The sequence below is a fragment of the Myotis yumanensis genome, unplaced genomic scaffold (assembly GCF_028538775.1).
Source record: "Myotis yumanensis isolate MYYU_CA2020_CCGP unplaced genomic scaffold, mMyoYum1.0.hap1 SCAF_2, whole genome shotgun sequence".
Taxonomy (NCBI): Eukaryota; Metazoa; Chordata; class Mammalia; order Chiroptera; family Vespertilionidae; genus Myotis; species Myotis yumanensis.
The window spans coordinates 197,185,106-197,329,284 of NW_027223753.1; the positions used below are offsets into that span (position 1 = coordinate 197,185,106).

Here is a 144,179-nt window from a genome sequence, read left to right on the forward strand (position 1 = left end):
CAACCAAGATGGCGGTTAATTTGCATACATAGGCGCAATGCTGGGAGGCGAAAGGGGAAGGACGGAAGAAGCCGCCTGCCGCTGCTGGTGATCGGAAACCGAGGAGGCAGCCAAGAGCCAGGGAGCAGGGCAAAAGCAGCCCTGGGGGCCGCCTTTGTCTGGTCCTGTGATCGGAGAACCAGTTGCCTTTGCCCGCCCTGGCCAGGAAGCAGGGGCAGAGCCGGCAATGGGAGCTGGGGGTCCCCTGCCCAGGCCTAACGCCTAGGTCAGAGGCATTAGGCCTAGGGAGGGACAGAGAGGGAGATCGCAGAGGGCTGGGGGTCCCCTGCCCAGACCTAATGCTTTGGCAGGAGGTATTAGGTCTGGGTGGGGGTGGAGTCGATGGTGGGAGCTGGGGGTCCTTTGCCCAGGCCTAATGCCTTGGTCAGAGGCATTAGGCCTGGGCAGGTGCAGAGCCGGCAATCGTGGGGAGCAGGGGCAGAGTCAGCGATCGTGGATTGGGTAATGGAAGGGTGGAGAGAGGTAGAGCGCTTTGATGGTTAGTTTAATGGATATTATGCCTCACTCAGGCCTAACACCTTGGCCAGAGGCATTAGGCCGGGGCAGGGGCGGAACCAGCCATCACTGGGAGCAGGGCGGAGTCAGCGATGGGGGGAGCTGGGGGTCCTCTGCCCAGGCCTAATGCTTGTGGGCTCGATCCCCAGATTTCTCTCTCATCATTGATGTCCCTCTCTCCCTTCCTCTCTGAAATCAATAAAACGATGTATATATTTTTTAAAAGATGGTGATATGTAAGCATGTTCACAATAGCCCCAACTGGAAACTTCTCAGATGCATGGATGAACTGTAGTATAGTCACACACTAAAGTAAAATTCAGCAATGAGAATGAAGGATCCACAAACAAATGCAAAAATATAGGTGAATCTCACAAATGTAATGCTGAATGAGAGAAGCCAGACACAAAAGAGTACATGCTGGTTGATTCTATTTACATAAGAGACAAAAACAGCAAATCTAATGTGTGACATTAGAAGTCAGGGCAGCAGTTGTCCTTGGAGGAGTGAAGTGACGGTTGGGAGAAGGGGTTTCTTGGTGGCTGGTAATGTTTTCTTACTTACAGGGCTGTGTTCAGTTGGAGAAAGTTCACTGAGCTGCACACTAATGCTTTACGAAATGTTTGTATTTAAGTTATATTTCAATAACACTTTTCAAGAAGCAAGAAAAACCAATAAGCAGGAAAAACAAAATTCTCAGTTTCATGTTTTGTTAGGAAAAATGAAGATTTTTGGAAGTGTACTTGTTTTGTAAAATATTAATCAAGTAATGAAATGAACTAAAGTCATGAACAGGATAGGAAAAGAATGTTAAAGCCTCAAAAAAGATTGAGCTCCTATCAGAGACTAAACAATCCCCTCCCAGAACTCTAAGCAGGTTAGAAATTTAGAAGCAGGTCTGTTGGAGACGGAGGTACGGAAGCCCCTCTAGTCAAAAATGCACTTTCCAGAGCTAAATGGCGGCCACAACAACCATAGTGAGCAATGGATTCACAATCTCAATTTATTATCAAAATATTTCCATTCGGTAACAAATCTGAAAGGATAAGGAGATGTGGAGCTACATAGATGCAGGTTTGCCCTTTCATTCCAGCCACCTAAGGGACAGGTTGAATTTGGAAAATCCTGCTTGTAAACCACAAGTCTTATGTATCTTTAGACAACCGTCCAATGGCAATGTTTAAGCCAAAGTGTGTACTTAAAGCTTTTCATCAATATGATTGATAAGTTTAAAAAGTCTCAAATGTTCATCTGTACATCACTTTACAGATCTTGGTTCATAACTATTTATCTCGGTCTGAAACTTCAATAGTCAATGATTACCTATAATAACAATTACTTAGTCATAAATGTAGTCAACAATTAAATATAAAAATTATTTATACATTGCTACAAATTTCTTAAAAAGACCAAGTTTTGAGAGAGAGAGAGAGAAAGAGAGAGAGAGAGAGAGAGAGAGAGAGAGAGAGAGAAAACAAGAAATTGCTTAGAAAATTGCAAGAAACCTCAAGAATATCGTTATCAGTCAAAACAGGTACAACAAAACACAGTTTTAGACATTTCATTTTAGCCCTAAGTACTTAAAATAAAATGATCTCAGAATGCATAACTGATGACTGGAAAAGTCAGTTTAAAACTACATAAGTCCCAAGGCCCCAATATGTATAAGAATTCTTTGGAAGAGATTTGAAGGAGCATAAATGTTGCAAATATAAATACAAATAAGTACTTCGACAATGTGTTTTTCACTCCCGGGTCACTGATGTGTGTTAGGTGCCAATTGTATTCTTCAACTTTTTCTTTTTTCCTTGGATTAGAAATCCTTCTCTATAATGGTTAACACTCTTCAAGAGACAACATCACACTGGCAGATCATACGAGAAACAGAAGTGAACGGTAATACTATCTTTAGAGATTAAGTATTATTTACACAGTGAGAAGTGATTGATTTGATAGACAATAGACGCCCTCATCCCTCCACCCTTTTCCAGAATAACCTAACTTCATTTTTATCATGATGCTCTCATCTCTGTTAGGTGTCCCTGTGTATAATAACAGTGAGCTCTATGGCCCAGTCTCTTGGATAGAGTTGTCCATTTCTGTGGTGTTGGCGAGTCTAGCCAAGGGCTGCACTGCTTCTTTTGAAGATCACCACACCCGGCATTTCTTTTCTGGATTCATGTATGAATTCTTGGGGCAATGAAAGGCGTCTGCAAACTCAGGGGAGTTCTGCAAAGTCCCAATGATCCTGTGAAACAAATGAAAGTCACCGTCAGCATTTGACACTCATGTCCATACCACATGGTAGGGCTATAGCATTTCTCTATTAGGCCAAGTGAGTGAATTTAGAATATAGTTAAAAAAAAGAAAAGAAAGAAACTGGTAGAATGAGTTCATTCTTCTCATTAACAGAATTTTTAAATGGAGAGGTTAACAAAGTATAGGAGTTAAGGGAACAGATGTTGAAGACAGACGGTATGGTTTGAATCCTGGTTATGACTTATTTATGTAGCCTCCCTGTGCCTCAGTTTCCTTTTCTGTAAAATGCATATAATAATAGTACTTGGATTTTAAGGTTCTCATGGGGAATTAATTTATAAACATTCTATACACATTTGTAACATAAATGCATAATTCATATTTGGAATTGTAGTTAATATAAGGAGAGTTTGGTCAAAGAATAAAATCATGATATCTTGAAAGGGCTCACATGGTAACTTAAATGTAAGAGACTTTGAACAGATATTAGTTGATTTGATTTAATAGGGAAGGCAACAATTATTATCTATTATTCCAAAAGAACTCCATAAATATCAGAAACTGGATCCAGCCTGAATAACTGGAAAGGGCTGGCAAAATGCCAAGCTCTTCTTATCTCTGATCCTGATGGGCAAAACAACAGGGTCCACCCTACCATGACACCAAGCAGCATCTGAGGGGAGAGACAGGTCAGTACAGTGATGCAGGGGGGATGTTTTCCCATCAACCCGGAAACCGCTCCTTCCCTTCTCTGCCCACGGAGACCATGGCCACACCCACCTTGGGTTGGAAGGGGGAGAGCAGACTGGAGTCGTGTAAGGCTAGGAGCATATGACCTAAGAGTACCTTCTAATCTACTGAGATCTCCAACACAGATGTATTAACATGTATAACTATGAGCATGTCTGCCCCCTCTAACCTACTCTCCACTCAGCACACAGAGTGATCTTTAAAATATAGATCAAATTCCAGAATTCCCTTACTTAAAACCTTCCAGGCGTTGAAGGAAATTCAACCTCCTCAACATGGTCTCCAACATCCTGATGGCTCCAGCCTACCATCCCTGCCTCCTCGTGGTACATTTCCCTTCCTGTTCCTCATGGGGATGACACTGACCTACTTTCCATTCCTTACAATGGCCAAGCTCCTTCCCTCTCCAGGACTTGCTGCTCCTGCAGAGCCCACTTCCTGGAAAGTTACTCCCCAGTGACAATATGGCTAACTCCTTCTCGGCCTTCCTGCCTCTGCTAACCACACCCCCTCTGAGGCTTTCTTCAAATACTGTCCCTTTTGGATCCCCCTCCCTGTGCTCGCCCTATCACAGAGCTTATCACAATTTACAGCTATTTGTTCTTTACTTCCTGACATACCCACTACACTGTAATCTCTGTGAGGGCAAAATATTATGTCTCCCTTGCTCCTGCTGCACCCTAAAGCCTGCGACACTGCATGCATATGCAGGACTCAGTACGCACTGGATGGATGAGCCTGTTGCCGGATCATGGCAGTTACATGCAGGAGTGATAGGGTATTATGAAGAAAAACACTGTTTAGTATTTTTGTTGTTTGCTCGCTATTATAGACCAACTGGGATGGAAAGAAAGCATTTCCCTATCCCCATTCTAGGAAAGAAAGACCCATATCCCATTTCTCAAAGTCTGACTTCCTAATGTGTCACTCATAACCCCGTCAACTATCTCTCAATCCCCCAACATGACTCCCCTAGCCTTCAGGGAGGATGTAAACTTCAGGGAGGAATTCTCCTGGTATGGGGTTGGGGGTTGAGAAGGGATGGAAGCCAGAGCTGGGGAACTGACATCTATTACTCCACTTGAGAGAGAGAAGGCTGGCCCACTGCCAGGAGCCTGAGGAGGGGCCAGTCCAGTAATGGTGGGTGGTGTGAATGACAGGATATGCCTCCACTCTGAGCAGGGCCCCAATAGGATGATGTGTAGCCGTCGGGTGACTTGAACATCAATACTGGTGGCTCCTGTGGCCCTCTCCCATGAACAATGGAAGGAGACAGAGCCACCTGACTTCAGATGGAGCCCTTGGACTGTAAGAGTGTCAGCTGTGAGCACAGCAGGGTGGAGGCTCTTCCCTACTTTCTCGGTTCACATGATGCCTTGAATTCCTGTATAGCCCCAGAAAGGAGTACACTGAAAAACTACTGAAATTAAATGTCTCACTTCCTGACGTACAGTGGGAGCTCAGAGCTTGAATTAATTTGATATAAAAGTAACAATAATAAAAGGGTGTCATTCCTTACATCTGAAAGTTCAGAACAAATTCACTTGATACATGGTCAAAAATGATTGTATATGTAGGAATGAACGGATTTAGACATCAGGGATTTCTACAGGTCCTTAGTCTACATTCTAGGCTCATGGAGAGAACTTTAATTCCTTTACTGCAGGGGTGGGGAACCTTTTTTCTGCCAAGGGCCATTTGGCTATTGATAACATCATTCACAGGCCATACAAAATTATCAACTTAAAAATTAGCCCGCTATATTTAGTCAAATATTCAATTAACTCACCCTAATGCCTTGGCAGGGCCAGACCAATGATTTTATGGGCTGTATTCGGCCTGTGGTCCAGACATTCCCCACCCCGGATTTTAATGCAACCCCCTTCCCACTTTAGGAAGCCCTATCTCTGGCTGGGGAACAGTCATCACGGTGGCTGACTGCCCCACAAGCTTCTGGATGAACTGACAGAGAAGCACCCGAGAGTCACTGACTGGAAGAGCAGCTCTTTTTTGTCTTTATTTTATTAAGTATTTTGTCAGCCCTGGCCGGTTTGGCTAAGTGGTTAGAGTGTTGGCCCACGGACTGAAGGGTTATGGGTTCGATTCCCGGTCAAGGGCATGTACTTCGGTTGCAGGTTCAATCCCCAGCCCTATTCGGGGTTCAAGCAGGAGGCAACCAAGCGATGTGTCTCTCTCACATCTCTCTCTCTCTCTCTTCCTCCCTCCCTTCCACTCTCTCTAAAAAACCAATAAGAAAAAAAAATCTTCATTCTTCAGGTAAGGATCAATATAAAAAATAAAATAAAAAATAAGTATTATTTTCAAAGGATTGTGTCTTACATATAATCATACTGGACAAGTACTTGAGTCCAAACCTATGACTTCTTCTACATTTCCCTTAAAACTTTTAAAGCATTAAGGAAATTAAAAAGGAAAGAACCACACTACAAAACAGGAAGGTGTTCACAGAACATCACTAGCAACAATAGTCAACCCAACGCACACTTAGCTCTTGGCCTCCATTCCATCTCCTCTCTTTCCAGCCAAAGGCTTCACTTAGATAATTTGATTCTGAATAAATTAGGTCAACAACATACCTCAGCTTAATTTACTTTCCTAGGATTCTAGGTACTGCTTGGTTGTTTATAACACCAAATCGTTGGGTGGATGACATAAGTACTCTATTTCAAAAAGTGGATACATTATTAATAAAAAATGAATCCTATCTCTGAGCGTGGGATCACATCTCATTAATATTACATACACTACTTACATAATTTCATGCTATAAGAAAACTATGTACTTTTTGTTTATAATAACAGAATATAATATAATGTTATTATTTCTCAAGTGATTTGCTTGAAATGTTTACTTTATTACATAAACTATTTTATTATTCTGCTGCTGTTTATTCTCTTAGCAAATAAACACTTATATTAAAAACATCTATAGATGGAAGGATGGGGAATTGGAAGAAGGTGATCAAAAGGTACAAGCAATTATAGATGTTAGCTGATCCTATTGTGGTAATCATTTCATAATATATGTAAATCAAGCAATCATGCTACGTGCCTAAAATTTATATAGTGATGTATACCACTATGTCCTAATAAAACTGGAAAGCATAAAAACAAAAATAACATCTAAGATATATGGAGTTGAACATCACTTGACCAAGAATGGATTTTGTATCTTACAACTTATCTGACTACTCCTGTCTGCAATTAACTGGGTTTTTGAATTAATGAATGAGCTTTTTGCAATTAATGGGTCCACTGACAATTTTTTATTACTTCTTTTAAATGAATGACTTGGCTACAAGATTAACTAGCTTCATTCATGAATAAACTATCCAATCTTTGCCATTAACTAAGATTCATAATTCTTTTAAAGTAGGGTCACATTGATCAGCATGTGTTCCACTATAAATTGGTAAAGAAGTAAAGAGATTCCAAGTTAAGGGCTGAAAATTAATCATTACTAATGGGAATTCAACAAGGCTCACTGAAATCCACTGATATTTACAAAATATCAGAAACCAATGCTAGTATTTAAGATAGATGAAGAAAACCTCAGTATTTCAAAGAGGGTTTAGCTTAAGCATGCTAAATCATGGAATCATAAGGAACAAAATAGCCATGGTACTTGAAAATCCTATATAATAGAAGCCTAATATGCTAAGTGTCTGGTCATCAGGTCGTTCGTTCAACCAATCAAAGCGTAATATGCAAATGATATGCTCAGACTGCTCAACTACTCTCTATGACGTGCACTGACCACCAGGGGGCAGACAGTTGACTGGTTGACCAGTCACTATGATGTGCACTGACCACCAGGGGGCAGACAGTTGACTGGTCGAACAGTAGCTATGACATGCACTGACCACCAGGGGGCAGACAGTTGACTGGTCGACCAGTTGCTATGACGTGCACTGACCACCAGGGAGCAGACGCTCCAACCAGTAGGTTAGCTTGCTGGTGGGGTCTGGCTGATCAGGACTGAGTGAGATGGGCTGGACACTCCCTGGAGCCCTCCCACAGTCTTGCCTCAGCTGGCCAACCTCCCACATCCCTCCCCAGCCCCAATCAAGCACCGGTGGGGTCCCTTGGCCTGGCCTGCACCCTCTCACAATCCAGGACCCCTCGGGGGATGTCGGAGAGCCAGTTTCATCCCGATCCTGCAGGCCAGGCAGAGGGACCCCATTGGTATATGAATTTGTGCACCGAGCCTCTAGTGTCTACATAAAACCTTAGAAAGGATATTCTTTCAAAAGAATTAGAAAGTTGTGGAAAATATTTCTTGCTTTATTAGTTGGGTTTGTTCTCTGAAGTTTTTTTTTTCCTGACTAGAAAAATATTAAGCAATCTAAGTATCTAAATTAGCACCATTACTATTTAGGTAGAATACAACACAGGCATAACTTGGTCTATTTTGACTTGCTTTGAAAATATTACCATATCTTCTATATTATGTAGGAATATTCCATCTAACTAACTTTATAAACACATTTACAGCTTATGTAGTAAATATTATCATAACAACCATTCCCTGAAGTGACTGAAAGAAGTCATTAAATTGCAAATTCTAGAATATCAAGGGGAAATGTTTTGTTTTAAATACGAATAGTTTAAAAGCTCATTTAAAAGTGCATAAGACTTTAGTTAGAAAGAATAGAACAAGTATAGCTTAGACCTAACAAATTATTTTATAGATTTAGCTCTATATCAAGTATAATTCACCTTTTTGTTTTTCATACAGCGACTGTGTAAGCATAAGAGTAAAAAACCTCCTATATTTCAAACATTTCTACATAAACCACTGTACACAATCTTTCAATAGCAACTCCATGTCTCTTAGTTTTCAAAGTTCTTTAAAAAATATGTTTTACTTTGTACAGCCAGGAAGCAGCCTGTTTCCAAAACTAAATGTAACCTCAACCTTTTGCCAAGGAAATCCCTTTACCTCCAGAGAAAATAATTTCCTTGATAAAAGGTTGGCATTCCATTTACCCTTTAAAAAACAAGAACACATACTTCTCTTATTATGAATGAAAAATAGTCACAGAGACTTCTTTTGGGTCAGAAAAAAGAAAATGAAAGTTGCAAGTAATTTTACGTATTTATACTAAATACATATTTTTACAAATACAAAATTCTACAGCTAATTATATTAAAACTATTTTCAGTTTATAATTGGTGGTAGAAAAGTTACATATTTACCTACATGTCACTTAACCAGCAATCAGTGATTAACATGTTGAATTATCCAGACATAAGAAATGAACAACAGAAAGTACTTGACTGTCAGGAAACGTGGAATGTTGCAAAGTCCATATGCTTTATTCACAGAAATTCTTATTCTGCTCATACCTTTCTTATTTAAAACCAATCCTAGTACCAGTTTTCAAACACAAATATGAAGTAGGCACTTCAGAAACATTAACATTAATCCCCCTAGCAACTCTCATAATTTAATCCTCATTTTATATATCAAGAAATTGAGACCCAGAGGTTAAGTAACAGTTTGTAAATGGCAGAGACATGGTTGGAATTTAAGTGTTTCTTACTTCAAAGCTTACGTTCACTTTTTAGCATACAAGCTAAAGGATGTTTTTGGAGCTAATCAGAATGGGGGAATGGGATGGCCAAAAGCAGGCAATGGAGTAACAGGAAAGAGAATTAGGGAAGAAACAAACAGAAAAACACTAGTAAAGAGCCAAAATGAAAATTCGAAAAGCATCACCATTAGTGGCTTTAGTGTAGGAATAAATAGCTCCCCATACACTAGCTTTGGAGGACTTCACTAAACTAATAAACAGTGAAATCATAACTATTAGTCATAACAATAGTCTGTGCCATCAAGAAAAAACACACACAGTTTTGTTCAGGATGTTTTGTTAATAAGGCAGGAAGGTAGAAAATATATTTTAAACAGAGAAGTTTTTAACCCAGTGGTTAAGATAAAAATGTTAATACTCAAGAGACAAAATTGAGCTATCAAATAATTAATTTGCAGTCCCCTTTCTTCAAGGACCCCAGATGTAACAGGTATTACAATAATGTTACTTAAATTTACTTAGGTTTTTATGGATATACTAGAGGCCCAGTGCACGGATTCCTGCACCAGTGGGGTCCCTCGGCCTGGCCTGCAGAGATCAGGCCAAAACTGGCTCTCCAAGAGAAACTGGGTCCTGGATGGCGAGAGTGCAGGCCAGGCCAAGGGACCCCATGGGTGCAGGATTGGGGCTGGGAAGGGACCGCGGAGGGCTCCAGGTCATGTCTGGCCCATCATGCCCAGTCCCGATTGGCCAGACCCCAGATGCAAGCTAACCTACCGGTCAGAGCATCTGCCCCCTGGTGGTCAGTGCATGTCATAGCTACTGGTCGAACAGTTGCTTAGGCTTTTATATATATAGACTAGAGGCCCGGTGCACGAAATTCGTGCACTGGGGGGGGGGGGGGGGGGCGATCCCTCAGTGTGGCCTGTGCCCTCTCACAGTCTGGGAGCCCTGGGGGGATGTCCGACTGACGGCTTAGTGGGCCTAAGCCGTCAGTCGGACATCCTTAGCATTGCCACGGAGGCGGGAGAGGCTCCCACTACTGCTGCTGTGCTCGCCAGCTGTGAGCCTGGTTTCTGGCTGAGCGGCTCTCCCCCTGTGGGAGCACACTGACCAGCAGAGGGCAGCTCCTGCGTTGAGTGTCTGCCCCCTGGTGGTCAGCGCACAGCATAGTGGCCGGTCATTCCACCATTCAGTCATTTACGTATTAGCCTTTCATTATATAGGATACGCTGTAGATGAGGCTCCTTCGAACCATAAGAAATGCAAAAAATTCACTGTTAACTCATTCTGGAATTGTCCCCACTTAAAATCAAATTGCCCTCCCCACTGTGGGGCGTGTGTTGCACCTTGGGAACCACTGTGCTTGACACTTTTCCTCTCTGAGCTTCATTTCTGCATAAGCATTTACCATGGGAATTGTAATCTCTTCTCCGCCTACCTCACTGGGTTGTCATGAGGAAGTTCTGAGCTAATAAACCTAGAAATGTTTCATCAAGTAAGTGATGTCTAAACGGGAAGGGATTGTTTTTTTTAAGCCCACGGGTACCCTCGCAGGTAGCAGGTGCTGATTAGGGGAGGAGGGCATGATTGTTTCCTGGGACTGTAGATATGGAAGCTTTGCAGAGGGTTCCACAGGCCTCAGAGGGGCGGGCTCTGGCCAGTGGCCCTGTAGTGGTGGTCGTCCCTGGAGGCGCTGGCTAGGGGGAGGGGAGAGTGCTAGGGGGGGCGCTATGGGTGTGGCAAGGCTGAAGGGGGAGTAACTGTCAAACCTCCCCACTTGACACCATTCTTTAAATTGTACATGGCCTTTTTGCAGCTGTATGTGCTCAGGGCGGGGCTCCAATCTCCTGGAACAGGGCAGGGGCCGGGCCAGGGTGGGGCCAGGTGGGCTAGGAAGGCGGGTTTAGCTGCACCCCTTGCAAGATTCAGTGCACTTCTGCTGCGGAGACAGCGCCACTGCTGTCAGGGAGAGGGAGTTGGGGGGGATGAGTCTGACCCTGAGGGGCCGCTTAGGCCTGCCTCCACCTGGGTCTGGAGTTGTAGGGAGGAGAGGCGTGCCTGGCCCCAGTGGAGGGGGCCCAGCAGCGGCAGGCCATGGGCCTCGGGTGCCTCAGGGGCACTGACGGGTTGTCGCAGGCGTGCTATTGTTGTGGGCTCCCCTGGCAGGGGTGGCAGGGGAAGAGATTGGGAGTTGGAGATATGGGCTGCAGCTACCCCCAAGGCTGGGACTTCTCCCTGTTTGGTCAGCCTCCCTGTCCCCCCGGGGGTATGGGGGCTGGGGTAGGGTGTCCATGCTGGGGGATTGGAAGAACTCCTCGTGGCCACTTCCTCTTCCTTCTTTGCAGTCTGGGCTCCTGTCAAGCACTCTCCTCAGACCCCGGGGAACTTGGCTCCCTGCAGTCCCTGCCCCACTCGGCTCTCCTGGCTGCCCTCCTGTCAGGAGGCTGCCAGGATGCCCTGCTGTGGGGCCACCAGGGAGTATGCACTAAGCCTTAGCTAAGCCCCCGGCCCTGCGTGCGTGGGCTGGTGGGCCCCCCTCTTTGCTCTTCACTCGCCACGCCGGCCTTCGCTCACTGCTCCTGCCCAGAGCCAGCTGGCTTCGCTCCGTCACTTGGCGCCTACATATGCAAATTAACCTCCATCTTTGTTGGCAGTTAATTTGCATATCACCCTGATTAGCCAATGGGAAGCGTAGCGGAGGTACGGTTAATTACCCTTTTTGTCTTTTATTAGATAGGATGCTTTCGGCCATGGGGATATGTGTGGCAGAACTTCAAAATTTGATTGTTATGGTGGTTAGTAGTTTGCATGAGCTTATAACTGCTCCCTATTATCCTCAGAGAGCAATTATAAGATTCTTACATCTTAACTTCCAAAGACTTCAGAAGAAAAAAGACAACTTTTAAAAATTGAAACTAAAAGTTACTTGGATAAAACATAATGTCAATTGATCCAGTGACTTTTGTTGCTGGTTACCTAAAAAGCAGTTTATTTGAATATTTTAGCAAGACTAAATTTAGCTTGGATTATACACAAAACGAACATACAATAAACAGTTGTTGAGTGAATGAATTTTGAAAGAAATGTTAAGGCAAATATAAATGCTGCTGCTGCTGCTAATGATCATACTAGAACAACATGAGTTTTCAAATGTGGTATTTTATTGTTTCATATTTGGATGGGGTCTTTCCCTAGGAGTGAATGATATGGGCACTGTGCTCATGTTTATTTAGGAAGTGCTTTTGAAATTCAGCCCATTAGTTCCCCTTTGTTTTCAGACTCTGTTTTCCAATCACCCTACAAAATTTTAAATTTATTTTTCAGATAGTCTTGCCTGAGAAAAGTTGTTGCTGATCAGAAGGGTTGAAGTCCCTGTGGAGCGGGTAGCATTAGGAATTTAGTCCTAAAACAGCTAGATAGGGATCTAGGCTTTAACATTCAAATGCTGGTTAGAGTGATTCTCTTTCAATCCAATGTTCTCAAAGATTTTCTGATTTGAGAAGGGTTTTAGATATCTTCTAACTCATTCTTCCACCATGCAGAGCATTTTAATCCATCATCCTTGACAGGCTGTTCTCAGACCTCTGCTTCAAGGTACTCTCTCCTGGAGCTTTGGAGATAACTTTATTCCATGACGTACAAGCTCTAATTACTGGAAAGTTTCCCTTTATGCTGAACGAAAATCTTTCTTTGGCATAGCTACTCATGGGTCCTAAGCCTAAACCTTTTACAGCCTTTTAGAAATGTCTTGTGCTACCTTTAAATAGAGCCACTATTCTGAGGTGACATCTTTATTGGAATTCATCAAGCACTGAACCTAGGTCACGTATATTCTGAGGAATAGAGCAGTGAAGGCTATGCTTGTGTAAACATGACATTTACCTGATCTGCTCTGTTGATCCTATCTGTAACCCTCAAAAGAGAAGAAAACAACAACACTGGATTTCCAAATTTTATAGAGTCAGAATTAGAAAAGGCCAATTTCCAAACTCAGAACTAATGGAGCCAATATTAGAGCACCTTGGCTGCTGTTCAAATCCACATACCTGAAATTGCCTGGACTGTGGACATCTGTTTTAATGGAGTTGACTGCATACTCTGGCCTGTAGGTCCCACACCACACCTAGGATAGGAATAGAAAAAGGAAATGCTGTGCTTAAGTTTAATCAAGGATACTAGTTACTTGTTTGGGCAGGCTGAGAAAAAAGCAAACTTCCTACTGCAAAAATTAAATTGGAATTCTACATTCCTTAACCATTTACTCTTTAAATACTGTTCAATGATAGGCAACCAGGAGCATAGGCAACCAGGAGCATAATTATCATTAATATAATCTGACAGTCTGTTATACACAATAAAATTTCGTCAAGTCAAACGATCTGCCACAATTGATTAAATCAAGAAAACTCAGCATGCGTTATCTAACTTACTATAAAATTATAACTCAAAATGATTTTCATATCTATCAATCAAGAATGGTAGCATACCTGAGCAAAGTTCAAAAAGAAGAGTTGTTTGTGATTTAGGTCAAGTCCAGGAAGTAATTTTTCTTCACCATTCTTTTTAACATAATTTTGATAGGCCTAGGCAGTTAGTGAAACAGAAACATGATGTTTAGCATTTACGAATTTATATATAAATCTATGCAAAAGACCATGTAACAGGTAATTAACTTTTTGTATCAGAATCATCATTATATACTTAGATATGGCAACCTACAACTATTTCATGGATTAGAAAGAAAACTAGAATTCATTTACAAATTCTTTGAAAAAACAGGATAATGATTAACAAATGAGAAGAGTTCAGCACACATCAAATGACCAACAAATGTCAGTTATCAATGGATGACTTAAATAAGCAATGAAAAGCTTATGTAAATGTTGTTCTATTGATTGATGGATAAGTCCAGCTAGTTGGAAGAATGAATTGCCAAGAGAGTCTGTAATTGCTATATTTAGCTTAGTTACTACTCTTAGCAAAATATACTCATAGCAGACTTTGTTTGGGTGATTCTTGCCAAAAGTTAAGGGATTCTCTTAAGATCCATTAGAGGCCTAATATCCTATGACTCTAAAAATAAGAATGAGCAATTATTTTGGCTCCTTGAAGACAAGACAAAACAAAGTGAACTTCAGTTACATTAGGAAAAAGGAATTTAGGTTATTTGAATGTCAAAAAGTGATCTCAAGTCAAGAGGATTTATGGACACTTGAAAAATGTAGTGTTCTTCTACTTAAATATACTTTAAGAAAGGAATTGACAACTACATTTTTGAGATGAGTCATTTCCAATTTATTACAAAGGAAAGTGACCAATTAGATAAGCAGAAAATATATTTCATTTCTTTCTATTTGCCATTATCATAGATTTATTGAGTCTCTACTAAGTAAAAATGCTGGGTAAATGAGGAATACTTGAGACTGCTCTTTCTTAGGGAGTTCACAACCTAGTAGGGGACAGAGCATTAGATATTATAATTTTGTGCATAATAAAATATTTACACAAATTTATTTTGCTGCATTATAATTCTGTACTTATTCTAGATGGGCATCTCCATGGAAGTACCATCAGCCCAGACTTTGACTGGATTTTTAAATCAGTGATTCTTAATCTGGCAGTATATAAGAATAACTACAGGAGTATTAAGAGTACCGATGCCTTCCTCTTCCAGGCAAGATGGAGTGACAGGGACGGGGTAAACAACACTCCCACTAAAACAACCAAATGATGGAAAAAACATATGAAACAATGGCTTGCATTACACTGGACACTGGGAAAAGGGGGAGTAATCTCTCTGAGATGGTGAACAAATACGATGAGCCCTGTGATTGCCCCAGCTTATTGCCTTCAGTGTTTCCAGGCTACAAGATAGAGAAAAGAAAACCCATCAGAGTCCAAGGGACTCCTAGAGTTGAGGACAAAAAGTTCAGGGATACCAAGGACAGGGCACTGAAGAAGAGAAAGCTGCATGGATAGAGGATCTCAAGCGATCAGATGGCCCTTTCGAATATTCACCTGAGTATGTGGGTATGCATGTGAGCAAACTACTCAGTGCTAGTGAAGGAACCATGGCCAAGGATTAGAGATAAAAATGTCTGGTATGCACACCTAACAAAAATGAAAGACCTCAAGATTCACCCAGTAGGGTCTTGTCTCAGCAGTGGAGAATAGTTGTCTTTAGACTGAGCAATTCCCTAGTCCCACTTAACAAGTTATAGAACCAAGACCCAACAGGACCACCAGACCATTTCTGAGGAATTTAACTGGGTCTTAGAATAAAGCTAAAAAATATAGGAAAGCAAAAATATTCAGCTCTCAAAGATGCAAAATGCCCAATGTCTGGCATCCAGTAAAAGAAAAACTACCAAGCATTCAAAGCAGCAGCAATTTACCATCTCCCAGGACTTGACGGGGATTCGTCCTTTAGGAAACTTTGCTGTCAGTGTAATCTCCCAAGTCTCACACTCTGATAATCTGTTCATGTTCACTGTCAAGTCACAGGCCCCACTGTCCTCTCTCCCACATAGTTCTGGTGCTTCCTCTTCTTTCCTGATCCAACTACTGAGCCTATCCTCCTCTTCCTTAACCCACAGTTCATTTATAAATGAACTGTGGTTTATGTTGAACAAATAACCTTACATCCTCATCCACTCCATGGAACATTCGATTCACCTTATCATGGGGACACCTTGTCAAGTAGACTCTGCTCCTTCTCCCACATCTGGGCTACCTCAGGGTTGCAAGAAACACTCAACATTACCCTCGCTCCTCATTGTTGCTTTCAAGACCAGTATTCCTCCACTCTTTGTGCAAATCCCTGCTTTTTCTTGTGCATCCTTTTTCAATCCTTGTTTAAATGATCAAGTAATGATATCATTTAGGGAGGGTTCACAGCTTTATCTTTAGCACTGAAAATAGTGCCAAACACAGAGTAAAGCCCTCATTGAGTATTTGTTGAATGCATGAGTTAATGGAAGGCTAAATGAGAATCTAAGGAACTCTGTGATAAACTTCTCTGGCCATAATAGTTTGGATGACTAAAAGGCCACATGCTGAAACCATATCACTTAGTCCTTCAGGGTATCATTGTAAATGAACTATGGTTTATGCTGATTATAGTTCCTCAACACTTCTTCACTTGTTGTGAAACTGAAGGTCCTGTTTGGTACATGGATCAATGATTCTGAAATAATTCTTTTTATGGGGCCTCTTTTGTCATAAATTTATTTCAGAGATTATTTCTTAGAGAAAGGTTGCCTCCTCTGTGGACTTGCCTATCTCCTTATTTCTGTTGATATAATGCTCTGTGTTTCTTCTTCTCAGCTTCGTGTGTTCAGCTCAATCGCAACTGAATTGCCCCTGCTGGTTAGCATATTTACCATCCCCTTTCTCCTTACATTTTCCATTTTAATCTTTTGTTGCTTACATTATGTGTCTTTTGCAAAAGGCTTTGAATGAGTGAGTGAATGAATGAATGAATGAATATGATAAATATACACTCCAACCACTAAAATGGGAAAAATATTATTACTCACTCTGTATGCTTGGCCAATACCTCCATTATCAGCAATGTTTTCTCCCAGGGTATTAATTCCATTGATCTGTTAAAAACAAAAAACAAAAAAGACCCTTAACTACATTCTGATTGTTAAAAAGCATCAGTAATTCACTTAAGATTTGATGTATCTAAAACTTTTCAAGAGAATGCTGATGACATACATGCTGTCCACCTGCTAGGTCCCAGGAGAAGTTTCCGTACTGGTACACCATGCATTCGGATTGGTCTTTGAAATTATTTGCAGACTGTTGTGTCCACCAATCAACAAGGTCTCCATCCTTGTTAAAATTTCTGCCTAGAATATATTTATTCAAGTACAATGAGAACTCATTACATCAAAAATTACAATAAGGTATTTTTCATTCTAAGTGCCAGAACTGAAATACCACTGCGTGAGAGGACATTAAATTGAACACATAATGAGAGGAACTGTTATTCTTTCTCATTCAGAGTTGATGACATCTGGACTGCCAGGATTTTGTTTGCTGATGTGCCTTAGTATTAATTCAGATAGTTCACCGACCTGGCTCTTAAGATCTCAGCTGAGGCTGCCAGATAAACATTTCTGAAATAATGCCTTATATTTGTTATATGGTTTCTACTGAAACCATGTCTGTTTCATTTGGTATTTTGAGATTTTAAAAGGTCAATATTTTCATTCTGGCATTCATTTCATACCTCAAACTCTCGTGACATATGGTGGACTCAGTTTCCCTCTACTTCAAGTACAAAGAAAAAGTCACCTTTCTTCCTGGAGCTTTCCTGCTAACCCTAAATACATCGATCTTTTCCTTTTGTGAGATATATTTATCGATGCCATTTGATTTGACACTGAGTTTTATTATCATCTTTTTAATAGTTATCCATGATGTACTAAGAAAATGGCTATGAAGACAAACTAGCTGAACTCACATCCTCGTTCCACCAATTTCTAGCTTTGTGACTTTAAGCGAGTCTTTTATGTGTCTCTATTTTTTCCCCATTAATAAATGGAAATAGTATTAGTATCTACCTGTGAAGACTACTGTATAGCTCATTGAGTTAACAGACACTTAGTGAGTCCTTTTCAAAATTGTGCCCTTCACATCTCCTTTTCTTTCTCTAGATCTCTAAAGGTCTTGTTAAGGTGTAATTATTTTCTCTTTATTGTTCTCTTTCTATTTTCTTTCTCCTTGCAAACCAATATTTGGCATAGCTTCAACTATCACCTCTTTACATATCTCCTGACTTTACTACTTTTCTTCTCAGTTTCACTGAAACTCTAAATCTATTTTGCCAATCAAAAAACCATTTTGCATTATGTAAATATTTAAGTGCCCACTGTTTGCAAGGCCTAAACTAGGTAGTAGGTTAAGATGAAAAAAAAAAAAAAAAGATGAAGTCACACACCACAAGCGGTTTAAGAGTCTTAGGCTTACGGGCACCTTAACGTTTAACTTTTTATCTCATTTTAAGATGTGGACCTTGCCCTCTGAAAGTCTGGCAGAAAAGAAGAACTAAGACATAAAAACTCATAAAATAAGACTAAATATTATCATCAGTGTTTTCTCAATGTGAATATTTGCTTTATTCCGTCAGGGCTTACCTCACTACTAGAAATTTCTAAACTTCTTAAGCAACAATTTAAAAGGAACACTAACAGTGTGGTGATTAGTAAGCCAGTGATACATGGATGAATGTTATTTTTGTATTGTTAAATTATAATAGCTCTTAATCAGGTTTCTGAGGCTATATCTCCGCCAAAGGAATGTCAAGTGTACTTTACCACTGTCATCGAAGCCGTGGGTAATTTCATGTCCTATTACCATGCCGATGCCCCCGTAGTTCAAGGATTTAGACTGCTGGGCGCTGAAGAAGGGGGGCTGCAGGATGCCAGCTGGGAAGACTACAAGGAAAGAAGAGGGTTAAGGATTACTTGTGGCTTTATTTTGGGATGGCAGGCCTGGAGTTGGCTTCTTGCCTGCTTAACTGTTTTCTAGTATGTTCCGTTTCATTTAATTACATACAAAAATCTTTTGTGATAGAAACACATGCAAGTCTTTTATTATTGATGATAACAAAGAGTTCATCCCAGAGTGACACCATTACTCTGTGATTTAGAACCATAATCTACTTGACAGTCTTAGTAAGATTGTTTTCTGCCAAAAGGAATTTAAAGCAAGGGGTAATTGTCATCTTCAATCAGAAGGTCTTTTCCCCACTGTAAATATTTGGGGGAAATAGTTACTTAATATCACAAGTATTATTTTTAATGTTAGCTCTAACATTTTATCTAACTTTAATGGCTTACTAAATAAATAGAGCCTCTCAATGGAAGGTATCTCCAATCACATACCTGTATTTTACTTTCATCAAAAAATCTATGACTGTATATTTCCTTTATGATTGTTGTTCTTGTTTTTTACTGGCCCACCTCCTACCCCCCAACACCTCAACTATTAGCCCTTGGAGAGCAGAGATTCATGTTTGTTTTTGAGTTTTTTTCAGTTCACTATCTCCAGCACTTAAAACAAGAATAGTGCCTGGAACATTCTAGGTGCTTAGAAAAGGTGTTAAACAAATTAATAACCTTCTATATATATAAAAGCCTAAGCGACCATTACTACTGGTCAACTGGTCACTATGATGTGCAATGACCACCAGGGGGCAGACACTTAATGCAGGAGCTTCCCCCTGGTGGTCAGTGCACTCCCATAGCCAACCTCCAGCGGCCAGCCAACCTCCCTTGGTCCCTCCCCTCAGCTGGCCAGCCCTGATGGCCCCAATGGGGACTGGGTGGGACTGGGGGAGATGACCCTGATCGGCCCCAATCTCACCAGCCAGGCCAAGGGACCCCACCCATGCACAGATTCGTGCAGCAGGCCTCTAGTAATAAATAAGTGAATAAATAAATTTACTACGGTGTCCTAAAGACTTTAGTAAATAACAATTTTATAGGTATACTCTGACATCTACATTAACTTGTTAACTTTCTACATTTAGATGTCTTATTGTTTAAATTTCATGTGTCAAACATCAAACTCCTCATTTTCCCCTGTAAGCCATCACTCTTTTGACTTTATTATTTCTATTCATGGCATTTGAGGGGTCTCAATTCACCCAAAGTGAACATTTTCTGCTTATCTCAGATGCCTCCTTTCTTTAACAAAGTCGTACACAGTCTACTTAGTAAAAGAATGGATCATAAAAAATAAAAAATAAAAAATAAAAAAGAATGGATCATGCAGCCCAGCTGGTTGTGGCTCAGCAGATGATCATCAACCCAGGAATCAAGAGGTCACTGATTCGATTCCCAGTTAGGGCATATGTCCAGGTTGCAAGCTCGATCCCTAGTAGGGGTCGTGCTGGAGGCAGCCAATCGATGATTCTCTCTCATCGTTGATGTTTCTATCTCTCTCTTCCTCTCCCTTCCTCTCTGAAATCAATAAAAAAGAAAAGAAAAGAATGGATCATCCACCTCCCTTCTAGAAGCGGCTCTTCTGTTTTTCGCCTCCTATCAACCTTACCCACACCATCCTCGTTCACACTCTCATTCCTTGCCTTAGAATTTCCTTGCCTTAGAATTAATTTCCTAATTGCTCTTACCACTTCCTATCTCACCGACCTATAATGTATCCTAAATCTAATCTATCCTGCAGCAGATTGAAGTGCAACTTGACTCATTACCACTTCCCTGCTAAAAATCCTTGCACGGCTTACAGCTCTCTAAGGAAACGCCAACGCTTTTGCCTGGTCTGGCTCCACAGCCCTCTCCTACTTCCCCGCCTCCCTCATGCAACTCCCTTTAGTTCACAGTGCTCATAATTTACTAACTTCATTTTTCATGTTTGAAAACTCTAGTATCCACTGAATAACTGAAACATTATGTTCTGGAACAAAAAATATCATTAGTATAATATCTATCTGCTTGCAAAGCCATGGGCCATCACTATGTGGGATACCAGGAGCACATAAGAAGTGCCCTGACCTTAAAAAATTTAATATCTAGTCAACACCGAGTAGCAAATATTGGGGTGAATATAACATAGGTTTGCATGTGTTTCAGGGGTAAAAATTAGATATTTACAGAGACTTTTAAAATACACTGGGCAATCTAAGTGCTCCCCAGACATCTAAAAAAAAATCTGTAAAGTTGCTATAGCATTCAAAATGACCAAATAATAACAACAAAAATACTTTTGTCCTTGGTGAATTTTGATGAAAGTTATACCTCATATGTGGCTGCCTAAGCTATCAACAGTGCCAAGAAATAACTTTTAGCTTAAAGTATAAAAATTATGTGTGGTACTTTATTAACTGAAAGTGAACATTATCTCCCACACTATGTACTCTGATTAAAATCCACCCATTATATAAATGCTCTTATGAAACGTGCTAGCAAGACTAAACGTTATCTGTAAAGATCCTGCTGCTTTAATTATACCCTAATATGCCATTCTTCAGGCGAGTGATAAGATTTTTATGGCTCCTATTAAATACTAGTCTTCAAGTTCAGCTTTGCAAATGATGATTTCTCCTTTTTCTCTGTCAGCTAAACCTCTATGATGAGGCTTTTTTGCCATTAGCCTTATCACTCTTACTAGGAGACTTCACAACTCTTCATAATAACCAACTGCTTAGTTGTGCATATTTTATGGATGTCAACAAGCTAGTTAATTAAATAAGTCATTAGTCCATGAAACAAAAGACTAGGCTTCTCCCTGCTCCCTCCCCCTCACTTCCCTGGTTCATGCTTTTAAGGCTGCAAACAATTCAATTTTACAATCTTTGATATAAAGCTCATGATTACAATTAGGTAACATCAATTTTTGGTATAAAAATTAAATTCTTTTTATATTAAATATTTGGAAATATTTACTCTTAATTTTCAAGTCTGAAAATAAGACTCCTAAGAATGAATGAGACAACTTTAGAAAACTTTCTTATCTCAAGATAGTCATGGACCATCCAGGCTGGATAAACTAAATATAAATAATCTACAGATTTCCTAGAGTTTAAAAAACTTTTTGGTTGTTAATGGAAAAGGAGAATGCAGCAGAAGAAGTAAGTATTCCCTTCTAACGTGATCATTTCCTTGGATGAGATTTTAAGGTTTAATAAGATGATTGACTATTGCCTAGAACTTACAGGGAAATATTTGACAGCAGGAAAGGTTTCCAGAGCTCCATGGAGCAAATATGCAAGGAATAGAAATCAGTGAGTGAATTAAATACTTTCAGTGTACTTTGCTGCCATGGAAGATGACTATTTTTTAGTTGATGTGAATTGGTGGGGTGCATAAAAATTGGAATGTAGCCTACATGTATGAATTATGACAAAAGGTAGCAACTGAATTAAAAAGGAGAAATTATTACTATGAATAACTCCCTGTATGATAGTAAAATATGCTATTTTTTTTAACCATAACATAACAAAAACAATCCCATGCGATATTGTATCCAATTTAATTGGGGTATTTGTGTGAAGATGGAAGGGTCATCTATGACACACATGTTATTTTATACCAATTCTAATTCTATAATGCACATGATACCAAATCCATGAAGACAATGTTGCAAACATTATATATTTGTGTATGTACACACACACACATACACACTTTTATCAAGAAGTAAGAGGGAGATCAGGACCTTCAATTATTTTTAGTTAATACAATCCTCACTTTGAAGATTTCAATGAATTGTCAAAAGAGAAAACGTTTCATATCAAAGATCTCTCCTCTCAAATGACACTTTCCCTTTCTCTGAACTGCTATTTTTAGCAGACAAGCGTATGAAAAGAAGTTAACAATTTTTTTAAATTTGGTATTTCCTTTGGATGAATTTATCTTAAGAATCTTAAAAAATGTCTTTCTTATATATTAAGAATGGGTATTGCAGCCAATTCTTGATTATTCAGAGGTTAATGGTCTACTTTGTGAAATGTTAGGCCACTTTTACCCTCATTTTCTTTTAGCTGTGTGCTTGTTTGGTTTGAGGGCATTAAATACAAAATGGGAACATTCCCAAGTCTTCTCTGATAAGAGAATCTTTGACGTGGAGCAATTTTGAGCCAGCTCCAGAAGTATGGGGTAACTCAGACCTTCCTGAGTTGGATTAAAATGAAGCTATATCCCTTAGTCTGCCCTAACACAGAACCAAAATCCAGGCTGCCTTACTTTGCCTTGGGATTCCATTAAAGGTTATTTATCCCATTTAAGTCCAAGTCTAGAATGAACTAGAAGTTATACTGACAGAATTACTGAGCATCAAAAAGAGGTCTTCATGCCCAGCTGGCATGGCTCAGTGGTTGAGCATTGGCCTATGAATCAGGAGGTCACGATTCATTCCCGTTCAGGGCACATGCCTGGGCTGTGGGGCTCCATCCCCAGAGTGGGGTGTACAGAAGGCAGCTGATCACTGATTCTATCTCATCATTGATGTTTCTCTCTCTCTCTCTCTCTCTCTCCTTTCCTCTCTGAAATCAATAAAATATATATTTTTTTTAAAAAAGAGGACTTCAAAGTAAAGACTCTTTAGCAATAAAAGCACTTCTAAGAAAAGGTTTCAATGGTTTCTAGGACCACATTACAAAGGATAAACAGGTTCTCAGTTGATCATTAAACAGGCTCTGGTCTGAGTTTAGGTAATCATTCCACTAGCTGGGATGTGTATGAGCCCAGAAAAGACTTTGAGCTAATTGATTTTAACCTGGTGCACATGCCTTACTTATTATCTACATGTAATATAAAAACAAACTTTTCTGATTATCCATCATTTGCATGTCACATACCAAAATAAATTCCAGCTGGGTTAAAGATTAACTCAAAAAATAAAAACCATAAAAAATACAAAAGAAAATGCCGATAACTTCTTAATTAGAAATAAACCATTTAACTAAAAATGAGAGTATTGTTTTAAAAAACTACTTAATATGATTTGTATTGATTTAAAATTTGCAACTATGACGAAAAGAGATACATAAATAAATTTACTTTCAGAGTATATTCAATAAATCAGTAACTCGGCTCAGCTATACTTTTACGGGTAGTATTACAAACTAGTCATGCAATTCACTACAGGTTGAAAACAATAAAGGGATAATAAAGCATTATTTAGGAATAGATCTTACCTATTTGATTTCTGCCTGAAGAATAAAATGCATTGACTACAGCTGGTCCGCTTATCCACCTATGGAAAACATGACGAGACGTTATAAATGACACTGCATTGTCTGATTCAATCTACTCAACACAATAAAAGGATTGTTACTAGTCCCAGATGAATGTTCACTTTCTGCTTGAAATATGATCAACAAATTAAAATTAGCTCACTGAGTGAGAAAGCTCATTTGAAAGTATTTCTACTTGAAAAATCAGAATATATCCAGGTCTGCAATCTGTTATTTCATTTGCATGAAATGTATCTCTTCAGAAATTGCAATGGATTAAAGTTATATTGAAATGAATTTAACTTTATGTTCCCGATACCAGGTAACTATGGCCAACAATTTTGGAGCAGTTGACAATACATGAAGTGATAATATGCCTCCGATTATTGCTGTTTAAAGTTATTTTTTAAAAAGAGACATTCCAGCTAACTGAGCAAAGGTTTATTTTTGTATGATGACTGTAAAATGAAATCCAGGTGGTTCTTACTTAAATAGATTTGTCTATCTGTGTATAGCATGACTTAGGCTCTGAAGAGAATCTACAGCTCTTATAAAATACAACATCACAATTCAGAAGACTCTAGTTTAGTTGATGAAGGGGGTGGGTGACTGGATAAAGAAGGTGAAGGAAATAGCTAATGACTATATATGCATACCCCATGGACACGGACAATAATTTGGTAAAGGCCTAGGAAAGGGGAGTTGGGGGAGAGTGGAGGTGGGCAAAGGGAGGGAGGAAGGAGGGACTCCTGTACTAATGTCAACATTAAAAATTAAAAAAAAAGAGATTGAATTAGAAAATGGAAAAAATAGCTCTCAGACAGTAATTCAAGGATAATGTTAAGCTAAAGGATAGATACCAATGTTCTCTTGTCTTTCTATACATATGTTACAAAGACTGCATATCAATAATCATTATCAAGTACTTTTGTGCGCCTGGAGTATTATTCCCATCTTAATAGACTAATTAGTTAAATATATATGCCTAATAATAGACTAGTATACATCCTTATGCACTAATTGAAAAATGGACACTGATTAACTTCAGATTAATCTCTTAAATATCAGCACACATGCAAACACTTAAAACAACTTCATTGCAGTTATTCCACTTTCTGGGCAACAATTAGTGTAGCAATTATTATCCTACTCATGCAAGGAGCTTACAGTAGTTAGTACGATGAGGTTAAATCAAAACTGTTTCCAGACCCTGCTTTGTGAGGTGAGCAGTACAAAGTCAGCTGCCCAAGTCAGCATTTTAGCTACAGTTTCTGTAACTATGGTAGGAGGTCAGAGGTGAGTCCCATTTTGCTCTCTTAAAAACAACTGTGGGAGGGCCAGATATAACAAGTGTCTGATAAATTCTAATTAAGTATGGGTTTTATCTCCAATAACATGACTAAGATATTTATATGAAGGATTTGGGATTTTTAAAAATCCAGATAATGTTTCTGTGAATTTTTCCTTAGGAAGAAAATAAGTTTGAAGATGGAGAGTGTGGGAGGAGGGATGGTTGATCAATGTGTTCCTTCTTTAGTTTGACGGTGTTGTTTTAAACAGAGAAAAAAAATTTTCAAACAGGATGCTGTCTGTGACTGACATATCAGTCCTCCCTAATTTAATTGCAGCTGAGTCATCAATACTTTAATTTCTTGAAGGTTGATGATTACAGTCATATAATCTTATTTATTTTAATTAAACTCTTCTTGCTTCCCACATGATCTGTGGTGACTCACCACAAAAACATGTATTTGTAAACACAGGGAGGCCAGACTAAAACCAAGAGATCAGATACTATATAACACAAGTAGATTTTGTTTGTGTGACCAAAAAATATTATGAAAAAAATATTAAAGAAAATATTTATATGAATAAAAATCATGATCAGGAAAAGTGACGGATTAGGTCTATCATATATATATACGTCACACAGTTATCATGACTTAGGTTCAAATATGATTCTAAGTTGTATGAAAAATGTGCTTTCTTGTGGTGACTTTAGAACAGTATCTCTGACGTGTCCTCAACACTTTGATAGCAACTATGTCAGTAGGTTTTATGCAAAAACAGCTTATACTTATTTTGTTATAAAAGTTAACATGTTTCCAGGTCTCAGCTGTTTTAAGGTTCAGTTACTCAATTATACACTTCCGATGTAATGATAGTGTACTCTGCATGGGCTTTTATGGGTAATCGCAAGTAATAAGCAAATTATTTGGTTCTGGATTCAGGTACAATGCTAATCTTGAAATACAAAAGGTGCCAACCCAAACATTAAAAAAAAATAATTACATTACAGAGGAAAGGAACTAGACATATGAAACTAATATTTTAGACAGCGACAGATCTCAAAAGTAGGACATAGATGAACGAAGTTTATATTACCCATGTCATATTTATTGCTTTTGTAAAAATAAATGTGGTACCTTTTGTTTGGTGCTTTCCTGCTCTTCTGTTACATTACTGTAAAAGGCTTAAGATTGCATTTTGATTAATGTCTGTAACTTTCCAGCAGGGAGGTTTTTGCATATTAAAATGTCCACTGTGAATTATACCTTCAAGAAAATAGGTTGCTTTTTATGAGCACAGAATGCTCAAATAAAATCAGAATTATGGCGGTTAGGTTCAGAGAGCACTAGTGTTTGGCATTTGCCTTTCCTTTCTTAAGATCTTTCTCAGTATGCCCTCCAATCACCTCTGGGCTAATTTACCCAGATTCATTTGCCCAGGATGTACTGTCCCTGGGTATGACCAGAACTGGAAGTACTCTTATTCGATCACTACATCTTAAATGAATGAAGATAACAGCTACAGACTCAATGTCTAAGATTTGTGGTCAAGAAGCTAAATTAACAGTGAAAGGATTAAGAAGCACAAGTTGGTAGTTACAAAATAGTCAGGGGGATGTCAAGTACAGCATAGGGAATATAGTCGATAGTGTTGTAATAACTACGTATGGTGCCAGGTGGGTACTGGAAATATCGGGGGAAATCTATAAAGTGTATGATTGCCTAACCACCATGCTATACATGCTATACAATAATACTGAATGCAAACTGTAATTAAAAAATAAAATTTAGCCTGGCTGGTGTGGCTTGGTGGTTCGATTCCCGGTCAGGGCACATGCCTGCATTGCAGACTCGATCCCCGGTGGTGGGCATGCAGGAGGCAGCCAATCCATGATGATTCTCTCTCATTGATGTTTCTGTCTCTCTATCCTTCTCCCTTCCTCTCTCTCTAAAAATCAATAAAAATATTTAAAATAAAATAAAATTTTTCTAAAAGAAAAACACAGTGCTAAAACAAATTTTTTTTCAAATTAAGTGGTGATGTACCAAAACTAGACGTTCTTTTGATTTGGATGTAACCTCCAAGTTTTGGGAGACACTTCCATCCATGAAAGACAGACAAATTCGCCCCTGAAGAACAGGACAGAAAAGAGGAAATGTGCAGCAGAAGAGAAAACCAGATGGTGGCGATTCTTGCCCTAAAATAATGGATAGAGCAGGCTACCTGGCGGTAGGTCAGGCACCAGCAGCCTCTTGGGCAGGTATCAAGCCTGAGACAGGAGTCAAATATCACCCTGTTCTTTGCTTTCTCTTCCTGCCTCCTGGGTCTGGGTGTGTAGGAGCAAAGATGTGTGTGGTGTGGTACAAAGCACAGTGTGAGAAAACAAGGAGTAAGAAAATTTTACTTTTAACTTCTGAGCCATAGTTTTGTCCGGTAAACTTGTTCTTTGGGGCTTTCAATGATGGAACAAAGAAGAGCCACTATATGCAGCGCGGCCCTCCAAGCTGAGCTAACGATGGGGATGGGAAATATAACAGAAAGACTCAAGAGGGGGACCAGGTGTTCTTTCCCAGCTCTCATTACCCTGAAGAATCTAAGTGGTGATAAAACGTAAGTACACAAACATTTTTACAGCAGGGAAGAAAAGCAGAAGTCGACAGCCTGATCCTATAGCTTTTCAGATATAATAAACCCACTGGATTGTGAAAGCACTCGGAATAAAACTTCTCCTTCACCCACTCATGTGTGACTTTAAAACTTAAAGCAACCAAACGGTTAATGAATGTCCCTTTCCCTGAAGTGTTCGATTTCTCAGCATCTCATGAGTAAGTCCTGTGAAATCATCAATAAAATGCAGTGGTTTTCTCTGTCTTACTCACGTACTCCTGAAAAGGAGAATTCTCATTTGTAATCGCAATGACCACTGTAATTCTTTACATTTATCAATATTATCTCATCAAGACTTCAGAGGTTTCCATGTACCTTCATTTATCTTCAAACCACCCATTTAAGATAAATGACATGTCCAATTTTCACATGTAGAAACTAAGGCATAGTTTGGTTATCAAATTCTTTGTCCTAATGCTTACAAACTAAAAGAAACGTAAACTAAGGAGAAAAAGGACCCTATCATCTTCCAATCTAATCCCCCTCTCTAAGTTGTTGATCTAAATAATACACAAAATTTCATTAAAATGATGAATGCCAATTTCTTGCCAACCTCTAAAATGCAAGCACTTATTTTTAAATTGCTTCTGTAGAAGAGGAAAAATTTTCCCTCTACCTTCCTAGGCACTTTTGGCTAATCTAATAATTAATATAAGGCAGATTGATATAAAAAAAAAACAAATTTAATTAAGTATGTATAAGAGCCTCACATAGACATAAGAAGCCCAAAGACAGTCAGGACAACCCCAGGTGAGCAGAAGGGCTTAGGGGTCTAGGGCTTCAAAGGGAAGGAAGTCAGTTCACAGGAAGATGGGGGAAAGAGCAAATGTTTGGTAAACAAATGTTTGCCATGCCACCCAGAGACAGTCTCTGCTGAGCTCCCACACCTAACTCACAGGCTTTGTAGTTGTCTCTAGTATTAGCCTTCACCAAAGTTTTTTTAGGCAGTTAAGGGGGAGATGAAAAGCTTTATCGAGAGACTTTGGGGCCTTGTCTTCAGCTCAAAATAATCAACACATTCATGGGGGGGGTGGGGGTGGGGAGCTTGTTCTGACCCCCTTCACTTCACAGGGCTCCCTCTTATCTTAGTAAGTTTTAGGATGCTGGCTTCTACATCACCCTGAAGCCCCACCTTGACCAGACAATAACAGGTACTATTTAATGAGCATCAATGTTATGTGGAGGACATTACACAACACAGAACACAATGACCCTATAAGGCAAGAGTAGATATTATCCTAGTTTTTAAAGGAATCATTGAGGCTTAGCGGTATTATGTAGGTTGTCTAAATTCATACAGCTAGTACGTATCAAAGCAGAAATCTTAATTCAGGCCTGCCTACTCCCTCCACCCCTCAGCCCCCACCATCCCCACCACCACAGCTCCCTGACTCCATAACACAAATTCTTCCCACTATTCTAGAAGGTGCAATTTTTTACCCAAAGGCAAAAGCACCTGAGGACCAAAGAGCCTCATTAAACTGTTTATTGTTGTTGCATAAGAGTTGTTAACATAACTGAAGTATTCTGCATGAATCATCTCACTGTCTGAGTGGTGAGAGCCAGAGCTCCTATTCAGACATTAAAGTGGGAGAACGCACTTCTCTTTCAACAAAAGGCAATAAAAATCACTCCTCTTGATTTTCTTCCTAGAAGTCATCAGTTGGTTATGTGTGGTTCTAAGTTTCACAACAAGCACAATCGTTTTAGTCTTTAATAAGTTTATATGTATGTACATGCACATATGCGTGCACCCCCATGTGTGTGATATGCCAAATATAGAGAAATTCCAGATTTGGGAGTTATGGGTCAATGCATCATTTCTGTCAGAATTTTCTTTTGGTGACTTTTTCTCCTGATTTAGAATAATCTTGGGATCTTTTATAAAAGAATTGAAACCTATTACATCTCACGTAAGACTTAGTAATGATACAGCAGCATTTTAAGTTTATTTGTCTATCTGGCTCATTAGCTGGTAACCCCATGAAGGCAGGGAGGTTTCAGGCTTTGTTCTTTTTTAAATTGTGTTAAGAACACCAACATGAGATCTATCCTCTTAGCATATTTAACTGTACAACACATTATTGTTGACTGTAGGTACAATGTGTACAAAAGATTTCTAGAACTTATTCATCTTGCTTAACTGAAACTTTATGCCTGATAATTAACAACATCCCAAGCCCAGCCCCTTGGTACCATTCTTTGATTTTATGAACTTGACTATCTTAGATACTTCATATAAGTGGAATCATACAGTATGTTTTTTCTATCTGGTTTATTTCACTTAGCATAATGTCCTCAGGCTCATCCATGTCATTGCATATGATACAATTTTCTTCTTTTTAAAGGCTGATTAGTATGTATATACCACATTTTATCTATCCATTAAATGTCGATGGAAACAGATTACTTCCACATCTTAGCTATTGTGAATGGTGCTGCAATGAAAGTCGGAATGTAGTATCTCTCTGAGATCCTGATTTCAAGTCTTTTGGATATGTGCCCAGAAGTGAGATTTCTGAGTTATACAGTAGTTCTGTCTCTAATTTTTTTTTTTTAGGAATTTTCATACTGTTTTCCATGGTGGCTGTTCTGTTTTACATTCCCATAAATGGTATAAGGGTTCTAATTTCTCCACATCCTGGCCAACTTTCTCTTTCTCTCTTTCTCTCTTTCTCTCTCTCTCTCTCTCTCTCTCTCTCTCTCTCTCTCTCTCTCAATTTCTGTCTCTTGACAATACATCTTGCCAGAGTGATGCAATATTTCATTATGGTTCTGATTTCATTTCCCTGACGACTAGTGATGCTGAGCATCTTTTCATGTACCTGGTGGCCATTTGTATGTCTTCTTTGGAGAAATGCCTGTTCAAGTCCTTAGTCCATTTTTAAATTGGGTCATTAGGAATTTGTTTGTTTGTTTGTTTTGTTTTTTGTTACAGAGTTGTAGAAACTTCTTATATATTTGGGAGATTAACCACTTATTGTTGGGGACCACACAAGACTTGGTTGGCAAGTTTGTAAGGAGGATATTCTGATAAAAAGGAAGTGTGTGGAAGGCTGCCTGCCCTGTTTATCAGAATTTCAACTTAGGGGAGACTTAGGGGAGTGTCTAAGGCAGTGCCCCTAATTATTCCTTAACCTTTCCAAACAAGTCCGTGCATGTGCAGGGTGTTTACTGGAATCCTTATGCTTAATCCCTGGATGCCCTTGCCTAGAGGATAATGTAAGCACATGTGTCCTCCCAAGATTACTCACCCAATTGATTGTATCTAAAGATAAAAATTCCAATAAAAGGAGGCAGGCAATCGAGGCTGCTCTGGCCACTAGAGCCAGAAACCCCTTAGTCCTCTCTTTCACAGTCAAATTGTGTCTGAGTAATCTATTCATCCGTCATTCAGGGGCTGCTGGTCAGCCCTGGGAACTTATCACATATATGATTTGCAAATATTTTCTCCCATTCCATTAGTTGCCTTTTTATCCTGGTGACCATTTTCTTTGCTGTGCAGAAGCTTTTTAGTTTGATGTAGTCCTCTTGGTTTATTTCATGTTTTGTTCTTAATTGTATTTCTAAGGGTTAGAACAGGTTGGAAGCATGATAGGTGCTCGATACAGATTTGGGTCTAAGCATATTGATGGAACCTCCAGGCCCCAAGAGAAATGACCCTTCTCATCCTGGGACCATGGGAGGGGAAGGCACAGGCTGTGGTGAGGCGGTGCTGCTCTGTGAGCTGCAGGGAATAATGGCAACTGGAAGGAAGCCTTGTGCCATCTGGATACCACCCTCTCAAGAGGGCACACTGGCATGAAAATTCCAGAATTCTTTTGCAAAGTTCTCCCAGTTTAACACTTCAACCTTTCAACTATTTATCTTCCCTCCCTACTTCTCCTTCCTCATCCAAAAACAAAACAAAACAAAACAAAACAAAACAAAACCCTCCTTTGGTGCTAATTAAAAAGACAGAAATATTTTTAGTGATAAAATGTGTTTTGTTTATAATCCCTAAACACACTGGAAAAGTGCAAAGTCGGTTGGTTTAATGGAAGTATAAAAGATAACAACTTAAATTTTTTATCGATTATAATGTGTGCAGAACATGAGCATACCATGGCAGATACTATCATGAGGAGTTAGAGTGATTTGTCCAAGTTTAGTCTAACTACCTGTTATCCCATCTTTCTCACTGAGTAGTACTTTTTTTTTTTAATCTTCATTCGAATAATTTTTCCATTGATTTTTTAGAGAGAATGTAAGAGGGGGGAAGACAGAAAGAAACATCGATGTGAGAACAACACATCAATTGGTTGCCTCCTGCACAAGCCCTGACCAGGGCCCGGGCTGGGGAGGAGCCTGTAATTGAGGTACATGCCCCTGACCATAATCGAACCCGGGACCCTTTGGTCCACAGACCGACGCTCTATTCACTGAACCAAACCAGCTAGGGCAGTGGTCGGCAAACTGCAGCTTGGCAAACTGCGGCTCGCGAGCCACATGCGGCTCTTTGGCCCCTTGAGTGTGGCTCTTCCACAAAATACCGGCTCTCCCACAAAATACCAACTTCTGCGCATGGACCACGAAGTTTCAATCGCACTGTACGTGCATGCCCGCATGTGGTATTTTGTGGAAGAGCCACACTGAAGGGGCCAAAGAGCCGCATGTGGCTCGCGAGCCTCGGTTTGCCGGCCCCGGGGCTAGGGCATCACTGAGTAGTACTTGATGAGCCAAATCCTTTTCACAAATCTTCCCCATAAATCTATACTCATGGAGATTCATTTGTGCCCCACGTCTCCAACCTGCACATCCACCTGGATAGGTCCTATTAATACCCCACCTGTGTGCCATCACATTGACCCATGTAAGCCCTGCACAACTGCTTTTCTTTTAATAATCAAGTTCACTGGCACTGGACTTACTTAGAAAGAAAGTGATTCTAGAAACATCAGTGAAGGGGAAATCAGAAGGGATATTTTAGAAAGAGGTGAGGTACTTCCCTAGCTTTCAAGAGTATGTTTGCCCAGCTAGTCACGGCTCCATTCCTGCTCAGGGCACATGCCTGGGGTTGTAGACGTGCAGGAGGCAGCCGATCAATGATTCTCTACCATCATTTATGTTTCTGTCTCTCACTCTCCCTTCCTCTGTGAAATCAATAAAAAAATATGTATTTTTAAAAAAGAATATGCTCTTCTCTTCTTGGCTCACTTGATACAGAGACGCCAAGGAAGAAAACATCCTCTCCTCTCAAAGCTTGGCAGTCAGGGCAATGGAACTGTAATGCTTGAGAGAGCCTTAGGGATCTCCTGCAGTCTGAACCAACCTGTTCCTCTTATAAATAAGGAAACTGCATGGCTTTTGAAAGGCCACAGGTAATAACAGGCAGAACTGGGACACAAGAGTTTTACTCACTCAAGCAGTGGCTAAACTAGAGTGTCACTTCACAGGGAGCCAACCTCCCTGCCATTTTTGCTGGTGCTGGCCTTTCAGAAAGAGCCCATGGAGCCCCCGATGCTGGGCTGTCTGCCACAGGAGTACCACTTATTTCAGGGGCTTCCCACCATCCAATCAGAAAAAGCAGCAGGCGTGAAGCAACGAAGGGGAAGGCAGAACAGAACCGCGCATTTCTGTTTCGTTTCGCTTGTAGTGCGTCCTCTATCCACCTCAATATTAAGTTAAATGCTGACATGTTTCCAGGGAATGTTTTACTAATAAGATTTCATTGTGATTTTTAAAAAGTGCTGCCCTAGCACTTTGTTTCCTTATAATCCCGCCTTTCCTCAGATTTAGTTGTTTAGCCTCTAGAGCAGTGGTTCTCAACCTGTGGGTCGCGACCCCTTTGGCGGTCGAACGACCCTTTCACAGGGGTCGCCTAAGACCATCTTGCATATCAGATATTTACATTACGATTCATATCAGTAGCAATATTACAGTTATGAAGTAGCAACGAAAATAATTTTATAGGGGGGTCACAACATGAGGAACTGTATTTAAAGGGCCAGAAGGTTGAGAACCACTGCTCTAGAGCGAAGAGTGCAGTGCTTCGCACACATTGTAGCTGCTCAATAAAATGTTTATGCTGTCGATGTCAGTGTTTTTATTTTCATGTACCACAGCAGGGAAGGTTCAGCAATAAAATAAGTCTTTGCAGTTTGTAAAAAGTAACTCCACAGCTCAATCATTGTGACTTATAAACACTGGCACTACCTGTCCCAATTATATTATAGAATGTTTTGGCCTGAGAAACGAACAAAATAGCATCAGACCTAAAAACAAGAGTAGAAATTCATTTTGTTCTTCTACGTCTTTTGCTCATTAGAAGTTTGTGTTTGCTCTATGGACTGCAAGAAAATAATCATGTTACTGGCGCTACATCATGTTAGACATAGTCATGCTCTGCATAACGTTTTGGTCAATGCCACCATATATACGATGGTGGTCCCATAAGATTCTTGTAGAGCTGAAAAATTCCTATTGCCTAGAGACATCATAGCCTGGTAATGTCATACCACTGCACATGACTCACATGTTTGTGGTAATGCTGGTACAAACAAACCTACTGCGTTGCCAGTTGTATAAAAATATAGCACATACGACCATGTCTAGTACATAATACTTGAAAATGATAATGAACGAATATGTTACTGGTTTACATATTTACTGTCCTACACTTTTATTGTTATTTTAGAGTGGAGTCTTTCTACTCAGGAAAAATAAAAGTTTGAGTAACAGTATGCTGCGTCACACAGGCAGCAGCCCTCGTACCTTTCATGTTTATTGTACCTCTTGATTGCATCATTTCCTCTTGTGCTTGATTTAATCTCATGTTGTTTTGTACAGTAACATGCTGTACTTAAAAAGAACCAGTATAGTAAGTACTCACTTAATCTCACCCATAGCTTCTTGGAATTGAAGTGAAATGACGTATAATGAAACCAACTTTACTGTAGGTTAACTGATACAAAGAAGAGTTAAAAGTTCCTATTTAAGCCCTAGCCAGCTTGACTCAGTGGATAGAGCGTCGGCCTGCGGACTGAAGGGTCCCAGGTTTGATTCCAGCCAAGGGCACATGCCTGGGTTGTGGGCTCGATCCCCAGTGGGGTCGTGCAGGAGGCAGCCCACCAGTGATTCTCATCATTGATGCTTCTATCTCTCATTCTCCCTTCCTCTCTGAAATCAATAAAGAAATATATATATATATATATATATATATATATATATATATATATATCCTATTTAAGCATTTCATCAACATTATAATGAAATAACATTGAATAAATGACATTATTCAAGAACCTACTGTACCTGGGTCCCCACCCACAGGCAAGTACATCAAAAATCTAGGGAGGCAGGGTTGGGTATCGGTACTATTTCTAAAGCTCCCCAGTTGACTCTCATGTGCAGTCAAGAATTTTGAACCCTTGTACTCAGTATGTAGGCATTAGACAGGGAAGGAAGACCAGCTGGCCAGGCCTGGCAGAGAAGAACTAGGAAGTCATATGCACTTGTGATTGACTATCAGAAACTCACGGAGAACATCCACAAAGTACTACTGAGTGATGCCTGCTACTCACCAAACATGCATTAAAATATTATATACAAGTTTGACTTTTGACTACCTATCATAAAGAGAAGAGAACTTAAAGAAAATCAATCCATATGATGAAAGGGAATGAAAAGAGCAAACTATATTACAAAGTGATTCTGGAACTGGGTCTACATCAACTTCAAAAGAAAACATCAGTGATATTTCAACAACTATTTTTTAAAATGATAAATAAATCTTCTTGCGTCACATGGTGCAAGTTATAGTAGCTATTTTCAGAAAGAGTATTTGACAATAATTTACACGGTGCTAACATTTACTGAATGTAAGTATATATATTTTAAAGAAATGAAAATATTCAGACCTGTCAGAAACCTCTCAGATTTTAACCCACAGAGTATTCTTTTTGATGACTTTGTGTGGGTTTCTAGAGAAACAACTTGATAATCTATTACAACACCAACTGTACGGTATGTAACCATTTTCCTTCCTCTTTGCCAGCTGGGATGCCAAACATTCTCTGACATTTGCAGCCCCGACGTTAGCCCCAGATAAGACAATCTTTGCTCCAGTACAAACCCAGGGGTCAGCAAAAGAAACCAGTCTCTCTTTCAGAATACCTGAAGAGTTCAAAATGTTGTATAAGAATTGAAATGTATTAGCATTTCCATTTAGGATTGTTGTCTAGCCCTCCTGGTGGTACAGTTTATTTATTACAACATGTCTTTCCTACTGTCAGGGTCAGGGAAGGCCACCCCAAAATATCGTACAATAGCATATTGATAATTTTGAATTAAAGTTACTTGACAAGCAGTCAATGCAAGAAGGGCACACGGAATCTCCCTTCTCTCCTTGAATGCAGGAAATAAATCTCCCCTATGAAAAGTCTTCTTGCTACAGTAGACTGAGACACCCTTATCCTTAGAGCTTTGGAATTCAGGGCTACATGGCTTGTTATTTATTTATTTATTAATTCATTAATTCTGTATAAACAAAACTTGTTATTTATTTACTAATTTACTATTGAAGCCCAAACTTTGGTTAGATTCTTCACTAAAGGAATACACAAACCTAAGTTTCTTTGTCCTGTCTAATGTATTGTTTCTTTGTTTAAAAGGCATAAAGAGCTGGCTGGTTCATAAATTTCTCAGAGTATCATTTATAACCCCCCACATGCACATATTACATTACTTTTCCTCTGTTAATCTGGTCTTATGTCATTTTTATTATTAGTTCAGTCTTAAGAACTCAAGAGGGTCAAAGAGTTGATTTCTCCCCTTCCTCAACACTACTTTCTACTTGTTATGATGCAATGTAATATAAACAAAGTTTACCTTTGATTCTCCCAGTACCCAATGACACCTAGATTTAGCCAGTGTTCTAAAATATTAGTTTAGTTTAATAATATGAATACATGAAAGAATAAATGCATACATGAACCAAGAACCTCACTGGTATGTTATTGTGTTCGTTACCACACAAATCAAGTTAGTATGTTTATTTTTCACTTGTTCGTCATTCATTCATTAATTCAACTTTAACTGAAAATCTATGTATTCTGCACTGTGCTGAATGGTCAAAAGGAATGGCCCCTATTCTCTAGCAGCTAAGAACCTAGTGAGATATCAACAGAAGCAATTCTAGAAATTTAAGTGCACAACCATATAGGTTGATAAATATGTTGAACACATCCATTTAATTGATAAGTAAATGCTAAACCAATAGTTAATTTGAAGGACCAATCCCACTAATAAACAGAAATTAAGAGCATTTGAAGGCTAGGAGTGAGAGGGATTTCTGATATCTCATATTTGGCTACGTCTAGGATGAGAGAAGTGTTACATGGAGCAATCCAGGAAGGGGATGGACTTGGGGAATGACTCACTGACAGGAAACAGGTGGGGCTGTGGGTAGAAGAAAATTCTGAGTACACTAAGTAAGGCCTCAGAGAAGGCTTGAAGGAGCCATGGGCTGCTTAGATTAAGGTGTTCTTGAGAATCTTGTCCACAAGCAAAGCAGAGGGACAGGCAATAAAATGAAGAGAAACCAAAGAAATTAGGTTATCTGAGGATGTACCTTAACTAAAAAAGTTTTAATTTGGTTAAATCCTGATCCGTCTTTAGTATAATTTTCTTAGATGTTCTTAAAAGTACTTCATAGGAGACGGTGGTACTTTTTAACACTATCCCAAGTCAGACTCTTTCTCTTCATACAACAAAAAGGAGGGGAAAAGACCCTCTTCTGAATAAATATGTTAAAAACTGGAATATACATACTCATCCTTGTCCACCTTCTCTCGAAGCTTCTTTAGTTGTTTATGTTGGCCGTACTTCACATTTTGCATTATGTTCTCAAAGTATTCATCTTCCTTGTACTTGTACTATATTATATAAAAGATTTTGGGGAAAATATTAAAACCAGTATCTTCAAAACTTTTGCTAAAAATATAGAGGACATTTTCTTAAATTCTACCTGTTAATAACGTTAACAGAGAGCATTAAAACTTACCAAAGAAGGATTTAGTTCCAATTAGTCTAGTTCTATATTACAGGTCACTGTTGCTGTGGTTGAATCACCACTTCAGTGTAATTAATCACATGAAATGAAGTATCTGGCAAGCCTTACCATATTGATATTAATCCTTATATACTGGATGTGATAACAGCATATTCTTGTTAGTACCTACGATGGGCCAGGCAGTATTCTAAGAATATTTTAATAATCTTATAAAGATGGGCTACTATCATCACTTAAAAGTTGAGAAGCCCAGTCTGGATGGCGTAGCTCAGTGGTTGGGCATCAACCCATGAACCCAGAGGACACGGTTCGATTCCCAGTCAGGGCACATGCTTGGGTTTCAGGCTTGATTTCCCAGTAGGGGGTGTGTAGGAGGAAGCCAATCAATGATTCTCTCTCATCATTGATGTGTCTATCTCTTCTTCTCCCTCTCTGAAATCAATAAAAATATGTATATTTTTAAAAGTTAAGGAAACAGAGATACAGACAAGTTTACTTGTGGAGCTAGGATTTGAACCTATACAGTCAGTTTTGAGTCTATAGTCTTAGCCACGAAGCTCCTGCTACAAGGGCCCCCAGGACTCCCATGCTACAGCCAGCTAATTTAAAAGAAATAGTCAAGCCTTTCTGCAAATGAAAAAGGACGAGAGAATACTGTGGCTTGCAAATCCCACATCAGACAAGTAATCAATGGGTTAGGAATCACTGTCATCTCCAATTTACGCAAGGATTCCCTTATCATCACCAGGGTTTCAAGTAGTTGTGGTGACCACAGATTAGTAACAAGAACCTCAGCTAAGTCTGAAATAAGTACTGCAGTGACTTTAATCAATTCTCTTCTCTTACCACTGTTCCATTACCAAAGGAGAATACAACAATCTCTGGTTCTCAGGTATTTTGTTTGCTTTTTAAATAGAGAATGCATGATCTAGCTTATCCAGTGGAAGGAAAATTAAAAAGTGGGTGGGAACCTGAAGATTTGACTTTTCAGGCCTGTAAGACGAGATAAGGAGCCTGAGTGCTGCCCGCTGTTCCAGCACTTTGCTGTCTACCTTTGATACTCTTTAAGTTTGAGATTCTTTTTTTTTTTTTTTTTCAGTCCTCACTGGAGGATATTTTTCCATTGATTTTTTGAGAGAATGGAAGAGAGAGGTAAAGACAGAGAGAAATATAGATGTAAGAGAAACACATCAATTGGTTGCCTCCTGCACGAGGCCTGACCAGTACCCAGGCCTGGGAGGAACCTACAACCAAGATTCGTGTCCTTGACCGGAATTGAACGTGGGACCCTTCAGTCCGCAGGCCAATGCTCTATCCACTGAGCCAAAGCAGCTAGGGCTACCCTTGATACTCTAAAGGACGCCAGATTTTTCTTCTTAAAATGGAATATGTGGAAGCCAAAATAACAGATGCGGGACAGGCCAATGAAACAAAAGGCTAAAACTGAAACAAACACAGATCTGTCTTCAGTGCTAAAGACTTTTATAATAAAATCTATGGGCCCAGTCGGCGTGGCTCAGTGGTTGAGCATCAACCTATGAACCCGGAGGTCACTTTTCGATTCCTGGGTCAGGGCACATGCCTGGGTTTCTGGCTTGATCCCCAGCAGGAGGCAGTCAATCAATGAATCTCTCTCATATTGATGTTTCTAGCTCTCTCTCCCTCTCCCTTCCTCTCTGAAATCAATAAAAGTATATTTAAAAAAATAATAAAACCTATAATTTTAGGCTACTTCACATAATTTTTGGCACCCGATAACTAAAAATAACATTGCCACCAGCCCCAGGTGTCATTAGCCCAGAGTCTTAATAGAGACTTACCTCCTCATATTCTTTATTCAGTTTGTTGTCATCTGAGAGAATGTCATCAGGATAGCCAATTCTTTCTTTAATTGCCAAGGCCTATGAGAATTGTAATATTGAATGTGAGGATGATTACATAACTTTCAAATGCAAACACTGTCGTTTGCCCATGAATATCAACTGAATAACTTGATCCATACTGTTTACAAAAAGAGTATCAGAGAACACTTAAGAAAATATATTTGAAGTGGCTTCATCCTGGGGCTCAAAAGAAACAAAAAGTTGGTCTGAAATTTAGCTTCTAATGCTCTGTCCTCACAGACTGCAGCTTTCCCAAGAAAACCAAAATGAGAGCTGACAAGTCGGCCAATTTATAGGGCAAGTAATACTTAGAGCTTCCATTCTAGCAGCTTCTAATTGTCTTTCCACATTACCGATTTGGCTGAGAAAACAGGTATAGGCTTCTATGTTCATGCTAATATTCTTCCTGAATATCGTTTCTTGGAGTTTTTATGTTCTACCTCAGTCTCCAAGGCTGTGTGCCTATCTTTTCAAAGTTAAATTAATGACATTAATTAAACAAGTAGCAAACAAGAGTTTTCCTTGTTATACAAGCTCACGTTTACCTCTTGCTTACTGCCATTTCTAATTTTTATGTTTAGTATTTTAAAGTTATTTACTTATTTTTATTATTTCATGATTACCCCTTGTTTACTACTTGCTATTTCTATTTTTTTATTTTCTCAAAGATATCTGACTTTTGATGCTATCATATCACATTTGCTCTTGAATAATTTAATTAATTTAAATTTGTCATGGGGAATTAAGCCTGTATCTCTGAGTTATTTGGTTTGCCATCAAAGGGATGTGGTTTTGTTACCAATCTGTTTCATAAGCCCAGGATTTCCCCAGTGGCTGGGACAGGATATGTGTCACTAAGTCAGTTAGGCCACGCCCACTTTCTTGTAGGTTTCCACAAATTATTAATCAGCCCCCTCTCATTAGCACTTTATTTTCTAGAACACATTTCCCCAAAAGAGTGTTCTAAGGGACAGAGACTCTATTGAAATAAAAGTTACTGCATAAAAGTAATTTATTGTCAAATACTTTGGATAAATACTGTGACAAAAACATTAAGCAGGCTTCTTTATTGCAGGACTTCTTACAGTAAAAATTAGGTTATTATGAGTGTCCAAGAGGAGGAGTTAATTTGTCTCTTTATTCATTCAATATATGTTCAAGGGTCTACAATGAGCCCAGTACTTTGCAAGGGGCTGAGGCTTCAATGCTAGGCAAAATTTCTGCCCCCCAGAGAGCTTACTGTAAAGATCAATGATAAGCAATGAAATGAGAATTTACTCTGAGTGTGATGTATGATGCCATAGAATCACACCCTCAGAGCATGTAACCTAGACTAAGATGAGATCAGGGAAGACTTCCTACAGGCAGTGTTTCCTGATGTCTTTTGATCAGGGGACTCTCTTTTGTGGAACAACTTGGCACCTGTTTTCTGACACCACCTTGGGAAATGATGATCTAGAACAATTCAATTGCCTACATCAAACAGGACCATGTCACAGAGAGCTAGAACATGAATGAAGCAAATCCAGCCCACATTTCCGAGGACTTTGCCAGAATAATGAAAATATAAGGGGGCTTAAAAATCTAGACCTAACCCACTCAGGGCTCCGTGAAGCTGAAAAACATAGTCCTTTCATGTGATTTAATCCAAAACAGAACTACACTGCAGCTTGACTCTCTTATTATATTAGGTTTTTGAACTCCCTCTGTTATCAGTTCAAAATATGGTCTGTTCTTCTTGCCACCTTAACTACAGACAAATAATCAAGTTGCATGTGAATACTGCTCATAAAGCACATACAGTTGTCACAGGACATGTTGTTCCTTTTATTTTTATATAGTTAGCAAGACAAATGACCATAGTAAATTTAAACCTAAAATTTCCTTAGAAATATCACCTTTCTTCATATGCAAAATATTAAAAGTCCCAATAAAAGAGACAGGTCACCTTATAAAACTCAAAAATTGCACCATCTTACATTTGCTTGAACAGAAATACAGTATTTTTTTCTTCCTAGGTTTTATAAAAAACAAGAGGAGGCATGTTTTAAAAAATTTAGCTAGAAATTTGCATTACAAATTGAGGGCATATTTTTGACATTGTTAGAGGCCTTTTAGGTATATTTCTTAAAAGGAGAAAAATTATGAACCAGTGATAACATCATTTCATTCTTTACTTGCTAACATAAGATTTTCCTCTTGTTTCCTGAAGTCTTTCTTTAAAAAATGTAGAGATCTTTCAAAGTTTTGAACTGAACATGGAGATTAGAAGTTGATTACAAAGAAATAAAAAATGGAAATCATAGAAAAATGAATTTATCCATAAAAAAAAGTTCCTGAAAACATTACATTCTGAAGGAACTTGCTTTTATTTTATGCAATTTTTTTTCTCACTGCCTTTGATCAGGTGTTTATTCAAATTCTTAAAGCAATTCTTGATTATCTGTTTTCCTGAATTATCTTAAAAATTGGCATTTCTTTATAAAGAATTTATTTCTTTGATAGTTAGCCCTGCCTTGCTTTTTACCTTTTCTTCAGCTCTCTTTTTTGTTTCAGCATCCATCCAAGTCAGCTCATCTAAAGTCTGAATAAAAACTTCCCGGATCTGTGTAATCAAATCCTCAACCTCAAACCAAAAGAACAGAAGACAAATTTAGGCCATTAGTTAATTTTTTATAACACAAATTGAAACAGACAATAGTGGGTGAAAGCCTGGGTAGATGAGGGGCAGGAACAGGGTGGAAAGTGTAAATGGGGGGGGGGGGGGGGAGGAGGAAAGGGCATATCTGTAATGCTTTCAGCAATAAAGATAAATTGAACTTTTTTTAAAATTTAAAAATAGAGCTATAATCTGTCTTTATGTGATTTAATAATATATTAATAAATATAAATTTATAGGCAGACTGACCTAAACAAATGGGTATATGTGAAAAATTATATTTTTAAAGCAACATTGTTTTTATCAATACTTATGATTAAATAGGTATTATATATATATACATTTATCAAAAATCATGTTAAGAATAAACCGGTTTCCATTATCATAAAAGAAGAATTAACATAAAATATTACCTATTATTACCATTTGTAATTTAGTAAAGCATGAAGCAGCATTTCAATAGATTATTTCACCATATCTTCAAGCTGCATTGCTTTCATGTCAGTAACAATGAAAAATAGAGTACATTTCTTACACTTCAACTAAACCTGGGTTTATTTTCTAGGTTTTTAAGAAAAACCCTAATTCTTAGTCAGTTTAGAAATGACTGTATCACTAGAACATGTGACTGTTTCCAGAACCTACTGCTTTTGGAAAAAGGACAGTTGCCTTCGGATTAAATAATACTAGGATCACAAACATAACCAGACCCTTGAGAGAGGGAGGATGAGATTTACTGGGAAATAATGGCCAATTATGATTCAGAGGTTACCTGACAATTAATAAAATTTTAGCCCAATTATGGACCATTGTAATTGTCCATCAATGCAAATGAGTGAGTGATAGTGTACTGTGCTGAGAACATTACCACGTGTTTACTGTCTCCAGCAAATGCTGCTTGCACATAAAGCCTTCCCACTGCACTGTCCATGTTCGCGTTGACAAAGTTTGCACAACGTCTCCAAGCTGCTATTTCTGATGTTGTGCCATAAAGGGCCTATAGGAGAGAAAAAGGAAATGGTGTTTGATCAGGAGTAAGACAAGGGAGCATGGTCACAACACAAATCTCACAGGACTCGCTATTCTTTACGTCTCCTAAGTTCTTGCAATATTCACTGGTCCTCCTTACAAGGCACGTTGTCCTTGCCGATGATAAAATGCAATCCAATTGGATTGTTTACTTACATACGATCTGAAAATAAGGTATATTTTCAGTACCTGTCCCAGTAGAACTTCAGGCTACTACAAGTTAACATCCTTCTAGACAGCTTTAGGAAAAAAGCAACCCAAAAAACAACCCTCCCAAACAAAAAATAACGCCGTTACCGCTGCATAAACATAAATGTGAAGTAATGTTCAATAAACGTCGTAATGAGAGAAATCTGCTATACAAAAAGGCACATTCCTGTTTGTTGAATGTTTTAGCTGAACTTCCAGCACTTAGAAGAAATCTATGTGTATAAATTTAAGTACCAATAAGGGGACTAACTTAGGTAAGGGAAATTTAGCAAAATACCAATTTGACATTCTTCAATCTTAAAATTGTGCTTGTATTTTCTTTTAAAGGGTAAAAACACAAAATTTCAGTCAGAAAGTTATTTCCTTTCCATGACACTAATCAATACTGGACACCACCCATTTGCTAGAATTTCTCCTTTCTCATCTCTCCTGCCTTCGTCCCTCACAACATGACTAAAATGATGATTGTTTAAATGTAGGTACAGCCTAATAAAAGGCCTTAAGGTTGTCTCCAGGTAGATGTGTTAGTGGATTGTCCACGTCAATGTACTCCATCTGTGTGTAACTCTAGTGAGCTATGAACACCTGAAAAATCAAGTTAATCGAGATATCTCTGCGATTGTTTTTAATGCCACACAAACACCAAGCCAGTATGTTTGTTTCATGAACTGCTCACATAACCAAATGCATATCCTTCCATGGCATTTCGATCACGATGCCACTGTAGACAAACATAGGATGGCAAAGACCATAAAAACTAGCTTTTCTATGATGGCTTTTCCAGACATCATAGCCTAAACATGGGCAAAATAACCAACATTCGGCATTTTGTCTCTTGGCCAAGTTCACCACATTCTAGCAGTATACATGGCACCTTCATAACCATGTGTCTCTTTATGTTTTAAGTCTTAAGAAAAGAGAGATTGTATCTTCACCTTGCGGAAAGCATTTCTGGACTCCTTGTAGGTTCTGCTGAGGCTGCTTACAAGATCCATTATGAACCGCCAGGACATTAAATTTTGAAGATCTCTGTATAAAAAAACCCACCACCCAGCAACAAAAAAGATGAGGCTGCAAAGCTTCTAAAGAGTGATATTAAATGTAAACTCTGAGGACATGGGCACTCTGACATACTTACCTGGCAGAGTATTTGGTAAGAATGAGCTTAAGTTTGGTTAAATATTCTGGAGCATAAACAACCACATCTTCCTCACTTGTAATTTTAATATCCACAGTTGACATAATTTCATTTGTGAAATTGGACCAGCTGAATGGCTAGAGAAAAAAGCAGGCACAAAACATTCAGTAATTATGAATTTCTCTTCTTGAATCCAATACTCAATTATGTTCAGAGGTCAGACATAGTTAGGGCGTCAGCTGCAGCACAATATAATTATCACAATCATCCAGTCAGATACTTGTATGGGATTTTCCCTTAATTGTTTCAATTGGTTTTGAATAAAAATTAGTTCGGCAGCATGATTATTTTGATAGAATTAAACCAACCACTTAAGAACAAAAGCAAAGCCTATAAGTGTAGAGAAAATACAGTTAGAAATTAGGCTCAGTGTCATCTTCTTGGTCTAATCAATATAAAATAGAAGAAAATGTTAGCTTTAAAATGTATGCAAAAATTGTAATGGGTGTAAAGTGTTTATCTTTTAAAAGTGGGTTTTAATAAACAATCCACCCAGCTGTCGTGACTCAGTGGTTGAGCATCAACCAGGTCACGGTTTGACTCCTGGTTAGGAACATGCCCAGGGTTTTGGGCTGGATCCCCAGTGGGTGTGGGGGACGTGGGGAGAGGGATGCAGGAGGCAGCTGATCAATGATTCTCTCTCATTACTGATGTTTCTATCTCTCTCCCTCTCCCTTCCTCTCTGAAATCAATAAAAAATATATTTAAAAAAATAAATAAATAATCCATTTAACACAGTAATATATCTCTGTGAAGATCCTGCAGTAAATGAAAGCACATTAGTTATAGCAGAGGTTCAATGAAGTTATAGATGCACCACAGAGGGTCCAATGAAGCCAAACAGAACACTGTCAATATAAGGCCCATAGGCATGCAGTTTTACTCTTCAGAGTTGCCAAAAGATGGAAGCTTGTCTTTTTAAAATGGGAATTTTGGTTTTTCAACCATCAGTGGATATAAGGAAAAACAGCAGAAGTGGAGATCATGCACATCTTGCTGAAATGCCACATTTCAGTGCTTAAGAATGTTTACAATTACCAATAGTTTAGGCTCTATAGTTATACAGATAAGTATATTATACGCTGGTCGCTTTCTAAGTATGAAGTGTGATGTTCTTTTCTTGATTTCCTTTGGTGGTTTGGATCATTCTTTCAAAACATACTTATTAGGCACTTTACAGCATGGGTGGATCTGGAGAGCATTATGGTAAGTGAAATAAGCCAGAGAAAGACAATATCATATGATTTCACTCATATGTGAGATCTAATGAACAAAGTGGTCTAACAAGCAAGCTAGAGACAGACTCATAGATAGAAAGCAGGCTGACAGCTGTTGGAGAGGGGAGGGTGACTGGGGGGCAGGGCTGCGGGGGAGAGGTAGAGGGATTGAGCAAAAATGGGGAAAAAAAGAGAACAAAACTCATGGACACGGACAACAATGTGGTGGTTGTCCCGGGGAGAGGGCGTGAGGGAGGTGGAGGAGGGTATAGGGGAAATAAATGGTGAAGGACAGACTTGGCTTGGGGTGGTGAACACACAATACAGTGTGTAGATAATGTGTTATAGAATTGTGCATCTGAAACCTGTATATTTTGTTAACCAGTGTCACCCCCAATAAATTCAATTTAAAAAGCTCTGTGAGAAATTCCTAACTGGAAAGGTTATGCTTTTTAAAAGTCCCTTTTTATTATAATTATTGCCAAGGCAAATCCATCACTGAATGTAGTCATTTGCAGATTTTCCCATGCATGTTGTTTTATTTCCTGATTGTGTGCCACAACTAATACACAAATACACATGAATGGCCTCCCAAAGAGATAATTACATACTAGCTAATGAATTACAACTAAGCAAAAAGATGTCAATTGCTGCTTATAAATGGAATCTATGAGACAGAGTTTTCTTATTTCTTGTGTTCTATTTCTCCATTATTGCTCTGAACACCTCATAGATGCCTTGATGAGAACATAGCAGATTCTATGAATAAATTAATCTTTTTAGGAGCTAAAAACAAATTAAATGCTTTTATTATCTGACTGTCCAACTCTGATGGCTATATAATGGTCTTTTTGAAGGATTTTCAGTTTAATATTTTCCAAACCCTTTTCTATGATCATTCCCACCATTATTGCATAGCTGCCTTGAAAAAGTACTTTTACTTTTAAAATCACCTCTAACTAAATATAAATATAATAGTTTCAAATAGGTTTTTTTTTCCTGGTCCTGTCATGAAGTCAGATGGTCAGTGTCATCTAAATTCATTTAATGTTCAATTTACTTCAATAAGTAAGAAATCATTGAAGTTTAAGAAACTGTATTTCAATGTTGTTTTAGAAATGGCACAATAAGAGAGTACATAAAACTTGCTACTTACCTTCCCATTGATCTCTAATGAAAAGTTATTTTGGACCTGGGATAATTTCATCTTGTTATAAAGAAGCATTGGATCATTTCGATCTTCAGGTTTAGCTGAAGCCTATGGATTTAAATTTTGATCATTATTTTAGAACTAAGAATTTTTTAGAAAAACATTATATTTAAGGAAAAAAGGAATATGGGATAGGTCCGTGGTCAGCTAACTGCGGCTCGAGAGCCACATGCGGCTCTTTGGCCCCTTGAGTGTGGCTCTTCCTAAGCTTTAGGAGTACCCTAATTAAGTTAATAACAATGTACCTACCTATATAGTTTAAGTTTAAAAAATTTGGCTCTCAAAAAAAATTTCAATCGTTGTACTGTTGATATTTGGCTCTGTTGACTAATGAGTTTGCCGACCACTGGGATAGGTAAATATACTTGAAGTTCCACTCTATACTTATTTTGTAATTTACTTTGTCATATCAAAAAGGAAAGTGAAATTTAAGAGATTTTAAATATTTTCAGTAACAATTATCAAGATTTGGCTGTAGTATTGAATATAAAAGTTCTCAAAAATATTTTTATATTTTTTATATATTTTTTTATATATTTTAATATTTTTATATTTTTGAAAATGGCCAAGCCACATAAGCAATATGTGGCCTGCTTCCATCTGTGGTTAATGGCCAGCTCGGTTGTGTCTGTTTCACATTATAATAATTTTTTTTGAATATAGTCATCTCCAATTTATCGTGCAAATTCTGTCTCCCCCTTCACCACCACTACTATTATTCAGTGTCCAAGTTATAATTCAGACAGGAAAAAAACCCACTTCACAATGGTTTCTGCAAGAATTTAAAGCAAATAAAACAGAGAAAACTCATGTTTAGGTTGCCAGGTATCTGAGGAATGCTAGCACTTTGTACTTTTGTGACTATGCTCCCATAATGCCCAAGCAGTTTACTGCTCTATACTCAACCATATCTAGCTTTACTTTTTCCCACTGAATCACAAAAAAAAGGAGAGAAAGAAATGCAATGACAACCCCTTTATCCCCACCACCCCCACCCAGCTAGTGGCTGAAATGAATTAAACTGGGAATTGTTTCTCAGAGACAATGGTTCCCATTTCCCCTTTAGGTCACTTATTTATGCCTTTATTTTCAAAATTATTTATTGAACATCTCCCGCATGCAATAATAAGCTGGACACGGTTAGAGATACACAGGTGATTCAAAGGTGACTAAGGTACCACCCAGACCTCAGAGTCTAAGAGAAGAGAGAAAATATAGACACAAATAATTCTGAGATCCAACTATTAAAGAGCTGAGACTGATCCAAGGAGAGCATGGTCTGGGAAGGTTCAAGTGGTAAAAACCTAGGGCAATAAACTGTTCTCTAATAATTCTGTGTTCAACACAGAGCCACGTGCAACCCATTCAACTTCCATTCATCCTGCTGTAGCTCCAAGCAAAGTCTGGCTCTGACTGGAGGTTTTTGGTTTCATGTGGCCCTAGGAAAGCTAAAATTGTCCTCAAAGATCTCCAGTCTTCAAGATTCTGATGGCAGTGTCAAGTCAATGGGATGTAGGAGAGCAGGCTGTTGTTTGCTATGTCAGCAAAAGCTCTGTGGAGCCTAGACTGAAACCAAACTTGGGTTCAATCAATTACCTTGATGTTGCTCCAACAGAATTCACTCACTTGAGACTACAGACCCAGTCAGACAAGAAAATGCAAACTCAGACTCTAAGAGTTCACCTGCCACTAGAGGAAATTCATGAATATACCCTGGGGCTCTGCTGGTAAACTCTTCCTGCCAGATCTCCCCTCCTGAGCTGAGCAGCCTGGCAGTCTGAACTCGGTGACATCACACAGTCATGCAGCCATGTTCAGGGGCTAATATTTCTTAGCCAAGGGATAGAGGTAATCTCTTTAATCACTATTTTTTTTTTTTAAGAAAAATTGTGCCTATCAAGACTAAAACAGCTTTACTCAACAGTTAGCGATCAAGTGTGTCTTGAGTCTCAAGGACATCTCAACAACAGTTTGGCTGTAGTTAGAATTTTGGTATAATCCACGTATAATAGGTAATTAAATGTACCTAGTTTAATATTTGTTAAACTTAGTATGTCTCCTGGATGTTGGAAACCCAGTTTACTATAAAATTTTACAGTTTCAAAGGTCCTCTTAAAGTTAATGATCCTTTGCTAAGCTATGTATTTTTATCACTTGGTTAAAGAGTTGTACCTTTCACCCTTAAAATATAATAGAGAGGGAAAAAAAAGAAAAAGTAGTTAATGTTATTCAGTGTATCAGAGATAATGTGTTTTACATTGGCAATTTCTTTTTCCAATTCCATAACTTTATTCATTTCCAGAGAAAGCTTGTTTTCATCTATGGGCAGTCCTCTTTCCTGACGTATCAATTTGGCCACAGAAATCATAAAATCCACATATGCTGTACAAGTCTGCAAGAAACAAATAACAGTAAATTGCTGGCAAACTTTCTAAATATACATCACAGTGCTTTAATGTAAAATTTTATTTCCCATTCAATATTAATTTCCGGTAACAGATAAAGCACAATAAAATAGATACGCTTTCCTACATTCTAAAAGAAATGACCTGCATGGATTCTTAGAAAGTCAATGTGCCATATATATAGCTATTCATGAAGAGATGGCCACAAATTCATATTAATATTATCAGGATATCTTTATACCTTTATATCTGTTTCCTCTGGCCAACCAGTATTTCTTTTTTAAAATGAGACTGTGTTCTCATGAGCTCCTCCAACATAAACCTGTGGGTTTTAGTTAATTCCATAGTTGGCTCCCATTACTATGAAATTTATAAGATTCCATAGATTTGAATATCAGCTTTCTTCTAAGAATCCAAGTTCTTTGCATTTTATCTTTCACATACATTTTAACTTTGTGAAGGTAAACTAGTTAAATTATCAAACTTTTATAGAATATATCAATGCCTTCTTCAAGTTCAGAGTGGCATTAACTCTAGGAAATTGAATGCCACTTTCATAAATCTCAACCCATTGCCATTTAGCCATTATTTATCTATCAGCAAGTAAAATAAATGATGATCCCACCTCATGAAAATTCTCTCAAAACCCAAGTTCCCAGCACTAGCTGGATGACAAACAACCAAGATTGCAGAAGCCACACAATTTGGATTGATGGGCACTGCTATTCCTCTACTACCTGTTCACAGGGTAGATACAAAGGAAGGCTATCCAGTGTTTAACACTTTCACAGTTTTATGTCCCTTCTCACTTATTATCAGTGATAGGGCTATGTTATATTCATCTGAATTACAGTGACTCATTAAGAGGATTAAACATAAAACTCATGGAGAAATGAAAACATATTATCAAGCAAGAACCTCAGCAAAATGTACAGTTATTATCAATTTGAAAGTCAAGAGGACACTTTTAAGTAAGGTTTAGATACTGGCATTCCATGACCTTTATTAAACGCTAAGCAAAGGTAATCAGAATTCCTTGGGGAGAGGGCTCTCTTTTCCATGGATACCTCGTGATGCTGGGATGTCTAGCTAGCATTGTCTATGGATTGGACACTCAATAAAACAAAGTATTAGATTTTTAATACAGACTCAGCTGTGAGTCTGTGTTAAAATCTAATCACTAAGGTACAGGATAATAGAATGTTTTTATGTGAATTCTTGTGAACTCCATTCTTTTCCTACTCAAAGGTAATCAGAATTCTTGTTTCACTTTGAAATAAACAAATATGTCTGAGTTAACACCTAATGGGACCAACTATTCCAAAATCTAAGCATGCCATGTTTTGTAATTAACTGTATTTCAAATCATATAAATTCATCTGTATTCATCAGGAAATTGCTACTGACTATGAACAAAATGGTAATTTGAACTTTTCAATATCAACCTACTGAGATTGGTTTTCACTCTATGGGATTTTTTTTGTTAATCAAGTAAGAAAATAATAACAAGAATGCTCTCTTGCACTTTGCTGATTCTGCAAACTGATTCTACTCCAGTAACTTCATTCTTATAGATGTATCTAAAGACTATGGGCCCGGACAGTGTGTCTCAGTGGTTGATCCTTGACCTATTAACCAGGAGGTCACGGTTCAATTCCTGGTCAAGGCATATGCCCGGGTTGCAGGCTCAATCCCCAGTGTGGGGCATGCAAGAGGCAGCTGATCAATGATTCTCTCTGACCATTGATGTTTCTATCTCTCTCTCCCTCTTCCTTCCTCTCTGAAATCAATTAAAATATATATTTTTAAAAAGACTATGGAACTTGGCCTAAGATAAGCATAGATGGAAGCACTGGCTTCTGTGATGCTTAAATATTTAATACAGCTACATGGAATGCGCTACTTCCTTTAATGAACTTCATTACTTGGCAACTATTCCAATGTGAATGATTGCAGCATGTCTTAATATCTTGATTATCTTTTCCAGCTTCCAAATTTATATAGGAGCTGTCAGGACGCAGGCTTACTGCTGCTGTTAAATCCTTTCTACAAGATATGATTCTACCTTAAGGATTTAATTTCCTCCCTCGAGATACTTATAGATACATAAAATGCCAAGTGACTATAATTGTCATGATTTGAGGGAAAAGTAATTGACACATTGTAAAATTTAAATAATACACTGGCCAGACTATTTTTAAAACTGAAATTCAGTTTTTGTGTGTGTATCAGTGAGAGGAATTAGTTATTAGGACAAGGGCTAGAGTTGGCTATCTTTTTTGAGTCCTAAGACAACCTTGTTCAAGCTTTGATATAGTGAATTCAGTGAAAAAGAAACCCACCTAAATATCTATGCAACTCTTCTTTTAAAAATAAAACACTATGAACCAGGAGGTCACTATTTGATTCCCGGTGTGGGGTACATGGCCTGGTGGCGGGCTCGATCCCCAGGGGGACTGTTTCAATCTCATTACTTAAAGCCTTTAAGATAGTAGTGTGGCATTGAGTCATCTTCAGATAATCAGAATACCTCATAAATCAGGTGTCTACCTCTTTAACAAGAGAGGACAGCATGAGAGGGTCCTCAATGAACCCATTTTGAGATCAGTTCCTTTGCCATGACATTTAGAAAGTTCTAGTTATTTCCGGGGAAAGAAAGCTTCACACAAGAAGAGCCACTCAGATAAACCAAACTGGTAAGACATGTCAATTTTTAGTGTATGTATTTGTACAGCCTTCTGCCTAATACAACACTGAGTTAACAATTTTAGATTATAAGTCTCTGGAATAAAATAGTGTTTATCTAGTCTTGTTTGGCAACGTATGTCATGCACATGAGCTGAATGAGATTTGCTCTCGGCTGTTTTTGTAGAATAGCACTGACTGGAAGGAAAGCTAGATTGAGAACTGAGAAACAGGAAGATGGTAAGGTAGGCTACAGTAGCTATTTCTCCTCTATCTTCTTATAACAGAACCTCTATTCTGTTTCCTGTTAGCAGGACTGTCAATCAAGGGTCTCCCTTCCTGAGTCATGGAGATTAGTTGACATTATCAACTAGTTAACTCAGTTTCCTGGACACAGTGGCTGGTTGAAGAGCAGATGTCTCAGATAGGGTCAATCGAGGTCCTTTTCTCAGAATTTGATAGACATAAGGAGAGATGGGATTTCTCTTTTTCTGGATTGTGAAGCTACCAATGGTTACCTTTTGATGCCACATGGAGACAGAGTTCTAGAGCAAGAAGCCAACGCAAAAGAAAATAGAACCTTGAGAATAAAGAAAGAGATAAGATGACTTAATTGAACCCCTGCACCTACCATGCCTGATTTATCCCTAGAGCTTTACAGTCAAGTGAGACAAACAAAAACATTTTTTTTTTTTTTACAAAATTTAAGTTCATCAGAGTAGGTTTTACTGCTTACAATGAATGTTCCTCGCTCTTCTAATGTATGACCTTTAAGCAAGTCATTTTACTTTTTGGGTCTCTGATCCCTCATTTGTAAAATGAGGAGTTGGACTAAATCCTCTAATGTCCCATTTGGCTCTTAGAGTCTGTGCCTGAGTAACCTTCATTATTTAAAGAAAATATACGATTCTGTCATGTAAAAATTATAAGAATATAAATCTTTGGGTTTCTATTGCCTTAGGGCATGTTTCCTCTGTAAGTGAGAGGTAAAGTACAGAAAACGAAAAGGGAACTGAGGTATTTAAGTTTAGAACAATAACCAGAGGGACACAACATGCATTTCTCAAAATATACCATTTAAAACTGCCAGAATAACAGCACAAAATAAGTGTGAAAGGCCTTTTAACAAGAGTAAAGTAAGCTTTGTTTTAAAGGAAGGAGGCGCAATATAGTTCTTGAAAAAAAAATGCATTACCTACTTTCATTATTTAGTAGTGTCACGAAACAAGGTATTTTACTTGTGCTGTGATATGGTTTAAATGCCATATCACAACACAAAAATTCCATTCCTAAGGTATCAGAAGTGAACAAATGCTCTGTGAAGTGAAATGGGCTTTCTTGTAATTGTGGGTGCTATTTTCATTGTTTATATGAAGTTTTAGAACTATGGAAGATGGTTCTCCAGATGAGCTGGATATCCCAGAAGGAAGGATAAAAAAGAACCTGGGGAAATGGGATTAAGTAATGACTTGATTTAAAAAAAGATCTTTGATGAGGGTGCTTTGGATTAAAGATGGGGTATGACCCTCCCTTATCTCTAGCTCCCGAGGCATATCTGCACACCCAGACTCCACACCATAGTTTGAGAATCATTGGCTAAGGCAAAGAAGCCAGGCTTCTCTAGTCAAAGACAGCACCTTTCTTAGTAAAAGAAAATGTTGGCAACCTCATGTCATTCTTCAAAACTGTTGGTTCTTTTCAATAAAATAATGCAAAAGTATGAGGCTCACTGAATGTGTAAATATCTCAGTCAAAGTGACTGTAGCAGAGTTTGAAAAGATGAAAGGATACATGGTTTGTAAGATGTTTACAAGATGCTCAGGAAGTGTATTCTATGAGCTATGGATGCTCTAGAGTTTACACATCCTTAAGAATCAAGGTAAGGAACTAGGAAGGACCCCTAATGAAACTGGGTTCTTCTCTTTTCTTTTTCTTTCCTCTCTTCCTTTCCATCTTCCCCCTCAACCATTCATCTACTGACCCACAATATTTATTTGATAATTACTAAGGACCAGAAACTGAGCTGGATACTGGGACTAAAGCCACGGATAAGTGATATATGACACTGCTCCCTCTAAGTTTATGGTTTTCTAGAAAAAAAAAGATATTAAGTAAAAATGTCTACAGAAAACCATGTGCTATAGAAGGAATACTCTTATGAAGTTGGAAAGATGCAATGGAAGGAGCAATAGATAAGGACAAAAATTCTACCTGGGGCTCTACTACTGTTTTGCTGAGTGTTCTGGGATAACCCTCTGAGTTTTAGATGTCTCGCTCATCAACTCTATAAACATAATATATATTATTGTTCCTAGATTTGATCCCTACTCTGTTATTTGACTACAAATATACTAGTAGTATTTCGCAAACTGTGGTAGAGATTGCTTCTTTTTAGTAATAGAACCTTCCTCCCCCAAACTGAATTTTAATAAGGCACATATGCATGTCTACCCAGCTTAAGACTACATTTCCCAGTCTGCTTAAAATTTAGTTGTGGCCACATGACAATGTCCTAATCAATGGAATGAATACAACGTCTGCATCACTTACAAAAAAAAGAAATCATTTGTCTACAAATCTCCTTTTCTTTTCCCTGTGGCCTGAAATGTGAACCAGGCACTGATGAATCAACCTTGACCAGTTAGACTCATATACAACACTATCGAAGTCAAAGATCAAAGGAAGCTATGTTGCTGGCCATTCACATGGAATAGAGCTTCCTACCTCACCTAGACTTTCTGCCTACCTTTGGACTTTAACAAGAAATAGAAATAAACTTCTCTCTTGTTTGAGCTCCAGTATTTTCAGGTCTCTTTGTTACTGAAACTTAGCCAGGACCCAACTAATTTACAAACTCAAACATCTACGGACCAGGAAGCCAACATAAGTCAATGAATCATATAGGTGAGAACGGCTCAAACCTAGAAAACAAGTGACCTACCTAAAGGGGTTTAACTGCTGCCACATGGCAATGAGGCCTAGGGTTTCGAATTCTACTAATTTATCAAGAAATCTGGATTCTCAAGTCAAATCTTCTAACATTTTAAAGTATTAGAAACTAATCCAAATAAAAAACAAACAAACAAAGAACTGCAGGTTAAACAAAAATGCCTCTATATCAGACTCAAGCCTATGCCTGCCAATTTGTAACCTGCTCTCAATTATGACATAATATTGAATGTGAGATGCACAAATACGCCATCATCTTAACAACTGCATTTTGGAATAACAACAGAATGCATGTACCACATCAGATGTATACACTGACTGCCAGAAACGTTTAATATAAAAATGTATATTTTTAGGATGAAAAAAAATTTGACATGTTTTTATGACACAATTCTAAATATGAAAAACATCCCAGTTGATGATGATGGAAGTGTAGTAAAATGAGCCAAAATTCCTCAATCACCCTCAACTCTGCAATAGGAAGCATCTGGACAGCTTAGAAAGCCAATAGCTGCAACCCACACAGTAACTAGATTGCAATGAACTCAAATCCCACACGCACATGATGATGCTATTAAGTGTGGCCTTTTATATCTTTTCCTTCATTTCGATATTGTGTAGCCATTCAAAAAGATACCTTACAGTGAATTTATTCCATGTTATTTGAACTAAATTACACAAAATAAATGTTTAGCATAAACATATTTAGCTAATAATTTTGACTAGGGGCTCATTTCAGCCACATCACTACACTGTGATCATCAAAGGTAAAGTTAACTTACTTCTGAGCTACAAAATAATTATGAAGACATTATATATAGAACCAACATCTTTCCAAAATATCTAATAATATGTCACATTGCCTTGTTGTCTTCTGTTGTTCCTTTACATCAATAAAAAAGAGAGCATAAACGTCAGCCTGAGGGAGGTAAGGCTGGGGGATGAGAGAAGCACCCTAGAGCATCCATCAGTTCTATGGAGTATGACGCCCCTTGGCTGGCTGACCAATGGCAGAGTCAGAAGGTGGCTGCAAAAGTTCGTCTGATCCCAGTGCCCTAGCTAGTGCACTGAAAGTCAAATCAGAAGGCTCTGGAAAGGTGCCACGGATGTTCTCATAGCGGACCATGCTTCAGTCCTCATTGATATTGCCCTAGACCAGTGGTCGGCAAACTGCGGCTCACAAGCCACATGCAGCTCTTTGGCCCCTTGAGTGTGGCTCTTCCACAAAATACTGATTTCTGCGCATGGGCCACGAAGATTCAATCACACTGTATGTGCGCGCCCGCACATGGTATTTTGTGGAAGAGCCACACTCAAGGGGCCAAAGAGCCGCATGTGGCTCACGAGCCGCAGTTTGCCAACCACTGCCTAGACCAGGGGTGGGCAAACTTTTTGACTCGAGGGCCACAATGGGTTCTTAAACTGGACCGGAAGGCCGGAACAAAAGCATGGATGGAGTGTTTGTGTGAACTAATATTAATTCAAAGTAAACATCATTACATAAAAGGGTACGGTCTTTTTTTTTTTTTTAGTTTTATTCATTTCAAATGGGCTGGATCCGGCCTGCGGGCCGTAGTTTGCCCACGGCTGGCCTAGACCCTGACTGATCTGTTCATTTTGCAAATGATCCAATTTATAGGGGAATTAAAGCATTTGAAATTGACTTTTCAAAATGGGTCATAGACAAATGCTGAAAATCAAGACACAAGTTTCTTTGTTTCTTAAAACAACTTCATTCTGCTGAGAATATTCATTCTATCAAAGGGAGCTCATGATTGTGTCTGATTTTAAGTGTCTGTCCAGAGTGAAGAACATAAAGAACATACACTTGGCCTTAGTCTTTTTCATTATTTGTAAGTTTACACCAGATGATTCTGTAGATTTATTTTGTTAATTGCTTTTTTGTGTGTGTGTTTTTATTTGTTTGTTTGTTTGTTTTGTTTTTTACCTCTTTATATAATCCAGTGCATTCATAATAGTCCCTGGAGGGGAGGCCAAGTCGAGGTTGGTCAACCTATAAAAAATACACAAAATATAAATATAAACCATTCAGTAGATATAGAACAAGACCGCAGTGTTCTTGCTGTTTATAAGGGTAACAATCACACACTGAGTGAACACATAATTAGGAAATGGTTTTCACACTATGTCAAAGTATTAAACTGATGGCTGATAGATAATCTGGAAGATTGTGCTGCAGATAATTGAGGGGGAAAAACAAAGAAAAACTTGAACAGAAAATATACTCGTAAGGATTTTAACACAGAACAGAAGGTGCAGGTGGACAAAAACATGTCAGAACCCAGGAGAGAGGAGCTTCTAAATAACACATTTACAGGCCATTCTACTTCCTGAGATTCTAACATGTGTGCCTGGGGAACGTTCTCTTCTACCCCAGCCCTTAAATGAGATGGAATAAAAATAAAAGGTGGGAAAGGTAGGAAATCTCTATGGTAAGTCTAGAACATTTTTAGCTACTGTAATCTTGCCAGAGATTTTTTTTTTCTTTTTTGAGATCCTATGGCCTAGGCAGTGGTCGGCAAATTCACCAGTCAACAGAGCCAAATATCAACAGTACAACGACTGAAATTTCTTTTGAGAGCCAAATTTTTTAAACTTAAACTATATAAGTAGGTACATTGTTATTAACTTAATTAGGGTCCTCCTAAGGCTTAGGAAGAGCCACACTCAAGGGGCCAAAGAGCGCATGTGGCTCACGAGCAGCAGTTTGCCGACCACGGGTAGGGGAATGGAGGAGACACCTCCTTGGTTCTCTCCAAAGCTGCTCTGCTCTGGACGTCAACAGACGCCGCTGAGAGCTAAGTGTATAAAAGACAAACTCAGGTGTGCTCTGTGGTGTTCAGTCCATCTTCATACCCTGTGAGAGCGCTACCTGGACACACTCGCAGCTCTGTGAGAGCGCTTCCTATGCACTGCATGGTAAGAAGGTGGGTACAAGGGACGCTTTTGAGTGAAATGTCTTCAATGATCAACTAAACTGAGTTTGACATTATCAATCATGGATAAATATTTATTGGTTTATTATTAATAATAAAATATTTTGAGCCATTGAAGATTTAAAAAAAAAGAAAAAAAGGTGGATACAGGGCCCATCCAGAGCATTGATGGGTTAAAGTGAGAATCCTCGCAGGAAGAGCCAATTCAGCACAAAAGAAACATCACCCAAAGGGCTGGATGGAAAGAGCCAAAACACATATCCAGAAGAAGGGCCCTGCTCCTTCTCCAACCTTCTGATCCTCCTTAAAAAAAGCCCTCACGCCCAGCTGGTGTAGCTCAGCGGTTGAGCGTCCAGCCAGGAACCAAGAGGCCACTGGTTTGATTTCCAGATGCACTTTGGGGGGCATGGAGGAGGCAGCTTATCGATGATGTTTCTCTCTCATTGATATTTCTATCTCCCTCCCTTCCTCTGTCTTTAAAAAAAAATCAATAAAATATATACTTTTTAAAATGTTCTTATAATGACCATGCAGGATACTGACATTTGAGAGCCCAAAGAGAAAAGAGAGTCAGATTAAATATCTTTCGTGACTTTAACAAATAACCATGAATATTTATGCAATAGTGACATAAATATGATTCTGTGACCTGCAACTTTTGAGTTAGGTTATGTTATAGGAGACAAAAGAAAAGCTTTATAAATTTTTCAGTCTGTTCCAAACACACTCATTAAGTATAAATCCCATTTTAAGTGACACCTTAGATAAACCTAATTGAATGGCTTACATTAAAAAAAAATAAAAATCCAGCCCTAGCTGGTTTGGCTCAGTGGATAGAGCATTGGCCTGTGGACTGAAGGGTCCCAGGTTCGATTCCAGTCAAGAGCATATGCCCAGGTTGCAGGCTTAATAACCAGTTGGGGGTGTGCAGGACGCAGCCGATCAATGATTCTCTCTTGTCATTGATGTTTCTATCTCTCTCCCCCTCTCCCTTATTTTCTGAAATCAATAAAAATATATTTTTTAAAAATCCAGAAGGAAAGGGGAGTGGGGAGTGAGGGCAGGTAGAGGAGGGACTTGGGCTGGTGAGCACACAACACAATGTACAGATGAGATATAAAATTGTACACCTGAAACCTGTATAATTTTATTAACCAATGTCACCCCAGTAAATTCAATTTTTAAAAATCTAACAAAGCCATCTGGAAAGAATGGCATCTTATTTACCTTAATTGAGAAAAAAGTATAGATAATCTTTAGCGAGAACCACATTGTGTTCAAAATCCCTTCTCTATGTTCTTTTTTAAAAGCAATTAGGAAATCTGGTTTCCAGACCTGCAAAACTATGTAAACCAGACCACACTGGTGAACATACAGAGAAACCAGGTGCTTTTTCTGAGTAGGAGGAGCCTAAAGATTTTCATTTCTTATTTATTTTATGAAAGGAGAAGTGTTGGGGGAGACCAAGATGGCGGCGTAGGTAAACACCGGAGACCACTGCCGCAAACAACCATTTCAAAAATACAACTAAAAGACTGAACGGACATCACCCAGAACCACAGGAAGGCTGGCTGAAGAGAGACTCTACAACTAGAAGGAAAGAGAACAGCAAATCGAGGCTCAGAGGCGGCGCAGTGTGGAAAATACAAAGGTACCGAGGTGCGCGCGCAAAGCGGGCTGGTGGCTGAGGGCGCGGTTGTCGTTTTCTGTCGGGAGTGAGTCTCAGACTCTGGGCTCCAGATCCGGGCGAGTCTCTAGGGACCCAGACTCAAACGGGAGAAGCGGGATTATCCGGCATCAGTTGGAACCTGAGGGCAGCTTTCTCTCTGAGGTTTGCAGCGGCTGCCGGGGTTCTGAGAAGCAGAGCCTCTGGGAACGGGACTGAGCGTGGCCATAACTGCTCCCTCCACCCGCCCTGTTGATCCCGCCCCGCCCAAAGCCTGCGCACAGCCATTTGCCGATCGCCTCAGGCAAAGGCTGGACTAGCACCTCCCCAGAAGGCAGACGTTTTCCACACAGCTGATTTCCACAGCCAGTCGACCTGGGGGTCAAATCCCTCTAGTGTTAACTACAACAATTAAGGCTTGGCTAGAACAAGACTGCGCACAGAGACCACAAGGGGGTGCACCAAGAAAGCATAAAAGATGCGGAGACAAAAAAACATGACAGAAATGGAGGATATGGAGCTAAGAATCGCAATTTTGAGGGCTTGCCATAAATTTGTGCAGAGCCTCACGAAAACTAATGAGACCCTCGATGCTACGATAAAGAAATTAGAAAGTAAGCATACACGGACTGAAATAAAGAATATTATACCCAATAGCAGACCAGAGGAGTACAATAATCAAACAAAAGATTCGACAAAAAACACCCAATTGGAAAAGCAAAATGAAAAAAGAATCCGAAAGTGTGAAGATAGTGTAAGGAGCCTCAGGGACAGTTTTAAGCGGTCTAATATCAGAGTCATTGGAGTCCCAGAAGATGAGAGACAGCAAGATATTGAAAACCTATTTCAAGAAATAATGGCAGAAAACTTCCCCCACCTGGTGAAAGAAATGGACTTACAGGTCCAAGAAGCGCAGAGAACCCCAAACAAAAGGAATCCAAAGAGGACCACACCAAGACACATCATCATTAAAATGCCAAGAGCAAAAGACAAAGAGAAAATCTTAAAAGCAGCAAGAGAAAGAGGCTCAATTACCTACAAGGGAATACCCATACGACTGTCAGCTGATTTCTCAACAGAAACTTTGCAGGCCAGAAGGGAATGGCAAGAAATATTCAAAGTGCTGAATACCAAGAACCTACAACCAAGATTACTTTATCCAGCAAAGCTATCATTCAGAATTGAAGGTCAGATAAAGAGCTTCACAGATAAGGAAAAGCTAAAGGAGTTCATCACCGCCAAACCAGTATTATATGAAATGCTGAAAGGTATCCTTTAAGAAGAGGAAGAAGAAGAAAAAGGTAAAGATACAAATTATGAACAACAAACATGCATCTATCAACAAATGAATCTAAGAATCAAGTGAATAAATAACCTGATGTACAGAATGAACTGGTGATTATAATAGAATCAGGGACATCGAAAGGGAATAGACTGACTATTCTTGGGGGAAAAAGGGGTGTGGGAGATGCGGGAAGTGACTGGACAAAAATCATGCACCTATGGATGAACACAGTGGGTGGGGAGTGAGGGTGGAGGGTGGGGTGGGAGCTGGAAGGAGGGGAGTTATGGGGGGAAAAAAGAGGAACAAATGTAATAATCTGAACAATAAAGATTTAATTTAAAAAAAAAAAAAAAAAAAAACAGAAAAAAAAAAAAAAAAAAGAAAGGAGAAGTGTTTTAAAAATGGAAGCAAAAAGGAGAGATGAATGTCTATAACCCAGCATGAAGAAAACATTTTCAAAATATACTGGGGAATCCAGATATCAGAGATGGAGCATCAATGTATTACCTCCTTGACCATGCAATTCAAATGAGAATGGGCGTTATTTCTAAGTATTAATAACAGTAACGTGTGTGGAAGTTTTATTACAATTTAAAGATAACTTTGGCTGACAGCCATGCAAACTTACATGAATTATATATTTTGAAGAGTTTTTATCATCAGTGCCAACAAAAAAATTAATAATGACTTTTTTCCCATATTTAGCATTCAGTTGTGCCATAGCCTTCTCAGCTGTCCAAGAAGTACCTAAAGCAATGAAAGGTAAAGTACATCTTTAGAAGCTTCAGTGCAGTAACATGATACACAGCATAATAATAACATAGATTTTTATTGGAAATTTTTTCAAACGAAGAAGGAACGCTGCCTTACCATACACTTGCTCCCAGTCTTCCGTGGCTACTGGCCATTCATATATATCTGGTAACACTTTGAGTAGAGGTCCGCCACCTCTGCTATCAATAATAGCTTTAGAAAGCAATGAAAATAAATGTATTAAGAAGTCTATGCATATTTTGACACACTCTTGATGAAATAGAGTGTGGAGCACTTACATTCATTTATGCACGATCTGTACAATGTTTTTGCTTTCTGCACTGCTGCTATATCATCAGATTTGGGTTCCTGAAGGACATCTGAAATGGGGCAGTTAATAAAATGCATGAATACAATCGCTCACTGGCAGCTGTAATGAACATTTTCAACACAGGTTCAGTAACAAACTTGCTTCTTTGTATGTATGTTCACCCCGTTCCCCTGCCAAAACCCTACAGGGGAAAACCAGCCCCCTTTCCTAATCATTATTCCTAGTGCAGGACTGGGAGTTAGTTTCATTGGCGGAGTTACATGAAGGTGTTTTCAACTAGATTATCGTGTGCATGTGTGCGTGTGTGTGCGTGTGTGTGTGTGTGTGTGTCTGTGTGTGTGTGAACAGTGATGTGTATTGCTCTGCCACAGATAAGTTACTTTGGTTTCACACTGAAATAAAAATATAATGATAATAATACAGAGGAATTTGGAATTTAATATGATAGTCCTCCTGATGGATGGAAACAATTCTCTTGGTATGATTTTACTGTTCAGGCCCCCAATACATTGAACGGATTGTTCTCCTTGTTGGGATGTCAGAAAATAGCGAAACTCGTTGTTCTACAAAGTAACTTCTAGAGGAGAACAAAGGATAGAGGATAGTGGACACTAGATATGACTCTTTCAAATTCCCAGGGAGAGTGTGTTAAGGCTTTAGATGTTTTATAGTGACGTCAACACAGGGTCGGGGTGGGAAAACTAGGGAGGTGGTGGTTAGTGGAAATCACTTAATTTCTTCTTCTGTATATTGGCATAAAGATGCCACCTCTAGAAATAATAGGGTTATTGTTTGTGTAGCTACAAATGAAAGAGGAATGCTAAGAGATGCCAACATATCCATTTCAGTGTCTACCACCCTCAGCATGACTAAGTGGTGGTTCCACCAAACTTGGAGGGATTACAACTTTAATCCTGCGCATGTTCCCCATAAAGGCCAAGAGTTGTATCTTTAAATATGGATAAATTAAGAGAGAAATCTTGGATGCACAGACACAAACTTCACTAACCTTTCAAAATGACTTCTAGTTCATCTCTTAAAATGTCAAAGTTACTGTAGCGGGAGCTGGTCTCAGGAATGACATGGCGTTTCAACCAGCCTCCACAGGCATATTTGAAAAAGTCGGAACAAGGCTCGGTAGTGGGATCCATGTTCTGGATGAGTCGAGCAGCTGAAGGACCAGACAAGTGAGACAAAACAAAGGGTGTGTTCCTTTAGTTTGGAGGAGGGGGAAAGGTATGTTGCTTCCACCTTATGAGCAAGTCAACTGGCCTGATGCTCCTTTTTCTCAGATGTAACTGTCAGTTCAGAGTGGAATGTTGAATATTATCTATGGATAGTCCTCCTTTTCCACAGTTGATTGGTTTTATTCTTGAAAGGTCTGAGGCCTTCCATCCTACATCTCACCCCCTCCCTCAAATAACTTAGGTTCTTGCTAATTCCCATCTCAGATGAAGAACCACATATAGGTCAGCCTCGGCTTGGAGTTAATACAAGGTTAGTCTTCATCCTGACAATTTGAGCTGATGACTCTGCCTTCAAGGAGCTGTGACTTTTGAATGTCTCTCAAACTCCAAGGGATGAGGGATTGTTAATGGGTTTGATCATTGTAGTCAAGATCTGAAGCTACATTTATTACTTCTTGAACCTTGCTTACACAATTTTTGCAATTCAAATTTGACATCACATTTGCATTTGTTTATGTAGAGTCTGTCATTATAAAATTGGCTGTAAGCTCATTAGTGTTTCTTATGTCCACTCTTTTATCTTTGAGAATTGCAATGAAGATGCAAATCAACCAACACTGTGTACTTACAATGTACAAAACACTGTGCTAGGTGTTGCAATGGATAGAAAGATGCATAAAACATGAATTATTTCCACTGCAGGAAAGAATCGTGGACAGGAGGCCCAATGCCCACAATCTCTACACCTGGAATAGTGAGAAAAACCTTCCCACTGCTCTCTGCATGTTATTTCTTTCTCAGACAAGGTGAACTGTTTTGCCAGAAAAACAGGAGAGCAATTGAGAATTCATCTGTATCAAGAGAGTATAAGTTCTCAAATGAGCTTCTGGAAATACTTCAGTGTCTGACTAAAATCATTTCATTAAAAACTTCACACAATTGCTGTGCTGTGAGGGAATATTTCAACTTGGAATGGTAAGTCTGTTTTCCAGCTGAGCCTCGAACCCCTACTTCTCACCACCTTATGGACCCACTCACTAGCTTGGCTGCCATCTCAGGCTCCAACTCTCTGGGTTGCCTCCAAACCAGTTCTCCCTGGACTTTTAGTCTTTGATATATAGGACAATTGTTTTCACAGCCTCCCAGGTTTGAACCTTGGGTAAAAGTCTATTTCTCCCAGGACCTTGGACTTACCGGGAATAACTTTGTCTATTTTCTATATTCTTTCCATGATCAATGTCAACCTAGTTTATCTTCATTCTCTTCTGACTAAAGGTCACCCAATTATTCACCTTCCTAGTACTATCTCCTTACATGTATACATTCCACAGTTTCACAGATTAAACTTTCCAAAAAATACCCTTTAGCACAGGCCACTCCCTTGCTCAAATGTCAGTGGCTTCACAGTAGCTTGGTTAAATTACAACTTCTTAATTTGGCCTCTAACTCTTTACTGGACCAATCAAATCTCCACCTTCCCCCCTTTCCCTCTCTGCACTTTTATACAAACTCCTGCTTCAATCAGATGGGCTTGCTCCGTGGATCACAAATACCTGTGTTTCCCTACCCTGTGCCTTTGCTTCTCCCCTGACCCCACCCACCTTACCCTTTTAACTCCTCCCATTCTCTTCACATTCTATCCACTATCCAAGGTTCAGCTATGTCCCATCTCTTTCCTGAACTTCCATTATTCCAAACTTCAGGGAATTTTTCCTTCTCTGAACTGAGAGCTCGTGGCCTCAATCAGTCTTTTATGCTTAGATGAAGCTACATTTGGTTTCTCATGGTAGTTACCTATCTGTCTTCATAACCATTCTGATGATGAACCTAACCTCTTTGTATTCCCATCATCCAGTACCTCAGTAAAACATGTGCAACTATGTTTGTGTGGCAATATTCCCAAATCATCTATGAGTCCTGTAACTCCTTCCTCCTCCACATCCCCTCCCCGACTCTGCATGTCAGACCAATTCTCATTTCACAAGCTCCAGAGTCCATCCCATCCTTCCAATTCCCACCATTTCCGTTCTCTTTCAGACCCTACCCACCCCCCACTCCCCCCATCCTTCTCTCAGGCTCTACTTTTGCACTGTCACCCAAACTATGGCCCCAGGCTTCTCTCCCTGCCACCCATTCTGTGTGCCAGTCAGATTAACTGTCATAACAATTCAGCATACCATTTTCCACTCCCACGGTCTCAATATAGCCCTTTTGCATTCCTAATAAATTCCAGATCCCACAGCATATTCTGACCCTATTATATCCAGTGAAGCTTCTCTCTCATTCCTTCCTCACATGAGCCAACTGCCTCAAATAAATGAATGTACTGAGTTTCTGCTGTGAAAGACCTTATAGTTTTCCTGTTTCCACACCTTTGACCATGTTGCCTCAACTTCTACTAAAATACCCTTTCTCTATTTTTCCACATTTAGAAATTTCAGGCATTTTCAAGGCCCAGTTCAAATCCTCCTTCACGAAGGATAATCCTTACAAAGCTGGCATCAGCGGGCATCATATTAGTTATTTGTTGTTGGAAAATCCATATCTCCTCCCCTGGACTGTGGGTTCTGGTAAAGGAGGAAATGCATATCCCAGTTCTCATGGAGCCTAACATGGTGCTCAATCCAGACTTGTCAGTAAAAACGTTAACTTGAAACCCCAGGTAAAGATTAAAAAATTAATCTAAAAAAAGTGGAGAGAAAAGTAATCCCCTTGAACTTGAAAGGAAATGAAGAAACAATGGCAGGGGAAACGAAAATATAGATCCTAAAAACATAGAAGATTATCATGTAAAGAGAAAAACAAAACAAAAAACTGAAGCCTGAAAGAAGTGCTAACCACAATGTTCTAACCATACATTTTTAGCAATTTTATGTAACTCTTGTCTTTCCAAACACTTTAAAAAATTTAACCTGAATGTTGTAAAGGCTACTGCCTTTTGGGGAGCCCTTCTATTTTCTTTCCTTCTCTGGGGCAATGGATGGTTTATGTTCTAACACCATAAAGAGCAGTAAACTCCCAGTAGGGAGAGCCGTGAACAAGCAATGAATGAGTAGAATGAGCATGTCTTATTGCCTCTTTGGAAATACCACATGCCCTTTTAAACACCGGGAACAAAAAGGAGGAGTGGTGGTTGCAGAGCTATTATGCTCATGAGTGCAAACCCACTGCCATGTGCATGCTTCCGTTACTTCCCTAATCTCCCACAAGGAACAAAGACAACCCTTCTCCTCTTAGGCTAAATTCCTCACTTCATACCCAGTACAGTTCAACTACTTACATCTGGACAACAAGCCAAAGAAGCAGCATTCAAACAATTTGTGAGGGATATGCAGACAAGAGAGAGGAAGAGACAACTTTGCAAACTCCTTCCTGTGCCCCTTTTTAAATATCCCTTTGACCAGAGAGCTCATCTGGGTACGGGCGCTTCCAATCACTTCAAAGAGAGCTCTCTGTTCTGATGAGTATTTTGGGGCCATGGGCCAAGGCAAGTCAAGGGCTAGCAATTTTATGTTGGGTCTTTGATCAACCTTCCTTTAATCTCTTATCGTGGGTCTGATTCTGGTTTTGCACCTTATCCTCTGGACCTCCTCTGTGCTGACTTTTCTTTGAAGTCAGCGGTAGACGTGTGGGTAGAAGGGCAGTAGGAAACAGACACACGACTGTCAAACTGGTTGTAATTGTTTTTATATTTTGCACTTTGTTTTGAATTACACAACCTCTCTACAGAGCCACACCTGGGCTCTTCAGATGTTTCCTTATCTGTGGGTCTGTGACTTCTGAGTAAACAAATGTGGTTTAAAAACAAAATTATTCACCTTAATAAGTAGATATAAAAATGGATGTAGTAAAGGCAAATGTACTGATGTGGAGTGCTGTTGACCAGATGTTTGTAAGGTGAAGGAGAGAGTACTAGTATACTAGGATTTTTAAAAACCTGTATAAAAGCACAGAAAGCCTAGAGGGCATTTACAGCAGTTATATCCAGGTGGAGGGAATATGAGTGTGTCTAATTTTGTGTTATTTGCTTATCTTTATTTTCCAATTTGTACTAGATGAGCATGTATTGCTTTCACAATAAGAAAAAAAGTCTATTTTTAATTGAAGAAAATGGTCACATAAAGACAAGAAAAAGTAATCTTCCATTAATAATGAGCTTATTTCTTGTGAATGACAATTCTGAATTTTCTAGCCTGATAATAAATGACACACCATTATTTTCCAAACTAATCTTCTTGTAACATTCTCCCAACTTATTTGACTATAGGAATTTAAAAACAAGCTCAACTACCATCTGGGAAGTTATTAATTGCTGTATTCATTACCAAGGATCTGTCGTGTGGGTATGGATTAGGGAAATGTTTGGGGTGCTTAAATCAGGCAGGCCTGCTTTGAATTCCTGAACATCACCACTCTTTAGTTCTACAGTAGTCCTCCCTTACCTGTGGTTTGGCTTTCCATGGTGTCAGTTACGTACAATCAACCATGGTCCAAAAGTATTAAATAGAAAAGTCCAGAAATAAACAATTCATAAGTTTTAAGTTGCACACTGTTCTGAATAGCATGATGAAATCTCGCACTGCCATGGTCCATCTTGCCCAGATGTGAATCATCACTTTGTCGGGCATATCTGTGCTCTATCTGCTCCCCACTTGTTAGTCTCTTAGTAGCTGTCTCGGTTATCAGATTGACTGTCCAGGTATCTCAGAGCTTATGTTCAAGTAGCCCTTATTTTACTGAATAATGGCCCCCAAGCACAAGAACAGTGATGCTAGGAATTCAGGTATGCTAAAGAGTAGCTGTAAAGTGCTTCCTTTAAGTAAAAAGGAATGATGTGCGTATGTATAGGGAAAACATAGTATCTATAGGGTCTGATACTTATCTGCAATTTCAGGTAGCCATGGGAGACTTGGAACATATCCTTCATGGATAAGGGTGGGTGACTATACAAGATTAAGTAATTTTCCTCAAATCATGCAACTAATAAATGATCGAGTCCCAGAACTTGCACTTAAGTATCTGTGGCTCTCAGCTCATCCTCTTCCCACCATACTTTGGATACAGCAGATGGGAATATATGAGAAGCAGTAACTTGTACATTCTTCTTTTCCATTCCTTCTCAATTACCCCTGGCCCTGCCCTCTTCTTTACTTCCTCTTCTCCCTGCTACTCTCATAACCACAGCTCCCCTCCTTTTCCAATATCAACCTTATCACCAGCAACTAGTGCTGGGTCAAAGGCAGGACTTGGAGGGGCTGTAGTGGCTTAGAAGAAGGAAAGGGGGAAATTAGATGCATTCTTCCCATTGGGCAAGCAGATGGAAAAGTGTTATGGAAGCCACTCACTCTCAAAGGCACCTCCAGGAGTGCATCTTCTTTTTTTTTTTCTTTTTTAAAATATATTTTATTGATTTTTTACAGAGAGGAAGGGAGAGAGATAGAGAGTTAGAAACATCGATCAGCTGCCTCCTGCACATCTCCTACTGGGGATGTGCCTTGCAACCAAGGTACATGCCCCTGACCGGAATCGAACCTGGGACCTTTCAGTCCGCAGGCCGACGCTCTATCCACTGAGCCAAACCGGTTTCGGCAGGAGTGCGTCTTCTTGATGTGGACATGATGTGGACATGCTTTAAAGAAATGTCTGCATATTTAGCAGGATTCCTGCCTCACCTCTCCTTGGATAGAATACACTGGGGTAGAGAGAGTGAACAATCTCAGTCATGTTTTCAGAGCAGTACTTTTCAACTCTGGTTAACCATGTGAATCATCTTAGAAGCTTTTAAATATACAGATGCCCAGGATCTACCCCTGATCGACTGATCAGAATCTTTGTGTGGTCCAGGTTTTTGGTTTTTTAACCCTCATCTGAGGATATTTTTTCCATTGCTTTTTTCAGAGAGTGGAAGGGAGTGAGGAGAGAGAGAGAAACACAGATGTGAAAGGACACATACACTGGTTGCCTCCTGCACGCGCCCCAACAGGGGTGGGGAGTAGGGGTTGGGAGGGGGGAGTGAACCCACAACCCAGGTACGTGCCCTTGACTGGGAATCGAACCCAAACCCTTCAGTGCCACTGAGCCACACCAGCCAGGGTGGTCCAGGCATTTTTCAAAGCCTCCTGAGTGATTCTAATGAGCCGTCAAGGGAGAACCATCAGATCAGACAATAGAGAAGCATGGAGAATAAGGACAAGAGAACCCAATATCAGAAAGTAAAGATGGGCCCATTTACTAGTAGATGAATGAGGCCTATTATTTCTTCATGTCTTTCCAGCCTGTGGGTGTGAGTGGGCTCACATCCTGACAACCCATATTTCTAAGTGCACTTTAGTCTCTGCGTCCCCAGCACAGTATTACAGGGAGCCACACACGTGTCTCCTATACAAGCCCACTTCCCCTCTACTGTGCTGACTTGACCTCCACAACCTCCCACCCCAGATACCATCCATGAGCCAGTTCCCTCTGGTGCTAAAGCTGTTTGCTGCATGGAAATGCCTCTCTTCCCTATTCCATTGTGTTAGGAGTCCTGAGGTGGGCTCCTACCCCGAGGTGAAGGGCTCTTCTCGATTTTACCTCCACGCTTCCCTCTCCCAAGAACCACAAGGACCAGCAGGTGCGATTTGGGAGCAGACCACAGTAGCAAAACTGCACTATATTTAGGATCACTTCTCGTCTCTGATGGCCAAGGCTTTGTCCAAGAAACATTTTTGTCGAGCTTGACTCTCTGTGCATTTAAGATGAGCTCTCTATCTCAAGAAGCATCTAAGCCTTGCAGGCAACAGATGTGAGGCATCACCATTCCACCAGTTGCTAGAACACGATTAGACATGCTAGAATTCCAGCTACTCTGGAACCCTGCTGCATGTCTACCTCCGGAGGAGAAAAGCCTTGTTCTGCCAATCAATGCCTCTCATGCTGCAAGATTGCCCCCTTTCCTATCTGCCTTCCAATCATATCAATCGGATGCTAACTGAATATGGGATTTGAAGCACTATACTGTGGAGGAGAAAACCCAAAGCTAGATCCGGCCAGAAGGGAGGTTGCTCCCCATAAATCGCCTCAGAGACTATCTGATTGACCGTTCCCCTATGTCCCCATAGCATGCTGGTTCCTGGATCAGGCCATTGTCCTGCACCGGGCAAGCATGTAAGGCAGTTTCCCTTTATCTGGGGCAGGTCACACACCAGTACCCCATCCGTCCTGCCCTGTTCTATATAATTCTTTAGCACCTGCCACACAGTCTTGCCATTGTCCAAGACACATTTCGTATGTAAGTTCCCTTACTACACTCTTGATCCTGGAGTTGTCAGCCTCTTTCTTCCGTTTTTTCCTGCCCTCTGCTTACACAGATAGATTTTCAGTCTCAGGGCTTTTCCCTGGGTCTGTGTGTACAAACATGTATACAGCAAATATGCCAACGTTTATATACTGTATGTATATTCCCTACAAATGAGTTCTCTGGTTGTGTGTGTGTGTGTGTGTGTGTGTGTTAAAGAAATTTCTGCATGTGTACAGAGCTTCTGGGGAGATTGCCGGTAATATAAAGGTAACCTGATATAACTATGATTCACATAACAAATAAATAATCTGAATAGCACAAAGCTTTGTACCGTAGCACTTTTTTGTGGGCTTAATTTTATTTAATGTTGCTCTCTACTTAGTAGGTCATCGATGCTTTCCGGTGAGAATGCAATGTAATTTATGGGAATTACAAAACAAATACAGTTAATTCTCATTATTCACTGGAATTTTGTCCTAATGTCACCACTAACACTGAATTAGCAAGTACTGAATCATTGGGGAAGCACAAGGTTAGGTTTATATGAGTTTCTCATCATACATTTTCATAAACCAATCAATACAAAATCATGTTTTATGTGTGTTTCTGTTGAATTTAAAGACACCTTATTTAATATATATCATTGATTCTAACAATGAGCTCACAACAGTCACTATAACTCAAACCTGAACAAAGGTTATCTAACGCTCGTCTTTTCTCTGGAAGGCATATCACAGTCTTCCTATGCTTAGGAAAGTCAGATATACCTTCAGCACAATGCTTGAGGCCCATTTTACACAATGAAATAACCAGCAAAATGCATAAAATATGTGAAAAAAATGTCACACTAAACAGACCAAGTGAAGGACCCGTGCTTACAATCTCCTTGTTGGACCTGGGCTGGGTATGCACCTGTATGGCGACTCAAATCTTTCACCATTCTGAGCATGTCTGAATACTGAATTTGAAATCACAAATACCGAATATGAAATCACAAATAAAGGTTAGCCTGGAGGCAAATTGTCAAATAGGGAATTCACAAATGATTAGGATCTTTTATACTGCTGTCCATTTTTAGTCTGAGGCTTTTTGAAATGTCTAGGAAAATGTATAAAACAGGCAACAAAATTAAGTGGAAATGGGATGCAAATAATTTTTTTCTCCATTTCTACTGTATTTTAAAAACTCCCAGCCACAACATATTTGAGTGTAAACATGTTAAATAGGTTAGGCATCTTATCTGGCTCCACAGCAGAATTTCTTTACTGGCTAGTCTCGCGCTGCATGGAGCAAGGTTTAGGGAACGGTATATGAGCAAAACCGTTTTCAGCTTGCTCTCCCCAACTCCACCAAAGCTCTTGGCTTTTTGACCCCAACCGCACAGCATTTTCATTCCACTATCTTAAAATCACTACAATCAGTCTCGCTTCGGACTGTTCTGGAAGCGCCTAGGAAGGTCAGATAAATGTTGAGGTACCAGGAGCAAATATTCCTGTGAAGACCTTAGGACACACATTTCTAATCCAATCTTCTGTCCTAAATGTTTGCTTTATTAACACCAAGCCTGACATTTCTTCCTAGGCAATTTTTGATAATTTGCGAACCTCCTTTGACAACATTCTGAAAGTATTGCTGACCACATTTCCCTGCTGCACCATCTTCCCACCCATCCCCCAACCAAAATTAAGGCACAGTCGGAACATTCTGAAAGGACACAAGGAAAATGCAATGTAATCACAACGGGTCACAAAGGACTCCATTCAAAAGGCAGAAATGTGGAAACTAGAATCTGGGGGACCATTCCTGAAGAGAAAATGACTGAAAATGAGCAAACACACAGACTACTGCTAATAAAAACCAAATGGTCTGCATTACAAACATTCTGGATTCTTCCACAATCCACTCCTCAGTGTTGAATAAAATCCCTCTCCCTGATTATTTCTGTGGTAACTGAATTGAAAAGATTGAGGGTGGGGCAATACCTGATGCTGAATGTAATCTGGACTGGGAGTTTATCATTTAATTCAAACACTCTCTGTCAACCTCTGGTTAAGTTCCAGCTAAGGCAAGGTCAAGTCTTAGACCTGTCTAATTGGTCAGCTCCAAGAAAAGCCATCACTCTACAACTAACTGTTCAGAAACTGTATGTGGGTTTACACAAGTAAGTCGGAGGGAAGTTTTCAAGCACAGAGAATTTACTCTGTAGGGCTTTGTCTCTTAAGAAAGGAGACCTGTTTTTTGTGTGTATGTTCTAGCTAGAGGAATACTTAATTTATATTGGGTGTCCCAAAATTCACGCAAGATTTGAAATTTGCGTGAGCATTAACAACAACAAAAAATTAAAGCCTAATTTTACTTGGTTTATTGAATCACATTCTAATATCTGTTTCCCTTTTATTTCAATCCCTTCAATTTGATAAGCATTACCAAGTACCATTATGACCCAGGAGCAGGGACAATGAAGACCAATGAAGACCACAGCTTTGTGTATGTGCCAACAAAGCTGTGGAGGCCATTTACCCAATGTGCTATTCCATACATAACCCTATACTGTATACTTTATGAATCAATAAAACATTTACAATTTTTCATTATAAACCTGTGTTTTCTATCAAAATTACTTCTTGCGTGAATTTTGGGACACGCTATAATTATATTTCTTCTATACATGTGACCAATTTACCTTAAATGCATAGGCATACATACACACACAGGCACAAACCTATACTAGTAAATAGTTAACTAAGAATTCATTCACTATCAGATTTATAGATGAACTATCAGATTTATATATAGAATGTTAACTAGACTATTTTTCATTTGGGTTTAGCCAAAGATACATGTAATAACAATGAAGTCAGTGTTTGACATATGTCACTCATGCAAGGCACTTTTCTAAGTTATTTAACTCTATATGGTGACAATATTTGTGTAGCCATTTTAAAGATGTAGAAATTGAGGATAAGGAATCTGTACCCACAGTCACACGGTTAAGTCGCAAAACTGAGGTTTGACCGTCAGCATCCTGGTGACCAGTCTGAGCTCTTAACTATGATTCTGGTTTTAGTTATTTTTCCTCCTTATAACTGCTCTGTAAAGTAGGACATGCTATCTCTACTTAAAAGAGTGGTTACATGCCCAGGGTCACCAGTCTGAATTTAGATGGTGCCCAGGTCTAATTTTAAGTTGACTTTTTTCCTACAATATCATTCTGCCACACTCCAAATAACAAGAGAGAGAAAATCCAAATTAAGTTACACAGAAACCACTGTATTTTTCTGTTTCTTTAAATGCCCAATTAAAAATTGAATTGCTCCACAACATGAGTACAGCTACATGAATTTTTTTCACCTCATTTGGCCCTGGATTTTAAAATTTCTTGAGGTAATCACAGAAATCCCCAGTCTAATGGACCCACAATAATAACCCTTAGTTGGCTTTCCCCAAATGAATGAAATTCTTCAGCTTTATCTATTTAAATAACCTATTTGAATGAATGGCTCACAGCCAAAAGAGGACACTCAACAACTTTCCAATAAGGATTCCTCTAAAATTTCACAACCAAAAACATATTCTGTTAATAAATGAAAGCCCTGAAACTGTGTTACAGTGAAATTGAAGTGCCATACGTCTAAAAATAATTTTTCTTTTTCAGGTCCAATTTGCATTTTGAATCCTAAACGATTCTTTGCTAGCAAAAAGCTATTAGAGGTTAACCTTCCATTTAAATGCAACATATCACTTAAAATTAGTTATCAGTGTTGTGTGTTAATTCTAATGTTAGTGAATAATAATCAAGTTCCTTTTTAAAGGAAATATACAGAAGGTTATGAAAAGGCTACGTTGTTCCCTTAGTAACTCTCTCAGGTAGATCCCAAGTTCCCAGGACACGGGTGGATATCTCCGAAGAGAAAGCAATGAGATTACATGCCCATGTTTCTCCCATGAAAACATTTTGCTATTTTAGGTCATGCTACTGAACAAGAATAATCAGGCCAACTTCAATAACATGTAATTACTGAGAGTAACTCAAAATCTTCTTCTGCCTTTGCATCAGTTTGGGTAGGGTATGGTACAAAAAGATCACGGCAGGAGGATGAGCTGGGTCAACAGTGCTTGTAGGATGCTGCCTAGGTGAAATCAAAATTATAAAAAGCTCTTCTCTAGTGAGTGCTAGTAAATTTAGCACTTATTAGTAAATGAAGCGCTTAGTTGACACAAGGCAGTGTCTGGCTCCACATGTTTATGTTTTTTAATGAATAAATAGTTCTTTCTATTATAGAAGTCCCAAAGGATCATGCAAAATCATTTGCCTCCTCCAAAAAGATTTTTTTTCCTTGTGGAGCATGAAAAGACTGAAACTTCTCATTACATTGCGACAAACATTTTTGAATACCCCTCTGTGTCCGACACTATTCCTAACTGAATGTACCATGGTGAACAAGCAGACATAATCCCTGCCCTCACAGAGCTTGCAGGTTTTCCTCTGAAACGAGGCTGTTTCTTTCATAACGCACCTGGCCGCCTAATGTAACGGCATTTAGAAGTGAAGGGTTGTTATACTCAGTTCACATTTTCAATTCCCAGTTGTCCCGTGTTCAGCTGGCTTGTAAAGATCCTATTTTATATGTAACCTAGAGGTAAGGAGCACCACAGTGGGCTTCTATAAGTGAGATTATGCTTGTATGTGTGAGTTGACCGGGAATTACAATGCGCGTGCTATGAATGAAGCAACCAGGGATGGAGGCACCTTAGATCAGGGGTCCTCAAACTACGGCCTGCGGGCCACATGCAAATACAAATATTGTATTTGTTCCCGTTTTGTTTTTTTACTTCAAAATAAGATATGTGCAGTGTGCATAGGAATTTGTTCATAGTTTTTTTTTAAACTATAGTCCGGCCCTCCAACGGTCTGAGGGACAGTGAACTGGCCCCCTGTTTAAAAAGTTTGAGGACCCCTGCCTTCGATGATGGTGGTTGACAAGTGGCAACACTTAGCTAAAGAGTGGCATCCAAGAGAAGGAGGGCATGGGATTCCTTAAAGGACAGCAAAAATGAGTCACTGAGAAGGGAGAAGCTCCGAGTGAACTGGAGATGGAAGGGGAAGGCCAGACTAGTGGAGAATTTAGTCCTAGAGAGCTGGAAATGTTTACCCGCGTAGGAGATCAGTTGACAATAATCCCTGCAACAGGAAAACAGTGGGAAAGAAAAAGACATCTAGAAACCGTTTCCTTGCTGACCTAGTTCTAGCTTAAGAGGGTCGAATTCTCAAGGTAAATTAAACTAAGGGAACAATTGACTTTTATGCTAGTGAAGGAGATGGATCAGACAGAAAAGGGCTAACCTTAAGAGCTTTGACAGAGAAACACAGAACAGAGAATCTGACTTACATAAATGGGACAAAGCCAGACTGAAAACACTCCTTTGCTGCAGTATTTGTGTACCAGGTGCCCTGACAAGTCACTTCTCTTTGATAACAATGGTTTTGTGATCTCAGAATTAGGAACTCGAGAGTAAGTCCAAAAGTAAATAAAATATTCATTCATTCAAGCAATATTTATTGACAGCTTGCTATGTGCCATGCACCCTGCTGGAACAGAATGATGAATAAGAGAGACAGTCAACACTTACATTATAGTGGGCAACCTAGACATTGGCCAGCTAGCCACAAGTGAGATGTGAGTTCTGTGTGCAGTGGGTAGGTGTGCTGGGAGTGAAGGAGGAATTAGCTAGGCAAAGGTGGAAAAGACAGGCAGCATTTCATTCATTCACTCTTCATTCATTCATTCAACAAATATTTGCCCGAGCTGTGTTCCAGGCAGAGAAGGTGGGTAATGGCCTTGACAAAGGTGGCAACCGAAAGAGGACAAGAGTGTAGAGTGGTTCTCTGTGAGTGTGAAGGAGGCCATCCTTAGAAGTAAGGATGCAGGATGGATAAAGGATGAAGGTCTATGTTCTCAAGGCTTTAGCACTTCAGGAGAAACCCTGCCTGTCTTTGGGGAAAGCAGACATGTGGGAGCCAATAGGCAGGGGTCTGGCCTTTGTCACCCCACCTGGTGAAGTAGAGGGATCTACCATGGGGAAGAGGACTTACTTTGCTGAGGATGAAGGAAAGAGCAAGCATTGCCCTAATCGGTTTGGATCAGTGGATAGAGCATTGGCCTGCGGACCGAAGGGACCCAGGTTCAATCCCAGTCAAGGGCACATGCCTGGGTTGCGGACTCGATCCAATGTGCAGGAGGCAGCCAATGATTCCCTCTCATCACTGATGTTACTATCTCTCTCTTCCTCTCCATTCCTCTCCCTTCCTCTCTGAAATCAATAAAAATATTTTTTTTAAAAGGGAAGAGCCAGCATATCCTAGAAGTCCTCATCATGGCCATCTCATGGGAACAGCTCTCCCTTTATTCTCAGCCTATCCTTAGGGCTGATCATGAAGTTCTAAATCACCACTTTAACAAGTAGCCTGTCAAGTCAACTTATGCTTTCATAAGCCCTAGCTTAGACTAGTTCTCCCCACGAATCTAGAGTTCTTGTGGATTGCACATGTTAAGCTGCTGCCAACCACTTCTATAACACTCACATATCATGTCGTCAATTGCATGACTATATGGTTAGGTGAGAGAAGGAGCCTTAGACCATCAACAATGCAATGAATTATTAGTATGAAATAAATCAAAGTATATTTCCAGTTTATTCATAGACTATAAAAGCAATGATAACTATAATCCTCCACCCAAAGCAAGGATTCTAATTCTAACACTTTGCACACTAACAGGTCCATAACGGACATTCCAAGATTCCTTCATTCTCAGTTCATCAAAATCTTCTTATAGTAAATTATCATCATCTTTAACTTAAAAACTTTAAAAACCACACATGCCCTATATCAGAATCTTAAAACATTTTAAAATATATTTTTATTGATTTCAGAGAGGAAGGGAGAGGAATACAGAGATAGAAACATCAATGATGAGAGAGAATCACTGACTGGCTGACTCCTACACACCCCCACCACTGGGATTGAGCCCGCAACCCGGGCATGTGCCCTGACCAGGAATGGAACCATGACCTTCTGGTTCAAGGGTCGACTCAACCACTGAGCCACACCAGCCAGGCAGAATCTTAAAATATTTTGATACTGGTTTCTTTTTCCTGTTGCTATACTTGAATTTTTAAAATAACTTGTATTGTTCCCTTAAAGTCAGATAGGAAATATCTGAAAAATGTTGAACTTTCTCACATAATTAGATTTTCTGGTGTTAAATAAAACAAGACCATTGATTCCTTTTTCCTAAGTTTTAAAAATTAATAGGTGTGGTGGCTGATGGTTGAGGGAAAAGCAGGATGCTTGGCTTTCACAAAATTAGTGAACTGTTCCTGTCTCCATATATAAAGAAACATTTTCTTCCATATGGAATGTTTGTCACTTACATAAACTGGGCTCAGGTAGGAGTAGTCTGCGGCAGTGCAATGAGACTGAATCTTACTTAAACAGATTACAAGGAATCAGAACAGAGTGCCCGCTAAGAACAAGGGAAAGAAGCTACACAGGATGAGGCCCAGCAGGCAATGTGTGGTGATCCAAGAAATTTCTTCAGGGTCTGGCCAAACGTGATGAGGTTAAGTGCTAAGTTGCATTTCAGTCCCAGAAGATGGAAGAAAAGCACAAGCTTGGTTTCCAGCACTAGGGAATGAGCCAGAAGTGCGATCCCAAGACACAGGCAGGAACCCACTTACTAGAGCTGAGGTCAAAAGCAGCTCAGAAGGCATGAAACTGACTGGGTGTGGAGCCAGAGCCACTGACCTTGGCCTTTGTGAGTGTCAGGGCCTGCGATGGGCTAATCCCGAAACAGGGGCCCTGCATGGAACTCAACCAGTTCATCAACTTCTCGAATCTTCCCACTTCTTTATCTTAATTGTATGACTATAGTTGAAATATATCTTGTAAAATTTCAAAGCACTTATTGCTACTATCTTATATTCTCCTTTAAAAGATTCGTATTTGCATGGATATGAGTTTAAGGGGACTGTCAAGGTTTCACTTGTGCCATTTCTTCTCAACACAGTGTCATATCCTTGCTACAGAATAGTATATACCAGTGATGGCGAACCTATGACACGCGTGTCAGAGGTGACATGGGAACTCATTTTTTTGGTTGATTTTCCTTTGTTAAATGGCATTTAAATATATAAAATATCAAAAATATAAGTCTTTGTTTTACTATGGTTGCAAATATCAAAAAATTTCTATATGTGACACGGCACCAGAGTTAAGTTAGGGTTTTTCAAAATGCTGACACGCCGAGCTCAAAAGGTTCGCCATCACTGGTATATACAGTGCTTTGAGAAATTTTGTTCTGCTAATGACCATTTTATATTGTTTCCTTTATTTGATTCACTCAAATATAATTAACCTATTTCTCTGAACAAACACAATTATTAATATTTTGCTTCTTGCCTTCTAAGTTAGTGATATCATTAATTGCTGTATACATGTACTTCGGGACAATGAATTCATTCTGGTTTGAGCCTGGCAGAAGTATCAAAAACATCCTAATTTTATTCAGCTAATTTAATTATACCAGAGAATTAAGCCAGTGGATTTAACAAAAGCTTTCTTTACTGGAAGTGTTTATAAGGAACTACTGGGTCCTGAAGCACATCTTAAAGCATAAGTTTTTAATTATCTGGGAGTTCTTTAAATAATTTCTTCGAAGCTCAAGAAAGCCTTCATTAACAAAAGAAACTACATAGAAGGTATGGCCTGGGCCACGCCACCATTTTATAGTTGGCTTGCTTGTTTTTGCCTTAAGCAATCAAGATCCACTGCTTGCTATTAGCTACCTCCTAACTTGACTTCAATTTGACTCCCCAATCATCTAGTTTGTGCTGTGAACCTCCCCCCCACAAACATTTACGCCACCACCCTTTTTAGCTTCACTACTACTAACAGATTCCTCTGGATTGAAGAGTTTTTAAAAAATACATTTTGATATCTGAAGTGTAACAATTCTGTTTGAGGTTTGTTTGTTTGTTTTAAATTTCTAAGGAAGATCTGGCCTCTAGGAAATGTTTAAGAAACATTTTGTCTCAAGAAAAAAAGTCATTGATTCACTTTTGAGTTTTTATCTAGGCTAGTAAAAAGATAAAACTGAATTCATTAGTAATTCTCATCCTATCAAATAAGGGCCACAATAACATGCCAGATAGGTGGGCCTCTGACATCTCCTCTTTGTTAAAAAAATAAAAATTTTTTTTATTACAATTGACAGTTAATTGGAATGTATTAGTTTCAGGTATACAGCATAGTGGTTAGACATTTATATTACTTACTAGAGGCCTAATGCATGAAGATTAGTGCAAGAATGGGCCTTCTTTCCCCTGGCTGCCAGCACCGCCTTCGCTTCAGCTGGAGCCACCTTTCTGCCTTTGTTCCGGCCGAGAGCCTCCCCACGCTGCCCAGAGGCCCAGAGCGGCTGGGGCGGTGTGGAACTTTGTTGGGTTAATTTGCATACTCACTCCTGATTGGCTGGTGGGCATCATTAAGGTACAGTCAATTTGCATCTTTCTCTTTTATTAGTATAGGTGAGGCCAATATCTCCTCTTGCTTGTTGCTTTTACCCACTTGAGTGATACAATTTCATATGACAACACATGAGTCCCAAACCCTAACCTATCTGAATTCTATATTCTGGAATCTTACTCTTGTCAGCAAACATTTACAACCATTCAGAAGAGTGTCTCCTGCAAACTTATCTCTCTGGAGAAGGAAAGAAAAGGGTTTGGGATGTGAAAGGAAAGAGAATTAGAAGAGCATTTCTGGTATTCCCTTGGGTAAGAAGTCGTGACTGTAATTAGTCCTAAACCAACTCACGGAATGCTCCCTCCAGCTCTCTGATTTAACTGCAACCCCTTCCCTGGAAGCTCTCTCTCCTAGCACTTCACAACATTGAAAGGCAAAACTAGCCTTCTATTATCACTCTCTGCAGTATCCAAATTATTACTCTCCACTCTGTTGATTTAGGCTTCCACCAATTGACCATCCCAGCTTCAACTATTTTATCTGTCATCTACTAACTTCCTAGACATTCATCTCTGTTTATTAAAGACTGATTTCTCGCTACCCATCTTCCGTTCCATGAAAGTTCTATCATCTTCCCAGCTAACATCCAGGACTATGTGGACAAAAAAAATATCTCTGCTATCTCTATATTAAGCATTTCTTACCTTTCTAAACTCTCAGGACTTTCACCTCCACTTCACATCCTTACATGCCTTTCCATGGTAATTCCTGATGTTATCACCCAGAGCAGTTCTACCCTTAAAATCTTCAACTTGAGTAACCTATGCTCCAACCATCCATAATCCTTAGAAGTTTTTTCATTTCTTTGTCCCTATACACCTGCTCTTCAACTTCACTGAGAATTCTCACCCTGTGCCCACTCTACTTGTCCTTTGCCTTATTTGTACTTTCTAGCCTACATCCTGTGATGCCATCATTTCAATCATCATCTCACTTAAGAATTTCATTCCCTTGCCTGTCTCAATGCTGTCAAGCTGCCTTCCTTTTCCCTTCCAACTCTAAGCTAAGATATTTAATAATGTATTTTATATATTTAGTGATTAATTTGTTTATTGTCTGTCTCATTTTTCATTGAAAGCTCCTTGTAAGTAGAGACAGTGTGTTGTTCATTTCTGCATCTGCAGCAACTAGAACAGTGCTCAATAAATATCTGTTGAAGATATTCGTGATGGCAGGAAAATCCCTTAACTGCATGGTTTAATACCATTTCAGGTTGTGGCCTTCAACTCCGACAGGTCATCAATTCTGTGTACAGCCTTTCTACATGGCCATGGTTAGCCTTCCCTTCCACTGCTCACACTGCCCCTTTTTAGCCTTCAATAATCTCCTACCTTCTTTCTCCCAGGGGCAGATTGTGCCTCTTACTTCACAGATGAGTAAGTGGATGATGAGTCATGTGGCTTCCTATCTTTCCCAGCCTTCAAATAGAGTTTTGCCTCCAAACCATCATTGCCTCTTTCCCCAGATAATAAAGGAAGAGGATGCCCTCCAGGTAATAGAGGAAGAGGATGCCCTCCTCTGTCTAAGTGCAGTCCTGTCATCTTTTCTCTGGATATATCTTCTCTTACATCCCCAGGAACAAGATCTACACATTGTCCCATCTTCCACCTGCATCTTCCACTTCTCCCTCTCTGCTTTCAATTCTTATCTTACTCAACCTCTCAGCTGCCATTTTATAGCACTTGACTGATTTTCCTTCTACTTCCCTGACTCCTCCTCTGAGTCTCTTTTGGAAATCTCCATTTCCTTCCAGGGAAATCTCAACCACACCATCTATATAGGCTGATGACCCCTGAATCCTTATCTCCAATCCTGACTTCCCTAAACTTCGACTTGTGTAAGACTTACCAGTATCTCCGATCTACATTGTCTCAAAAGAACTTTTCATGCACTGGCCCCAGCCTATCACCCAAACAGCTCTTCCTCTGTGTTCCCTGGCTCAGTGAATGGGAACACATCACCCAATTTCCCACACCAGAAACTTGAGTTATACTTTACTCACTTTTTTCTCACTAACTCATATATTTATGCAAACGCCCTGTCTTAAGAATTATACCTTTTAAATATTCTCAAATCCACCCATTCTCTTCACTCTGTTACCATTCAAATACAGGTAACCATGAGCTGTCATCCAGATAAGTGGGCAGCAGCCTAATACCCTGCCTGCAGCCCTTTTTTAGTTACAATTCTGATCAAGTCATGCTTCCTTCAAAAACCTTCCTTCTGTAACTTCCATTGGTATTAGTCAAAGGTTGAAACAATTTAACATGAACTACAAGACCCAACTCCTGCTTCTCTCTTGGGCCAATGCGCAACACCTCCCCTTCTCACTCCTTCTCACATCCTCATATTCACCCTCTCTGACTTAGCCCTGTAGCTACTCTTTCAGTTCCTCAATCTTGCTGAGCTCACCCTCGCACCTAGGACACAGAAATGTTATTCTTGGTATGGCTAAATCTTTGCCTCCGCTTCACCAGGTCTGAGATGGACAGCCGGTAAGCTTGAGAATGCTACACCTCTGCTTAAAATCCCTTAGCAGTGGTTCTCAACCTTCCTAATGCCGCGACCCTTTAATACAGTACCTCATGTTGTGGTGACCCCCAACCATAAAATTATTTTTGTTGCTACTTCATAACTGTAATTTTGCTACTGTTATGAATTGTAATGTAAATCACTGATATGCAGGATGTATTTTCATTGTTACAAATTGAACATAATTTAAGCATAGTGATTAATCACAAAACAATATGTAATTATATATGTATTTTCCAATGGTCTTAGGCGACCCCTGTGAAACCAAAGGGGTCACGACCCACAGGTTGAGAACCGCTGCCTTAGATGATCCCTGCAACATACTTATTCATTTTCTATGAACTTTAGGAGTTACAGCCCATGTAGCATATGACCTAGCCCCCCTTTACTTTTCCAGCATCATCTCTTACTAGCCTGGGGCATCCCACATTACAGTCCAGCCATCATGACCCACTAGCAGGTCCCAAACGCACTGAGCCTTCGCTTGCATCCTGCAGCCAGACAATGTACATGCTTTCCTCTGGTCTGGCAATCTCTGACTATCCTTCACTGCCGGAAGCCAGTCCATCCTTGCTGCTTGACACAGTCACTGCAGGAAAGAAACATCTGCACAGCATATGTTTCAAGGGATCTGGCATATATAGCATATTGTTCTTAATATGTTTGCTCTCCTTAGTGCCATGTGTTTTAACCAAGGTCACCTCTCTGAGAAAGGTTGTTTCCCCAGGTGGGGATTTTTCCCTGAGGTTAGGGAGGGGATACAACCCCTTAATTAAGTGTCAGGCGGGTAGTTAAGCTACATAATCTTTACTCCCTGGAATGGAGATAAGAAACGCCCTAACCTTTGTAATAGAAATTGACAGGATTAAAATCGGCTGGTATAAATACGGATGTAACAAGACAATAAACATCAGATCCTCATCAGTTCCTAACCAGAACTCCGACCAGAACTTTGGCTGGAGATCCTGGCTAGAGGTCCTGACTAGGCTGCTGATCAACTGAAGGCTGTCTTCGTGTCATTCCTTCTTTGCCGACTCCGTCCACACCTTTGGGGACCCCTGGACCCGCTGGGGTTGGACCCCAGCACTTCACAACCCAGTGGGCGACATTTCCTGTTGAGAATGCTTCCCTGGTGCCATTACAATCACTAGCTGCCCACTCCCATGACTGATCTAGTTCAGGTGTTTCTTCCTCAGAGTGCTGGTAGCACACGCTGTGTATCCCTGTCATAAGCACTTTGCGAAACCATAAGGTCATTTTGTTTATTGGTCTGCTATGCTGACCGGACTGTCACTTTCCTGAGGAGAAAGAGCGTCATCTAATTCCCAGTTTCTAGAAAAGTCCTCAACATTTAGAAGGTGCTTAATGTTTCTGGTTTAAAAAAAATTTAATGAATATATGAATAAATAATAAATGGGTGAGGGGAGACACTGTTCTGAAGCCCCTGTGAACACATTCATGCCCACATTGTACTGGGAACAACCTCAGGAGGACATTCCAGGTCCTGCCGCTTCATTATTAGCAGAATAACAGGCTCAGGAAGTACCTCACTCCGAGTTAGTTTTCCCCAAGTAGCACAATCTGAAACTGCACCTATAGAAGCAATTAGTTACCATATTCCCTCTGAAGAAAACGCAAATGTCCAGCTAATTCCTATATACCTTAATGCCAATTCATTTACTTCAATTGCTTTTTCTCCTAACACCTAACAAAGAACACTCTGCTGAATGATAGGAACTTCGTATGTCAGAGAGGAGAGAAGGTCTGGCATGGGTATATTTGAAAAGCTTCCCTAATTATCCTAACAAGCAGCCACCGTTGAAAATCACTGCACTTCAGCACTTCTTGAACTTTACTGTGCACACTAGCCTCCTGGGGGCTTTACTGAAAATTGCAGCTGCAGACTAAGTACAGCTTACGTGAGGCCTGAGAATTTGTATTTGCTGATACAGATGCTGCTGGTCGAGGGACCACACCTTGAACGGCAAAGATCTAGTTATTCTCCTCTTGCTGCAGGCCTCTGGCTTCCTTCTTTTTAAGGGTTAATCCATGGCTAGGAAAGGGGTAACAGCGAGGTTCTTTCAGGATGCACAGAGTAGTCACGTGTTCAAATCCAGGTGTGCCTTTTGACAGGTTTTGCTTGATAGGAAACATGTATCCACGTGCCCATTTCTCACTGTGCTCATTTTAACTGATTCACGGGCTACACTGTCACCCCCCTGTGCTAAGATCGAGCACAACGGTCAAGGAAAATGTTAATAAGAGAGATGATACAGTTTTACCTAAGAGTATAAAATGTACCACTCTCTCTTCTCTTCTCTCCCTCTTTTTGGCCACACCTTTCTCTTCAAAAATATACTGACTGTTTTTTTATTGTCACTAAATAGTTTTAAATAGTGCATTTGTAATGTTCATGAAAGAGCACTTTAAATGGAATATACCTGTGCATTTTATCTGTGGTGCAGGTCCCTGAAGGATGCGTAACATGCTGTGGGGCTGTCATTAGTCTTTGTTGTTTCTCTGTAAAATGAGACACTTTTAATTCCAATTTTGTAGATAAGGGAAATGAAATGTAGAAAGCTAAACTGACTTAATTAAGATCACCTACTAATAAACGCAGGATGTGGCCAAAACTGACATCTTAGCTCTCCCATGCTAAGTTGGCTTAGTGGAAAAAGAAGCAGTCATCTTTTAAAAGATTGTGCCTTAATTATTCATAATATTTGCATCTCTTTGAAATAAAGTTGACTATTTAACAGCCTTTCTCCTGCACATATCTATTGCTGGAATTTATCTATATTCTACTCATCTAATTATTAACTTAACATTGCTCTTAAAAGCATTCAAAGTGGCCTTCCAGGAATACATAAAGTAACTAATATACATTAGACGAGAAAGAAAAAGGACGGGAGTAATGCTAGTGAATCAAACATATACAAAGAGGTCCTATAATTATGGGTTAAAAACAAATTTGACTCTTGACTTAACCAGCAGTCAAGGTGAAAAGGGAAACATTTCACAGAGCCCACGTGAAAAACCAGACATTTTTCCAGAAGCAAGATTATTCCTGGTGACTGTTCTCCGGCAGACCCCGTAGTCTGACTTTGACTCAGAGATGGCTGGCCCACCGGGCGCCACTACCCCACATACAACTCTGACTTCTGAAAGCAAAACCCCAGGCATGCCAACAATGCTTCCAATCGCTAATTCTGAAATAATTTTAACTTGCTAGTTGATTTCCTACTTTCCGTAGATTTTTCAACAATAGATCACTAATACACTCACTCAATTTGAGAAGCTTAGGTTATTTAGCAAAGATTTGGAAGACACTTAAAAATACACATACTCATTTTGAATTAAAAAATGGGAATCACTGGACAACATTTAACAGCAAGCATAAGATCAAAATAAGATAATTACTTATAAATGGACATTAGAGATGGAAAAGGGGATGAAAGCTATTTTTAACCGTCTTACTGAGTTATAATTTGCATACCATAAATTAACCCAATTATGTTTAATATAACCATACAGTTGTGTAACCATCAGTATAATCCAATTTTAGAATACTTCCATCACCCCAGAACGTTCCCTGGTGTCCATTTGCAGCGATAAATGCTCCACCCCCAGCCCTAAACAATAGCTATTTTGCTTTCGGCCTCTACAACTTTGCCTTTTCTGGAAATTTTCATATAAATAGAATTACATAATATGCATTCTTCTGTGTCTGGCTTATTTCACTGAACATGTTTTTCAGGTTTATCCACATTATTGCATGTGCCATAGTTTATTCCCTTTTACTGTTGTGTAGTATTCCTCTTTGTAGTTGTACCACATTTTGGTACTCACCTGTTGACAGACATCAGAGTTTTTCTATGCTTTGACCATTATAAATAATACTGTAATGGACAACGATATAACATCATTGTAAGGACATGTGTTTTCATTTCTTTTAGGTAAATACTTAGGAGTGGAATTGCTGGGTTGTATGGAAAGCATCTGTTTAATTTTCATTAAAAAAAATTGTCAAACCCTTTTCCAAAATGGTTTTTACACTTTGAGCTGGGATGCAGTAAAATATTTTACATTCCACCAGCAATATATGATGGTTCCAGTTTCCCCACATCCTTATTGACACTTGCTATTCTCTATCTTCTTTGTGATGGTCCTTCCGATGGGTATGAGGTTAGAGGGTTTGGAACAGAAATAATTTATTCAGTTTTCAGTCAGTCAGAAATAGGATCAACATTTACCCACTCTCCCTACCTCACCCCTGCTCCCTGTATCTCCTTTTCTGAATAGTCTCAGAAATAAAATTTTGTAGAATTTTAAGGCTGTGTAACTTTCTTCCCCTTCTGATCTTTTTAATTCCCTGTTTTTCAATTTCTCTTTTAAAAAATCTAAAACATGCCATCAACTTGAGCTTCATATTATATTAAGGGCTTACTGAAAAGCACCTTGGATTTGGTGGTGATCAGGACAAAACAAGACCCTTCAACTACAGGGGACCTTCCCATATCTTTCCCTCTAAAATCTGCAGTCCTGCCAGTAAACTTTGGTTTATATCCACTCCCCTTGAAACACAGGTAATCTCTGCAGCTGTAAAACAAACCTTTGGATTCAAAATACGCTTACAAGGTATTGCTAATTTTCTTTCCCTTTAACCACTTAATTCAACTTATCTCTTTTCCATTCCTTGACCATGAATTTAAAAAATGATGGTCTACTACTGCTTTAAAAGTACCCAGAAGGTAAGAAAAATATGTTATATGTGTGTGTGTATTTATCATATAATTGGGCCTCTTACTTGGAAAGAATTTGATTGACAGATGCTAATTTCAACTGGAGAATATTTAAAGTAAATATTGCTACATAACTGTCAGAAGATGGTGTCAGGGAAGCCGCCCAAAGCAAATTGCCACATTCCACTTATAAATTAACAGAAGTGCGCTTCAGCCTTTCCACTAAGATACCTGCTGCCTTCTTATTGCCTGAAGGATATTTTTCAAACTTAATTGTGTAATAAAGTAACCCCATCTCCTACTGTGAAAGGTTGTAACTCCTCTGGCAACTCTCGGGAGTCCCCCTGCAATACTTATCTAATTGTGCCAGTTTTCTTTACATGGGCGTTTGTGGTATTAATAGGCAAGCAAGGGGAGACCGTGGCCCACAGAAAGGCAGAGATCCCCTGTTGCTGTCGAGAAAAGGCCAGTTGGTGCCAAGATACTCCGCCTAGGGGATGACCAGGATCTGGCCCTTACAGAAATGACCAGATATTTGGAAGTTTCTTTACTTTAAAGATCATAGCTCAAGCCACACAAAAGTGATAATAAGTCACATTTGAATATATTCATCATGCTGCATGCATCTTTCAGGTGAACATAATGCCTCCTTGCCTTGTATTAATAATTTAAGTACTGCACAGCTAGTGTGGTTCAGTGGTTGAGCATCAACCTATGAACCAGGAGGTCACAGTTCAATTCCCAGTCACGGCACATGCCCGGGTTGTGAGCTCGATCCCCGGTAGGAGGCATGCAGGAGGCAGTTTAATAATTCCCTCTCATCGTTTTTCTATCTCTCTCTCTCTCTCTCTCTCTCTCCCTTCCTCTCTGAAATCAATAAAAAAAATATTTTAAAAAATAATAATAATTAAAGTACTCATCAAAAGTTTGCTTGCTAGTAGAGGATTAAAGGAAATGGATAGTTCTGAGAGTTTTCCAGTCTTGATGCTCCATGAGCCTGTCTCTCGGCGTACAACCTGCACAACTCTACAGGTGGCCTGGTTCTCTCTTGCGAACTGCATTGCTCAGGTATCTTGGCTTCTTTATCCTGGAGATTCTAGGACCACACTGCTAATATCTGCTTCTTTAGACCCCTCCATTCCTTGTTCTATCTGATGTACAAAAATCACCGATGAAGCTGCGCATTGTCTTCAGTAAAGGAGTTGGTTTCCGGGTCTAAGAGATATTCTCCTTCTAGGACTGGATTTAAATATTCATCTTACATCTCTTAGCAGGAGCATTAGCAATCTGCTCTCATCAACTGAAGGCACAGGCATAAAGTATTAAAGGTTTGGCAGATTCTAGTCTCCTTTGAGGCATCATGGAGAAGGGGTCATGAATATAGGCTCTAGAGTCAGGCTGTCTCCTGGGCTGGGATCCTAACCCAAGTTTTTTCATCTGCAAACAGAATGGATAATGCAACCTGCCTCACAGGGTCATTATGAGGATCAAATGTGTTAATACGTGTTAACTGCCTACAATAGAACAGACACATAAACATGCAGTAAGTGTTAGCTATGACTCTTCTATTTCATTATCTTCTATTTTTATTTTATTATGCTCTATTATTCTGTTATTATTGTCCTGCATTCTATTATTATAGTCCTCTATGGATCTATTTAACATTTCTTCCTTATATTTGTTTATTATATAATTCACTTTAGTAATAGAACACAGTTTGGTAAAAAAAACAAACAAAACACTGTGCATGGGGAGGTCTGTGTTTTAATTCTTCAAAGATAGTCTTTACATATATAAATTGATTTCACAGAGGAAGGGAGAAGCAGACATAGAAACATCAATGATGGGTGAGAATCATTAATCAGCCACCTCCTGCATGTCCCCCACTAGGGATCAAGCCACAACCCAGGCATGTGCCCTGACTGGGAATCAAATAGTTTCCTCTGGTTCATGGGTCGACGCTCAACCACTGGGCAACACATGCCGGACAAGACAGTCTTAAAATCAAGGAACTATGGAAGGAGTATTGTTAGTTCTCTATGGCCGCTATAACAAATTACCATAAAATTAGTGGCTTAAAACAGCACAAGTGTATTATCTTATAGTTCTGAAGATCAGAAGTCTCAAAAGGGTAGGCGGGGCCACATTTTTTCCGGATGCTCTAGGGAGAACCATTCCTTTCCCTTTTAGCTTCTAGAGCAGCGGTTCTCAACCTGTGGGTTGCGACCCCTTTGGGGGTCAAACGACCCTTTCACAGGGGTCGTCTAAGACCATCGGAAAACACATATATAATTACATATTTTTTGTGATTAATCACTATGCTTTAATTATGTTCAATTTGTAACAATGAAATTGGGGGTCACCACAACATGAGGAACTGTATTAAAGGGTTGTGGCATTAGGAAGGTTGAGAACCACTGCTCTAGAGGCTACATATATTCCTTGGCTTGTGGCCATGTCACTGAAGCCTCTACTTCTGTTATCACATCTCTTTCTCTGATTCTGACTCTCCTGCTCCCTTATGCCTTATAGGAACTCTGTTACTACACTACTCCATCCAGATAATTCTGGATAATCTCCCAATTTCAAGATCTTTAACTCAGTCGCATCTGCAAAGTGCCCTTTGCCATATGAGGTAACCTGTTCACAGGATCCAGGGATAGGAAGTGGACACCCTTGGAGGCATTATTCTGCTTACCACCAAGGGAAAAGCACTGGCTGAACTCCTGATTTCACTTAAGCCAGCAGTGTCCAACCCGAGGTGATTATGCTGCTCAGGAGATACCAGTATTTGGCAGTGTCTGGAGACATTTTTGGTAGTCATAACTGGGGCAGGGGGGTTGTTACTGGGCATCTAGTAGGTAGAATCCAGGGAAACTGCTGAACATCATACGATGTGCAGGACTGCAGCCTCCTCCCAACGAAGACTTATCCAGCCTAAAAGGTCAACAGTGATGAAGCTGAGAACCCATGACTGAAAGCATGTGATTCCTGGAAATCTCCTGCGTTTGCTAAGGTTGCCACACAATGGGAGCATTGCAGGACTTAGATTTATACAGAGATGTTTGAGGAATCACATACAAGCTCTATAACTCCATGTTTTTGACAATCTTATATGGTAAATAGGAGATGAATAACATGACTCATACTTTAATAGTAGGGTTTTAAGCACTGCCCTAACTTGTTATTTGTTGAGTAGTTTGTTTTATTTTAGGTCTGGCGTAATCTTTCACACTGCTGCATTTCATATATAGACAAGTTCATTTCAAGTGTTTATTATAAACATCATTTTTATGGATATTATGAATATTTAAACTCATAGATGCTTAGATTGAAGTACCTAACACCAAACAGATTTCAAGGTGACCCACAGCTTTCTGCAACATTTTATTTTTGCCTTACTATGGCCCCTCGACCTCATAGGATCAAAGAGAGAAGGACACTTACATGGTATCCCTTCCACTGGGAGAAAGATTTTAACTTAGAATCACTTATATGTAAGCATCTTGGCTTACGTTTTCAATACTTAATTTTTCAATTCTCAAGAATTTCTGTGCTTTGGTTTGAATTTTCCCTGCCCTTTAAAATAACTTATAGGATTGCTAGTAGAGGACTTTATATGTTTTCTACATTTTTTCCATCTTCCTTTTCTTTTCCATCCTTCTCCACTCTTCTCATTCTCTCCCTTTCTTTATTACTTTCATTCTGTTCAAAAGTTCCCCAACTGTTCTTAATTTGCAGCAACTTCAAAATGCAACGGTTGTATAATCAATGGCAGAAAAGACTTCTTAACCAGAAAAGGACTGTGTGTGTGTGCATGGGTGTGAAAATGTTATCCATAAGGGTGAATTTGAACTTCATTTTTTTCACCCAGGAACAATAATAACTATGAATATGAAAGTATTCTAACAGATTGTGAACCAAGAGAGCAGAATGAAAAAACATACAAAGCAACCTTGTTTACCACTGAAGCTATTTCTATTGTGTACATTTCTCTGCCAAGATACAGTTCTACAAAGCGTTTTACATTTGGTATGATTTCTAAGCTACAATGACATGACACAGGTTAAACACATTTTAATGAGTTGAAACTTGCCAAACAGTATTTGACAAACCAAAGCCATTCCCCTAAACATTAAGTCACACCTAAGATTCCAGATTTCCAATATCACATTGCTCATTGGGGTAGGTACCACGAGAGGAAACTGCTGGGATCTCTGTCTACCTACTAGTCAAAGGATGCAGTTTCTTCAAAAACCAAATGCAAGGAGAAAATAGAGAGAGAGAGAGAGAGAAAAGAGTGAGAGGGAGAAGAGAAGAGAATGTGTGAAAGAGACTTAAGAGACATGCCAAGTGTATTAAAGACTGAGAAACTTGGAGCTGATTAGAGGTCAATGCCTAAGTGCAAGTTTCTCAAAACCGGATGGTGTGAGCATATAACAGGGCAGCTGGTAGAGGGAAAGGAGGGGGAGGATTTGGGGAGAGAACAAATGGTAACTTTGACAACTTGGGCACATATCAGCTCTGGCACAGGGACCCTGGATATCTCCCAGCCAAAGCACCTGTACAACCGTTTCCCTGGGGAAGAAAGGAACTTGTTTTATTTCTAGGAAAGCCCATGGACAGCAAATGACTGCTATCCCAGTCAGGTCTCCCTCAAGCTGCCCACATCATGTCTCGGGTGTAGGTACAGCTAGTGCACTAAGACCCAGAGCTAAATAAATAAATAATCAAAAAGCAATACAGCAATGCAAAGGAGCACATACTCGGGGTATTAGACTATCACCTTTAATCCCAAGATATTTTTCCATTATTATTTTGCAAAGGTCAGTGAATAACAGAAACCCAGATAAGAATATCCACCAACAAATGGTTAAAAATCACTTGGAACACATTATTCCTTGGAAAGAAGTTTAGGATCTCTTGTCAAAGGACAATAATATGTTATTTATATCCAGGGTGCTATGTCCAGCTACCCCTTTCTTCTCCTGGTCAAGATGCTCTTCTTTTTTTCACCACACTGTAATGCACGTGACTTCTGCAGCTCCTCAAACTTCTCTGAGTTTTCTTTTTCTTCTACTTTAGTTTTTCTTTAATCCTCACCAGAGGAGAGAGGATATTTTTTCCATTGATTTTTTAAAAAATATGTCATTATAGGTTTTTTAAAGAGAGGAAGGGAGAGGAATAGATAGAAACATCGATGAGAGAGAAACATCGATCAGCTGCCTCCTGCACGGTGGGGGGCTGAGCCCACAACCAGGGCATGTGCCCTAGCTGAGAATCGACCTCTTGGTTCATGGGTCGATGCTCAACCACTGAGCCACACTAGTTGGGCCTTATTTCCACTGAGTTTTAGGGAGAGTGAAAGGAAGAGAGAAAAGAGAGAGGGAGAGAGAGAGAGAGAGAGAGAGAGAGAGAGAGAGATCAGAGAGAGAAACACGGATGTAAGAGAGACACATCAATTGGTTGCCTCCCAAATGCACCAAACTCAAGACCCGCTGGTACCTAGGCTGACACTCTAACCACTGAGCCACCATCTAGGACCTTCTACTCTAATTTGATGTCCAATGTCCTCTTAAGTTCAGCTATTACACCTCTTCTCTTCTACTTTTGGGAACTCAAATACTCCTAAGGCTTGGTTATTGCCCCTGGGCTGACACATCCTAATCCATCCCATGAAAGGCTCTCTAACCCTCCATCTCTGCCTTCCTGCTGTCTCTCCCACTTGGATGTTACCCCAGCTTAGACTCAACTTGTCCAAATCCGTATTCATCACATCTCTCCCTAAAACAAACTTACCTCCTAACTTCTCTACTTCTGTGTGAACTGACACCATTTTCCTGAGTCCCTTAGGTTTTAAAACTGGCATCATTTCCAAATTATTCATATCCTTCATTTAGCAAGTCAGTTCTATCAAGTCAGCCAATTCTCTCTTCACGCTGTCCCTTAACTGTCTCATCCACCACAGGCCGACCTCCCCAATCACACCTGAATTACAGCAACAGCTCCTACGGCCCACCCACCCTTCCTGGATTATTACTTCTCACTTAATCCACCAGCCTAGCATTCCCAGAATCACCTTTCAACATTTGCCTTACCGAGTGACCTGTTCAGGAAAATATTCATTTCTCTGTTATCACAACATCAAGACTAAACACAGATTTTCCAAGCTCTCAGCAACATGCCCCTATCTTTCGTGTCTACTTTTTCACTGCTTCTCAACAATATGATTTACTCCTGCTGTTCTTTCTCCTTATTGGGAACTCCCTCTTCTGTATCTCCACTTCCAAATCCTGACCCTGCTTCAAGGCCCCTCCTAAATGTTAACTTCTCCATGTAGCTTAAATGACTCATGTCACCCCCTTCTTCCTTCTTGCCCCTCACATGACTTGCATGCTCACCATTTTATACATGCTGATTTTCTTTCTGCAACTACATGGCAAGCTCCATAAAGCTAGCACTATAGTTAGTTTTCTACTGCTCTACCATACACTCCAGGGCTGAAAAGAGTGAGGTCTTTTTAGAATAAACAAGTTAATTAATCTACTATTTAAATACATTTTTTACTATAAATAATTGATCTATAAATAAATGAATAAAATCATAAAGCAAATGTAGAGATATAGCTATTAGCATTTGATTTTTAAATGTGATTCATTAATTATAAAACTATTAAATTTAAAAGCCATCTTCTTACCTGATTTTATGCAGTCTGATGTCTTGCAAATACCATCTAGAAAAAGTAGGGTATATACATAAATATTAGTAATTACATTTTCTAATTTTTCCCTATCTTTTGTTCTTCTAAAAATTGCCAATTAAATGGTCAATTCTGTAAAGCAAGAACTAAACCTAGTATTACATGTCATTGTTAGTAGTTAGAAAGACATAGAGGAATAAAGTGGGAAAATCCTAAATTTGAAATTTTCATTGTGAATAAAAATGTATGTATTACATCATCTCTACCCACTAAGCTCTAGGTGTTTTAAATTGAAATAATCAGTTGTCTTAGTCCAGTAATCATGGTGGGGTTTTCATTCTGTTTTCGGCATTAAGAAACCAATCTTTTCTAATCCTTATTGTAAAACACTTCTAAGACTCAAATGAGACCTCTTAAATTCCTGTGAAGCCCTTTAGAATTTCAATGACACAACAATACTGACTAATTGAAGCTGACCACAAAATTGTGTATACTTTAATCAAATAAAATTATACATTAGAACCCTCATAAAGTAAGCATGAGTGCATTAAATATACTTGGCAATTAATAATTTAGCTCAAACATAAAAGACACTGTACTTTAGTCAGTTAATTGTTTTGACATATTGATATTGCATTTTGTAACGGAATCTTTATAGCATTATCTTTCATTTAATTGTCTTTCTCCTTAACACCCTGGGAGATGGGAGACGTGTGAGATGAAGAGTCCACCCTCCTCTGCATTTGTGTGTACAGGTGTGGGAGCAGCTCACCGTCATAGGTTGCATAGAGGGCTATCATGGTCACAGCGATGATGGTGAGGAGCAGGACAAGGACGGAGAGATTGATCTCCAAGGAGGTCCATCGCTGTTTCTTCTTTGGCTTTGGGGTGTTGATATCAGTTATATCCATCTGACTTTCTGATCTGCCCATCACCTAAAATCTGCAAAAAGTTATGAAATAAGTTTTAAATACCAATAACCAATGAATAAAAAGATAAAAAGAAGAGGAACTATATATACAACATTCCAAATGCTAAATGTGGCTGAATAAAAGTAAAGGTTAATTTATTTTAAATGAGAAATACAACTTTTAGGTTGAAAGTCAAAATTTTGATTCTGACAGTGAAGAATATAGAGGCAGAGGAATTGGATAGGTCCCTGTCACCACCTTTTGGTTCTTTTTTAAATAGAAATATTCACAGAAGATCCAAGCAAAAGTAGACAAGAGACTCAGTTAAATACTTACATAGGATTCCTTCAGCAGTTCCTAACCAAATAATTACTGTACCGTCATCAAGGAGAGTTTTAAACCAACCACCCTTCTGAACTTTGGACAATGTCAAAGGTGAATTTTATATCTTGTTCCAGTGGCTCCCTTTATACGCTTGGAAATCAATGACTAACGTTTTGAGGTTTTGACTAAGCAGTAATTTAAAATAGGAGTACAGATAAAAACAAACAAACAAAAAGAAATAAACACCTGTGATAGTTTATACTTTTAGTCTTAAAAACAACTTTTGACTTTCCAGTTCAAAATTATGAGTACTGCTGATATGGGTATCTGTTAACTGGTTAGACAGCATTCTGAAAAGGTCAGTCATTGGACCAAAAGTCAGTGGTTTACCTCCACGAATGAAAGATATTAACCATAATCTCTTTGTGTAGCTGAAGAACAAAAATATGATTTAAAAAAATCTACCTTGTATGTCAGGGTAACAAGGGTTAAGATGCTTATTTAACTTGTATTTAAATTAATATTTCTACCATTAATAGCTGACATTTACTGAGAACTTTCCATGTGTCAGTCATAGTTCTTCATGCTTTATGTATACTAATTCATTTAATCTTTTAAGGTGGATATTAATATTCTAATCCTATATCTTAGGAAACCGAGGCATAGAAAGATCAGGTAATTAGCCTAAGGCTACATAACTAGTAAATGTTCTTTATAAAAAACACACACACACATTTGGTCACTGTTTGACATAAAATTTTATCATCTTGCAATAAAAGCTACATTAAATCATACTGCATAAGCTTGGGGGGGGGGGGGGCGCGGATTTAAGGAATATAAGCCTAAAAATCAAATGTCATTATGGTTCTTTTAGAAGCCAATTGATTGCCTATGGGCCATCTACCAAAGCCCAGACAACTTCAATTTTCCTGCAGGGTTGTAGAAAAGAGCCCTGTAAACTAACAGATTAGCTTTTTATAGCTTGATACAAATTAAGCATATAATTTAGTTCCTAGATGAAGCCACTGCTCAGAATTGCTGTTATAGTTAAAGATCTCTGTTAAACACACACAATTCCCTGAGGGTGTGTTTTGTGAAAATTGAGGCACAGGGTAAAGTAGAAACAGAGTCTACATTGGAAGCGCGGCCTGGGAGATCCAGCAAATTACTAGAAATTTAATCTCTCTGGTGAATTATTAATAAGTGAACCACAACTGGACTTTAAAGTTCTGGATACAAAGTCTTAAGCATGCTTACATGAGGCTATAACCAAGGACAGACTTTCAAATAAAAATATTTTATTAGACCATGAAAACCATGTCTGCTCAATAAAAGTGGGATGTAATGTACCTGAATGTTAAAATGTCTTCCTTAATGGTTATGCAACTCATGCTGGCTTAGGCTCGCACAGCCCCTGGGGTTATGATATGGAATTGCATTGATTGTGGTCCTCACAGTTTTAATAGGGGTGGTTGGGGATGGGGGGTGGGGGGATATGGGAACACATTTAACACTTGGACACCATACACAGAGATAAACAATAAAAAAATAATGTTGCCAGTTCTCCCAGAAGGAGTCAAGACTGACCTAGAGAACATCTGAACATTAATCACTTTGCACAAATATTTCCCTTTCTTGAGTATTTCTCCCCCTGCTCTAATACCTCAGAAGATAATCTAAAGAAACATTGTCCTGGTGTCACAGGACCCACTTCTGTCTCTAGTTCTTTCTTTGAAACGACCATCAGTTTCTCCAGTAAAACTCAGTGCCAAGAACCACGGCAGCCATGGGGTTAAATTAAAGGTGCTCTTTAGCACCACCAGGCTTCTGCAGGAAAACTTCTGGGATCTTAATGCACCTAAGGTGGCAGAAATGGTTGTAGGGGGCAGTGACCAAAGAAGGTTAGTCCTGTTGCCTATGTCAAAAGAATATCAGCTTTGTACCACTTGCAAACTCTCCATCTTCTGGTAAGCCCTCTGCAAATTTCAGTTTTTGTTCCTCAGTAGCACTTTTTACCATCACTGAGCAAAAGCAGAAGTGATGCAAGTTGAACTTCCTAATTAATTAACTTTCGCATTCATTTCCAGATAGTTCTGGTGGAGTCAATATCTTCTTTTAAGGTAATAGGGGTCAGAATCTTGAACCTTAGGATGAAAGATACCATCAATTCCCAGTATCCAGCTCAACCACACCCAACATCATTTGAGAGTTTGGAAAGGAGAGCAATTACACAAAGGAATAAAGTTGATACTTGTAAGTCCCCAAATAAAGCAAACTATGCCAAAACATATTTCACCTTAACTGCAGATGTTAGCAAGTTTAAACAGGAAGGAGAGACTAGATAATTTAAGAATTCTAACCCAAAAGAACGCTGAATGAAAGCAGCTTGACAACATCACCCAAAGAATAAATGATTATTTTGCTTAAGTAGAAACTGAATTGCAAGCAATATAAAGCCGCAGTGCTTATACCAGTGGAGAATACACACCACTTTATCACATAGTCAACTCCAAGAACTTAGCGCATACTTGGTTTGTTAAGAGGAAGTCTAGTATAAACCTAAGCAATTTTCATCTTCACAACACATTACAACATTTACAGTTCAGCAAGGGCCTGAGGGTACACTCTGCAATTACAGTGTGTATGATGGAAACTGAGGCACAGCAAGCCGGAGAAACAGGTTCCAGATTTAGATGGTAGCTTCAGAAGCCGAGGAGGCAGGTACTTCAACAGAAATCATCTCCTTATTTTCCTGGGACATTCATTTGTAGGTGTCCGCCCGGCCCAGAATACGGAGCTCTGGATATAAAGTCCCAACCACATTACTCCCCTAGCCGTACAACGAAAGTCACTGCATGGAGCCCAAGACACTGTCCCAGCAGTTGTTTTGGAGCGCGGGGACCCAGCCAATCATGCAACCGAGTGAAGAAGGCGCAGGCCTTCACAGCTGACTTGCGGTTGAGGAGTTCCCAAATACTGACACTGTAGGCCGGGTACTACTTTTCGGTTTAACAAAATTACCATTTGCATCAGATGTGGGAAGGTACGGACCGAGTGGCTAAAGAGGACTGTTCGATTGCAATCTCCCTGATTTTCCAGTAATACAAATAGATTGCGATCGGTTGAGTCAGGAAACTTTCATTTACAAAAAAACTGCCCCCTCCAACCCCCACACCCCTGCCAACTAACCCTCGTGTGATTAAGTACCCCCATCGCATAAATTACATAAGAGGAAACTCCGATTCTAAAGCAAGGTGAAGAGGTGAGAAAATGAACAGCTCTTCAGGTCAGGAAAAGTCAAAATAGAAAAGTGAGTTAGAAATGAGGAGACTAGCCGACAGAAATCAAAATGAAAACAAACCTTGCTTTAAAAAAAAAAAAAAATCAAAAAAAAAATCTGTGCACAGCGGAATGGCAAATTCCCAGCCCCCAGATCTCGGCAACCGCTCCTAACTCCCCCTGGCAGCGGCTGCAGGCATCTCTGAAATGAACCTCCCGAGTCGACCTAACTGCACTTCAGACCCCTCCTCCAGGTCACCTCCCGGCCCCTCTCCCTCCCTCCCTCTCCAGGTCCCGGTGCGGCTCCTTCCCGGGCACGCCTCCCTCGTCCACCGCCGCGGGGTCCGGGGCACGGGGGTCGCGCCGGACTCGAGCCGCGGACCCTGCTCCGCGCGCCTCGCGGGCAGCGGCTCCCCCCGGCCGGCTGAGCCCTCCCCGCGCCCGTCCCACGGCTCCCACCACCCCGGGCTCTCGCGCCCTTCGGACCCTTCTCCCAGGTGCCAGCTCGCTCTCCCGGGACTCACCGGTGCGATTCGGGAGAAGTTGGAGGCGGCTGAGCAGACGCATCCCGACCAATGAGCGCGCGGGGCCGGGAGCCCTGCCGAGCGCCGGGCAGTCCGCGCGTCCACCCGGGCGCGCCACGAGCGGCGCGGGGCTCGGGGCGGCGGGCGGCGGCGCCGAGCCGAGGCCGGACTCCGGGGAGGTGACGGGCCCCGCCTCGGCCCGGGCCCGGGGCGCCGGGGTCCCCGCGCATCCCTCGGACCCGCACCCGGACAGACTCACCGTGGCCTCTCAGCAGATCCCGCGCTGGGAGTTGGGCGGCTGCTCCCGCCGGCGCTGGGTCAAGCTTCGCCACTTGCTCATCTCCGCGCCCCGCGCGTCTCGGCGCTCTCACCCCCCTCCCGCGCCTTGCCGCTGCAGGACCAGCGAGAGGAGCAGTTCCCTGGGTGACCTGAAGGTTTCCGTTAGGTCTCCCCAATTCTGTCACATCATGCGTGGAGGCCGGTGTGTGTGTGTGTGTGTGTGTGTGTGTGTGTATACCCGCGTGCCCCACCCCCGGCCGGTGCCCCACCTCACCCTTCCCAAAAGAGCTTTGTCAAACATTCTTGGAATTGCTTAGCTTGGGGCAATCAAGAAAACAATACATCGCCTCTGATATTCTGTTAAGTGCTGATGAAGGTTCTATGTCTAAAGGATCTTCTCTTTTTTTCTCACATTCTTGTTTTGCTCTTTCTTTTTATTTTTTTAAATATATGTTTTATTGATTTTTTTACAGAGAAGAAGGGAGAGGGATAGAGAGTTAGAAACATCGATGAGAGAGAAACATCGATCAGCTGCCTCCTGCACTCTGCCCACTGGGGATGTGCCCGAAACCAAGGTACATGCCCTTGACCAGAATCGAACCTGGGACCTTTGAGTCAGCAGGCTGACGCTCCATCCACTGAGCCAAACTGGTTAGGGCTGTTTTGCTCTTTCTTGCTCATTTTCCTCCCTTCAATCCAAGTTTACTTGCTTCCTCATTTTCCTTTATTTTCTCGCCCTCCTTCCGTCGTGTTCTTATTTTCTTTGCCCCTCTTTCCCCTTCTCTTCTGCCTCCCCTCTTCCTCCCCCACCCCCCATTTTGCTTTTCCAGTCTTCTGTCTTTCTTCCCTTTCTTTTTCTTGGGCAGATCAATATTATGTCAAGAGCTACATTCCCTACTGAAACTCACCACTCCCACCTCCTGACTCTAGGGAATCTAGAAATGAGCGTACCTGAGGGCTTGGGGATGGAGAGTGAGAGAGTCAGGGAAAAATAAGCTAATGTGTGTCTGCTCTAACTGCTAAAATTAGCTGTAATGTGTCTGGACCCTTGTCAGTTTTTGTTTTTGTTAACCCTCACCTGAAGATATCTTTCCATTGATTAGAGCGAGTGGAGAGTGGGAGGAAGGAGGAGAGACAGAGAGAGAAACATCTCCACTGAGCCAAAGCGGCTAGGGCTGGGCCCTTGTCATTTTAATGCAGCCAAATAGCACACCATTTAAGACCAGTGGTTCCTTCTCAAAGGGGCACAAGGGCCTTTCCTTTATAAAAACTGCCTTATTTTTAGTTCAATTATTCAATGCCAAATGTGTAAGTAGCTTTAACATTGATCCTTTTCCTCCTTTGAATCACATATAATTGCAAACACATATGTGGTAGGCAGTCGGACACATGTGAGCAGAGAGAGCAAGGACAATGGGCCAGGCAGAGAACATAACCAGGACAGAAAGCAAGATGCATACCAAACAGCAAAACTGAGGAAACAAGGACCCATGGGGGTTAGACCTCCTCAGGGGGGGAGTGAACGAACAAGGAGGCCTGAGAATAGCCCTTAAGCATTAAGCCCCAGGACAGGAAGGTCTGACCTGCATCAAATCCATCTGGGTCTCAGTGGTGTTTCAGGTCCAGAAAAGCAGCGGAACCAGGCAAGCTGACCTCAGGACCAGCTGCATTGACTAATGACCCCTTTCCCTAGTGCCAAGCAATCAGCGGAGACCACAACCCTAAAAGGGCACACCTGGGAAGCTGGTGAATATTCTATTGAGATTCTCACCTGGGACCTCCCTTAAAATCCCCACCCTTAATAATCCTAAGGACAGAGGACCAGGAACTGCGTGCTCGCCCTCTCTCTCCACTCCCCGCTAGGTGAGTTACCCTTACCCTTGGCTCTCCTAAGCTCAAGGGCCCTTCTTTTGCCTCTGTAACATGTTTCTTGAGACCATTTCCTCTACCACTCACTTCTACCTCTGTGACTTTCTAAAAAACTTTCTCTTATAGCTTGAGTCTTGCCTCTGAATTCTTTCCTAGTCAGAACTCAGGTTGCTGAACCAAGGTCTGGTCTGACTTCACCAATTTAACCCCTGGTGCTGTTCTCACCACAGCCAACACATAGACACACACACCACCATCCAGAGAGAGCGGGGGTCGACCAGATGGCCCGGCCCTGACTTTTTTTTTTCCTCTGGCAGTGGATCAGAGTGATTAGGTTGACCAGCTGTTTGTGGAGATGAGAGATTGAAGGTGGGGGTGGGGGTGGGGGCGGGGCCAGAGAGCAAATAAATGTTACATATACACACACACACACACACACACACACATCCCTTGGGAAATTCATAGTGATATATAGGTAGGTTTTTCTAAACTTGTCAATATCTCTTTTTAACATCAAAATGACTCACTGCTTGAGAGACCCTTTGCACTGATAAATTTTACACCCTTTTCATGGTAGAGAAAGCTGAAAAGAAAAAAAAAGTCATACTTAGTAATGATAAAATAAATGGAATATAATAAATGGAGTCGCATTGAAAGAAGTCATAACAATCATTAAATTAGATTAATATAGAGAAATATAATGTATAGATTTCAAAGGTACTCTCTGTGTTTTACTCTTTATTGGTGTGTTTTGCAGACACTACTTAATCCTCACAGCAATCCTAAAATATGGGTGTAATTACCCCACAAATGATTATAAGGAGCTTGGCTAAGTTAAAACCACTGGGAAGTGTCTCAACTGGAATGTAAACCCAGTTCATTTTGACTCAAATGTTATCCTCGTTTTACAGAATGTTTGAAGCATAGAAAGGTGATTTGCTAAAATACATTTTGTGAAAAAGCTACATCCTCTAACACTCCAGTGCTTAATTTTTATTACCCTTCAGCTAAATTACCAAAAACGTTATTTCAACCTTACATAATCGACAAAGAATTATAATGAGTTACAAAAGTCTCTTTTCTTTCTCCCCGCCCCCCCCCATCTATGTAGTCCTCAGTTCCTTCATAAGGAGTCATGTGCATACATTGCTTCTAATTAACATAATAACGAATGTTGGTGGGGAGGGAAGTGCCTTGGGAATAATCCTTAAAAATGCATATGAACAGAGAAATTTCATAAACTCATATGCCTGGTCTTAACATTTCAATTTAAACTTTTAAAGCTAGTTTCTGTCTTCTAATTTGCACAAAAATTTAAAACAAGAAAAGTTTATTTGGAAGGTACTAGTATATCCTTACAGTTCAGGAATACTTTAGTACCAGTAGAAAGTAAGATGGTTTAATTTGTTTGTAGCACCTCTAAGCTGAAAGTTGAAAACAAAGAGAATTCATTTAATTTTTTTAATTAAAAGATTTGTTAATTAAAACTTTTTAGACTATTCAGTTATGAGTTCTGTGGACCCCAAAGAAGAAAAATTTCTTTGACATAAACCCTGAGAAGGAATTTGTTTACTGAGACGGACTCCCCATGGTCAGCTTGTTATTGGTGGGGAGTGCTCCTCATCCCCAACAGTTGCCTGTGGGAGTGGGTTTCTTGCGATAACCTGAGAAAAGGAATTTTCTGAGATTTGCACAGGAGGATGAGATGTAGAAAGCTTTATTTCTGTGGAATTATACCCCTGAGTTTCCAAGGTCCCATTTCCCTCCATCCTGTCTACAGGATTATGTATTACCAAATTTTTAGGAGCTTGCATTGGCCCTGCCCTCTCTGTCCAATGATCTCTGTTCCCAGGTTTGACTGACAGGCATCTTCCCTATATCATCCCCACTTTACTGTGCATACATCAATCTCCCTTTTGTTGGACCCCCAGTCCCAGTGATCTGTGGGGAATGGGCTGGTGGTTCAATAGGGAGTGTGAAATTGAGCTTCCTTGTGAAGCTGCCCAAATGGCCATGTTTATAATGGCTGGCCTCCCTTTTCCTCCTTTCCTAACTCTCTATATAAAAGCCTAAACAACTGATAACAACAGATCGACTGGTTGCTATGATGCACACTGACCACCAGGGGGCAGAAGCTCAACGCAGGAGCTGCCCCCTGGTAGTCAGTGTGCTCCCACAGCCAACCTCCCCCCAACTGGCAGTCCCCCCCCCCCACCCCCAACCGCCCTGATCGCTGGCCAGGTCAAGGGACGCCACCCGTGCACAAATTTGTGCACCAGGCCTCTAGTTATTAATAACTAGCTAATTACATTGGTATCAAACTGAGGGCCCAAATTTTATGAATAATAAGAGTCTACTGGCTATTTGCTGACAGGGGTGCCTCAGGACTCTGTATACCAGGAAGAATCTCAGACTGAATTTCCCACACTGCTTGTTGACACCATCTGAGTCAATCACTGCAGGGAAGTCCTGGTTTATCTTTCAACCAATGGACTTATACTTGTTCTGTCCAATCAGAACTACACAAATAATATGCTCATTTGTATCTGTAGACGACCAATCAAAACTGCATGATTTAGATCCATCAGAATGGTACAATTGGAAACCTCATTTACATGAAAGGAGTTACAATGGGAACTATGGGCAGGAAAACTCTCTCTACAAGGTGACTTTGCCTTTGTCTTAGTGGAGCACAATTTAGGTTGCTACCTGCATCTGTGAGTACCAGGCTGCAGTTCTTTTTGCTGAAATACTTTTATTTCTTATTACAACCTGAAATTAATTTTCACTTATAGTTTTAACTTGTTGCAAGAGAGCAAAAACAAACAAACAAAAAACCCTACAGGAAGTCAATTTAAAGATTCACTCTTGGTAGAGGTACTTTATAGAGGAAAAAGATGGATATAGAGTATATAGCAAAAGAAAAAATGCATAAAGTTATTTTTAGACTCTGACTTTCAGTTGAAGTCTTGATCTCACTAAAATTTACCTAAGTTTCAGGATTTTATAAAAAATGCTAACTCTTTCTCTCTAGCCCTAACCGGTTTGGCTCAGTGGATAGAGCCTCGGCCTGAGGACTCAAGGGTCCCAGGTTTGATTCCGGTCAAGGGCATGTACCTTGGTTGCGGGCACATGCCCAGTGGGGAGTGTGCAGGAGGCAGCTGATCGATGTTTCTAACTCTCTATCCCTCTCTCTTCCTCTCTGTAAAAAATCAATAAAATATATTTTTTAAAAAATGCCTACTCTCTTTCCAGAAGGAGAATATAGAAGTTTGAAATGATTTCTTTTAAGGGATCCAGTAAAGAATTCCCAGTAAGGAAACTCAGAAAACAGAGGTTTACAGAGTTGTCCCAGGTCATGCCGTTTTTTGAGTTACAGGAATGGAGGAAAAAATAGTCCTCTTGGCTGTCATGTATAAGTTATTAAGCATGGAATGCATTGGTCTGGCAAGATGTGGAGTAGATTATTAAAAGCTGTCTTTGTATGCAGTACTTATAAATGCTTGATAAAGTATTTTTTAAAGGTTCTTTAAATGCACCATTGAGCCAGCAAGAAAGTGAAGGAAAACTTTAGAAGCCAAAAATATGGGGAGCCAGGGACCCAAAAAAAGGTATTGAGTGCTAAAAATGGCACTGCCCTTGGTCATCTACCTATCTTGGGAGGCCTCACCAAATCTAGAACTTCAACTTTCACAGGACTTGTAAATGCCAGGAACTTCATCCAAAGCCTAGTACAGAGCGAGGTGATATGTTGAATCAGAGATTTCTACACAAAGCTGATACTACGGAAAAGAAACATCTGCAGTGAAAAGATGAACTAGGAAAAAGAAGGAATAAAACTGAAACCCAATTCCCACACTCTCTCTACTACTCCCCCCCCTTCCCCCCCCCCCCCCCCCCCCCCCCGTCACTAAACAAACATATTTGATTTTTTTTTCTGCCTTTATTCAGGAGGGTAAATTTACACCAAAAAGTTGTAAATTCACAATCAATCCAGACTTCAGATGATTTGTTATAGGAAGTAAGGCTTGGATTTATACTAATTGTGTGGCATGAAAATTCCCAAGTTAAAAATTTATAGTACACCGAAACCGGTTTGGCTCAGTGGATAGAGCATCGGCCTGCGGACTGAAAGGTCCCGGGTTCGATTCCGGTCAAGGGCACGTACGTTGGTTGCGGGCACATCCCCAGTAGGAGATGTGCAGGAGGCAACTGGTCGATGTTTCTCTCTCATCGATGTTTCTAACTCTCTATCCCTCTCCCTTCCTCTCTGTAAAAAATCAATAAAATATATTTGAAAAAAAATTTATAGTAAAGTGGACACAGCTAGACTCTGCAAAACAAAAATTGAGTTATTACCACCTAATTCTCATTAAAGGAACTTCTTAAGGATGAATTTATGAAGCCTAATGATACTAGATAGAATATTTGATATACAAAGAAGAAATAATAAGCCAAGAATATGGTAACAGCATAGGTAAGTCTAAACAAACATTGACTAAAAAAATGTTTGAGGATAAAAATACTGGATAATGGTGGTGTGTACATTAAGATAGTATTTATCAGAGTTAAGACACTCCAAAGTGCTTACTTCTGTCGTTGGTAGAGCTGTTCAGAATAGGCCTCCCCAATATGTGTCTCTTTGGCATTAGGTTGAGCTGAAGGCAATTGAGACCCTGCAGGCTCATAGGAAAGTTTTACCTGTCCCTTAAAGAATTTAAATTTGGGGCCTTGCTAATAATAAGAGTTATTAGCAGAGATAACTTTTTATGATCTATCCATAGGGCCAGGCAAACATCTAATTACTGAACATCTGTCTTCCTATTGTCCTGACAATGACCTTTCTTCCCTCACAACTCCAAGGTGTCTTGCTTTATCCTTAACTTAGAATGTCATGGATACCTGTGGGGGAGAAACTATTCTATGAGCTGAGTGCTGCCAGACCCTTGAGCTAAATTGGAGCCAGACTTCTGATTGTTTTCCATAAATCCCCTTAGAGACTATCTGATCAACCCTTCTCCTACATCCTAAGATATGCTGGTTCCTGGATCAGGCAGTTGCCCTGTCCCAGGCAAGCAGGGAAGGTATTTTCCCTTATCTGGGACAGGTCACCCTTCAGCACCCCTAGCTATCCTGCCCTTTATTCAGGAAGGTAAATTTATACCATATAATCCTTTAGTGCCTGCAGCTCATATTTTATGTCCCCTCATTTTCCCTTTCTGTCTCTGAACTTCTCTTGTATGTATGGTTTCTGACTCTGTCATGTATGTATGTGGGGTTCCCATACATATGTATATAATTAAATTTGGTTTATTTTTTCCTTATTTAATCTGCCTCATGTTGATATGATTATTAAACCACTTGGAAGAACCTAGAAGGGCACAGAAAAGTTTCTTTATTCCCCACATTGAAAAGGAGGACATTGATAAATTTAAATCTTTATTAATTATACATGCAAAAATTACTAGTGTACTCATTGAAATAAAAGAAATAGAGTGCATAAGGTAAAATATTACAGAGAGGAAAGAACTAGAATTAAAGGCAATCTAATGGAAGATAAGGAAATAGAAAAATGAAATATTGGAAAAGGATATACAGAAAGTACAAAATAAGTGGGTAGAAATAAACCCAGATATATTGATCACAAACATAATTGAACCTAATTCTTCAGTTAGAGGACAAAGATTTATAATTCAATAAATAAACAATATTCAGCTATCTTCTGTTTAAGAGACATACCTAAAACATAAGACTATAAAATAATTGGAAGCATAATGATAAAAAAAAGATATATCAGAGAGAGCTGGTGCAGCAATATTGTAATCAGACAAAATAGACTTAAATTTTACCAATGAACAGAGTAATCAGTTTAGCAGGATGATTTAAATTTAAAATGAATTGTTTGTTTCTGGAATTTTCCATGTAATATTGTCAGACCACAGTTGACTATGGGTTACTGAAACCATAAAAAGTGAAACCTCAGATAAGATCTTCAAAATTTACTAGTTGGCCCTGGCTGGTTTGGCTCGGTGGATAGAGCATTGGCCTGCAGACTAAAGGGTCCCAGGTTTGATTCTGGTCAAGGACAAGATCCTTGTGCCAGGGAGGTAACCAATCAATGTGTTCTCTCACATTGATGTTTCTGTCTCTCTAGCTCTCCCCCTCCCTTCCACTCTCTCTAAAAATCAATGGGAAAATAGCCTCAGGTGAGGATTAACAACAAAAAGCAATTGGAAAATAAAATAAAATTTACTAATTGACTTTTGTTTTTTTAACAAATAACATGAATCAAAGATGAAATAATATGAAAGTTAAAAAAAAGTAACTGTGCCCTGACCAGTTTGGCTCAGTGGATAGAGTGTCGGCCTGTGGACTGAAGGGTCCCGGGTTCGATTCCAGTCAAGGGCATGTACCTTGGTTGCAGGCACATCTCCAGTAGGGGGTGTGCAGGAAGCAGCTGATCGATGTTTCTCTCTCATCGATGTTTCTAACTCTCTATCCCTCTCCCACCCTCTCTGTAAAAAATCAATAAAATATATTTTTTTTAAAAAAGTAACTGAGTAACAATAAAAACCTTGTATATCAATTTAAGCATCTTGGACATGTATTGCCTTAAATACATTGCTTTAGAAGACAATGCTGAAATTTAATGAGGTGAACATTTAACCTAAGAAGTTAAAAAAAAACACAGTAGAATAAATCCTAAAAAAGTAAAAGGAAAGAAATAATTACCTTAAAATAATAACCTCATGAAAAGTACATAATAAGGAAGATCAACAAATCCAAAATTGGATCTTTGAATGGACAAATAAAATTGGCAAGACTAATTAAGATGGGTGAGTAAGAGGTTGCAGTCACATGTGATGAGGCATTTATAAAAGAAGAAACCACAGATAAAGAAGAAATCAGGAAATGATGAAAATTTTATGGGCTGCTAGATCCAATATATTTTTAAAATGAGATTAAATGGATGGATTCCTGGGAAAATACAAATCACAAAAACTGGTCCAAGAAGAAATAAAGACCCTAACTAATCCTATAATAATCAAATAAATCTAACTAACAATACAACTCTTCTCATAAAGGGAGAAAAAAGAAACAGGCATAGATGGTTGCTTTTTTTTTTTTAAGGCAAATTCTACCTTAAATCAAAGAAATGGACAATTTCATTCTCACATAAACTTTTATAAAGAATAGAATAAAGAGGAATATTTCCTAATTCATATATGAGGTTAATATAACCTTGACACTAATAACAGAGGGGTATCTGAAAGGAAAATTAAGATCAAACTCACTCTTGAGTTTCAAAATAAAAAATGCTAAAACAAAATGTTAGCAAACTGAATGCAATTATGTATTTTAAAAATGCTCAAAAAACTGGGAATACAAGTTTTGTTCAACATTAAATATTGTAGTTAGAGGGCCTATATCAGTGATGGTGAACCTATGACACGCGTGTCAGATGTGACACGCGAACTCATTTTTTTTTGGTTGATTTTTCTTTGTTAAATGGCATTTAAATATATAAAATAAATATCAAAAATGTAAGTCTTTGTTTTACTATGGTTGCAAAGATCAAAAAATTTCTATATGTGACATGGCACCAGAGTTAAGTTGGGGATTTTCAAAATGCTGACACGCTGAGCTCAAAAGGTTCGCCATCACTGGCCTAGATCATGCAGTTAGAAAAGATGAAAGGAAGAAAGGAAGAAAGAAAGAAGAAAGAAAGAAAGAAAGGAAGGAAGGAAGGAAGGAAAGAAGGAAGGAAGGAAGGAAGGAAGGAAGGAAGGAAGGAAGGAAGGAAGGAAGGAAGGAAGGAAGAAGAAAGAAAGAAAGAAAGAAAGAAAGAAAGAAAGAAAGAAAGAAAGAAAGAAAGAAGAAAGAAAGAAAGAAAGAAAGAAAGAAAGAAAGAAAGAAGGAAAGAAAGGAGGAAGGAAAGAAGGAAGGAAGGAAGGAAGGAAGGAAGGAAGGAAGGAAGGAAGGAAGGAAGGAAGGAAAAGGAAGAAATGGCGGGGAGCGGGGGGAGAGAAAAGAGAGGGAGAAAGGAAAGAAGGGAAGAGGGGAAAAAAAGAAAGAAAAAACTAAGCAAGTAATGGAAAACTATCATTGTTTAAAAATAGTGTGATCACCAATACTGGAAAACCCAAATGCTCCATTTTATATATGTAAAAATGATATAGAATAGAAAGATATTTCTTAGAAATCTTCACTGAACGTTACTGAAGAAGACCAGGAAAATTGATAACTGGAGTTGAATATTCAATATCATAAAAATATCACTTCTCAATAGATTTTTTTATCAGAAATATGATAAGCTGATTACAAAATGCTTATGAAAAAGCAAAGGGAAAAGTAATTTTAATAGTAATTTACTAATTAGTAATTTATTCATTCAAAGATAATAGATAATGGATTATAATAAGGATACCAAAAGTAGACTCATGCATAAAAGAAAACTTGATATATGCAGAGTTGATATTACAGGTAAATGGGAAAAGAATTGAAAACATTTTAAAATAGAGATAAGAACTTCAGATGGAAAAAATATTGCATTTCTACATCATACAAAAAAAATGTAGTTCTAAATGAATTAAGGATTAAAATGTAATAAACAAAACCTTTTTAAAGTGTTAAAAATGTTAGAAGTACATAGAAGTGAATAACTTTATAACCTTGCAGTAAAAAATAATTTCAGCCCAGATGGTGTGGCTCAGTGGCTGAGCATCAACCTATGAACCAGTTCGATTCCTGGTCAGTGCACATGCCTGGGTTGTGGGCTCCATCCCCACTGGGGACCTGCAGGAGACAGAAGATCAATGACTCTCTCTCATCATTAATGTTTCTATATCTCTCTGCCTCTCCCTTCCTCTCTGAAATCAATAAAAATATATAAAAATAAAAAAATAATTTCAAAGCCCCAAAAGATCAGAACATAGAGATTGATAAATTTAATTACAAATTCAATCGTATTTCTGTCTGTCAAAAAAAAAAAAAGAGAGAAAAAGAAAATTCAAAGACAATCAATGCACTAGGGAAAGATATCTCCAACACATAAAAGTGGAAAATTATTTGTATATATAAAGAACTGCAAATAAAAGCCAAATAATTCTCCCAAATGGAAAAGACATAAACAAGCATTACAACAAAGACTAAATAGTAATGACCATAGCATATGAGAAGATACACAATCTCATTAATTGGTAAGTGCCAATTAAAACTCCAAGATACGATCAAATTTTACGCAACTTCTCAAACACTGTTGGTAAGAGTATTAATTTGTGCAACCTGCTAGGAGGAAATACATGTCCTTATAAAGGGCAAAGACATTATTTGCTATCTTTTCAATTAAATTTTGAGTGTTGGCTAGTACAAAGGTAGAAAACTTGCTCTGCAAAGAGTCAGGTAGTCAATATTTTAGGCTTTGTCCACACATTTTTGTTGTTTTGTTTTTACCACTATGTAAAAGATATTTTTTAGAAAAATCTTAGCTTTAGGGCGCTACAAAAACAGGCTACTAACCACTACTGGATTTGGCCAGGTGGCTGTGGTTTGCTAGGTTGTCATACCTCTTGGGTTGACTTTCTATTGACCATGCTGTTTTAAACTCTGAAAATGTAGAAATTTTTCTTGACAGTAATGCTATTGAAAAGATAACCCCAGACATTACATTTTATTGGTCTATATAGGCCAATACAAATTTTGATAGGCCAACTACACTTGAGCCAATGGTTATGGAAAACAGTTGCATTAACTAGAAAAGTTGAAGAAGCACATAAAATTCAATCCACCAATTCTACCTTCAGATATGTACCCTAGTAAAAAGCCCACACATGTACACCTGGAGGCTTTAATAATAATTAAAAAGCTGTAAAGAAAATAAAAGTTCATTGATAAAATATGAATAAAATATTGTAATACATTCATAAAACAAAATACTAGAATTCTACACAGATTGTAAAATAACTAACTGCAGCTAAACTGCAGCCAAATCATTATGGTACACTCAAAAATAATGATTTTGTAATGATGAATGGAAAAAAAACCACAAATCCTGTGCAGAATAGATACAAAGGAGAAAAGGATAGAATGATTATGGATTCCGGGAAGGCTTAGTTCAGTGGGTAACAGAAATGCAAACAAGCATTTACAATAGGACATATAATTTCCATAATTGAGTTGTATACTAGGTTCATTTGAAATACGTGACAGGGCAACCATTTTTTTCAATTGCAGTTGACATTTAATATTATTCCATATTAGTTTCCGGTATACAGCATAGTGCTTAGACATTTATATAATTTACAAAGTGATTCCTTCCAGTAAGTCTAGTAATCACCTGGTATCATAGTTATTACAATACTAGAGGCCTGGTGCACGAATTCGTGTACCACTGGGGTCCCTCTGCCTAGCCTGCGGGGATTGGGCCAAAACGGGCTCTCCAACATCCTCTGAGGGGTCCCGATTGTGAGAGGGCAGTTCTCGGGTGATACAACCCGGAATTGGCTCCCTCCTCTCTGGTTCCAGGTGCGTCACCCAAGAACCGCAGCTGCCAAGTCACCGCAGCTTGGCAGCGCCTGCGTTGAGCGTCTTCCCCCTGGTGGTCAGTGCACATCATAGCTACCGGTTGGGGCGTCTGCCCCCTGGTGATCATTGCACATCATAGCTACCGGTCGGATGGTCGCTTAGGCATATATATATATATTATTGACTATATTCCTTATGCTTTGCTTTACATCTCATGACTATTTTGTAACTATTAATTGTACTTGTTATTTCCTTAACCATTTTCACTCAAACCCCCATCACCCTTCCATATGGCAACCATCAGTTTGTTTTCTATGTCTATGTGTGTGTTTCTATTTGTTTGTTTTGTTTTTTAGATTGTACATAATAAGTGAAACCATATTATATTTGTCTTTCTCTGTCCAACTTATTTCAACTAGCATAATAACCTCTAGGTGCATCCATGTTGTCACAAATGATAAGATTTCTTTTTTTTTTTTATGGCTGAGTAATATTCTATTGTATGTCTATACCACCACTATTTTATCCACTAGCCTATTGATGGACACTTGGGTTACCTCTCTATCTTGACTATTGTAAATTAACACTGCAATGAACATAGAGGTGCATATATCTTATTTTATTATTTTTTTGCATACATCTTTTTGAATTAGTGTTTTGAGTTTCTTTGAATTTATACCCAAAAGTGGTATATAAGGCTGTTCCGTTTTTAATTTTTTTAGGAACCTCCAGATTGTTTTCTATATTGGCTACATCAGTCTGCATTTTCACCAATAGTGCATGAGGGTTCCCTTTTCTCCACATCCTTGGCCAACACTTGTTTCTTGATTTAGTGATCATAGCCATTCTGACAGGTGTGAAGTGATATCTCATTATGGTTTTAATTTGCATATCTCTGATGATTAGTGATACTGAGCATCTTTTCATATATCTCTTGGCCACCTGTATGTCCTCTTTGGAGAAGTGTCTATTCAGGTTCACTGCCCATTTTTTAATTTGATTGGTGCTGGGGTTTTTTGGTTGGTTTTGTGAGTGTGTGTGTGTTAACTTGTATGAGTTCTTTATAAATTTTGTATATGAACCCCTTATCAGATGTATCATTGGTGAATGTCTTCTCCCAATCAATAGGTTGACTTTGTTTTGTTGATGGTTTCCTCTGCTGTGCAAAAACATTTTAGTTTGATGTAAACCCATTTATTTATTTTTTCTTTTGTTTCCCTTGCCCAAGGAGATATGTCAGAAAAAAAATTTCTAAGGGAAATGTCAGAGAGTTTACTGCCTATGTTTACTTCTGGAGTTTTATGATTTTGAGTCTTACATTTAGGTCTTTTTTTTTTAATATATTTTATTGATTTTTTACAGAGAGGAAGGGAGAGAGATAGAGAGTTAGAAACATCGATGAGAGAGAAACATCGATCAGCTGCCTCCTGCACATCTCCCACTGGGGATGTGCCCACAACCCAGGTACATGCCCTTGACCGGAATCGAACCTGGGACCTTTCAGTCCGCAGGCCGATGCTCTATCCACTGAGCCAAACCGGTTTCGGCTTACATTTAGGTCTTTAATCCATTTTGAGTTTATTCTTGTATATGGTGAAGAATAATTTTATTTCTTGCGTGTATCTGTCTAATTTTCCCAACACCATTTATTGAATAGCCTGTCTTTACCCCATTGTATATTCTTGTCAAACATATAGAGTTTGGTTTATTTCTAGGCTCTCTATTCTGTTTCGTTCACCTATGTATCTGTTTTAATGCCAACACCATGATGTTTTTACTACTATAGCTTTGATATCAGGTAGCATGATGCCTCCAACTTTGTTCTTTCTCAAGATTTCTATGGCTATTCAAGGTCTTTTGTGTTTCTATTAAATTTTAGGATTATTTGTTCTAGTTTTGTCAAAAATGACATTGATATTTTGATAGGATCTGCATTGAATATATAGGTTACTTTGGGTAGTATGGACTACCCCCCAAAAAAGAATAAAAGTTTTTATTCTTTTTATCCATGAGCATGATATATGCTTCCATTTATTTGTATCTCCTTCAATTTCTTTCTTTGATATCTTATAATTTTCCAAGTACATATCTTTTACCTCACTGGTTAAATTTATTTGTAGGTATTTTTTTAATGCAATTGTTAATGGGATTGTTTTCTTAGTTTCTCTTTCTAATAGTTCATTATTGGTGTATAAAAATGCTACCAATTTCTGAATACTAATTTTGTATCCTGACACTTTACTGAATTCATTTATCAGTTTTGGTAGTTTTATTTGGTGGAATCTTTAGGTTTCTCTAAATATTATCTGCATTACAGGGCAATTTTTTATCATTGTGTGCATCTGACAACATCATTTCTAACACATTTGATTTGAATAATTTGCCAGCTATAAGAGAGGATCAGAGCATTCAAGAATGCAAAAACATAGAGAACATTAAATATTGTATGAGATATATCGTAATATTTTGATGACTTTAGTAGTTTGGTATTGCTGAAGTATAAAAAGCATGGGGATAGAGGAGCAATGGGAAGTTATTTCTTGAGAGGAGACTGAAGTGGAAAGGACCAGGTGATAAAGGAATTTGTATGTACTGCAAACTGTTTGCATTTCATTGCATGTAACAGAAAGTCATGGTGGAATTTGTGCAGGGGAGTAATAAGGTCCGAGTTTTACATGAGGATGCCTGTGCTGCCTTGATGGTAATGGGAATCATGGACACAGAAGGAAAAAACATAGGTGGAGAGATGTGTTAGAAAACTATGTGTGAGTCTTAAAGTGGCCTCAGAATACCCTCCACACAGTGCTTTTGATGGTTGCAGTCAAGTAGGGCTGGGGTCAGTGATAAACCCTGCCAACCAGTCCAATATTGAAAGGCGGGTGATCTTAAAAATACGAAATACATCTTTTAACCTGGAAAGTGGTACCCAGCATACTTCTCCATTGTGATTGGTTTTCATGGACAAGAGTTAAAATTTTCTAATGATCAGAACAATTTAAAAATAGAGTAGATCTCCCAGTGAATTTCCCTTTCCCTTCTAACAGTTGTCAGCAATGATCATTTATATTCAGATTAAATGCTTTAATTTTATTATGTACAAATTAAGTAGCTAGTCAAAAAAAGACCATTTGCCTATCATGTGTTTATCACTTGGGCAAACTGTTTTGTTTTGGCTTTTTTTAAAATTAAAAAACTATTACAATAAGAGTTATTTTAAAATAAATAACTCATGTAAGGCCATTAAAGTAGAGTATTTTGAGGTAGAATCTTCAAGCCTTGTTTTTTGTTTTGTTTTGCTTTGTTTTGTTTTGAAGGTAAAGAAGAAGGACTCTAGAACGACTCCTACAATTTAGGGTAGCTAGGTATCTCTTTCTCTTTACTGAGGTAGGGAACACTTGGTGGTGGTGGAGGTGGTGAGTTGTAGATGGGCGGTTGCACGTCCTATTGAAATTGTAACATTTCTGTCATATAATAAAACATAACAATGAGGTGTTTGTTGCTTCTCACAATCTGGCAAAACATCTAAATATTTGTTATGTGCCAAATGCAATAATTAACTGTGATGATGGGTCAAATAAGACTCAGAAACATTGTGACTTCAAGTTTCACTCACCAAGGAGTATTTTGATTGAGTATAACTGACTGACTGAAAATTAAATTTCAAAACATGGAATTGAGCCTAGTCTCTGGCTAACCAGTTCCATGTGCTCTGATGCTGCCAGGCAGGAAAGTCCCTAGGGGGACAGGCTGCCCTTTCCCCTCACATGAAGACATGACTCAGTCCCAGAGACGTGCTCATCCCCACACATCCCCAAGATGATTGTATGTTTCTTCCCAGCAGCCCTCTATAATTCCTTTACTGACAACACATAGAGAAAGGGAAAGAAGAGGTTGCTTTACAGCATGAGTTGTTGGACACTTGGCATTCACAAGCCTGGAGCCCATTCTGGCCTGGAGGGAGAGCGCCTGCGCCAGGCACTTTGAGGATGCCTATTGCTACATACCAACAAACACGTGCATCTGATTCACTTCCACTAGATCTCTCTGATGCATTTCCTGTGGACATCTGTGACCTTGACTCTGGGGTAGGAGTGGGGCCTTGAGCACTACACAACAGCAGCCACAGGAAGAACCCAGACTAGGGACAGCTGTTCAGCCTTGGCACAATTTACCTTTAAATCTCTGGTTCTCTTTGACTCTGACCTTGGACAGGGGTGCTCATGAGAAATAGTCCACACTGGGATAAGCAAGATAAAAAAATGTGCTTCTAAGTAACCTCTGAGTGAGAAAGTTTGCATCTCACCTTGACATAATCATATTCTGAGTGTAATCTATTCCCAACTCCTCTTGGATCTGCAATGTTTCCAGGAAAAGTGCCAAGTGGAACAGAAGTATCTTTGAGACTCTTGCTTTCTGCTCTATACCATACAAATCCACTTGCAAAGATAAAACTTTAACCCCGTCATTTAAAAAAATTCTTTTTTATATTTCCAATTACATTATACATTCAACATTACTTGTATTAGTTTCAGGTAGACAGCATAGCAGCGAGAAAATCATATACTTGACCCACTGTTCCCCTTGATATTTCAGATACCTACTTGGCACCATACATAGTTATTATAATATTGCTGACTGTATTTCCTATGCTTTACTTTACAATCCCATGACTATTTTGTAACTACCAATTAGTACTTTTTAATTCCTTCACCTTTTCCACCCAGCCCCCCAACCTGCCTCCATTCTGGCATCCATCAGTCTGCTCTTTGTATCTATGAATCTGTTTCTATTTTGTTTGTACATTTATTTTGTTCTTGAGATTCCACATGTAAGTGAAACCTTAAGGTATTTGTATTTCTTTCTCTGGCTTATTTATCTTAGCACAATACCCTCTAGGTCCATCCATGCTGTTGCAAATTTAAGAGTTTATTTTTTTTTATGGTCAAATAATATTCCATTGAAGGGGAGTGCTCAACCCAGGAAAGAAGGCATCTGTGATTGTGTGGGAGAGAAATTTAGCACAGAGACATTGGCAGCTGTCCTTCCAGCCCTTTAACCTAATCTTTTCCTGTATCACTCCAGTCCCCTCTAAGGCACCGACTGTTCACTAAATCCCAGAGTTTGTGTACTGGTCCTTTAAGAGAGTGCCTAGGTTTCCAGTAGTTTCCTTTTCACCTGGAAGGACAGAATCCCCACTGATTTCCATAGCCAGATATTACATGGGAACCTCTTCCTGGCTCTGGTGCTCTGGGCGAGGAAACCTGGCATGGTGTTGAGGCCTCTAATTCCTTGGGAGGGAAACTTCTTCAGTTGAAGTAACCCTCCAGATTCTTAACTGGAGGTGCAAGGCTAGCATTTTTTTAACATTTCCGCCCTTCCTACCAGTCTAGACATAGCTTCTTTTGTATATCCTTAGTTATAAGACTTCTGTTCAGCTAGTCTTCAGATGGTTATCCAGGTTGATTGCTCTGTCGTTTAGTTGTAATTTTGATATGGTTCTCGGACAAGGTGAGTGTAACTTCCACTTATTCTGCTGACATATTGAATCTCCAAACTGCATTATTCTTAGTCCTTTCCATTAGACTGTGATTCTTACGATGCAGATTATTGCATTCACCTACAGGCCGAGTGGAAAAAAAATCTTTAAAATTTAACCTGATCTGTACATGAAGATGTATATCCATGGTGGTGTTTAGTATGTATATTTATTATAATATTTAAAATGCCAAATCCTAAAGAAAACTGCTCAAAATATGTTTACAAAATATGTTTTAATGTAAAAAAATTCTTTTCAAGTATAGTGATTTGGGAATGCCATTCAACAATAGTTTGTGAAGTACATATTAGTACATTGTAACTTTTAAAAGTAGGCCAGAAAAATTAAAGAAATGAAAGCATTCATATGATCCATTTTAGTAGGGGGAAATTGTGTGTAATTGAAAGACAGCTCCAAAAATATTAAACAATGTCGTCTGTCTTGTTTTGGCTCTTATCAAATTGATTGTATTATTACAGTGGAGTTACTGTCTGTTCTAGTCCACCTGTGATATTTGATCGTTTTTGGTAGAGGTGAACTTACTTTCCCAAGGGAAAATAATATCTTCCTGTTTCCTTTGGTTATGTTCATTTTCTGCTGCTTCAGGAACTGGATCTTTGCATGACATCACAAAGATAAGGAATAGTTTCAGTCACATTCTTGCTAAATTGAGCCAGTGTCAGGGAAGTCAAATGGCTGAAGGTGGTGGAGCCTGTTCCCAGTCTGTTAAACTAACAGTGTTGCTTTTTACTCATTTAATACTCAATGAGTTTCTTTCTGCTAAGAAATACAGGCTCAGATTAATTTCTTTTTAAAAAAATATATTTTATTGATTTTTTTACAGAGAGGAAGGGAGAGGGAGAGTTAGAAACATCAATGAGAGAGAAACATCCATCAGCTGCCTCCTGGGCACCCCATACTGGGAATGTGCCCAAAACCAAGGTACATGCCCTTGACCAGAATGGAACCTGGGATCCTTCAGTCCACAGGCCGACACTCTAGCCACTGAGCCAAACCAGTCAGGGCAGATTAATTTCTTCAGTAACTCTTTGAAGTAGATGTTGTGGACAAAAGGGGCCACCTGCTAACCTGACAGGCTCAGGGAAGGCCTGCATGGCGGTCTTGCAAACTCAGAGACCTACAGGAACCACAAAGAATGGTCCGAAATTAAACTTTAACTGAAAGCAGTTATGGTGGGTAGTTACATCCTAGGCCGGTATCTTCACTGACAAGGTTAACCTTTACCTTAACTGAGCCTATCTGTCTTTTTGCATCTATAATAACATACCCTTGAAATGTCTGGGTAACTTGTAACTTCCCTTTTTCTGGACCCCTTGGGACACAACCTAATGTGCCTGGGTTCCAGGACAGATACCACAAATTCCTTCATTGTTATGTTAATTGTTCCTGCACCCAACAAGTATGTGTCTATCATTTTACTTTTTATCCAATCCCAGGGGTTTCCCTGCTTTGCTTTCTCCTGCCTCTCTAGTCTATCACCAATGGATTTCATGTAACCCACCTATGTCCCTTTCCTTTGATTGCAATGTATAAATGCAGATGTAACCCGCCATTCTCAGGAGCATTATCTCAATTCATTGAGGTTCTGCTTCCTGGCATATGTCAACAGTTTGGCTCAAATAAACTCACAAAAATTCTTTACAGGTTTCAATGGTTTTTTACATTAACAATGTTAATAAAAGTAAAAAATGTTTTTTCCACAATATATGATTTTCCTTCTCCTGTAATATCCTTAATAAATCACTAAGGGACAATTGCACATTCCGGCAGGGATAATTAATATTATTCTAAGGTGTCTCAAAGACAAAGGGTCAGGTTAGTGCTATTCAATGATAGGAATGCTCACCTTCCCTCCGTATCAGTCATCTGTGGGCTCAGACTACCTTGAACCTGGCTGGACAAGCCTCTCTTCATTCTGAGTTGTCCCACTCTGTCTAATCCTCTCATCCTTCTTACCGAAAACCTTCTTTAATTTCTTTCTATTACTTCTAGCCATGTGACCTTTTAAAATCTTTAACATAAATATTTCTTGAACTTTCAGTTCTCAGCTTCCACAACACAGTTATCACTGTGCTAACACTGGCCTCTGCTGTCCTCTTTTTTCATCATGTGTCTACTGCATGTGAACAAAAAAGGGCTTCTATGAAAAGTAGCCTTACAGGGAGATCTGATCAAAAATACCTAACTGAGCAGCTGGTGGTGCCTGGTCATGCCCAGGCTTATAAATTCTTTAGCAAAAGGCTTTATCTTTTGCTTAAGCATGCCCTGTCCATCGTTTCTGTGTATCTAGGTTAACACACCTTTGAAATGCCTCCTTTCAGACCCCTCCTTCTAGAGTGGACCAACCTCTTAATCTGATTTCTGCCTTGCTTTCTCCCGCCTTCATGCAATCTTCCTTACATCCCCTTCTTAATCTCAAATGCATAAAAAAAACTGCAAACTATTATTCTCCAAAGCATTTTTCTGTTTCTTGAGATCTTGCTTCCAGACATATCCTCGATTTGACTCAAATAAAGTTTTCTAAAAATTCTCTGCAGCTTTGTACATTCTTACGTTGACATAGATAAAGCATCTCTTCTTCTCCTTTCATCTCTCTACCATTTCTTCCTTGATTGTTTTTATCCAGTCTCATTATTTCAGCTATGATCTCATGGCAGACAACTACCAGACTTACATCAACAAGTCCAATATATTTTCTGAGTGGCAAACCCACTTCTCCTCTGTTAACGTAAGAAACATTCAAATCTGTAAAGAATTTTTGTGAATTTATTTGAGCCAAATTGTCGACAATTGCCAGGAAGCAGAATCTCAACATATTGAGATAATGCTCAGGAGAATGTTGGTTTTTTATCTATTTTTATAAATTACCAACAAAGGAGGATACATAAGTGGATTACATGAAACCCACTGGTGATAGATTAGGGAGGTGGGAGAAAGCAAACCAGGAAAACCTCTGGGATTGGATAAAAAGTAAAGTGATAGACACATGCCTCTTCTACATAAGTGGGTACAGGATAGTTAATAGTCATCAATTAACACGATAACAATAACAACGAGGGAATTTGTGGTCTCTGCCCTGGCCCTCTGGTGCATTAGTTGTGCCTTGAGATGTCTGGAAAAAGGGAGGTTATAAGTTTCCCTGACATTCCACAGGTATGTTATCTAAAAGCAAAAAGACAATAGGCTCAGTTAAGATCAAAGCTGATCTTTGTCAGAAAAGATTCCAGCCTAGGCCATGACTATCCACTATAAACTGCTTTTTAGTTTCAAAAGTTTCATTTCAGACCATCATTGGTGGTTCCTTTAGGTCTCTGAGTTTGGAAAGCTGCCACGCAGGCCTTCCCTGAGTTAGGTTCTGATGTGGCCCCTTTGTGTTCACACCTCCCATTTGCAGGACACTTCATATACTCGTGCTCTTGTGAACCCATAAACTTTATGAAATCAACATTGTTCTAGTTCATTTGGCTTGACATATGTGAGTGGTCTTTAATGACTTATTTTAAAAATGTATTTTTATTGATTTCAGAGAGAAATGGAGGGGGAGAGAGAAAGATAGAAACATCAATGATGAGAGAGCATTATTGAACAGCTGCCTCCTGCATGTCCCTTCTCGCGGACCCAACCCACAACCCGGACATGTGCCCTGAACGGGAATGGAACTGTGACCTCCTGGTTCATAGGTTGACGCTCAACCACTGAGCCACCTGGGCTGGGCTAATGATTTCTTTATTACTCCCCATACAGTAGTAAATTCCCAGGTCCAAAAGTTTTTATCTCCACAGGATCTCCTGAATCCTTCCCCTCCATTCCCAAAGCCAACATTAGCCAGTATGAACACTTTTTTCCTATCTTTGCCTGGATTACTATACTAACATTTTAATAACTATCCTTACAAAAGCATAATTTCATCTTTTCTTTATCCCACTCCTCAGATTTATAGCCTGTTGGTTACCAGCACATATAACAACCTGGACTTGCTGGCGGCATCTGAAGTGGAGGGCAGACTGATGGGCCTGAGCCCGCAACCTGTGGAATCTGATGCTGTCTCCAGGTAGGTAGTGTCAGAATTGAGTTGAATTATAGAACAACTAGCTGGTGTTGGAGAATTGTTCAGTGCAGTGGGGAAAAGCTACACATTTAGAATTGGTGTCAGAATCTTAGCAATAAATGGTTGTTAGTAGTATTAGAGTCCCCTTCAAGACTTCATATCCCAGAACAAAAGTGAATGAAGAATGCCTGATAGTTTTTATTTGTACAGCTGTTTTTAACTTGGCACATCTGTCTTACATATTTACATGCAAAATTATCATTTTATAAGGCGTACCTTAGACACGATTCTGAAAGATTTGGAGTTTGTCTTTAGCCCCCATTTTGTTCCTTCTGAATGTCATCTTGACTTTCCTTTCATTACAACCATTGTGCCTGCTGCTTATTGGGAAGGATCCGAGGACTCCAGAAACATGGAATGTCAGAGCTGGAAAAGTCTTAGGTTATCTTGTTCTAACCCCCCATTTTACAACTGAGGAAACAAAGGACCTGAGAGGCCAACATGCTTGCCCTAAATGACCTGACTATGGAAGAAATGCCTCTTGAAAGTTTGTAAACCATTAGACCATAAGTATTTCACTTAACACATTAAGGAAGCTTCCAGCTAAAGAGAAGTATCTTTAACAATGGGGTTTTAGCTGTTCGCCAGCCTGAAGGGACATTTGCAGATTAAAGAGGCGGTCTTACATACAAGAAATTATATAATTTTGCTGCAACCTCTCAGAGCATCATTCTTACTCCTAAAGGACAAGTCTGAAGGTTTGTTTTTTGGAGTCAGTAACCCATGACCTAGTGTCCAAAGTAATATTGGGTGGCTTGTGTCTGTGGCCACCTTCTACTCTTATCCTTATTGCATAGGAGAAGGATCAACTGATTAACAACTTCTGCTTTGAAACTCTGATAGTCTAGTCACCCTCGGCCCAAATCTATTCAGCAACTTCTTTACTGAATTCTCATAGTATTAACATTTAGTTTTATTTTTTGTGAGCTTACTATACTATCTGTCAATGATGATGATTTTTGCCATATATATGTATACATATAAGTATATGTATATATGCAATTTATTTTGTTCTCTTTTCTGATTGACGTGACTACATAAAATTTTAATTTACCAAGAATTTAAAAATTATATAAATAGCTTTTATACTATTTATCTTTGATTTTCTTGAGTAAACACTATTTTTGTCATGAGATCTCTTTTCCCCCCTCTTCATTTATTATTTAATATACCTTTGATTTAAACTTGCTGGTAATTTATCTCAGATGCTGGCATCTTCATTTATAAATGAGTTAGGCCTGTAATTTCTGTCTCCATATGAGGCAGGCAATGTAATGGTTAATTGCTTGTTTTCTAGAACCACATTACCTGGGTTCTATTCCAATTTCACAATTTACTAATTGTGAGATCTTGGAGAAGTTACTTAACTTCTTTTTTTTAAAAAAAATATTTTATTGTTTTTTTACAGAGAGGAAGGAGGGAGAGGGATAGAGAGCTAGAAACATCGATGAGAGAGAAACATCGATCAGCTGCCTCCTGCACACCCCCCACTGGGGATGTGCCTGCAACCAAGGTACATGCCCCTGACTGGAATCGAACCCAGGACCCTTCAGTCCGCAGGCCAATGCTCTATCCACTAAGCTAAACCGGTCAGGGCGTTACTTAACTTCTTTATATGTAAAGGGTGATATCAATATCTATCTCATAGGTATTTTGTGAGAATTAAATGGATTTTTAGTCCCAGCCCACTTACAATAGTGCTTGTTATACAAAAAACTCTTTATAAGTATCAGCTATTTTAATGTCATTCTGGCCAGGTTTTCGTATCAATATGCTAACCTCATAAAATAAACTTGGAAGTGATGTTTCTTTTTCTGTAATCTTGAAACACTCAAAAGGCAGAAGAATTATTTATTCCTTGAGGATTTGAAATAAGTGAGTTATGAAATCATCTGGAACCCGTATTCTTTAATGGGAGGGAGAGGGAAGTGCGTTGATATGTTCACATTTTCTTTCTCTTCTTCAAGTAGTTTTGGAAATAGGTGTCTTACTAGAAAATTATACTTTCTATTTGCAAAATATTAAGATTATTTTAAATGCATCAATATGAAGTTATTTTCAATCTTATTTTTTCCTAATGAGTCTTAAAAAAAATATTTGTTCATGTTGTGGCATTTTCAGAGTCAGGTTATGATTTGGTTTATCAGGTTTTTCTTTATCTTTTATTCAATTCTGGTCTCATTTTAAATATTACTTTCTCTTCTTGGGCTTTAATTTTTCTAACTTAAGTTAAATGCTTAGTTTGCTCTTTGGTTCAATGCTGGCTCTTTGCTTTAAACATCTAAGGAAATAACTGAGAGATGATTCATCTATCTTTTTCTAACATTAGCATGCTATATTTATATTTTATTTGTTATGACTGCATTCCCATTCATTAACTTATATACGCATTCACAAATATTTATTTAGAACTGGACATTGTCCAGGGTGCTGGTGATGGCGGTAGGGCTGTGAATAGTAAATGGAGCCCTGTTGCTGCCTTCAAGAAGAAAAACTGCTATAGTTAAATGTCTTTGTGGAGAGGGATCTAGTATAAAGGATGTCAAGTGAGAAAATAAGATAAAATCATCTGAGAGAAGAGGCACTTGGAGAACTGTAGGTGAAATCCAAACAATTTTATTTTCTACCAACTAATGTTTTATAGTTAAAAACAAAAAATAAATAAAACAACAACAACAAAATGAACTGAGTGGGAAGGGGTTGTACATGGCAGCTAGTAGAAGATAGTAATGGAATTGAAGATCTGGGGGTCTATTTGAAGTCTCTGAATTAGGGAGGATGAGCTATATCCAAAGAGTAGCTTCATGTTAAAAAAAACTATGGCTTGACTAGGAGGGGTGAACTAAGACACTAGGCTTTTAAAAAAACAACCCAACTTTTTGTACAATGTACATTTAGAAAAGTGCATAAATCACAAGTAATTTTCACAAAGTTAAGACATCCATGCAATTACATCAAGAAACAGGACATTTTCTAGTGTCTCAGAGGTCTTCCTGGGCTCTCTTCTAGTCATTGTCCACTTCTATCATAACTCTAATTCCATAGGTTAATATTACCTGTTTTGAACTGTGTATCAATGGAGGAATCATACAATACATTAGTATTAGTCTGCTTGGGCTGCCATAAAAAACAATCCCATAGAGGAGGTGGCTTTAACAACAGAAATTTATTTTCTCACAGTAGTGGAGGCTAGAAATCCAAGATCAAGGTTCCAGCTAACGCCATCTCTGGTAAGAGTTCTTATCCTGGCTTGCAAATGGCCACCTTGTTGCTGTGCCAGAGGAGGGGGTTGGGGGGTAGAAAGAGAAAAGGAGAAAGGGAGAGAGAGAATTAGCTCTGGTATCTTTTCTCATAAGGACACTTATCCTATTGGATTGTGGCCCCACTCTTATGACTTCATGTAACCACATTTATCTCCAAATATAGTAACAATAGTTTCAACATGTGAACTTTGCATGGACATAAGCATTCTCTCACTTTTTTTTTGCCAACATAATGTTTGTGAGAATCATCCATATTATTATGTGTAGTTTTAATTTTTTAAATCCTTACTACTCTATAGTATTTTATTGTGTGAGCATATCACATATTTTTTCCTCATTTTGTTGTTGAGGTTTTTGAGCAGTTTCCAGTTTGGAAATACTGTGAACATATTTTATATATCTTTGGTGAACACATGGATACATTTCTAGCAGGTATATATTTAGAAGTTGAATTGCTGGGTCATGGAATATACTATGATCGGGTTTAGTAGAAAGATGCTGCCAAACAATTTTGCAAGATGATTGAACTAATTTACATCAGCAATCTGGTTTCTTTTTGTTTAATGAGATTTCTAATTATTCCAGATCCTCACCAACTCACTCTTTTTATTTTAGCCATATGTTTATGGACAATTTAGATATCCTTTTTTGTGAGCTATTCATTGAAGTACTTAGGCCATTTTTTTATATAGTGAATTTCTAACAAAATGATATGAAAGAGCACATAGGAAAGGTGTTCTACCTGTGATTGTCTCCAGCTGGCCTTGGCTCTTCTCCTTCCTGCATAAACAGGAAAAGAAGGGTATTCATACTCAAGCTCTGAGGAGTAAAAATTAGGAAACATGGAAGAGTGTACCAAAATTATTTATGATTAAAAAAATGGTTTTGATAGAACAATTCAAATGAATAATAGTTAAGACCCTCCCCCCAAATAGCATGAAAGCTACTTAAAAAGCACTGTAATAAAATCATTGACGAAAGGATCTAGTATAAAAAAAACAAAACCTCCAACAGATAAAATCTATCATATAAAAGAACAAAAGTAAATTCCACACTGTATTAGTGTCCTAGGGCTGCCATGACAAATTACCACAAACTGGGTGACTTCAAACAACAGACATTTATTCTCTCACAGTTCTGGAGGGCAGCTTCTGGTGATTTCTGGAAATCCTTGGCAATCTTTCCTCTACGTGGACATGTGAGACTAAAAAACAAGTTATCTGCTTCAAAAATACAACAGCAGAATAGACATAGCATAGACAATCTCATTCTCATGGGAAGAAATAAAGGAGTCCAAGCAAGTACAAAACCCAGCGGAACAAGTTCCATTAGGCTCAAGGCCCTGGGAGTAATCCTCTGAGGCTTGATGCTTTGCCCTCTGGGCCTGTGACAGTGGCCTTGCTCTCTCTGGCCTCTGCCTTTGCATCTGTGGCTCTGCCCTTGGGGTGATTCTTCTTTTTTCTTAAAGATTAGCACATTTTGTAGTCAAGTAGACTTATTAGCCACCCTCTCACCCCTATTTATTTTTTATTTTTGCTTGTAGAACCTCAAAAGTCTGACAGCCTTTCTTCATTTTTGTCCTATTTCTTCCCCTTTCAGTCCAGGCTGGCAGTGGTTCTGTTGGTAAAACATTCTCAAAAGCCTTGTTGGTCTCCCATGCAATCCATGGCACTTGATGTCATTAGACATGAATATCTGCTGTAGATCATTCCTTAATAACTCAACTTCTGTCCCTGGCTTCTGGTGTGATGGTTGATTTGATCCATGAGTTACATACCCAAGCCCTTCATCACAAGGTGATCCAGAATCATGGCCTTCTCTCTAGAGAAGGCTGAGAATTTTTTAAATCATCAGGTTTTGGTTTCTTTTTGTTTAATATTTCCCTCCTCAGTTTATTTCTTTCCTCTCCGATTTTGCTATAATTACCCAGAAGAAACCAGAATGAACCTTTTCCACTTTGTTTGGAAGTATCCTCAGCTGAATATCTAAGTTCACCACTTATAAGTTCTGTGTGTGTGTGTGTATGTGTAACAAGAGTTTACTGGAAAAAAGGGGGGGTTGCAAATCAATGATTATAAACAGGAATGTGGACTTGTAGCAAAAACAAACAAAAAAAATAGAACAAAAATGGTGGGAGGAGGATTGTCAGAAGGATGGAAGGGGTAATGAGAACCAGAAAAGAGAACATTTTTTTCTTCTTTTTCCCATTTCTATTAAAAACCAACACAAGACAAAAACAGATCCAGAGACAGAGAAGCATCAATCAAACCTCAAACCTCAGATGGAAGGTAGGGGAGGATGGGGGTAAGGGGGAGAGATCAACCAAAGGACTTGTATGCATGCATATAAGCCTAACCAATGGACACAGACACCGGGGGGATGAGGGCATGAGTGTGGATGGGGGGTGGGGGAGCAATGAGGGGATAAGGACACATATGTAAAACCTTAATCAATAAAGAAAAAAGCAAGAATACCATAAACATCTTTGTAAAGTACACAAAGTACTATTTCCTAGCTCAAGGGCTTTTGTAATATTTTGAAGATTAAAATAGATAATATATGTAAACCCTTTTAAAAAAAACCAATGCAAGAATACACACACACAACCTATATTTGTTCTAGAGTAGAAATATAAATAGGGCAGAATTGATCATTCTGTTCTTTTCTATTCCAAAGGCAAATATAAACAAACAAACAAACAAGCAGACTAATAAATATTTTCCCGTTCTTCACCAGAGCATCTTTCTTTGATCTTCATATTTCTACCAACATTCTGTTCATGATGATGTATGTGTTCTCTATGATGTCAGATGCTTTCTCCACCATTCTCCTCACTTCCCTCTGAGCCCGCACCAGAACTGCTTTTAACATTCATATTTCTCCCAACTATCTCTTTAAGGCAATCTAGACTTTTTCGATGAAGTGCCCCCAAATTCTTCCAGCCTCCATTCATTTCCCAGTTCCAAAGCCACCTCCACAATTTTGGGTATTTGTTATAGCAGACACCCCACTTTCCAGTACCAAAATCAGTATTAGTTTCCTAGTGCTGCCATGACAAATTACCACAAGCTGAGCAGCTTTAACAACATTAAGTTCTTCTCTTATAGATCAGTATCAGCAAGGTTGGTTCTTTCTGGAGTTCGAAGGAGAAATTCTCCCATGCCTGTCTCCCGGCTTTTGGTGGTTGCTGGAAATCCTTGGCATTCCTTGGCTTATAAACACATTAGTCCAGCCGCCACATCCATCTTTACACGGCCTTCTTTGTGTCTCTGTTGGTCCTTTCTGTCTCACATGAGGGCAGTCTCATGGGATTTAGGGAACACTCTAATCCAGCATAAATTCATCGCAATTCTTAGCTTAATTACATCAGCAAAAACTCTATTTCCAAATAAGATTATATTCTGAGGTTGCAGGTGGACATAGATTTATATGGGAGATTCTTCAACCTATTACAGACATCTTGAAAGATTTGAACACATTCCTTGCCAGTTTGGCTCAGAGGATAGAGATTCCAGCTGTGTTCTGAAAGGTCCCAGTTTCAGTTCCAATCAAGGGCACATATCTCGGTTGCAGGATCAATCCCCAGCCCTGGTTCCAGGCAGGTGTGTGAAACATCAATGTTTCTTTCTCTCTCTCTCTCCCTCTCTCCCTCCCTCCCCCTTCCACACTCTAAAAATCAATGGAAAATATCCTCGGGTGAGGATTAATAAAGCAAAACAAACAAACAAAAAAGACAGAAAGATTTGAACACAGAAGAATTAAGAACATTGATTTTAAAAGATTAAAAATAATAAAGTAGCAGAAAGAGCTGAAATGGGAGATTTCAGGTCTAGGGGAAAAAACAGCGGGTGCTTAATACAGAACTAATGAATAAATTAGAATTCGTGGAGATAGTTTTAAAAACAGAGTTTCTGCGATGGAGGAAAGGTTTGAGATAATCACAGTGATTTGATATGAAAGAGACAAAAAGATTAAAGCAATCGGAGGGCACGTAATAGATATGGAGAACAAAAAACAATTCCACAAAGAGATCTTCAGTATCTGTGAGTAAGACAAACTAAACACAGGAATAGAAAAAAAAGTATTCAAAAATAGAATAATGAGCATTTTTATCAGAAGAAGGTAGAACTGAAACTGCAGATTAAAAAGCCCACCATGTTCTAGGAAAAATGGATACAGGACGTTTATTATCAGGGGATATTCTGAAGAATTTACTGAATTTCAAGGACAACGAATTCTGCAAGGATATAAGTATAAAAAGACTATTATTAGTAAAATTCAGACTTCCTCTCCAGGAGGCAATTCCTATTGAGCTCTGAGGAAAGAGTTAATAAAATATTTTATCCAGCCCTAACCGGTTTGGCTCAGTGGATAGAGCGTTGGCCTGCAGACTGAAGGGTCCCAGGTTCGATTCCACTCAGGGCATGTGCCTTGGTTGCATGCACATCCCCAGTAGCGGGTGTGCAGGAGGCAGCTGATCAATGTTTCCTTCCCATCGATATTTCTGACTCTCAATCCCTCTCCCTTCCTCTCTGTAAAAAATCAATAAAATACTTTTTAAAAAATATTTTATCCAAGCCTTGCTGTCATGTAAAAGGGTATCTTTATTTTTTTAAATTTCTTGTTATCATACATAATGGTTTATTGCCTTAAAGATCTCCTGTGCTCCACCTATTCATTCCTCTTTCTCCTCTAACCTCTGATCTTTCTAATGTCTCCATAGTTTTGCCTTTACCAGAATTTCATGTGGTTGGAATCATATACTATGTAACCTTTTCAGATTGACTTCTTTCACACAGTAATATAGATTTAAGATTTTTTCATGGCTTGATAGACCATTTTTTCATTGCTGAAAATATTACATGGTCTGGATTTACCAGTTTGTTTATTCATTCACTTACTAAAAAAAAAATACTGGTTTCCCATGTTTTGGGAATGATAAAGTTGCTATAAACATCCATATGCAGATTTTTGTGGGGATATAAGTTTTCCACTCCTTTAGATAATTACCAAGCAGCATGATTGCTGGATCATATGATAAGGGTACATTTAGTTTTCTAAGAAACTGCCTGTTTTCCAAAATGGCTATACAACTTTGTACCCCACCAGCATTAAATGAAAGTTCCTGTTGGGCTCCATATCCTCACAGGTGCTGTTGGTGTTTTGGATTTTAGCCATTCTAATAGCTGTACAGAGGTACCTCATTTTTTTTAAATTTAAAATTCTCTCTTGACATATAAATATCTTTTCATGTCATTTGCATGTCTTCTTTGGTGAGGTGTCTGTTCAGGTTTTTGATCATTTTGTTTTGGGATTGTTTAATTTTTTGATTGCCTTTTAAAAAATTTTTTGACTTAGTTTACATTCAATATTATTTTGTATTAGTTTCAGGTGTACAGCAGAGTTGTTATACAAAAATATACTTTACAAAGTGTCCTCCCCCTTATATTTCCAGAACCCAAATGGCACCATACATAGTTATTACAATACTAGAGGCCCAGTGCATGAAATTCGTGCATGGGGGTGTTTGTGTTCTTCAGCCCAGCTGGCACCCTCACTAATCTGGGATCCCGCTCAAAATCCAGGACTGCTGGCTTCCAACCGCTTGCCTGCCTGCCTGTCTGATTGCCCCTAACCACTCCCCTGCCAGCCTGATCGATGCCTAACTGCTCCCCTGCCGGCCTGGTCGCCCCTAACTGCTCTCCCCTGCCAGCCTGGTCGCCCCTACCTATCCTCCCCTGCAGGCCTGCTCGCTCCCAACTGTCCTCCCCTGCAGGCCTGATCACCCCCAACTGCCCACCCCTGCTGGCCTGATTGCCCCTAACTGCCCTCCCCTGCTGACCTGATTGTCCCTAACTGTCCTCTCCTGCAGGCCTGCTTCCCCCCAGCTGCCCTCCCCTGCAGGCCCAGTCGCCCCCAACTGCCCTCCTCTGCAGGCTTGATCACCCCCAACTGCCCTCCCCTGCAGGCCTGATCATTCACAACTGCCCTCCCCTACCGGCCATCTTGTGTCCACATGGGGGCGGCCATCTTGTATGTTGGAGTGATGTCAATTTGCATATTAAACTCCCTCTCATTTATCTAAGATACTGCACTGTGCATTTCTATTTAAATAGAGACCCTGGAGTTTGAAGATAATTTTCAAAAAAGCTTTGGGTAAATTAATATGCCCAAAATACCCTGTAAGATTATCTGAACTACCATTTCAAAGCTAAAAGTGACAATTGCTTGTCTTGGTTGCTTTTTATTAGCTTTATTTATCTTATGGCAAAATTCTTTTTTTCTATAAAAACTAAATTTATAGATTTTAAAGATATGAAATATTGCTTTATTTTAAAAAATATGTTTTTATTGATTTCAAAGGGGGGGAGGTGAGAGGAATAGAAACATCAATAATGAGAGAGAATCATTGATTAACTGCCTCCTGCACACCCCCTACTAAGGATGGAGCCCAAAACACAGGCATGTGCCCTGACCAGGAATCCAATCATGACATCCTGGTTCATAGGTCAATGTTCAACCACTGAACCACACCAGCTGGGCAAAACAGCTTTGTATTTTAATAAATGCTACATAGCCTTCTGTTATCCTTCCTTGTAATCCCTCTTTAAAATTTGTTGCAATAGAAATAACTTGTGACCTTTAAGGGCTTGTGGCTTTGTATGATCTTTACTCTGGAATCAAGTTTAAGATCTTCACTTCTGTGGTATTTACTACTGCCTGCCCATGCACTCTGTAACGCATTGGCTACTTTTATATTTTTATAGTATTTAGCACTCTAAAAATATTTTATGGCATCATTGTATATTATCAGTCTTGTTCACAGAATTAGAGACAAATTTCCCATGAATCCAATGAAGTTTAAGCTTCAGAGCCCCTCTCTTGCCTGGGGCCCTATGATTGCTGGGATTTTCTAGAAGTTATGGAGTGTTCAGGCTGTATTCAGGAAGCCTTAGCATGTAGGCACGCTGGTAACTTGTGTAAGGATATCTCGGAAGAAAGGGGCTTGAATCTCCAAAGCCCAAAAAGTGGTTGAAGTTTCTCCTCTGACTCTGAATAACTATTCACCTTTGTATCTAATTTTGTATTCATAATTGTGTAGGTTGCCAAATGATGTTAACTTCAAGATGTACAAGTCCTGAGTATGTCACTGGCTAGAAGACCATAAGCTCTGTGAAAAGACTGTGTCTCCCACTTTCACTATATTAACCATAAAGCCTACAATAGTGCCAGCACCTAGAAGCTGCTTCATAAATCTTTGCTAAGTAAATGTTAAGATGTGGGAGATCAGGGAGAAGGGCATTCCAGCCAAGAGCCAAGACAATGTATGCAAATAGGTCTGGCTTGTTCCAGGAAACAGAAAATTCAGTGTGGTTGGAGCATATGGACTGACAGAGAGAGAAGAAAGATGCTTGGGGACATAGGCAGGGCCCAGAAAATTCTAAGTGCATTGGAACATATAAAGCATTTAACCATGACTGACTTTAAATAGAGGATCATGGTTGCTATGTGGAAAAATGTATTGGAGGAGGGGCAATAGTGAAAGTAGTTCTGCAGGGGAATGATGGTGGTGAAGAGGCCAAGAGTGATGATCATGGAGATGGAATGAGGTGAGGGATTTAGAATGGATTTGAGAGATGAAATCAATAGCATTTTCTGATGCATCGGGTGTAGAATGGGAGTAAGAGGAATCAACAGTGGATCTTGGGCCCTAGCTGGTTTTGCTCAGTGGATAGAGCCTCAACCTGTGGACTGAAGGGTCCCATGTTCAATTCTGGCCAAGGGCACATGCCTGGGTTGCAGGCTCGATTCCCAGTAGGGACCATGCAGGAGACAGCCGATCAATGATTCTGTCTCATCATTGATATTTCTATCTCTCTCTCTCTCCCTTCCTCTCTTAAATCAATAAAGAAATATATTAAACACACACACACACACACACACACACACACACACACACACACAACAATGGATCTTGGAATTCTGTGCTGAGTATGATGTTCTGCATTATATTGCACATTCCTGGAGAGAATGCAAGTATAGACAGGGTCTACATAACAACCAACATAATCATATTCCTTCTTTATAATAGAAATTTATACCTCAGCAGCAGATTTCCCCTAATGCTATGAGATACAGATTAAAAATAAACTAGAATTAATCTTGCCTTGACGTTCTTCTAAAACATAAATTCTAAATAGTTACTTAAATTTTCTGAATTATGACATTTTAAGACTAGGTGGAGGAATTAAGATAAAATACAAGATTTTAATAATTTTTCAAATGCACTTTATTTCAAAGATAGGCCTGAAAATACTTAGCCAGCCTTTTTTTTTTTTTTTTACGTAATTTTGTACTTACAAAAAAAGTTTCAAGAATAATATAAACGCCGGAACCGGTTTGGCTCAGTGGATGGAGCGTAGGCCTGCGGACTGAGGGGTCCCGGGTTCGATTCCGGTCAAGGGCATGTGCCTGGGTTGCGGGCGCGTCCCCAGTGGGGGATGTGCAGGAGGCAGCTGATCGATGTTTCTCTCTCATCGATGTTTCTAGCTCTCTATCTCCCTCCCTTCCTCTCTGTAAAAAATCAATAAAATATATTTTAAAAAAAAGAATAATATAAACAAACCCTGGATACTTATACTCAGGTTCCCCCAAATATTAACATTTGCTACACTTGTCCTATCTTTTCTGTCTCTCTCACTTGCTCTTGTTTTCTGAATTTGTCTATTTCTCTCCATATATGCATAAACACATAAATATATACACATATATACATAATATATATATCATGTATATATATATGTGTGTGTGTACATTTGTATATATATTTGCATACTCAATTTTACACTTACACATTATTTTTTTCTGAACCATTTAAGAGTAAGTTCAGACATGTGTCCCTTCCCCCCCAATACTTCATTACGTATTCTGTAAAAAACAAGCAGTTCTCCACATAACCACAGTAAAATGATTAAAATCAGAAAATTACCTTCAATATAATATTATAATTTAATAGGCAAGTTTTATAATTCCTTTGGCAAGTTTTTTTAAAAAATTCAAAGATCTAGCTTATTATCTTTTCCCAATAATGTTATTAGAATGAAAGTGGATACTTCAAAAATTAGAAATGCTTATTCAGTATCAACGGACTGAATCTCATTTTAAATTTATGACCATTCACCTCAAGCAGGTCCCTGGTGCTACCACCTGGCAATTCTACTCTATTTCCCTGGTCTATTTACTTTCCACCCTTTAAATTGATACTTTTTCCAATTTTGTCAAATCACTACAATTAACTTCTTATTTCACTAAGAAAATAGAAGCTCTCAGATTTCCACACGTTTCCCTAAAAGTCTGTCAAACCACCTTGGACCCACACCCTCTGCTTATTCTCCTGCTACTACGAAGGAGTTATTTTTCCTTTTACCCACAGTTGAACCTTCTTCTCCTTCTCCTTCTCCTTCTCCTTCTCCTTCTCCTTCTCCTTCTCCTTCTCCTTCTCCTTCTCCTTCTCCTTCTCCTTCTCCTTCTCCTTCTCCTTCTCCTTCTCCTTCTCCTTCTCCTTCTCCTTCTTCTTCTTCTTCTTCTTCTTCTTCTTCTTCTTCTTCTTCTTACCTTCTTCTTGACACTGGGTCTGGCCCATCCTCATTGCTCCCTCCAGGATTTGGGTTCTGTGGTTTTCTCTCCCTATGTTTGCATTATCAATATTTTCTTCTTCATTAGATCATCCACTTCATCATACAAACCTGACTTCATCTCTCTCCCCACCACTACCACCCCCAGCTACCACCCATTCCCCCAACAACAAACATGGCCAAAAAGCTGTGTATACTCACTACCTCCCTTTCCTCTCCCCATATTCTCCCTTGAGCCCACTCTAATTGGGCTAATTCTACTCTACAATTCCACCACAGCTGTTCTTACCAAGATCATCAATGACCCATGTTGCCAAATTCAATGATCATTTCCCAATGCTCAGCTCATTTACCGACCAGCAGCATTTGAGACAGTTGATCACTCCCTTCTCCTTGGAAACACTTTCTTCATTAGGCTTCTAGGATACTCCCTTCTCATGGTTTTCCTCTCTCACTCATTGCTTCTTTTCAATCTCCTTTGTTGATTCTTCCTCATCTTTCTGAGCTCTGAATCTTGCAGTTCTTCTGGTTCATTCCTCTGACCTCTTTTCTTCCTACCCTATTCTGTATGATTTCATTCAGGTTCAAGGTTTGAATATCATCTATAATGATGTCTGTCAGCAGCAGAGCAGAGTGCTAAAGGCACAAGCTCTGGAGCTTGATTACCTGGCTTTGAAACTTGCCTTCACCACTTACTAGCTCTTTAAACTGGGCAAATTACTTAACTTCTCTGTACATTAATTTCCTTATCTGCAGACTGGGGATAATTATAGTACCTACCTGCCAATTTTGTGAGAATTTATGTTGGTCAAATTTAACTTGGAAAAAATAAACTACTTTAAGTATTTACTACAAAGGAGCTTAATGCATTTGAACACAAGTGATTAGTAGAATGAGAAGCCAACCAAAGGATGATGAGAAAATTCAGGTTGTAGTAACAACAATAAGCCACTTCCACCACCTGGAGGGACAAAGCAAGTCTTAGTATGAAACTCTGATACTTAAGACAGTGTGGAACTGCTATGAGACTATACATAGAGATCAATTCAATAGAACACAGAGTCTAAAAAATAGTCTCTCCCTGTGGTCAATTGAATTTTGAAAAAGATGCCAACATAATTCAATGGAGAAAGTAAATTATTTTCATCAAATGGTGCTGGAAAAGTTGTATACCCATTTGGAAAAAAAGTAAAGTGCACACCATATATTAAAACTAATGAAATAAATCACAGAGCTAAACTTGAAAGCTAAAACCATAGAACTTGAAGAAAACATAGGAGAAAGTTTTTGCAATCTTGGGGTAGGCAAAATTTTTTTGGACATAAAAAACACAGACCATATAAAAATTTGATGAATTAGACTTCAACAAACTTAAAAGTTCTGGTCTTCAATATACATTGTTCTTCAGAAGAAAAGGTAAGCCACAGACTGGGAGAAAATTTTTGCTATGCATGTATCTGACAAGGAGTAATGTCCCAACTGTAGTAAGAACTCATACTATTCAATAATGAAAGGCAAACAATACTCACTAATAAAAAGAAATAAACTACTGACTCACACAACATGGATGAAATCACAATTTTGAGTGAAAGAAGTCAGACAAAAACATGACATACTATATCACCACATGTATGTAAAGTTCCAGAAGAGACAAATCTAAGCTCCAGGGACAGTGGCTGGGGAATTGACCAGGAAAGGGCACAGGTAAATTTGAGAGTGATGAGAAAATATTCTATATCTTTATTGCAATGGTAGTTATACAATTGTATACATTTGTCAAAAGTCATCAAACTGCCCAGCCAGTGTGGCTCAGTGATTGAGCATGGGCCTATGAACCAGGAGGTGACAGTTTCATTCCAGAACAGGCACATGCCTGGGTTGTGGGCTCAAAGTTCCCAGTAAGGGACATGCAGGAGGCAGATGATCAATGATTCTCTCATCATTGATGTTTCTCTCTCTCTCTCGCTCTCTCTCTCTCTCTCTCCCGCCTTCCTCTCTGAAATCAATTTAAAAAATATTTTTTAAAAAAGTCATCAAAACGGACACTTTAGGTGCATTTTATTTTTTGTACTATTACACAATGATTTTTTAAAAAATATGTATTTTATTGATTTTTACAGAGAGGAAGGGAGAGGGATAGAGAGTTAGAAACATCGATCAGCTGCCTCCTGCACATCTCCCACTGGGGATGTGCCCACAACCAAGGTACATGCCCTTAACCGGAATCGAACCTGGGACCCTTCAGTCCATAGGCTGATGCTCCATCCACTGAGCCAAACTGGTTAAGGCTACACAATGATTTTTTAAATCAAAAAATATATAAGTCCCAACATGAATTATTGATTTCTCATGAAAACCTGCTGCTCTCACAATCCTGCTCATCTCAGTATATGGCAAAGCTATTTCTCCAGTTGCTCAGGCCATAAATATTGGACTCTTTCTTGACTCTTCTCTTTCATTCACATTTTACTCCAACCCATTAGTAAATTTCATCAGCTTTACCTTCAAAATACATCCTGCTGGTAAGAATATAAATTGGTAGAACTACTATGGAAAACAGTATGGCGTTCCTCAAAAATTAAAAATAAAAGTACTATGCGATCTAGTAATTCCACTTCTGGGTATTTATCTGAAGAAAACAAAAACACTAGTTGGAAAAGAAAGTAGTCTGCACTCCCACATTCATTGCAGCATTTATGTTTACAATAGCGAAGATATGGAAAAACCTAAGTATCTATCAATGAATGAATGGATAAAGAAATTGTGATATATATACACATAAACATACAAACATATATATGTAGCCATACTTGCATATAATGAAACATACATACACACATACATATATACATAATTGAATATTATTTAGCCATTAAATAGAATGAAATCTTCCCGTTTGTGACAACATGAATGAACCTCAAAGGCATTATGCTAAGTAAAATAAGTCAAGAGAGAAAAAGACAAATACCATATAATCTCTCTCATATTTGGAATCTAAAAACGAACAAAACCACCTAAGCTCATAGATACAGAGAATAGAGTGGTGGTTGTAAGAGGCGAGGGGCGGGAGATGAGAGAGATAGATACCTTTTTTTAGTTTAAGTAAATTGAATAAAAATTTTTAATGTAAAAAGAACATCCTGAGTATGGTCACTCTTGTCATCTCCACCACAACTAAACTGGTTCAAGCTGCCATCATTTCCCTGGATTATCACAGCAGCCTCCGAGTGGTCTGTTTTTTCCCATTTTTGCCCCCTTCCCTTCCCTGTCACAGTTTTTCTCTGCAACCAGGTCATTCATGGCACTGGTCTGCTGAAAACTCTCCACTGATAAATTGTCTCATTCCAAATAAGAGATGTCTTTCTTACACTGGCCTGCTCAGCTTGACTCTCATCATCTGCATCCTATTACCTCTCTCGCCTCATCCCCTGCTCTCTCCTCAATGCTCCCTACATGCAGCAACACTGAACGCCTTGCTGGTCCTCAAACACACCAAGGACACGTCCACATCCGGGTCTCTGCCCAGCTCCACCCTGAACAGGATCGATCACTGATGTCTGCCCTGCTCTCTGGCTCACTTCCCCAGGTTCTCCTCACAGACTACCTTCTCAGAGGAGCCTTCACCAGTCACCCCGTATGAAATAGTACCCCAATAATCTCTCTTCCCTGTTCTTGCTTTATTTTTATTCTTAGCCCGTATAACTCCCAGACATAACATTTATTTGTTCATTGCTTCTTTGGAGATCTTTTTCTCACATGGAATAAAAGAGATTTGGAAATTTGTTTTGTTTCCTATTGTATCTTTAGCACATGGATTGGTGCACTCAATAAATCTGTATTATTTTATCATTCATATATAGCATAATTTATATTATGTTTACATTTATACCACATTTAATGTATAAATTATAATAATATTAATAAGCACTCAATAAATATTTATTGGATGAATGAATGAATGAATGGTTTTCCTTTGGAAGCATTACACACACACACACACACACACACACACACACACACACACACACACTGTGCATTTTCTCCCCTTTTGGAGAGGAAGTTTTATGTTTGCTCCATCATGAGTCCCTGAAACAATCATCTGTGTCCATTGTTTCTTTGAATGTCTTCATCAGCGTCAGCAGATGTATGGTCTGAGTGCTGTCACATCCCTCCCTGCATCCATGGTAAATATATATAATCCAGTCTGTTTCTTTCCCACTGAGCCACTGTATTTTGTCATTCTGCTCAACACGGAACTTTAGGCTGCCACCTCTAATTGATTGGATTCAGCAGGATATATGAAACCTGTGTGCTATCCTGGATGTAAACTCCAACTTTCTTTGGTGGTTGTCTTAGGCTTGATTTCCAAACTGACCAAGAACATGGACCCATGGGATAAAATGGAAATTACAAGCTCTTTAAAGTTTTTCCAGCTTTGTTAGGAAGGACCGAAGAGGCAGAGATACGAGAAGTAATGACTGCTGCATATTTTACTAAGACCCTAGGGGTTGGTTTAAAAATAAAACTCCCAGTTTTCCTTCACCTGTATCTTAACAAAATCTCAACACAACTGAGTCATATTCCTCCGTAGCCTCCTAAAGTCTAATCAATCAAAGATCTTAAAGGTGCATACAGAAAAACCCACAAATTGTTTGCTTCCTTGTTAATAACAAAGGGATACCTTATAAAGGCATAAGCAAGGCTCTGGACCTCTCTGGAGTGAGACAGACAACTCAAGGCCAGAGAAACATCGCTTCCAATCACTTCCTCCTAAAATCAAATTGATACATTGGTTATTTCTAATGAGGTTCTGGTTAGAAAGTAGGATATATATATTTTATTACCAGGAAATCACCACTGGAATAGAAAAAACATACCTGGGGGGAAACAAAGATCTCAGAAAACAGCCCGTGCAGATTCTGCCAGGTGTCTAGGACTCGGGAGTTGACTGGTGATAGGTTCTCTGATGTTTGGGCAACACACAGGCCCAAATCCTTTTTATCTTTCTCTTTATGATCTCTGGTCGAAATGTGCTGGCAGCTGCTAGATAAGGAAAGTGTTTCTATATGAACTGTTCTCCAAAGACCCCATTCCTCAAAACGTGAATCTTACTCTTAAGTTGAAAACATGTTTCTTTGACAGGATTTTGAGGTTGTCTTTTTCCTTGTGTACATTTAAAAAAAATCTGCATGATTTTTCGAATCTGTTATCTGTGGTTTAAGGACTATCTTCACTGTCAATGTAATTAAATTCCACATCAATAAACCTCAAGTTTATTCTAGCCCAAGGGGAAAAAGTTACATGGGATTAAAATTTCATTTACATTTAAATTCATTAAGCTTTTGGTGGTTACTGACCCCTGATGGATTAATTCTTTTTAATAGAACAAAGGTGTATCTGTTCATTGTAGTCACCACAAATTGAATGCTCTTTCAAAGTGCCCACAGTTATTTATGATTGCATCTTCTTACTTGTTTAATTTGCTCTCTCAGCCTTGAAGACTTGATAGGATGTTTAACACCAATAGGAAGCAATGCTTATTACATGTCGTCTTTTAACATTGAAGTATCCCTTATTTTATCTTTAAATGTTTACACTGTTCAAATAGTTTATATTCTGATCTAACTATACATTTTAATTTTATTGGTATTTATATCAATAGGCATTTTAATTTCACCTACTAGAATTCCATTATAATGTAGCTTGTTGTAGCATAGTTTCTACCATAGTTTTGAATGGATAAAAATAACTTTTAAGCCCTAGCCAGTTTGGCTCAGTGGATAGAGCATTGGCTTGCAGACCAAAGGGTCCTGGGTTTGATTCCAACTAAGGACATGCACCTTGGTTGTAGGCTCCTCTCCAGCCCAGCCTGTGTGCAGGAAGCAATCAATCGATGTGTTTCTCTCACATCGATGTTTCTCTCTGTCTTTCCCTCTCTCTTCCACTCTCTCTAAAATCAATGGAAAAATACCCTCGGATAAGGATGTAAAAAAAAAAAAAAAAAAAAACTTTAAAAATATATAACTTGCAAATAAGGAAATATGATAGACTTACCCTTGAAGGTGGTCAATATTGTCTTTTTAAATGTTAATGTAAGAAACATTCAAACATGTAAAGAATTTTTGTGAGTTTATTTGAGCCAAACTGTCAACAATTGCCAGGAAGCAGAATTTCAACGAATTAAGATAATGCTCTGGAAAATGGCAGTTTTTCACCTTGTTTTATACATTACAATCAAAGGAGGAGACATACGTGGGTTACATGAAATCCATTGGTGATAGTTCAGGGAGGAGCGAAGAAAGCAAAGTGGAGAAACCTCTAGGATTGGGTAAAAAGTAAAATGAGATAGACACATGCTCCTTTTACATAGGTGGCCACAGGATAGTTAACAGTTGACAATTAACACCATAACAATAACAATAAAGGAACTTGTGGTTTCCACCCTGGTTTCATTTGTTGTGCCCTGAGGTGTCTGGAAAAAGGGAAGTTACAAGTTACCCTGATATTCCACAGGTATGTTATCTTAGATGCAAAAAGGCAATAGGCTCAGTTAAACAGAAGTTGATCTTTGTCAGGGAAGATACCCGCCTAGGAAATGACTATCCACAACAGTGATGGCGAACCTTTTGAGCTCGGCGTGTCAGCATTTTGAAAAACCCTAACTTAACTCTGGTGCCGTGTCACATATAGAAATTTTTTGATATTTGCAACCATAGTAAAACAAAGACTTATATTTTTGATATTTATTTTATATATTTAAATGCCATTTAACAAAGAAAAATCAACCAAAAAAATGAGTTCGCGTGTCACCTCTGACACGTGTGTCATAGGTTCACCATCACTGATCCACAACAACGGCTTTTAGTTAAAGTTTTAATTTCAGATCATCCTTTTTGGTTACTTTAGGTCTTTGAGTTTGCAAGGTTGCCACACAGGCCTTCCCTGAGTTAAGTCAGGTTAGCACTGGCCCCTTTTTGTCCACACTAATATCAGCAATACATTAAGGGATCTCATGTATTTGCTTTCTATCACAATTACAGTGGTTTATCAATAAACAATAAAGAAGCAATCATATCTAAAATTATTTTACTTAAGCCTGACTTTTGTTCTTGAACTTTTGAGACAGTCAGAATTCATTTAGAATAATTGTTCCTTCCTGGCCAGCTGGCATGGCTCAGTGTTTGGGCATTGACCTATGAGCCAGGAGGTCACGGTTCGATTCCCCATTAGGGCTCATGCCCGGGTTGCAGGCTCGATCCCCAGGAGGCAGCCTATCAAAGATTCTCTCTCGTCATTGATGGTTCTCTCTCTCTCTCTCTCTCTCCTCTCCCTTCCTCTCTGAAATCAATAAAAATGTATTTTAAAAAATTGTTCCTTCTACTTCCAACATATAAGACTTGGATAAGATTATTTCACAGCTCTGACACTGTTTTTCCTTCTATAAAATGTGGACAGCCTTCTTCTGAGGAGGTAATCAGATATAAAGGTAGAAGAAACATGGAAAGCAGATTGTATAGTACCTGCTACACTGAATGTCCCCTTGCCAATGACCTGTCAGCCATATTTGTTTCCTTTCTTTACCTGAATCCTGTACTTAGACATTGCCCTGGTTATCCTCTTCACCCTCAGATCTTAAATGACTGCTCCTTTCATCATTCAGGTCTCACCTCAGCAGAGAGGTAACCACCCAGTCTGACCCAATACCTAATTAGTTATTATACCACATCACCCAATGTTGTATGGTCCTCTTAGTCCTTATCTCTAACTCTACCACCTTGTTTTTCTGATCATTTGTTTTCTGTCTCTTTTTATTATAGAAGTGAAGCTCTTGGAGAGCAGGGGCATTGTCTAATTTCCTTTTCATTGAATCCCCTGAGCCTAGAACAGGGCCTGACACATAATAAGCAATCCAATGAATGAATAAATGGTGGTCATTACCCCTTTCCTTTAGCTGAGTCCATTGCCATTCCAAAAGCAAAGCAGAGTTCTCTCTCCAGTGTGGCATTTGCCCATGCATAAGTAGATGGCTAGAAATTAGTAAACAGCTAACTGAAAACAAGGCAAGAAAGTGTATCTTTCTCTATTTGATTGAGCTGATGAAAATTGAAATATACCAAGATAAAATACTTATTTTACTCATTCACTCAATAAACCTTTTGAACACCTATTATGTACAAAAGATTGGGCTAGTTGCTGGTCATGGCAACTTTAATAAGATGCATAAGAAGAGAGAGTTCATGTATTTGAAAATCACCTAATTTAATCAGCCCAGTAAGCTACTTAGGAATTTAATCTGTTGCCTTTAAGGCAGCTATGACTTTAGTGCCGTTAAAATGCAATATAAACCCAGTGTCAAGCGATTCTGTGGAAGGAAACCTAAGTCAAAGAATCTTTTGTAGTAGAGAAATTTGATTTGGATCTTAAAGATTAAATGGAGGTTTTCAGGGTAGGGAAAGGTGAAAGGACATTCAGGAACACAACTAGTATGAGTAAAGGCCCAGAAGGGTCCTGGTCCTCTGAGTGTGTTGGGACAGGGGAGGTGTTGGGGAAGAATCAGCCAATGACCTTTAAGGCTGAACTAGCACAGGTAAGAGTGGCAGGAACAGAAGAGTCAACTGGAACCATGAAGAACCATAAAGGCTTCAGACTTCAAATTGCAACTGTTGGGGAGTGTATATGCGATCAGATCTGTATTTTAGAAGGTTCATCATGACTGTAGAAGAGAGTATTGTAGAAGAGAGGAGGGGTGGGGGGTGCTTTGAAAAGCGAGAACAGAAATCCTTTCTAGTAGTCTAGGCACTAAAGCAAAGAGGCCTGAATAAGGGAAGTCTAGTAGTAAGATTCAAAGAGAGAGATGGATTTATGGGAAATTCAGTCAGGTAGCATTGTTAAACCAAACACAATTATGGAAATGGCTACGTATATTGACAAATAATAGAAATACAAAGAAAAGAACCAGACTTCAATTTGGGGATGTTGAAATTGAGGTGTCTGCATGATACCTAGGCTCATAGAACGACTGGGTACTTTAATGTTTGAATGGATGTGCGTCAAAGTTAGAGTTACTATCTGAGTGATCAGATGGACAAAATAAAGTAGTTAGTCTGCTATAAACTCTTGTGTGTACATATAAATAAAGACAGAGGTAGAAAACATCAGCATGCCCCTGGACATTGGTGTTTTTATAACTTTATTTATTAAGAATCACATCCAGATAGGTAATTATAGGTTGTAACTTAAGAGGCTTATTTTTCTTACATGGATTTGGGAGTCTGATTCTTCCTTTACCTTGGGTACAGTGATGACAACAATAATTTGACACTCAGATAATAATTATGTATTAATTGCTTACTATGACCAGGCATTGGAATGGGTCCTTTCCATGAATTAACTCATTTAACCCTCATCTTATAAGGTAGGTACTATTATTGTTCTCTCCCATTTTACAGAAGAGGAAACAGCCACAGAGAGCATAAGGAACCTGCCCAGGTCACCCCGCTAGCTAATCAGTGGTGGAAGTGGGATTTACACCCTGGCCCCCTGGCTCCTGGACAAACTTTTGCCTCTCAGACACATCTTATAGCCTATTTCTTTTATATGT

The 144,179-nt window shown here is 39.2% G+C and overlaps 1 protein-coding gene across 3 annotated transcripts; it reads right to left on the reverse strand.

Moving 5' to 3' along the window:
* Positions 1-969: 969 nt before the first annotated feature.
* Positions 970-99,801, reverse strand: MME (membrane metalloendopeptidase). Of its 3 annotated transcripts, none has more exons than XM_070406943.1 (23): positions 99,603-99,801; positions 95,078-95,247; positions 94,303-94,338; positions 63,289-63,450; positions 62,248-62,328; positions 62,066-62,161; positions 61,824-61,942; positions 57,236-57,301; positions 49,506-49,640; positions 47,195-47,296; positions 44,762-44,898; positions 44,559-44,652; positions 43,253-43,381; positions 42,253-42,351; positions 39,663-39,743; positions 37,602-37,705; positions 23,796-23,854; positions 18,451-18,570; positions 16,847-16,980; positions 16,663-16,728; positions 13,612-13,707; positions 13,171-13,247; positions 970-2,803 (listed from the first exon to the last, which is right to left on the reverse strand). In XM_070406943.1, the coding sequence occupies exons 2-23, from the start codon at positions 95,235-95,237 to the stop codon at positions 2,704-2,706; spliced, it is 2,253 nt and encodes a 750-aa protein (XP_070263044.1). In that variant the 5' UTR covers positions 95,238-95,247; positions 99,603-99,801; the 3' UTR covers positions 970-2,703. The 3 variants fall into 3 exon arrangements, with proteins under 3 accessions (XP_070263044.1, XP_070263046.1, XP_070263045.1); XM_070406945.1 differs by lacking the exon at positions 99,603-99,801 and adding an exon at positions 98,902-98,992; XM_070406944.1 differs by lacking the exon at positions 99,603-99,801 and adding an exon at positions 95,553-95,615.
* Between the last annotated feature and the right edge of the window lie 44,378 nt (positions 99,802-144,179).

Excerpts from the sequence above, each read along its gene's own strand:
- MME (XM_070406943.1), bottom strand. The coding sequence starts at position 95,237 with ATGGGCAGATCAGAAAGTCAGATGGATATAACTGATATCAACACCCCA. Across the intron at positions 47,297-49,505 it reads TGGAAAAAGAAATTGCCAAT|GCTTCAGCTAAACCTGAAGA; the intron begins GTAAAACACATT and ends TTAAATCCATAG. Across the intron at positions 2,804-13,170 it reads CACAGTCCAGGCAATTTCAG|GATCATTGGGACTTTGCAGA; the intron begins GTATGTGGATTT and ends TTTGTTTCACAG.